General features: G+C 38.6%; 1 protein-coding gene across 3 annotated transcripts; it reads right to left on the bottom strand.

Moving 5' to 3' along the window:
* Positions 1-25,368: 25,368 nt before the first annotated feature.
* On the bottom strand, positions 25,369-137,253 carry KAT6A (lysine acetyltransferase 6A). Of its 3 annotated transcripts, XM_059156412.1 has the most exons (18): positions 137,132-137,253; positions 134,866-134,953; positions 133,654-134,570; positions 81,212-81,320; positions 77,172-77,287; positions 76,302-76,383; positions 73,679-73,814; positions 72,006-72,322; positions 66,308-66,426; positions 50,335-50,450; positions 44,171-44,312; positions 42,115-42,276; positions 40,952-41,045; positions 38,757-38,988; positions 37,831-38,038; positions 36,045-36,644; positions 33,134-33,452; positions 25,369-30,832 (listed from the first exon to the last, which is right to left on the bottom strand). In XM_059156412.1, exons 3-18 carry the CDS (start codon positions 134,251-134,253, stop codon positions 28,110-28,112), a joined length of 6,075 nt encoding a protein of 2,024 aa, XP_059012395.1. In that variant the 5' UTR covers positions 134,254-134,570; positions 134,866-134,953; positions 137,132-137,253; the 3' UTR covers positions 25,369-28,109. The 3 variants fall into 3 exon arrangements, with proteins under 3 accessions (XP_059012395.1, XP_059012394.1, XP_059012397.1); XM_059156411.1 differs by lacking the exon at positions 134,866-134,953 and having other exon boundaries at positions 137,132-137,243; XM_059156414.1 differs by lacking the exon at positions 134,866-134,953 and having other exon boundaries at positions 73,700-73,814; positions 137,132-137,243.
* Positions 137,254-144,179: the final 6,926 nt, after the last annotated feature.

The raw sequence follows: 144,179 nt of genomic DNA, 5'->3' as shown, positions 1-144,179 counted from the left end.
TGCTTTTCCAGAGTGGACACACTGATGTGCATTCCCACCCGAGACGTAGGAGAATCAAGCTTGTCCGGGATGGAGGTGCCACAGGGTGGGACCCTTCTGCTGGTCACGTAAGAGGACGTTCCAGGTGTCTCTCCTAGCTTCTTCTCTCTCTTTTTTTTATGATGTTTATTTCTTTGACAGAGAGAGACACCGTGAAAGAGGGGACATAAGCAGGGGGATTGGGAGAGGGAGAAGCAAGCTTTCCGCTGAGCAGGGAACCCGATGCAGGGCTCCATCCCAGGAGCCTGGGATCATGACCTGAGCCCAAGGCAGGCACTTAACGACTGAGCCACCCGGGCGCCCTTCTCCTGACTTCTTGCAGCTGGGGCACTCCTGGGCTTGGAGGCGGTGATCTCCCTGTGTCTTTGCCTTGTCTCCCCCCTGTGCTGTCTGTCCCTGTGCCCCAATTTCCCCTTTTTGTAAAGACACTAATCACATGCAACTAGGGCCCAACCTAATGACCGCAAATTTTTTTAAATGATAAATGTGCATTTTGTTTGAGGGCTTTCATGTGGAAGGGAGAACAAATTTATTTAGAACAGCTTAGAAGATAGAACAACAATCGCGCCCGCCTCTCTTCCCTTTAGCCATGTAACCCATGCTTATCCTTCAGATATTAGATCAAATGTCATTTCTTGCCAATAAGGCTTGTTTGCTTGTTTGCTTGCTTCTTTTTTAAAATTGAAAGAGCTTCTAAAGTGTATTAGTAGTTTCAGGTATACAACATACTGATTGACAATCTATACCTTGCACATGCTTACCATGATAAGAGTCGTCACCAGCTGTCACCATGCAATGCTATGACAATTTTATTGACTCTGTTTCCTGTGCTGTACTTCATAACTCGATCATTGGCAAAAACCCTTTTTCTAAATAATATAATGCCATATTATACACACAGATGAGTGACTAGTCCCAAGGTCACATTCATGGGTACTGAGGCTTAGGACTGCTACATGTTTTAGGGGACACAATTCACTCCATAATACTCACTTCCCTCCTTTATTAAAAGCCTTTCAGAACTTCCTTCCACTTACCGGCCAAATGAAGAAAAGGATCCCTAAGAGTGACTTTTAGGGCTCCCCTTGGCTTGGTCCCTTCTGGCAGTCAGTCCTCTCTCCCACATTCCTTCATTCCGTCCCCAGCAGAGCACAGTGTCTTGCACTCTCATAGCACTAACTGGGTTCTCTCTGCCTGGACGGTCCTGTCTTTCTCTTCCTTTCGGATGCCCCCTCCACCCACACAATTCCAACCATCCAACAAGGGGTAGGCACGGAAGAGCCTTCCCAGACATGCCAGTCACCAGAAGCCATTGGGTTCCATGCATACTGTTGTTAGGACCTATCACAAAGCTTAGTCACTCCCTATTCACGTCCCTCCATCCTACTGGTCACTCTCGGTTCAGCTCACTGTCACCGTCACTGCACCCTATTCACCCACAAGGCGATGACTAACCACCTGCTGGGCACCAGGCACCGTGCAGAGCTGTGTTCGCTGTCTCGTTGGAGCCTCATCACCAGCCTGGGTTACAGGACGTGCTGGTACAGTGCACAGGTAAGTGACCGGTCCCAGCATCACCCTGAGTGACGGACACCACTCAGGTGGTTTGTCTGTGTCACTACAAATCCTCTTGCATACAACTGCAGGGAGTTCAGAGAGACTGATGGGAGAGAAGGGGGCAGACCCTGGGGACACAGCGGTCCCTGGCGGGTTGAGGGCCATGAGTCAGCAAAAGAGTTGAGAAAGAATGGCCCCAAGAACCGGAGGAGACCCCATCACCAGAACCGGGGCCAGTGGCTGGATGGAAGGTGCCCAGCTTCGGGCTGGGAGATAGGAGGGGCCCATGGTGCGCTGGATTCGTGCCCCCGTCCCCAGCACCTTGTGCCATGTTAGGCCAGGAATGTGAGTCAGTTAAGTGTCTGCGAATGAAGACGGATAAGGAAGCAAGTGAAGGAGAGGAAGAAGCTGCAGGCCCTTCATGGCCAAACCTCCTGCTTCAAAATAGGGCCCCAGCCCTCTTTTAAAATCTTTGCCATTTTCTCGCATACCTTGCACCAATTTGCAGCCTTTGTCGTCTGCAGCACCTCTTCCCCTTTCTTCTCCAGACCATTGCCCCAGCCCACCCCCGACGCCCGTTCCAGAGCAGCTCTTGGCCTCCCACATGAGGTAGCCCAGCAGTGGGATTCCACACAGCGGATCACTCCTGCCTCCACAAGCACGGATGCCCTCAGCTCTCGGGGCACCTGCCGGCTCTCGGGGCACCTGCCGGCTCTCGGGGCACCTGCCGGCCGGCTTCCCCCTGACCTGTCTGGCTGCTCCCTCTCACCTCTCTGCTTTTCCTTATTGGCAGCCCAGGGCTCTCTCCACAGACCACCCTTTTCCTTCAGCCCATACTCTGGTGCTCAGCTGGTCTCATGGACTTGGCTTCATGCGTCTGTCGGTGGCTCCCACACACACTTCTTCAGGCTCCACTCTCTCCTGAATGTGGGTCCAGCATCCAGCCATGGAAGCATCGTCTCCTTTTGGATTTCTAACAGGTTGCCCTAAGCCCCGCAGCTCCCCACGTGCCCAGCGCAGAGTCCCTGCTGTCTCCCGACTCCCTGCGCCTCCCACAGGCCTGCCCATCCCACATAAAGGCCACTCTCTTCCTCCAGATGTTGAGAACAACAACACTGGAGAGCTCTTGACGCCTCTTTCTACACGATCCCAAGTGCAGTTCATCAGCCGTTCCCACCGGCTCTGCCCTAGAATACATCAGGAAAGGGGTCGCGCTTCACCAGCCCCCCGCCTCACCCTCGATCAAGTCGCTGTGGGTGCTCATCTGAGGCAGCCAGTGGTCTCTCCGCTGCTTTCCCTGCTTCCCCGTCTGACATCTCAAGTCAGGAGCCCAGGATGCTTCTGTCAAAATATAGGTCAGACCATGTCACACTTCTCTTTTCAAAACCTCCAACAGTTTCCCATCTCAGAGGAAAAGCCAACACTGCCTCACACCCTTCCCCACCCTGCCCTGTTTCCCCACATACCGGGACCCCTCCCTGACCTTCCACTACTCTGTTCCAGACACACAAGGCACACTACTGCCTCAGGGCTTCTGCATCTGCTGTCCATCTCATCCCCTAACACCCACCCCCTTGGCTCAGCCTCTCGCTCGCTCCCGATCTCTGCTCACAAGCTGCTCTCTCAGTGAGGTCTTTGTGTGAGTTAGCTTGCTCGAGCATCCAACGAAAGCACCAAGACTGAGGGTCTCCAACAACAGGAATTCATCTTCTCACAGTTCTGGAGGCTGGAAGCCCGAGAACAAGATGTCTGCAGGGCTGGCTTCTTCAGAGGCCTATCTCCTGGGCTCGTAGGTGGCCACCTTCTCCCCAGGTCCTTCTGTGGTTTTCCCTCTGCCTGTGCTCTAATTGCTTCTTCTTCAAGGTCACCAGTCCTAGGGGCTTGGTACCTACCCTCACTATCTCATTACCTCACTGTCCTCTGTAAAGACCCAATCCCCACATACAGTCACACTCTGAGGGGCTGAGGGTTCAAACCTCAACATGTGAATGCCCCCATTGCCCCAGGGTGCAATCCAGCCTCAAACAGTCTTCCCTCACCATTTTACCTAAAATCCCACCCCCTCCACCCCACGCCCTTCGTTTCTCCCTTCTCCTGTTTATATATTTCTTGCCAGCCCTTATCATGCTCTGTCACACGACGTGTGGTGGCGATGTCCTGTGGTCTCCTCTCTCGGCCCCACTGGAGTGGAGGCCCGCACGAGAGCAGGGGCTTCTGTCTGTTCTGTTCACTGAGTTATCCGCAGCGCCTCTTGCGGAGCCTGGTATACAGCAGGCCCTATGCCAATATAAATACAATGAACATAGATCATTCACATGCATTTAATTCATTAAAGCCACAACTGTGTTTGCAAGGCCTCCAGAGCATCCTGGTGCTCGTATTTCTTCCTTTGATTATGTTTATTAAAGGTTTTGAAATGAGCTTTGAAAATAGACTCATCATCGGGTGCCTGGGTGGCTCAGTGGGTTAAGCCGCTGCCTTCGGCTCAGGTCATGATCTCAGGGTCCTGGGATCGAGCCCCGCATCGGGCTCTCTGCTCAGCAGGGAGCCTGCTTCCCTCTCTCTCTCTGTCTACTTGTGATTTCTCTCTGTCAAATTAATAAATAAAATCTTAAAAAAAAAAAAAAAGAAAATAGACTCATCATCTAAAACATTTGCCATCGTCATTCATGACATGCATTTGCTCATTTATTAGCAGACTGTTTTCTCCCTGGTACCTTTTCCATCAATTCAACTGTAAGAAGCCTTTTCGTTTCTTAACCTCTTTTTGGAACCAGAAAGCATGTATTTTTTTTTTTTCCCTCTTGCCCTTCTGTTTGGTATTTTAAAACATACTCTGAGAGGCATAAATGAAGCTTTTTTTACCCCTTCAGTGAATTTTCATTAATTGTGGGCCCTGCTTTACGAAGACTCAAAGTACAAAAAGTGGAAGATGCCAAAAAACAGTGAGTTAAAGGAGGGAGCACAAGGTGAAAGATGATTGCTTTGCTCAAAGGTACTTTTTTTTTTTAAGATTTTATTTATTTGAGAGAGAAAGAGTGATGGGGAGGAGGAGAGAGAAAGAGAGAATGAGAAGCAGACTCCTCTCTGAGCAGGGAGCCTGATGTGGGGCTTGACCCCAGGACTCTGGGATCATGACCTGAGCTGAAGGCAGACGCTTAACCCACTGAGTCTCCCAGGTGTCCCTCACAGATCCTTTTTTTAAAAAATTATTTTCTTTTTAAAGATTCAGCATCTTTAATAATGGCTTTCCTCTGGAGCTTTCTACATGGGGCTAGACGTACGCTTTTTCATTCCTACAGTACTAGTCTGAGCGCTGGGTTCAAGAACTGAGTTGACTATAACTGTCCCAGTGTTCTTTGGGTAAAGGCCTTCTCGTAACCTTTTTATTTCTTCCCCTTAGAATCTCTAAATGGCTGCTCTGGGCTGCAGTGTTGGGATCAAGGGCTTGTGTCAGGACAGGATGGCAGGGCGGTGGTGCAGCGTCGTGGGGAGGAGTCCGGGGGGGAAACGAGCCCCACGCACCTCTGCCCCTAACTCGGTGTCAGTTACAGCTTCCTCTGATCTCCCCTGTGACCCAGGGGAAAGGTAATCACAGAACGGGATTCCAAGATTTCAGAGGGAGTCCCCCTCATCCATCGGGACTTCAGTGTCATGAAGGAGGGCGGCCCCCAGGACCCCTGACGGAACCATGGGATATCAGAGCCAAAAGGCACCTCTACGATCCTCCCTCCCTCATCCTACCGGGGAGGAAACAGCCACAGGGAGGGGGATGAGACTTGCTCAAGGCTGCCAAGACGGGCTGCAAAAGGAGGCCAGGTTTCCCTGAGACATCCTAGGACGGCAGCCCCAGAGACAGCGGTGCTCAAGGGAGGAGACAGACTTCTGGGTGCAGCTGAGGGGGTATCTCAGTGTGAGGGTTGCCTGAGGTGCCCCTTGCCAGGTGTCCCAGTGCAAGGTCCTGCCTAAAACAGAGAGCCACACAGGTAACAGGCGGGCCTGGACAAAGGTGCTGAAACGGTCAGGCACAGGGAAGGGACGAGAGGGCAGGACCTGCCAGGAGCCCTCTCCGGTGAGTGAGCGGAGAAGAGCATCCTGCCCCAGCCCTCGGCGTGGCATCCCAAGGGGGAGCCAGTGACCCCTCTGATGGGGGCCTAGAGTCAGTGCGTTAAGAACGTACTGACTGAGGGGGCATGAGCCACCCCCATGGTATCTGAGCTCCCACTCTAGGGAAGGGTGAACCCCCAGCTCATTTGGATTGAAGGCACGGTTTCAATTCCCTTACAAAGGAAGTCAAGTCACAGACTGGTGACCTACAGATCCCAGAAACTCGGTGGGGGGGCGAGGGCAACATGCCGTGGGGAAGCCAGTCCTCAGGTGCGGATCTGCCACCGCCAGGGGACCGACTGAGAGCAGGGAAGCAAACACCTACCATTTAAGGAGGTGACTGGGACGGAAGTCACTAACTGGCATGGACTCAACTCTCAATGCTGATTGTATAGGTGCCCCCAGAAAAACAAAGGGGGAACTTGGGGTGAGGATCCTAAGCCCAGGTTCCTACCTAAATGCCAAGACTCGGGCACCTACATGGCTCAGTTGGTTAAACAACAGCCTTCAGGTCAGGTCGCGATCCCGGAGTCTCAGGATCAAGTCCCTCATCGGGCTCCCAGCTCCATGGGGAGTCTGCTTCTCCCTCTGACCTTCTCCCCTCTCATGCTCTCTTACTCTCTCTCTTCCTCAAATAAATAAATAAAATATTTTAAGAAAATAAAATGAAATAACTTCCCAGACTCTCGGGGCACCTGGGTGGCTCAATCTTTAAGTATTGGACTCTTGGTTTTCGGCTCAGGTCCTGGTCTCCCGGGCGGAGGAGTTCCCTGCTTGGGATTTTTTCTCTCCCTCCCTCCCCCTTGCCCTCTGCTCCTACTCCTGCTCGTGCTCTCTTTGTCCCTCTCCAAAATAAATAAATAAAATCCTAAAAAAAAAGAAAAAGAAAAAGAAAAAAAGAAATGCCCAGACTCTGCATGTTAGCAAGGTTGTCATACTGTCAAACGCCAAGGCAGCAACTCAAAATAGCTCTTTTCTCATCACACTGCCCAGGGATCAGCTCTGTGAGTCACTGAGCCTCAGCAAGTCACTGAGCCTCAGCAAGTTCCCTCATTACTAGGCCTTCAGCCTCATCCAGTGTCTGGCGTAGAAATCAGTCCGTGTTTGTTGAGTGAATGAATGAGACATATTGCCATACACACAATCACACACAGCCTCAAAAACGACAATCAGGTTGTGTAACCACAAGAGAACCCCCTGCCCTCTCCAGGCTTGCAGAAGGAGCTCTGCATGCTCCTTCCATCTTGAATATTCTCCGATTCCATGAAGCCATGCAAATTTAAAATCCATTTCCCATCTCCCAAGACCAAACATGGACCTCCAGAGAGATACATAGATCAGCATGAAGAGTTTCAAATCTGTCTAAACATAAGGTGTGGAGTGTTCTGTTGAACCTTTCAAAAGAGGTTTGATTTAGGGTCACATCCACCAAAAAGTGAAAGCGTCCCCCACCCCCGGGTGCCGGGGCAGCCCAGAGCGAGGACAGAGGGCGTGGGAAGCCGGCCACTTCCTCAAAGGCATTTCAGAGGAAAGGGAGCAGAGCAGGGTGAAAAAAAGAGAAAAGGAACAAGAGGAAAAACACAAGAGAGAAGGAGCAGAAGGAAAGCAAACATAAGAGCAGGGCGGTTTTGGGGGCCGGAGAATTTGAGTAATGTCCCTGACGGAGGTCACTTCAGTCAGACTCAGGTACCTACCCAGCCTATCTCTGGCATGGCCCCGGGCCGAGGGCGTCGTGGTGGCACTGAGTGCCCGTGCTCCCGCTGGCCCACTGCTCAGCCAAACCTAGAGGCCGCAGGAAAAAGTGAAAAGCGGTATGAGTTAGCCCAGATGCGTGATGAAACATGGCCACACAGTGGAAAACTATGCCCAGGTCGTGCGGGATGTGTACAAGCTCTCCAAGATCCAGCAAATGAACTACAAGGGCGATGAGGAACAGCGCTCCTCCCAAGTGGGAGGCTCCACCCGGGTCAAAAAACAAGAGAACGGAGCTACTGCAGAGGGCCACACACTTATGTGCAGACCCATATTTCTATGCCTGGATACGCAGAGAAAATGTCTGGAAGGACACAAGGGAATTCTTAACTAGGCTGCCCTCAGGGAAGGGAACAAGAAATTCGGAAGTAGGGCTTTAACTTCGCATTGTGTGCATGACCTTTTATGCAGTTTTAGTTTTTTAACGAGGGGATGTCTTCGTTACTATTCATCACTAGCTAACTGCTACGAAGCCCAGCATTTTTAGGCTCTTCGTTGGTTGGTTGCTTTGCATTTCCCCTGCATCCGTCTCCCCGAGTCTCGGTCATCTCCTGGCAGGACCTTGATGAAGGACTCACGTGGGCGCCGGCGTCACGCTGGTTACGATGGCTCTATTTCTTTCTCGTGGTTCCATCTTTCTCCTTCCCACGAGCCTGTGGGCGGCTTCCCGGCTCTTCTCCCATCCATCACCCAGTGCTGCTCTGCTGGGTGGCAGTTCCCAACTTCCCACAGCCCAGACCTGCCGTCAGGGCAATCTCCCAGAAGACCTAGGAAGAAAACACTGGTCCCAAGTCTCCTTTTTCTCGCTCGCTCTCTCTCTCTCTCTTTAAATTGTCATAACATACAGACCATAATTTTACTATGTTAAGCATCATTAAGTGTTTGGTGGCACCAAATTCACTCACACTGTGGCGAGGCCATCCCCACGATCCATGTCCAGAACCTTTTCATCTTACCACACTGAAGTTCAGCGCGCACTAAACCCTAACTCCCCGTAGCGCTCCTCCCAGCGCCTCCCTGCTGGTCTCCGTCCTGCTCTGTCTCTATGAATCCGACTGTTCAGGGTTCCTCATAGGAGTGGAATCATACCATATTCGTCCTTTTGTGTCTGGCTGCTTTCTCCTTGCATAATGTCAAGTTTTATCCTCATTGTACCGTGTCAAAATGCTCTTCTTAAGGCTGGACAACACCACGTTGTACGTGTCTGTAACCTGCTTGTTTATCCATTCACCCATCCGTGGACACTAGGCACTTTCCACTTTTTGGCTATCGTGAATGATGCTGCTTTGAACAACTCTTGTTTTGTTTTTAAAATCAGATTTAATCAGGACGCCTGGGTGGCTCAGTCGGTTAAATCGCTGCCATCAGCTCAGGTCATAATCCCAGGGTCCTGGAATCGAGTCCCACATTGGGCTCCTTGCTCAGCAGGGAGCCTGCTTCTCTCTCTGCCTGTGCCTGCTTCTCTGCCCACGTGTACTCTCCTGCTCGCTCTCTCTCTGACAAATAAATAAATAAAATCTTCTTTAAAAATCAGATATAATCAGATAAAATCTATATATAGCAAAATGTACTCATCTTACATGTGCAGTCTGATCAGTATTGTCTAGATATGGAACATTTCCATCACCTGAAGAAGTCCCTTGTGACTCATAGTGGTCAATTCCTCCCCCACCCTGAGGCAACCACTAGTCCACTTTCTGTCACTAGAGGTTAGTTTTTTATTTGTATGTGTACACAGAATGATGCAAAAAGTACTCGTTTGACTCTGACTTCTTTCGCTCAGCATTATGGTCTTGAGATTCGTCTATGTTGTCAATACTATGTCAGAAGATTTCCTCCTTATTTCAGACCAAGTGTCCCGTTGTATGGTTACCCACGTTTGAACAAACTCCATAGTTGACAGACACTGCACTCGTTTGTGATTCAAGCTGCTATGAATAGTTGTGTGGACAGAGGCTTCCATTTTTCCTGGGTAAATACCTAGGAGTCGGCTCAAGGGGAAGTATGTGGTAAATTTGTGTTTAACTTGGTAAGAAACTGTCAAACTCTTTCTCAGTGTGGTTGTACCATTTTCCATTGCCACTAGCAGTGTCTGAGAAACTGCTCCAAGTCTTTCTCAACATGCAGTAAGGTTTTCTGCTCTAGGTGTGTAAAGTGGTATCTCAGTGTGGTTTCAGTTTACATTTCCTCAATGACTAGTAATTCACACGTTATTGGTCATTGGTATACCTTTTTTTTTTTTAAAGGATTTTATTTATTTATTTGACAGACAGAGATCACAAGTAGGCAGAGAGGCAGGCAGAGAGACAGGTGGGGAAGTAGACTCCCCGCTGAGCAGAGAGCCCAATGTAGGGCTCGATCCTAGGACCCCAAGATCAGGACCAGAGCCAAAGGCAGAGGCTTAACCCACTGAGCCACCCAGGCGCCCCTCTCTTGCCTAGTTTTTAAAATTAGATTGTCTGTCTTATTGTGTTATAAGCATTATTTATATATTCTGGGTACAAATCTTTTGTCAGATTATGTATTGCAAATATGTATATCTCATGGCCTGTGGCCAGACTTTTCATGTTTTAATGGTGAAAATTTGTATTTTGATAAAATCCAATTTATCAATTATTTTATGGTTCATGTCTTCAGTGTCCTACGTATATTTTGTTTGCCTTTTTTTGCTCATTGTTATTCCTAAAATTCATTCATTGCAGGCAACTGGAGTCCTTTGATTTGCACTAGCGTCTAGAATTCCTTTGTAGATACCTACTGCAAATTACTTGTCCATTTTATTGTTGAGGATATGTGGATTATTTTCGGCCCTTACAAATTTTATTGTTGTGAATACTCTTATACATGTGTCCCCGAGCACACGTGCATGTACTTCTCTAAGTTTACAACACAGTGGAATTGCTGGGTCATAAGATTATTTACATATATAGAGAGAGAGACAGAGACAGAGAGAAAGGGAGACTAGAGAATATATATATGTGTGTGTGTGCGCATATATATATATTCAACTGTACTAGAAAATACTAAGATGTTTCCAAAAGTAGTTGAACTAATTTACACTCCCATCAGTAGTTTATGAATTCCAGGTACTTCACATTCTCACCAATAGTTTATATATTTTTTTGTCTTCTTCATGTTTATTAATCTGGTGGGAGCATAATGGCTGTTTATTATTATTATTTTTTAAAGATTTATTTATTTGAGAGAGAGAGAAAGAGCACAAGAGGGGAGAGGGGAGCAGAGGGCGGGAGAGAGAGAGAGAGAGAATCTCAAGCGGACGCCCTGTCAAGCATGGAGCCCAGCGAGGTTTCAATCCCATTGCCCTGAGGTCATGACCTGAGCTGAAATCAAGAGTCTGACGTCCAAATGACTGAGCCACCCAAGTGCTCTAAAATATATGTATTTTAATTAAGGCTATACATCTTTTGCAAAGTACTTCTTTGCATGTAGTGATTTTTAAAAACACTTTAATCATGAAAAATTTTGAATGTATTCAAATATATAGAGAATAGTATCATGAACTCCTGTGTATTCATTAGCCAGTTTCAATGATTGTCAACTCTCTGCTAATATTATTTTATTTATATCAATACTGAATTATTTTGAAGCAAACCCCAGACTGCATACCCTTTCATCTGTACATATTTTAACATTTAACTTGAATAGAAAATAATCTTCTAGGGCGCCTGGGTGGCTCAGTGGGTTAAGCCGCTGCCTTCGGCTCAGGTCATGATCTCAGGGTCCTGGGATCGAGTCCCACATCGGGCTCTCTGCTCAGCAGGGAGCCTGCTTCCCTCTCTCTCTCTCTGCCTCTCTCTCCGTCTACTTATGATCGCTCTCTGCCAAATAAATAAATAAAATCTTAAAAAAAAAGATATCTATAAAAAAAGAAAATAATCTTCTAAAATATATTATATCATAAAGCATAATTTAACACACTTAAGTATATCAAATTCCTAGTATCAAATATGCAGTGTTTGAATTTCCAACTATGATGAGTAGATTACTAAATTAATTGCTTAGAATCAGGATTCAAACAAGGTCCAAACATTCCATTTCATTCACATCTCTCCTAAATCTCTTAATCTGTAAATTCCCGCCACATGGCTGTTCCCCTCACCTCCTATCTCTTATTATTCCTTGCAATTTATCTATCGAGAGAACTTGGAGAATTCATCTGGTAACATTTCTCATATTCCAGATTTTGTTGATTGCATCACTGTGGTGGTGTTTAACATGTTCTTCTATCTCTTGCATTTCCTGTAAACTGATAGATTGAGGTTTATTCAAAATCAGGTTGATTTTCTGGTCAGAATATTTTCATAGGTGACGTAAAAACATATTATATCCTGGATGTCTCTCTTTTTGTGATGCTAGCGACACTTGTTGATCTTTTTTTTTTCAAATTTGTTTACTTGAGAGAGAGCAGGGTAGGGGCAGGGGCAGAGGGAGAGGAAGAGGGAGAGAAGCCGACTCCCTGCTAAGCACAGAACCCAATACAGGGCTTGAACCCACAACCTTGAGATCATGAACTGGGTCCAAATCAAGAGTCAGATGCTTAACCCACTGAGCCACCCAGGTGCCCTGATTCACTATGGATTGCAAATAATTCAGTCAAAATACTTTCCAATTTTTATTTTTCCCTGGCCCATGAATTATATAAAAGCATATTTCTTAATTTATAAACATATGGGGGATTTTCTAGTTTGTTGCTGTTATTGTTGTTACAGATTTCTAGCATAATCATGTAATAGTCAGAAGACTTACTTGGTGTGATTTCAATCCTTTGGTATTTGTCGAATCGTGCTTTATTGCTTAGTATGTGCAATTTTTATTTTATTTATTTATTTTTAAAATATTTAATTTATTTATTCGACAGAGAGACACAGTGAGAGGGAACCCAAGCAGGTGGAGTGGGGGAGGGAGAAGCAGGCTTCCTGCCTAGCAGGGAGCCTGATGCAGGGTTTGATCCCAGGACCCTGGGATCATGACCTGAGCCAAAGGCTTAACAACTGAGTGACCCAGGTGCCCCACTATGTGCAATTTTTAAAGATAATGTATATTTTGCTATTTTTTGCATGCTGCATTTTGTATTTGTTTATTAGGACAATTTTGTTAATCTTGTTCAATTATTTTATATCATGACTGGTAGATCTGTCTTTATAGTATGACTGGTAAAACTGTTTGCTAGTTCTGTCATTTATTTTTTAAAAGTCTTTTAAAATCAGCCATCATCTGGATGGCTCAGTTGGCTAAGTGACTGCCTTTGGCTCAGGTCCTGATCCTGGTCTCCCATGATCAAGTCCTGAGCTGGGCTCCCTGCTTCTCCCTCTGACCCTCCCCTTTCTCATGCTCTCTCTCACTCCCTCTCCTTCTCTCTCTCTCAAATAAATAACAAATAAATAAATAAAATCTTTTTATTTTTAGTTTTTAAAAAGAAAAAAAGTCTTTTAGAATCTACCACTTTGAGCTTCTCTGTATACCAGCAATGAACAAGTGGAATTTAAAATTAAAAACACACTACCATTTACATTAGCAACTCCCAAAATTAAATACTTAGGTATAAATTCAACAAAACATGTAAAAGATCTATATGAGGGAAACTACAAAACTCTGAGGAAAGATATGAAAGACAACTAAATAAATGAAGAGATATCCCACATTCATGGATAGGAAGTCTCAATATAGTCAACATGTCCATTTTTCCCAACTTGATCTATAGAGTCAGTACAATAAAAATCAAAATCTCAGCCAGCTATTTTGCAAATATCAACAAAATGATTTGAAAGTTTATACTGAGAAGCAAAACTCAAAAACAAAACAACAAAATAAACTTAAGAAACCAACTTAATATCAAAGAACAAAGTCAGAGGACTGACACTGCCTAGCTTCAAGACCTAATATAAAACTACAAAGTAGTCAAGACAGTGTGCTACTGGCAAAAACAAAACCAAGCAAAAGAAATGGATTAGTGGGACAGAAATAATGCCACATAAATATAAACAACTAATCTTCGACAAAGAAGTAAAGGCAATATAATAAAGAAATGATCATATTTTCAACAAATGATACTGGAACAATTGGACATTCATATCCCAAAAAGATGCATCAGGATGCAAATCTTATACCTTTCACAAAAATTAACTCAAAATGGATCACAAACCTAAATGTAAGATGCAAAACTTTAAAACTCCCAGAAAATAAATAAAAGAAAACCAAGAAGACCTTTGGTATGGCTGTGACTTTTTATTTTATTTTATTTTTTTTTAAGATTTTATTTATTTATTTGACACTCAGAGATCACAAGTAGGCAGAGAGGCAGGCAGAGAGAGAGGAGGAAGCAGGCTCCCCACTGAGCAGAGAGCCTGATGCAGGGCTCGATCCCAGGATCCTGGATCATGACCTGAGCCGAAGGCAGAGGCTTTAACACACTGAGCCACTCAGGTGTTCCTGGCTATGACTTTTTAGATACAAAATGAAAGGCAAATCCATTAAAGAAATAATTGATAAGCTTGGTTTATTAAAAATTGAAAATTCTGCTCTGTGAAAGACAATGTTAAGAGAACAAGAAAACAAGCCAGACTGGGAGATAATATTTGCAAAAGATGTATCTGAGAAAGGACTATTATCCAAAATATATAAAGAAAATGAATAATAATTAGGAAATTGGTAAAAGAGTTGAACAGACATCTCAACAAAGAAAACATACAGATGGCAAATAACCATATGAAAAGATGTTTAACATGCCATTAGGGAATTGCAAATTATTACAAGATTCTATTGGAATATACAGAAATACAAAATAGAAATACTAAATGCTGGCGAGGATGTGGAGCAACAGGAATTTTCATTCTTTGTTGGTAGGAAGGCAAAATGGTACATTCACATTGGAAGATAGTTTGGCAGTTTCTTAGAAAACTAAACACTCTCTTAATGAAATCCTTCTTAAAATAACTCTAGCATTTTTCACAGAGATAGAACAAACAATCCTAAAATTTGCATGGAACCACAAAAGACTCTGAAGACCCAAAGCAATCCTGAAAAAGAAAAGAAAAGCTGGAGGCATCACGATACCGGATTTCAAGTTCTATTGCAAAGCTGTAGTCATCAAGACAGTATGGTACTGGCACAAAAACAAGCACAGATCAATGGAACAGAATAGAGACTCCAGAAATGGACCCACAATCATATAGTCAACTAATATTTGACAAAGCAGGAAAGAATATCCAATGGAATAAACAGTCTCTTTAACAAATGGTGTTGGAAAAACTGGACAGCCACATGTAGAAGAATGAAACTGGATCACTGTCTTATACCATACACCAAAATAAATTCAAAATGGATGAAAGACCTCAATGTGAGACAGGATCCATCAAAATCCTAGAGAAGAATAACCTCTGTGACCTCAGCCACAGGAACTTCTTGCTAGACACATCTCCCAAGGCAAGAGAAACAAAAGCAAAAATGAACTATTGGGACTTCATCAAAATAAAACATCTCTGCACAGTGAAGGAAACAGTCAACAAAACTAAAAGGCAGCCTACAGAATGGGACAAGAAATTTGCAAATGATATATCAGATAAAGAGTTAGTATCCAAATCTATAAAGTTATCAGACTCAACACCTAAAAAATAAATAATCCACTTAAGAAATGGGCAGAAGACATGAATAGATATTTTTCCAAAGAAGACATACAAATGCCTAAGAGACACATGAAAAGATGTTCATCATCACTCACTATCAGGGAAATACAAATCAAAACCACAGTGAGATACCACCTCACACCTGACAGGCCAAAATTAACACCACAGGAAGCAGATGTTGGTGAGGAGGCGGAGATAGGGGAACCCTCTGACGTGTCAGTGTATGTTCATCGGTTTTCAAAAATGAACCACAGTGGTGGAGAATGTCATAGCGGGAGAAGCTTGCGTGCATGGGACAGGGCTTGTATCGGAACTTTCTGTACCTGCTACTCAATTTTACTGTGAACCTAAAGCTGCTCTAATAAATAAAGTTGATTAATTTTTTAAAATCTGTCACTCTGACTATAGATTTTTAAAATTTATTATAATCCTGCCCTTTTTTTGCTTTATATATTTTGGAATTGTTAATAAGGGTATATGAATTTACAATTTTTATATCTTACTGGTCAATTAAACTTTACCATTAAGTAAACCTCTTTATCTTACTAATCCTTCTTCCTTAAAATCTATTTTGCCTCATATTAATATAGCTATAGTAGCTTGCTTTTGGTTAGTAATTTCCTGACATGTCTTTTTCTATTTTTTTATTTAAAAATTTTTGGTAGTCTTACCTTTTTTCTGTTTCTCTTATAGGCAGCATATTATGAAAATTTTAGGGTCTTTTAAGTCTATTTATTGTGGGTTTTCTACTTACTCTATTTTTTTTCTCTCCTTTGCTCCCTTCCTAGGGATTTATTATTATTTTTTATCATCTCATTTTCCCCACCTACTATTTTGGAAGTTATACACTCTGTTTCTATTCCTTTAGTGATTCCTCTGGAAATTAAAATATGCATCCTAAACTTACTGATAGCTAATATTAGGACAATGTAAGGACAGTAAAACACTCTAACTCAATTCATCCTCTTCTAACTCACAATAGAACAATATTGTGGGACACCTGGGTGGCTCAGTTGGTTAAGCGTCTGCCTTTGGCTCAGGTCTTGATCCCAGCATCCTGGGATCAAGTCCCACACTGGGCTCCCTGCTCAGTGTGGAGCCTGCTTTTCCCTCTGCCTCCTCTGCCTGCTGCTCCCCCTGCTTGTGCTCTCTCTCTCTCTCTGACAAATAAATTAATAAAACCTTTGAATTGTCATCCTGTATTCTAATTTTATGTGTGTGTGTGTGTGTGTGTGTGTATAATTGCTTAGATTTACCCATATATCTTCCCAAATGTTAGTTTAACATTAGAAAAGCAGTCAACATTTGGGCATATTGACAGATTATAGGAGAAAAAAAACTGTAAGAATTCTCAATAGATGTAGAAAAAGCATTTCACAAAGTTCAGCGTCCACTCATGATAAAACTATTTAAAAATTAGGAATTCAATGACTCTTCCTTCGTCTATTAAGAGTATGCCTGTTTTTACCACTTCTCTTCAACATTGTGCTGAAGATCTAACCCAGTGCTGAAAAAGGAAGAAAGATATAAAAATTGGAAAAGAAATAAAACTCACATTTTTCAAGATGATGTGACAGTATAGATAAATAAACCAAGAATCTGTAGGTGGGCTGCTTGAGTGACTCAGTCATTAAGCAGCTGCCTTCAGCTCAGGTCCTGATCACAGGGTCCTGGGATTGAGCCCTGCATCAGGCTCCCTGCTCAGTGGGATGTCTGCATCTTCCTCTCCCACTCCCCCTGCTTGTGTTCTCTCTCTAACTGTGTCTCTCTCTGTCAAATAAATAAATAAAATCTTAAAAGGAAAAAGAAAAAAAAAAAGAATCTGTCGGTAAATTATTAGAACTATTAAGTGAGTTAATAAGGTTATAGGATACATGGTCAAAATCACTGATATTTCTGTACACCAAAAATAAACAGAAAGTAAATTTTTAAAAGTTAACTTTTTAGGGGCTCCTGGATGACTCAGTTGGTTGACCATCCTGTCTTGGTTTTGGCTCGGGTCATGATCTCATGGGTTGTGGGATGGAGCCCGAGTGGGACTCCATGTTCAGCAGGGAATCTGCTTGAAGAGTCTCTCCCTCTGCCCCTCCCCTACTCTCTCTCTTTTTTCTTTCTCTCCAAAATGAATAAATCTTTTTAAAAAGTTAATATTTTTAATAGTTTCAAAAAATATTAAATACCCAAGAATAAAGTAACAAAGCGCAGAAGCTCTGTGTGGAAATCAGTACAAAAATTTTGATAGAAATTAAAGAACTCTTACATAAATATATCATGTTCAATGAATGGGACCACCAATACTGTTAAGATATCAATTTTTGCCGAATTGATTTTGAGGATCAATGCAATCACAATCAAATGTCAGTGGGATCGGGCACCTGGGTGGCTCATTTGGTTAAGCATTTGCCTTCGGCTCTGGGCAGGAATCTGGAGCCCTGGAATCGAGTCCCACATCAGACTCCCTGTCTGCTTCTCCCTCTCATCCTCCCCAGTCTGTGCTCCCTCACTCTCTCTCTTAAATAAATGAATAAAATCTTTTTAAAAAAATGTCAGTAGGATCTGTTTAGGAATCTGGTAAGCTGATTCTAACAATATATGGACATACAGAAGGCCTGCAAGGGTTAATCTCTGCTGAAGAAGAGCAACTTAGTAGGCCTTGCTTCACTTAATAGCAAGACTTCTCATAAAGCCACAGTAGTTAAGGCAGGATAGAGATACCGGCCAGTGCATAAATAGTCCAGCAGAGATATACAGACCAGAATAGTCCCAAGACAGATCTATGAATCTAGATGCATGATGTCAAGCAGGGACAGAGGGATTAATGGAGCTGGAATTGTGTATTTACTTGGGAAGAAAATGAAACTGTTCCCTGGACTCACGCTATAAATGAAAATCATTCCAGGTATAGTAAAGAATTAACTATGTAAGAAAAACAGTGAAGCTGTAAAAATTACAGAGAACAGGATGATAATCTCAGGGTAGGAAAAGATTTTTTTATTTAGGCAGAAAACTGCCTCCCTATAAAGGGAGATCATATTGAACTGGATCACATTAAGAACTCTGTTCACCAAAAGACACCATTAAGAAAATGAAAGGTCAAGTGACAGAATGGGAAAATATATGAGTATTACATGCAATTGACAGAAGATACATCCAAAATGCATAAAGTATTCCTACTAGTCAGTAAGAAAAAGACAACTCAGTAGTAATACAAGGGAAAGCTTGAACAGACACTTCGCAAAATTTCAGATAGCCAATAGACACATGAAAAGGTGCTCAACGTAATTAATAACTCAGTAAAATGCACAATATAACCACCAAGAGATTCCACTACACATGCCCTGGATTGACAAAAATTAAAACAATTGAAAATAACGAGTACTGAGATGCCTGGGTGGCTCAGTCTGTTAAGCTGATGCCTTCAGCTCCGGTCATGATCCCGGGGTCCTGGGATGGAGTCCCACGTTGGGCTCCTTGCTCAGTGGGGAGCCTGCTTCTCTCTCTGCTTCTGCCTGCCACTCTGCCTGCTTGAGCTTTCTCTCTCTCTCTGACAAACATAAATAAATAAATAAAATCTTAAAGAAAATACTGAATACTGAAGAGAATGTTTATAACAGGAGCTCCCATACACTGCTGGTGGGAGAGGAAAAAATAGTATGGTTATTTTTGAAAACTGTTTGGCAGTATCTAGTACAGTTAAAGTTTCATACTGTCATCTAGCAATTCCCTTTCTAGGAGTATACTAAAAGAAACATCTACAAAGGTGTGCAGGAAATCTACACAGGATTAAATATAGCCACTCTTTTTTTCGTTATTATGTTATGTTAGTCACCATACAGTACACCGTTAGTTTTTGATGTAGTGCTCCCATGATTCATTGTTTGTGCATAACACCCAGTGCTCCACGTAATACGTACCCTCCTCAACACCCATCACTGGGCTCACCCAACCCCCCACCCCATTCCCTTCTAAAACCCTGTTTGTATCTCTGAGTCCATAAACTCTCATGGTTCATCTCCCCCTCCAATTCCCCCCACTTCATTTTTACCTTCCTTCTCCTAATGTCCTCCATGCTATTCCTTATGTTCCACAAGTGAGTGAAACCATATGATAATTGACTCTCTCTGCTTGACTTATTTCACTCAGCGTAATCTACTCCAGTCCTGTCCATGTTGATACAAAAGTTGGGTACTCATCATTAATGATGGCTGAGTAATATTCCATTGTGTGTATGGACCACATCATCTTTATCCATTCATCTGTTGAAGGGCATCTCAGCTCTTTCCATAGTTTGGTGACTGTGGCCATTGCTGCTATGAACATTGGGGTACAGATGGCCCTTCTTCTTACTACATCTCTGTCTTCTGGGTAAACACCCAGTAGTGCAATTGCAGGGTCATAAGATAGTTCTATTTTTAATTTCTTAAGGAATCTCCACACTGTTCAAAGTGGCTGCACCAGCTTGCATTCCAACAGGATAAGAGGGTTGTCCTTTCTCCACAACTTCTCCAACATTTGTTTCTTGCCTTCTTAATTTTTTCCATTCTTACTGGTGTAAGATGGTATCTCAGTGTGATTTTGATTTGAATTTCCCTGATGGTTAATGATGATGAACATTTTTTCATGTGTCTGTTAGCCATTTGTATGTCTTCATTGGAGAAGTGTCTGTTCATGTCTTCTGCCCATTTTTTGACATGATTATCTGTTTTTTGGGTGTTCAGTTAAGAAGTTCTTTATAGATCTTGGATATCGGCCCTTTGACTGTAGTATCATTTGCAAATATCTTCTTCCATTCAGTAGGTTGCCTCTTTGTTTTGTTGACTGTTTCCTTTGCTGTGCAGAAGCTTTTTATCTTGATGAAATACCAGAGGTTCATTTTTACTTTTGTTTCCCCTGCCTTTGGAGATGTGTCTTGAAAGAAGTTGCTGTGGCCGATGTCAAGGAGGTTATAGGATTTTGATGGATTCCTGTCTCACATTGAGGTCTTTCATCCATGAAATAACCTAAATCTATGTCAACTTTAGAAGGTATAAATACACTCGGTACAGTCCCATGATAGAATATAACATAGCCATGAAAATAAATGAAATCATAGTGACATGCAACAACAAGAACAAGCCTCACAATCATGTTGAGGGAAACCAGATGCAAAGTGCAGAATTTTTTTTTTTTTAAGATTTAGTACATGTATTTTTAGGTTTGTAAAATTGTCAAATATTTTTAGACCATCTCAACTTCTAGAAAATTATTCCATTTGTGTTACAGGCTTTTTTAAAATTCATGATCTAATTTTAATCCTGAAATAGACTTTTAAACTCCAGGAGACAGCTATGAGGTCTTAATTAAAATTTTAGGTACTGTAAACTTAGTGAAAATGCATTTTTTTAAAAAAAATTTCATTATTGAAATACAGTTGACATACAGCGTTATTTTAGTTTCAGGAGCACGGCATAGTGACTGGATAATTCTATACATTCTACAGTGCTCACCATGGTGAGTGTGGTCACATCACATGGTGAGTGTAATATTATTACAATATTATTGACTATATTCCCTCTGCTGCACATGATTCCATTTCTATGAAGTTCAAAACCAGTCAAAATGAAACTGTGGTGTTTAAGAGTGCATATCCAAGTGGTAAAATATTTTTTTTTAATAAATTTTTTATTTTTTATAAAATATTTTTAAAAATTAAGGAAGTACCTATTGCTTAAGTCTGGTGATTATCTTTGGTCGGGAGAGAGGATTGCAATCAGAAAGGGGCCCTCAGATTCCTGGGCTGCTGTACTATTTTTGGAACTGATTTGGTTGTACCAACGTATTTACTTTAAATGGATGCATGAAGCTGTACGTGTTTTATGAATTCTGAATATACTCTATTTTCACATGAAGAACAGGAATAGAAAGACGTTGAGAACCAAGTTGCTCTTCTCCGGGCACATTCACATTTTCATGGGATGCCTGGACCGGCAGAGGCTGCCTGGGGAGGAGCCAGCTGAAGACTGAGCTGATGCACCAAGGAGGACCGAACGGACTGTGAAAGTCACCACATAGCCGGGAGCCCTAATGAAGTAACTCAACGAAGATAAGCTGTAATAGCTGGTTTGGGTCTCTTCTGCTTTCTTTTCCTTTGTAATTTTTTTAAATTAAATTTTATTTTTTCAGTGTTCCAAGATTCTTTGTTTATGCACCACACCCCGTGCTCCGTGCAATCCGCGCCCTCCTTAATACCCACCACCAGGCTCACCCAGCCCCCACCCTCTCCCTTCTAAAACCCTCAGTTTTTCTGAGTCCACAGACTCTCATGCTTCGTTTCCCCCTCTGATTTCCCCCAATTCACTTTTGCTTTCCTTCTTCTAATGTCCTCCGTGTTATTCTTTATGCTCCACAAGTAAGTGAAACCATATAATAATGGATGTTTTTCTGCTTGACTTATTTCACTCAGCATAATCTCCTCCTGTCCTGTCCATGTTGATACAAAAGTTGCGTATTCATCCTTTCTGATGGAGGTATCATACTCCATTGTATATATGGACCACATCCTCTTTATCCGCTGAAGGGCATCTCAGCTCTTTCCACAGTTTGGTGACTGTGGCCATTGCTGCTATGAACATTGGGGTATATATGGCCCTTCTTTTCACTACATCTCTATCTTTGGGGTAAATACCCAGTAGTGCAATTGTAGGGTCATAGGGTAGCTCTATTTTTAATTTCTTAAGGAATCCCCACACTGTTTTCCAAAGTGGCTGCACCAACTTGCATTCCCACCAACAGTGTAAGAGGGTTCCCCTTTCTCCACATTCTCTCCAACACTTGTCCTTTGTAATTTTTTTTAAAGATTTTATTTATTTATTTGTCAGAGAGAGAGAGAGGGAGAGAGAGCGAGCACAGGCAGACAGAATGGCAGGCCGAGGCAGAGGGAGAAGCAGGCTCCCTGCCGAGCAAAGAGCCCGATGTGGGACTCGATCCCAGGACACTGGGATCATGACCCGAGCTGAAGGCAGCCACTTAACCAACTGAGCCACCCAGGCGTCCCGTCCTTTGTAATTTTAATAGAATTACTTCCTTGGCCTTATCAAGTTGTTCTTGCAATATTCCACATTACTCAATTTTCAGATTTACAACTTTCAATAAAGAGTCCTTTGAGGCTGTCAATTTAGGAGTTCTAGTCAATTTTTTAGTTAATTTCCTTAAATAGGAGCTAGACAAAATTTTTCAAAAACGGTGTAATTATTCTATATTGCTAGAGGTCCTTGTGTTTAGTAAATCCTCTATCGCTGCCTCTTACTCAATATATAACTGTTCTCATTTTCCCTGGAAAACCATGACCAAATTCAATCATTTTGACATAACTTACTACAGCCGCTTTTCTAACTTTCTTTTAAAAACAAAATTACACCAATCAATTCTATGAAAAACAACACATCAATTAAACAATTAGAACTTGTACGTGGGGCAGAGCCTTAGTCCCAGCAAAGAGATTTTATGTATAAATGCTTTTCTTTACTTTGTTCATAAGAAACTTTAAACTTGGGCGCCTGGGTGGCTCAGTGGGTTAAGCCGCTGCCTTCGGCTCAGGTCATGATCTCAGAGTCCTGGGATCGAGTCTGCTCAGCGGAGAGCCTGCTTCCCTCTCTCTCTCTGCCTGCCTCTCCATCTACTTGTGATTTCTCTCTGTCAAATAAATAAATAAAATCTTAAAAAAAAAAAAAAAAGAAACTTTAAGCTTAGCATACCAATTTAAGGTTTTATATGAAGTTTCCAAAAATTCTGGGGCTCAAAAAGCTAAGGCCAACTTAAATAACTTAAGGAATGATCTGAATGGTGTGTGTCTCCCAACATCAACCAGATGTCAGTTTCTTGCTACGTGGTCACAGAAATGCCGCTGTCCCAGCCCTGCAGGGCCAGGCGTTAAAGTACCAGTGACTAGTCGATGTCAGTTCAGCCCCTTGTCTCTGTTTGCTCATCTTTGTACATGTATAAACTAAAAATGGTTGGTTACAAATAAACATGTCATCTCAGAGAATGTTTTTTTTTTTTTTTTGAATGTCGCTTAAATGTGGCTATCAGAGACGTCTGTGTAGTAAAGTTAAATGCAAGAACATTTTTTTTTGATGACAAGAATATAGTCTCACACTTGAAGTTTATTCACAGAAATCATCAGAAAACAATTCGCAGAGACTATCTCTGCCTAGTGTTTTGAAAGATCTCGAAAAATCAAAGCCCATCATACCCCAAGGGTTTTCCTTATTTCGGGTGGAAATTACACCTGCCACCTTTTTGAGGCCTTATGTAATTGGCACACCAATATTCAGGCTCCTCATTAATATAGCAAGGAATCTCATTAAGTCCAATTTGTAGCTGTCACTTTGGAAAGAAAATCCATGGGTCTGTGCTGCATTAGGTAACCACACCAACTTATATAACAAACCCATCTTGCTCTTTAGCAGAAATGTATTAACAAATGAGTTGAATTTTGTTGTGGGGATTGTCAGCTTTCAATAGGATGACCAGACATTTGCCAACATAAGAAATATTACTCTATGTGGTCTTCTGAGTTCATTGACAGAAACACGTCGCTTGAATTTTGTTTTCTTGAAAATCACATCAAGAACATGGAGTTTGCTTCCCCACCACCTGTCATAATAACCTTGCTTCCTCTGTTCTGCCCAAGCGGTTTGCCTTTCCATTTTCATCCTCGCTGACCTGTATATTGCACATTAAGACAAGAGGAAAGACAAAAACCACTGTCCCCTACCCCAGCTGTAACAGGGAGAACCCGGAAGAGCAATGATCATCTACCTGACAGACTATGGCGCTCAGGGAATACACATTGTCACCATGCTACAGAGGAAGCTGGGCACCACCTGCGATTCCCAGAGAGCCATAACAGGGATAGATGTCCTGGAACCCTGGTTGCTGAGTGTGGGACAAGATTCTAACACCAGGGCTGAGGCCAAGGCTCTCAGCAACATACATGAGTAAGTGTGTTATCATTTTCTTCCCACATCTACCTTCTGATATAGAGGGAAAAGGTCAGAAGGAAGACAATAAAGAAATGAGCCAGCTCCTCTACTGAGATCATTCATGAATTGCCTATAAACAGAATTTCATTATTCAAATTATATTTTAAGTGTAATTTAAATACAGTGGAGGTGTTAACACTTTAAAAAGTGTATCATACATTCTTTGGGTCACATGTCCTTCGTAGAAGAATCAGAATTGGGGGCGCCTGGCTGGCTCAGTTGGTTAAGTGTCTGCCTTCAGCTCAGGTCATGATCTTAGAGTCCTGAGATTGAGCCCCAGCTGAGCAGGGAGACTTCCCCTCTGCCTCTGCCTCTGCCTCTCCCCCTGCCTCTGCCTCTCCCCTGGCTTATGCCCTCTCTTTCTGATATAAATAAAATCTTAAAAAAAAAAAAAAAAAGAAAATCAGAATTGCTTTATGTTGAATTCACTTAAAGCACGTAGTGTGCAGTAGCCAAGACAAGAAGCTTGTTTTGGGGACAGTCCATTAATGACTGCAACAGTACAAGTGACAGCCGTTGGGTCCAAATCATGGCTACTTAAGTAAGCAGAGGACATCAAGGGAAACGAATCATTTTTTTTTCTGGAGACGACCTGACTACATGGCCTAAAACCTGAATGGCATGAGAAGGCGAACAAATGTCTGCTATCGGTACTATTCACAGACACTTGGTAAAATCCTAAATCAAGAAAGTGTGGCCGCTAAACCTTGTACCTGCCTTACCTCCCCACCCCCAGCTGTCAGTTCTAAATTAGATTAGAAGATTTAATTTTCTGGAGTCTACCTTGTATCCAAATTTCTAAATGAAGAGAGGCCAAGTGCCACAACTCAGAAAACATCGAAAAAGATCATTAACGTTCAGGACCTCGATTTCTGGCACAAACCTCCCTTGATGACATGATCAGGTAAGCTGAGAGGAGAAAACAGCTTTGTTCCAATCCTAGGAGCTGCTTTTTAGTGCAACTGCATTTCCGTTCTTTGGTTGAGTGAATTACAGTCCCTTTAGGCTTTCAAATGGATTTCCCTCAAAAATCCAAAGTGAGGTCATGATACCATTTGCACTGGAAGAGGAAAAACTAACTTCATTGTCAGCATTTAAACACACATATGAGTGAAAACTGGCATTTCAGAGTAAAGGCCATGAACTGACACTTGCTGTATAATGAGAAATGTGAAAACGGCTAATATTTATCCAGAACCGGCGAGCCCGAGCTATTTGGGAGAAGAATTCCACATGCAAGGCGGACATCCAAAATGGCTCAACATAATTTATTTTTTTTTTTATGTTAAAATGTACAGAGTTCTTTTGAAAGTACTTGCTAGAAAGGGGAAAAAAAAGTGATATTACATACAAGGAGAGGAAGGGAGACCAACTGGCCCAGGAGCGCATGACATGGAGAAATACAAAGGCATCTAGGCACCCCTTCCCCGTAGCTTACAAGTCACCATGAACAAAGTACAAAGAGGTTACAAAACAGGAAAAGCAAATATAAACAGACAGGAATAGACTTAGCTTCATTTGTACATGCGGCTTTTAGAGGCATCTGGAGCTCTATTCACACACTCTAGAGATCTCTTTAAAGAGAATTTTTATCTTTCTTAAAATAGTTTTTAATATTCTACAACAAAGATAAAAAATTTTAAAGATGGAATGAAATGAAAAAGCTCTTATTTTAAAAGGCATCAAAGTCACTAACAGTGAGTTTTTAAATTTCTTTTTTAGAAGATTACCCAAGTTATCTTGCTAAAAATACATTTTTTTTAAACAGAAGTGAAAAAATGACAGGTACCAATATTACTGTGTTGGATAATTTCTTTTATAATATAGAAAAGAACATTTTCTCTACAATAGTTCTACAGTCACAAAAAGGCTTGTGGAAAAGGGAGCTGCCCGATTGAATTTTTTTTTTTTTTTAAAGAAACAAATGAAACCAAACACAACCGCAAACCAACAGAAACTGAATTCACGGCCCTCATTTCAACAGCTTCTCCTGCTGCCTTGGCCCACCCTCCACCCAAGATACCTCCCTCCCGACCCACCCCATCCCCACCCCAACCAGGAAGCAATGACGTAGCTGAAGATGTAGGGAGAGGGCAGCACAGTGCACTTTCTACATAGATGATTGGGAACTGGAAGAGTATATACAGAGAAACTGGGTCCTACACAGCCTTGCACATGCTCAGAATTGATAGCGGTAAGATGTGGAATTCTGCCGTTTTCTACCTAACACATTTAATTGAGAAAGTCAATTAAAGTGTATTAAAAAAAAAACAACAAACCTGTGCATTTGAAAAAATTTAATGCCTAATTAGTACTTCAAAAATTTATCTATATAAAATGTACAAATAAAGGAGAGAATTTAATGCTTACAGGTATTTCTTTAAGCAGTACTTCCCCCTTTTGGATATTTGACTGCACATACCAAGTGGTATAATAGTTTCCATCTTCTAATGATGGAACATATATATAGATATATATATATTTTTTTACCTATCCCTGGAGCAAGTAACAGGAAGAGAATGGGCGAACTGGCTGCACGAGAGAAAAGATAATGGGAGTTGGGAGCAACATAGGAACCTGCTAAACCCTGCTGTCCAGATTTGCCCTAGTATGCTGGTGGTTGGTTTATCCCTCTTCTCTTTTAACCACTCACAGGAGAGGGGCTGGTGCACTCTGATTCACAGGGAATGAACTCAGGATCTCAAGACAAATGAAAACTGGAGGTATGTATCATTAAAGTAGCTATAAAACTCACACCATGATCTCCCTTACTCATCTCTTCCAACATAAAATAAACAGTGTCAAATGTTTGTCAGGTATTTTTCAAATCACTGAAATGTACAGTCATCCATCAACACTTTATGTAAGAATGTAAGAGGCTAATCACTGGGGACTGCTGTTTGAGTTTAGTCCGAGTCGAAGGCTCAAGAATCAAGACCCTTAGCATCTCAAAGTACATACTGAAAACAAGAGGCTGCGCGGAGTACGTGCATTATGGCTGATTCACCAGGTGGTAAAAAACAAGAGGCAAAATTCCTCTTTTTGATTGTTAATTGACCATCTCTATTCCTCCAAAGCTGGATTAGGATTGCAAACAGCTTTCCTCTGAGATTCTGCTGTTAATTGAGACTTACAGTATTTTTGTGTCTCTGAGTGCTGAGTGGGAATAGTAAACAAACAAACAAACAAAAAACCCAAACAAACAAAAACAACAGAAAAAAAGAAAAAATTATATTACACTTGATTTATGAAAAACAAACATTTCAATGAAGTCCATCTATAAAGAAACATTCTTGGGGAAAGGTTTTAAGAGGTGTGTGTGTGTGTGTGTGTGTGTGTGTGTGTGTAGGGAGTGGAGGGGATTTTAAAAGGAGAAGCACTTTCCTGCCTCGCTTTATTAATAATAATAATAATAATAATATTAACAATAATAATAAGTTTAAGGAGCTTGGGTTGTTCTCCATGTCCCCGTCCGAGTCTCCCATTAAGTGCCTCCTGCTGGAATGAAGTAGGAAATGAAAGGTTGGGTTAGGAGGAAAGGGTCTGGTTAACCCCCCGAGATGTATATATAACATTTGAAAGTGACAACATTGGGAGCTGCAAACAGTGAGGGGAAACATACATCTTAAAATAAAATAAAGATAATTCACTTTTACACAAATTCTGTCCATGTGGTGTGTAAAGAAAGTAAGGCTCTTTTTAATTATGAAAAGATTTTTGTGCATGTTTCCCCTATCCCCAAATCCATTTTTAGATGAGTTCTATTGTAAAATGTTCAAGATTGTGAAGAAAACCAAAACCCGGAACAAAATGAACCCAAAAAAAGAGAAGACCAGGTTTTCTAAAAAATAAAATAAACCAAAGAAAAATTCCTCTAAATCTACAGCAATATTTTAACTGGAAAAAGGTCCATTTTTCTCTGGTTTGTCAGTATAAAAGGTTCCTTTATTTATATATATTTAAGTTTTTAATTGCAAGTTCATCTTGCTCATCTTCTCATGTAAGGTCCATTGAGTGACTGCTTGGGCACACCAGCAGCATTCATGTAGCTGTGATGGGAGGGGCCAGTGTACATCATGTTTCCATGAGGGTTTGGCTGCATAGGCTGCTGGGTATAGGCCTGGCTCCCCATCATCCCCATCTGCATCTGCATAGGATACTGTGCTGTCTGGTTCATGTAGGCAGGGTTACTATGGTAACTGCTGTTCATCATGGGCTGTGTCATTCGATAGCTGTTCATGGCATTCAAGGTGTTCATATTCATGGAATTGACATTATAGGTGGGGGTCGGCATCAAATTAACCCCCATGTTCATGCCACGCTGAACAGCCAACGCACGCGGGCCGGCCTGCATGGCAACCGCAGGTGGGCTGCGGCCGTACAGCTGCTGCTGATGCGCAGCCGCAGAGGGCAGCGGCGCCGATTTGGAGCGGATGGAAATGTGCCCCTTGACCGGCATTTGCCCTTGCAACCTCTGTGTGTGAGGAATGCCAATGTTGGTGGCCGACATGTTGCACTGTAGCAGAGGTGATGTGAGGTTCATGGTGGTGGAGGCCAAGTTCGGGGGCGGCGTCATGGTGGCTTGTGCTTGAGGGGTCCCAGCTAATGGATGAGACGGAGCCAGCTGCGCCAGCCCTGTGTTAGACAAGGAAACACTGGTTGCATAGGAAGTCACAGCAGGAGAATGGCTATAAGGCATGGCATGAGGGTCCATAATGGTGTTAGTCAGCTGCTGCAACTTGGCTAAACTGAAGGTGGCTGACGGTTGAGAGTAGCTGCCAGCCCCGAAGTCCCCCGGAATCCGCTCATAAATGCTTATGTTCCCCGTGCTTCCCGATTCCGGAATCTCCATGATCATGGGCGCGGGAGTGAAGCTGTTGTTCATGCTGCACTGGGACAGGGGGGGCTGCTGCTGCGGCGGTGGCGGGGGCTGTGGCTGCGGGGGCTGCGGCGGCGGCGGGGCGGGCGGTGGGGGCTGCTGCGGTTGCTGGGGCGGCGGCGGCTGCGGGGCTGGCTGCGGCGGGGGTGCGGGCTGCGGCGGCTGCGGCGGCTGCTGCGGCGGCGGGGGCGGCGGCTGCTGCTGCTGCTGCTGCTGCTGGGGCGGCGGGGGCGGCGGCTGCTGCTGGTTGCTGGGAGGCCTCTCCACCACACAGCTCTGAGGTGACTTGATGTTGCAGTTGGCCGCGGCGGGCTGCACGCTGTTCTGCTGCATCATGCTGCAGCTGTTGCCCATGCTGGCCATTTGCTGAGTGACAACACAGCTGTTCTGGGTGAGGCTGCCGGAGGATGCCAAGCCGCCGTAGGAGCAGCTGCTCTGCGAAGAGTTATTCCCACAGATGCTGCCACCCATGGTGGAATCGTAACTGCTGGGGTTCTCATAGTTTTCCGTGGTGCTCTCGATGCTGCCCAGGTCACTGAAGCCACTGTCCACCACCTGCTGAGAGTGGTCTGATACGGAAGGCACATCCATCATGGGGCTGGTCTCCATGTTCTGCATAGAGGGTGCGGACAGGGATCCTTGTTCTGGGCTGATCTGGGTGTAACCACTTTCGAGCGCAGGCACGTTGGGACTACTGACCGAGCGGACTGACTGGCTGGGGTGGGACTGAACAGAAGAGATTGGACTATTGTGTTCCGAAGCATGGCAGTCTTCAACCATGGACATCTGAGGGTCTTCGTCAGCCTGAGTGTAACTCTGCAGGGTCTGACAGGCTGCCAGAGTTTCTTCACAGTCCTGGTAGGCTCCCTCGTGCTCGTTACTCTCCTCTTGAGTCAAAGACTGCACTGCTTGCACGGTTTCCAGGTCCAGTTCACTATGAGGAATCTCTTCTTCCTCTTTCAGCTCAATTAACTCTTCCTTAGAGTTTGAATCTTCTTCATGATCATCCTCAGACCCTGGCATATGCTCTGATACCATGGATGTTTCATGGGAAGTCTGTTCCTCTTCAGAATCTGGGTCTGTTTCATCTTTATCCTTTATAGTCTCCCTACTTCTCTGCATATTAGTATCTAAAAAAGACTCCTGACCACCAGGCTCCTCCTTGACATCTTCTCTAGCGGGCTGCTCCTCTAGCTCTTTTGTCTTGGTAGCTTCCAGATGGCCATCATCTTCATCGTCCGCATCACGGTCTTCATTCTGGTTTGTCGCCACAGCCACCTCGACCTCTTCCTCTCGCTCCTGTTCTTCCAGTTCCTGCGGCGCCTCCGCCGATTGCCTCTGCTCTTCTAAAACGCGGGGCTTCTCTTCCTCCTCTTCAATCTCGGGTTCTTTCGTTTCGGTCTCGGGACTGTTGCTATCCACTGGAGAAGCTGCTCTAACTTCGCTGCTCGTTGTATCTTCTTCTTCTCCCTCTTCAACCTCTTCTGCTTCCACGTGCATCTCCTCCTCTTCCTTCCTTTCTTCAGTTAAAGGCAAGTCTTCTTTTGGTTCGACAGTTTCTTCATTCTCTTGAAGTTTGGGTTTACGTCCCGGTTTAGGAATGGGAACAATGGGCTCAACAATGCATTCTTGAGTAGAAACGGGTATGATTTCCCGATTCAACTTAAATCCTGGTTTGCGACCAGGTCTCTTCTTCCAGTGGATTGGTTTGCGGCTTTTGCCTTTGGGCCATCCCTTTTTCTTTTTCATAGGTGTGGATGTATCTGGCTCAAGCTGAGAATCCTTCACATCACGTTTTCTCAAGAGTGATACTGGCTTTAGGATAGGCGTATCTATACAGGAGGGATTAAAAATAAAACAAAATGTCACATTAAAAAAAAGTTACAAGATTTTGTATTTGTACCAGTGCCTTTTTCTGAGACCACATGTGCAACAGAAACTGATTTATTAATCATCACAAACTTGATCACCTTCATTTTCAAGTTAAGAATCTAGAGGGGAAACCGAATAATGACCTCTACTGAAGTCAAGCAGTGAGCTGGCGGAACAAGGAAAGAACCCAGGTCAACACTCTCTGCCTCCCACTACTTAAAACCAGCTCAGGTTTATCATCCCCAACTGCACAGCGTTAGGGAGTTAGTCTACATGTCAGTGTTCTCCTCTAGAAAACGGAGACAAGCTGTGTAAAGAGGCAAATGTGTGGCAGTGATTACAACTACAGTGTAAGTCAAAAATCAGCTCCTTTCTTTTTTATTTTTTCCTGTTTGCAATTTATATTCTCTCTCTGGTTTCCTTATTACTTCAGGTAATATCATGAGTTAGTTAATTACCCCAGACCATGACTGAACAATTCTACATGAATAACTGCTCAGTCGATATTGTGTTGGTATGGGAACAGCCGCAAGGCATTTAGTACTAGACAAATACTGACCTGAAAAAAAAGTGAAAGCACCAATGACAATGATTTATTAGAAATAAATTTGACATTAGCATTATTTTCTCCCCATTACTTTTTTCTATTTCTAAAGATTGTAGTAAACTACGCATAGCAGAAAATGTACCACTTCAACCAAGTTTAGGTGTCCGGTGTGGTATGGCATTAAGTACATTCACATTTCCCATTAATTTTTAAAGGGAAGAATACCAAGGCAAGAAACAGGATTTCGAGGAGGAAGCTAAAAAGGCACGGTTGGCAATAATGTGGAAATAAAGAAAGGGAACGGCTCCATCAGCCTTTTGGTGGAAGGGTGTGTACCAAGTCAACAAGAATTTAAACAGGGGATATTATTTCAGTCTACAATGATCCAAGAGAGAATTTTACTGAAGGGCCAAATTTACACCATAAATCTTTGGTTTCCCATTATATACCTCAAGGTGTAACACAATAAAACTGCAGAAAATCACTCAGAGCAAAGCACTCAGTCATCTTATCACTATATTACAAGTATTTCTTAAATAAAAATATAAGAGTGGAGGAAATGCAATTTTCAACTGGATATGAAATTGAGCAAATTTAAAGAATAAAAAGCTCAATTACTTAACAAATAAACACTATAATTCCACCAAGAGTGGACGACCAGATTACTTAAAATTCACCCAGCAAAGTAAAAAAAAGCACTGTGTGACACCCCCCCACCCCAGTTAAGGCAAACACTGCAGATGCAGGCCGCATGAGGCACTGGCAGAAACTTTAGGGTAGGATCTAAATGACTAGTCTGTGACCCAGCACATATACTGGCCACCAGTTTATTTCTATATGACAAGGTTATTTAAAAGCACATCACCAGATTCTACACTATGCCATAAAATTTAACCTATGCTGAGGCACTGTTACCATTTTTATCAGAAATTTACTACTTGCAGAGAAAGGCACATTAGAGATATGATTCGGAAGGATTCCTGATCAGATGTGAATCAAGTCCAGTTTATACAAAACTGATCTTATTTAAGAACCATCTTCCTAGGGGCGCCTGGGTGGCTCACTGAGTTAAAGCCTCTGCCTTCGGCTCAGGTCATGATCCCAGGGTCCTGGGATGGAGCCCCGCATCGGGCCTCTCTGCTCAGCAGGGAGCCTGCTTCCCCCCTACCTCTGCCTGCCTCTCTGCCTATTTGTGATCTCTGTTTGTCAAATAAATAAATACAATCTTTAAAAAAAAAAAAATCTTCCTAGCATGTATCCACTTAGCAGTATTTATTAAATGCCTATTTTAAGCAGTCAGCATATAACAATTAGACAAACACCTAAGTACATGGAATATACTTTCTAGTAAAGGGTTATTATTTCAAGTCCAATACATCCATCTACTAAAGATTCAGATAATGGGTGAGAAAGGATTAGGCCAAAAAGAATAATTTCCTAAGAGCAAGATACTTTCTGCAGAGGCACAAATCGGTCCTATGTTGAAGGGGAAACTAGAAAAAAAACTTTAAAAGGACAGAGGGCTCAAAGAAAAAATGGGGATGAATATACTCGACACAAATTCTGAAAGGTTACCAAGTTGGCCATCCTTTACTTGCTTAGTGGGGAGCATCGTTTTTTCAGCCTTTTTGTGGAAGGGTGTGTAGCTGTCACTTACAGTCTGTTTCTTTACAAACAATAAAACTACCCTACGCAACAGTTCTGTAAAACATACCATCAGCATCTTCTGACTCTTCATCATCGTCTTCATCTTTAGATCTCCGTTTTGAAGAGGACCGGCGCCTGAGCACATCCTGTGAGGAGAGACGACGGAAGTACCCCCTGGAGAAGAGTCCGCTTTCGTCCTCTTCCTCTTCCTCTTCCTCTTCCTCAATCTCAAATGTAGGTTCTAATCTCGGCATTGGCCTCTCAGAGTCAGAGTCTTCAAAAGGTTCATCTAAAACCTCCGTGGTCTCAGAAATAGTTTCTGTGACCACACTGCTGTTGTGGTGTTTGCGCTTTCGGACTCTCCTCCTTCGGTGAAGGATTGGTTTCTATTTAAAAGAGGAAGAACATTATTTTATTTACAGTAAAGAATGCTATCATTTCTATTAACATATGAATAGTTTTTTAATCTGACAGAATAAGCATATATAAAATGGGTATACTGTTTGCAAGAGACATTTTGAGTATTATTTCAAAATGCTACAGTAAGATACGACACAGTTATCACAGAAGGATGTTGGATAATTGAATACAACTTTATTAAAGGCATGCCCAAAGAGCAGATATTATCATTCCCATATTAATAGTTCAGTTACATTTAAATGCCTATTTCAATACCGAAATAACACAGAAGCTAGTCCTTTAACATCTCTTTACCTCAAGACAAAAAACAAAACAAAAACAAAAACAAAACAAAAAAAAAAACACACTTTGTCTCATAGCTCATAATAGATACATTATATATAAAATATATATATATATATATAAAATGATATATATATATAAAATGATAAAGACGATGCACCAGAAATTATCTAATCCAATCCCTCATTCTATAGAGGTGAGAAAGGTTACAGGGCTTAAAGTCACATATCCAGTCAGTATAGAAATGGTTGTAAAATATAGTCTCTGACTCCCAGTCAAGAGAATCTTTTTAAGAACTTCAATTATTTTGTGCATGATCTCTCTGCCTGTTACAATATTCTCATGTTTACACAAGGAAATAGCATAACTTTTACCTTATAAATAGGCAATACAAGCCTGAAACGGCAAAGATATGTTCTTCCTGATCATGTAATGAATGCCAGAGTTAGCCTGTTTTGAGTTTTTCTCCAATTCAAATTCAAATTCACTAGTCCTTTTAGTTGAGAGTACAATTTTCAAACCAGGTTAAGCATGTCTGACTATGCTTTTTGGAAAAATGGCTGACTCTAGGACTGGGACGTGAAATATACAAGATGAACCAAGAATATCCTGCAGTACTAGAAAGTTAAGGAAGTGCTCAAAACAAAACAAAAGCCCTTAATAATGATGATAATACACGTTAAGCTAAAGGGACATGGGAGCAAAACTTAAAGACTCCTAATGGCCAATGCTGGAACAATCTGAGCAACAAATTAAATCAAGTGGTACTGCTGGGTATAACTCAAAGTATAAAGTAAATATCTGAGTTTATGCTGGTATAAATAAGTGCTTGAATAAGTAAAGAGATGGGTGGGAATGGCAATGACTAACTACCTTCCAAAGAGCACAATACAGGAAAGGGGACAAAAGGAGTGACTGATTTACAGTGGAGAAACCTGACAAACACAACTTCAAACCTGTTGATCAAGGCTGATATCAATAGTGAAAAGTCATACTGACAATAATACTATCATGTTTGGTGTATACACACATATATATATTCAGACATCCTTTATATGATGTGGTAAGAATGACACCATACCTCTGTGGTCTTCTTCCCAAAAACATATTACCCTATTCTAATATTATGAGGGACATTCTAAAATACCTAGCCAGTACTCATCAAACTGTAAAGGTCATCAAAAACAAGGAGTCTGAGAAACTTGGTCATGTGACCAAGAGGGGCCAGAGGCATGAATAGTATGTGTAATGTGTGTGCTAGATGAGGTCTTGAACAGAAGAAGGACATAGAGGAAAACTGAGGAGATCTAAATGAAGCATGGACTCAAGTTAAAAAAATACTAGTTCACTATTCGTGGCAAAATACTATACCAACATAAGAGGTTAACAACAGGGGAAACTGCCTGTAAGGAATACAGGAACTCTCTGTACTTTCTCTGCAATAACTGCATAAATCTAACTGTTCTAAAATTAAAAACTTATTTTTTTTATACATAGCCATGCTTTTTTTCCCCCCTCATAAGGTTCTGCTAAGGAAAGGAACAGTTTCACTGCTTTGGATGAAAGCTGTCACCCCGCTACTCTGAGGTGGCTCATCCCGGGGGCTGGGCTCTGGCTGGCTTGTGGCAAAGTTCACTCCACAGCCTGGGACAGTTCCGGCAGACAGCGTGCCAGAACTCATGATCACCACCACAACACATTTATAAACTGGCTATCATTCAAAGTCTACAAGATGACAAGATAAAGTTGAGAAAATATTTTTAAAACCAAGTTGAGCTGAACGACTGAAAGAAAAAATGGAGAGCTGGAGAGGGGACAAGAGAACACAGGGGAAAAGTCCCACCCCGCCTACGACGAACAGCCTCTCTGAGTGCCCTGACCTAGGGCACCGCTGTCCATCACGCTGTCAGATACTTTTCTCCTTTTCTAACATAGGCACTTCTAATTTATACGTACTTTTAAATAGTTGACAAATCCCTGAAAGTCATGATTACCACATCAAAACAGCAAGCTGAAAAACAGTTTGTCAGCCTTTAAGTAAGTTTATGACGTCTACATTCATTCCCATGAACCACAGGAGCCATATCCACGTTTCCAATGTTCACTGGGAAGATCATAAGCTACAATATACCGAGACATAAAGTCTAAAAAATTAACACACTAACAATTTCTATATTCACTTTTTCAGAACTCCATTATAGATAGATGTGCATAATAAGCTGCCACTGGGAAAGAACAGACGAGTCAAAAGAAACAAGTCCAAAGAAAAGCCTTACTTTTCTCTTCAATGTGGGCTTTGTAAGAATTGGTGGAGAGCTGGACCGAGGACTTTCTGGCTCTTCTTCCTCCTCACTACTTTCACTGAAGCCTCTGAGGAGAGCCCTGTCACCATCACTATAGCGACGGGGCAATCTATCATTGCCTTCTGGTAATCGACACTTCAGTGCCTCGGGGCTCTTCTTCAGCTGTCCTCGCCACAGCTCAACCCCCTCACTTAGTCTTCGTTTGGGAATGTCTGGCTTCCCATCCTGGCTTGGCTGCTCCTGAGAGGCTGCCAACTGCTCCTCACTTTCAGTATATTGTTCTTGGGAGGTTTCTGATTTTTCCTCACATTCTCCATATTGTTCCTGAGGAGTTGTCTCTTCCAAGAGCAGTTTAGAATCTTTATCACTAAAACGTTCCTGGGTTTTTCTGTTCTTCCTCCCCCAGCGGCCTCTCCGGGATGGCTGATTATTTGCAGGAAGACTATCACGGGGAAGGACTTGTTTGTTCAGACGTGCGGAACTGGCTGGTGCCGTGACTTCTGGTTTCTTTTCACTTTCTACTGAAGAATAAGAATCTTGTTCTTTGTTCTCCCGAGATGCAGACTTTCCCACCTGATTTCAGAAAATAAAACCATGCTGATTAATTTTGCAGTCTTATCTGATTATACCTCCTATCTGACCTCTTCAATACAGAGAAAGGAAACAGAACTTTAGAAAAGAAAGTATTATTTGATAGCTATCATGAATATTTCTCATGTGTTAGGCACTGTTTTAAATGCTTTATAAGATTCATTTAATCCTTACAACAATACAATGAAGTGTTATTATTATATCCTCATTTTATAAATAAGGTAAGTGAGGCACAAAAAATACAAGTAACTTGCCCTAGGACATGCAATGGCAAATGTGGAAGCTGGGATCTAAACCCAGGCAATCTGATCCAAGAGCTAGTGCTCTTAGCCACTATGCAACCCACCTTCAAAAGACAAAGTGAACAGCATTGTTCTTACAAAGGCTAAGTGATATAATTTACCAAATTTCTCAGCAATAAAATTTATAAACAGAGAGGAGATGGGTTCTGGAGCATGGGCAAGAGAAAGGGAGTGTTTGAAAAAAATGAAAGAAAATGTCTGTAATTATTATAAAGAATTATTTTTATTCTGAATATTTAATTTCATTTTTAAAATTAAATTACATTAAACGGGCATGAAACTGTGTTTATCAAAGGAGGACATAGATTTTTAAAGGATGAAAGCACAGCTTAAAAAAAGTACAGAGAAAGATATGCATCACATAAAGAAAAATACTGAACACTATACAATGTTTTACAGTCCCTCATTAACTCTTTAATGTTTGAAAGACATTTGTGTACCCACTGAATTATTTAGTGCTCTACTAGAAAACATACACGTTTACATTACTTCCTTAATGTTTTATTTTAAGGAAAAGGGATCTTCATTTTATTTTTAACAATGGTCAGAATTAAATTAGATCCAGATTCCTCAATTACTGCCACAAAGCAGTTTAGCCATTTATCAGCACTCTGGTATGGAATTCTTGGTTCTAAATAACACACTGTAACAAATTTGAAGGTCTCCAAATGATCCAAGACTTAAAAATATACAAATAAGTAAATAAAACCCGGTCTTCCTGAAATCTCTATCACTGAAATCAACTGAAATTCTAATGTGAATTGACTGTGTTGGTCTAAGTTATTATAACACATTATCACAAATACTCATGAAAGCCAAAAATAGAGCCTTCTGTCATCAAAAATAGAGACTACTCATGCCCTTACACTCATCTCTAATTCTCTTTCCTGGCACTGCGGCTCTTCGTTTTCTCCTTCCTCAGCTTCCTCTTCTTCCTCCTCAGAGACAACAGAATTGGACACAATGACAGGAGTCCAGCGCAAACATTCTGGATCTACATCTACAGGTCGCAAATTCAGCTGAAGCTTTGCCATGTGATCCTGGATAAGTTTTTCCCGGCGAATTATCACAAATCTGGAACCAGAGCAAAGTTTATAGCAATCAACGACATACAAGGAATATCTAACCATGAATATGGAGCTATAATCCCCAGAAAACCTTGGAGATGATGACAAATGCTTCAAAAACAACCCACCTGGGAGCATGAAATACAGAAATATGCCACCATATGAGATGGCTAGGAAATATGAAGTTGGCCAGCTACTTCATGCTCAATGAAAACAATGTACTAAGTGATGTTAACATTCACTGTCTCACACTTCCCACCTCTGCAATTGCTGCTACCCTCCTGTATCCTGTCTCCTAACCTCCATCTTTCCAGCCCAGTGCCTCCTTCCTTTCTCTGTGATCTTTTCCTGACCCCCTCTATATAAGGGTCAGCTGACATTCCTTTAACCTGTATTTTGTACCACTTTATATAGAAATCAATCATGGGTATATTTTACTAGACGTTATTTCTAAAGCCGTTATTTCTTATATTGTGAAGGAGCTCCCAGCATTAGAAAAGAAAAGCCTCTACAGCTTAGGTCTAAAAGTTAGAAGGAAGATGAGAAAAAAGTTTTTTTAAAAATGTGATCAATGGTATCAAATATAGAAACAAAAATGGTGTCTCGGGATCACCTAATGTACCACTCATATTTGTTTATGCCCTTTCACTGATAATCTGGCTGCCTAATCCAAACATCTCCACCTAATTATCTTTTGAAAGTATACGAAGGGATGTGATACTCACTGGTCACTACGGAAGTCCAGCATTCGTAGGTGGTGGAGTGTGGAAGTAATGTCTTGAGGGCAAATTCCAGTCAACTTGCTTAACTTCTTAATGCTGATTTGTTTGTCATTTTGGTGATAAAGGCACTCCAATATTACACTTTTCCAATAAGCCATGTAGGAAAGACGACCTAGATCGGATAATGGTTTCTCTGGAGACCCTGCTTGGCCTTCTCGCTTTGATAACAAATAACCTAAAGAAACCCCCGAATCACAAATATGTCAGAGAGCCTAAAATAGGCTAATTCACCAAAATAACAGTTCCCTCTTCTACAACCAATCTAAGTAGTATAGAACAAAACTGAAAAATCATTTCAATACACATTTGCACAAGATTATGTAATTTGTATGTACTGAACATTAGTTAAGTATTACTTTGTCCATATGCACTATAAATCACATTGTTAAAATATTCAAATCATTAAAAAATTAGAGAATTTCATATTAATATGATGCATTACGATTAAGGTAATAATGCTTTTTATTTTATGTGGGGAAAACCTCCCTTGCATGTTTTATTAGGACCACCAGATGGCAACAGCTATACCTGAATTGCTGAACAATACAAAAGAATGCCTTCGTTTTTTAGGTAATCCTATCTGTTAAGACTGTGGTTCTTCTGTGAGTGAATCAGATGGCAATTTCTCACTTCAGCCAAAGCACTCCTCACACTGACCTTTCACCCTAACTCTTAGTGAGCAAGGATGTCAGCGTGAGGGTGTCCCTGAGAGTGTATGGTGGTAGCTGTCCTCTTGTCTAGAGCAGGACTCTCAAGGACAGAAAAAGAAAGGTATAAATTCTAAGAGCAGCAACAATGGAGATGGCAGAAGAAATGCAGTTTTTTGTCATCAAAGAAAACTACTAAAAGCTACTAAATACTAATAGTTATGTGGGAAAATAAAGATTACATTAGGAAAAGCAAATAAAAACAAATACTGTAATTGTAGATTGCTGGTTGTGTATCACAAAAGTATAACTAATTAGCATAATAAAATATTTCCCCCTAACTTTGCTACTTAATGGCAAAAATGGCATAACACATCCAAACATGAGTCCTTTTTCAAAACAATATATTGATATTAAAGGAAAGAATCTGAGTTGCACTCTCTACTACTAATCTAAGAAGGTCAAGAAAACATACAAAATTAATCAATGGCACATATTTCCAATAAAATACGGTCAGGAGTATAAGTCTAAGGCCAACTAGAATAAGCTGAACTGGTCCATCTGAGAATTAACTTCTTAACACTAGTGATACAATCATCTAGTATTTAGAAGAACTGCCTGTATAAAAATATTCCCTCAAAAATCACTATGTTAGGGGCGCCTGGGTGGCTCAGTGGGTTAAGCCTCTGCCTTCGACTCAGGTCATGATCTCAGGATCCTGGGATCGAGCCCCGCATGGGGCTCTCTGCTCAGCAGGGAGCCTGCTTCCCCCTCTCTCTCTGCCTGCCTCTCTGCCTACATATGATGTCTCTCTCTGTATCAAATAAATAAATAAAATCTAAAAAAAAAAAAAAAAAAAAAAAAAAAAAAAAAAAAAAAAAATCACTATGTTATAATTAATATAAAATCTATTATAAACATATACTTACTTTCTAAGCAACAATATCAACACGTAAAACAAAATTCAAATTCTACAATGACTTTTTAGAGCTGTTTAGCTTTCACATCTGATTAAATTATTTCCTATGCCATGCCATTTATTTTTAAGATTTATTAAGGTGTACTGCGTGTTTCAACCACTAGGTAGAGCCCATAACTAAAAAGTTACTAAAAATTTTCTCAGATTATTAGGTAACAAAAATAAGGCAAGTGCTGTACTTCTTCACTGTACTAGCTTAAGTAGTTATACAATGTACTGAGTATTGCTGTGAGTTAGAATTCATAAAAGTAAGTTCCACCTGTAAATTAAGAGTTGAAAATTCAAAGTATTTGCATAGATCACACAAAGCCGGTATTTGATGTAAGCTATTTTAAAATACTTCATGTCCAATCAAAAGAAAAAAATTCATGACTTTAGGTTTCCAAATTCCCATACTGCAGTATGACGAAAGATACTAGGAACCAATAAATATCTACAAATCTCTAAAAATATATATATACAGAAGGTCCACAAGAAGAGATAATGAAAAATTATATTATTATAATCCTTACTGAAATCGATGAGAAACCTGCCATAGCCCTTACGCTGGTATTGGGGAAGAATCATTATACAGGAAACGTTGTACTTCTGTTGGCAGTGCTTTTCCTGGTAAAGAAGATTTTAGAACAACATGCGAGTAAGACTGAATAATAATGTTAATTATTAAGAAACAAAGACTAACAATCAAAACCAAAGCCCTGGTCCTTTGAGAATAGCATGCACATCAAGGAAAAAAAAAATACCCCACTGGGAGGAGACAGGACAATGTTAAGTCATTGCCATTACCCAGAAAGCAACCTTCCCAGGAGAGTAAGAATAAAATAAAATTATGCCAACTAACACCATCTGTAACTCAGAAACAGTATGCCATTGCCTAAAATGAGCAGAGGAATCTGAGTCCCAATCAATCTGCAAAGCTAAAATGATGAGTCAGTGTGGCACTCTAAAAATGGGAAAATTCATCTACCACTTCAAAGATTCTCTTATTTCCTGCTCTGGTGCTACATAGGGTAGTCCCATCTTCCCATCATTTGTACCTAACTTCACAAAAAACAATCTCAAAATGTCGGGTGCAGACACTTTTAAAACTCAGGTAATATATATAAAAGTATACTTAACTAGTATACTTAAAGGTGGTATTTCCACGTAACTATTTCATACACGTAAGTTTTTTTCATAGGCTAGCTTAAATAGATGTACATCTTTATGTTGTTTGACTACAAAAAAACACCTTTTGTTCTCCCCAAGAGAATGGAAGATTACAGGAAGGAGAGAAAATATTCTTGAATAAAAATGGCATCTTATTCTTATTTCTATTCTTCAAATTTAAACTAGGAAGAGAAGATTTAAACTGAGAAGGAGCTCACAGAGGTAATGACTGTGTTTATTTCACAAGTTCACTGTAAGTTATTACCATGGGAATAGAAGTCATTTAAAAACTTTTTCTCTTGAGTATAAATGGCAGCCCATGTTCCTAGGAGAGTACAGTATGTTGAATGTTACTAAGCACCTTCAAGCACTTGATAAGTTTCTGAATGTTCCTTCTATTTTCCTTTCCAAAAAGTTAGGTGGTACCTAGAAGGTGCTGCATTGTGTAGTGTCTCCAGTGAGAACCGACAAAGATTGTTTCAGATTTCCATGTGAATTCAAACAAATTTTAAGCTGATATACTTACTTTAGAAAAGTAGCCAACAAGGTGGCAGCCCTTGACATCATTCTGTGTTAGTACATAAAAAAGAAATGGCTCCACATCATAATAGAGTGTTTTGTGGTCAAGAAATAACTTTGCCAAGAGACACAGGTTCTGACAATAAATGGTACTCACATTCCCATCAACCTAGAGGAAAATAATAGAACAAAATCATCAGGAAAGTGGCTCTTTAGTTCTAGAATAATAATACACATCAATTGCAAATATCTGTGAGTATCCATAGTCCAGTCTAAGAGAATCGGTGCCCAGAACCTGGAAACTATCCTTTCAACAGCAGAATTAGGGTACCTGCTGTTTTAAGGCAACTAAACATATAAAAATACTATACTTGAACAAAGTATGATTAGCTAGATGGGGAAATGATGACCCTTTTAAAAAAAATAGCACTTTTGCGGGGCAGCTGGGTGGTTCAGTGGGTTGAGCCTCTGTCTTCGGTCATTATCAGGGTCCTGGGATTGAGCCCGGCCATCTGGCTCGCTGCTCAGTAGAGAGCCTGCTTCCCCACCCCCTCCGCCTGCCTCTCTGCCTACTTGTGATCTCTCTCTGTGTCAAATTAATAAATAAAATCTTTTAAAAAATAGCACTTTTTGCTTTTATAACAAGATTGGCTGCTGTAATCCCTCAGATGGCAAGCTGATCTGACTCATTTTTTAAAGTAATTCAACAAAAGATCTAAAAGCAACCTTTTCTAAAATACATTTGTTGGGGCACCTGGGTGGCTCACTGGGTTAAAGCCTCTGCCTTCGGCTCAGGTCATGATCCCGGGGCCTGGGGATCAAGCCCTGCTCAGCAGGGAGCCTGCTTCCCCCTCTTTCTCTGCCTCCCTCTCTGCCTACTTGTGATCTCTGTCAAATAAATAAATAAAATCTTTTAAAAAATAAAAAAATAAAATAAATTTGTTAAGTAAAACAAGGTTAACTATAGTCCTATCTATGCCAGCAGCCAGAAGCACTGCAGTCTGACCATCATGATCAGATTTTTACCCCCAAACAAAGCTGTTTTCAGGAATATTAACTATTGTCAGAAGCACCAAGCAGGTTCCCTAGGTAGGAACCTGGCAAATGAGGTATTTCTTGGAATTGGGTTGGCAAGATCAGGAGCACTACAGTGTATTTCTCCTGACACACACCTATGTTGCTGGGAATGGCCAGAGCTTGTTCTTTTATGCGAAGGCTAATGAATGCCCACATTAAACCCTAAGACACTGACATTTCAGGACAGAAACCTACTCAAGAATTTCAGTAACTTAGTATTACTTCTTTTAAAATACACACCAATATGTGCTTAAGGTAAGCAATTTGCTCTTGGGTATTCTGAAACAGTACTGTACACCACCCCCACCCTCCTCCCCGCAAGGTGAAGAGCTTCACTATTGCTCACCTAAAATGAAGGTGTAGAGAAAATCAAGAAAGTTAGAGACTGAGCAGATCCCAACAATCTGAAATCCTATCATCACAGTCATTAAGAGAACTGAATACATGGCAGGTACTGAATTAACACCTGGCAATGACACCACAGAACTGAGGATCAAGAAGCTAGAAACCCATGACTAACAACACAGAATCACAGACACAGCCCAAGTCATATCCTCATGATGAAGCGAAAAAAAAAAAAAAAATTTTTTTTTGGTCTCTTTACAAAATAAGGTTTACTATGGCTATTGAATATACCTCTACAAAATATTCCTTTAAGTAGAAGAGAAATTTTTTTCATTTAAATACTATTTCATAGATTCTAAGACACAATTTTATCACATCCAAACATAAATAATCAGTTGGCATTTTATACCAAATGGAATCCTGAAATACAGAATAATTTATTCTGAGATCAAGCTTGTATGACCTTGGTACCATCTGGATTGGCCCAATTCTGCTTCTCATCATAATAGCTGAATTACTGGACTCAATCATGAGTACAACAGTAAAATAACATTTCAATAAAACCCAAGTACAATTAGACACAGAATAGGTGGCACTATATTTGAAATGACAGGAAGACAACTATAAAACATCTACTTTACCTCAAAGACAGAAATATTATTTTTTCTGTAAATCTCATTGGCCGGAGGATGGAACCAACCACATTTCTTCATGTGCTGCTGGAGAATAGTTCTACTTTTCATATATTTTAGACAGAATTCACAAAGATACAATTTAGGCAGCCTGTAAATAATAATTAAACAAAAAAAAACAGGGCTTTTTATAAGTTTGTAAACTTTGACAACTATCCTTTTTGACTCTCATTACTACTCAAGTAAAAAGGTGGAGAATGTATTGTTATCCCCATTAATCAAATGAAAGAGAGAAAACAAACTATAAAAATAAAACTAATTTGGTTAATGGCACCCAACTAATTGTTAGGAAGGCAAGGGTGAGAAGTAAAGATACCCAATTCGGAGATCTTCCTATTAGACTAATACTTCCCTAATACTTTACCTAATACTTTACTTCCCTAATACTAATACTTTTTTAAGTTACCCCCTTGGCAGACAATAAAAATCTCTATTTCTCCCTCCCTGATAATCTCTACTAAGTAGAAAATAAAGCCTGCCTTCAGAACACCCCAATAAGTGAAGAAGATTTTGTCAAGGTATATATTCTGTCTTCCTTTATTTGATCATTCCTCCTTCTTTTTTTTTTTTTTGGAACAACATGGATCTGGACTGTGTGATCCACTCATACGTGGATTTTTCTTGGTAAATACAGTATAGAAGTATAATTGTATTTTTTCCTCTTTATGAGTTTCTTAACATTTTCTTCTCTCTAAGCTTACTTTATTGAAAGAATATAGTATAAGTACATGTAACACAAAATATGTGTCACTTGGCTGTTTATGCTATTGGTAAGGCTTCTGGTCAATAGCAGACTATTAAGTTTTGGGGGAGTCAGAAGCTATACGTGGATTTCTAACCGCATGGGGAGGAGATGCCCCTAACCACAGCATAGTTCAAGGGTCAACTATACTACTGTGTCAGACCTTGTGCTAGGTGCACTAGGTATATAGTGCTGAGTAAAATGGATATAAAGTGGATATTATGAAAGCAGACTTTATACATCTTTTTAAGTATAAAACTGTAATAATACATCTTTTCAAGTTAGGACATACTATACTACCTCCTTCCTTCTACCCCTGAAATTCTGGCTTTCCCTCTGGTTAAATACCCCCATTAAATCCTGCAACTTAAAAGTCTATCATTCAACAAATGAAATACAAGTTAAAATTGTTCTTTCAGATTTTTCGTTATGAATTTATATTATGCAATAGTCATGCTATTTTAGCAGTTATTTAACAGGACTTCTTTAGCTCCCTTTTATGAGGAGCTACGACAATAAAGTGATTGGATCAGTTCATAAAGTAATGGAAATAATATAACCTAAATTGAAGGCTAGTGGCTTTTTATAACTATTTTAGTCTAATCCAGAAGACCATGTGGCTCTTCTATTACAAACATACACCTCACTTATCCTCAGCACAGAGACTTCTCTACATCCGAACTGTGTCCAGAACTGGTCATGCCTTGATAATCCAAGATCTGATATTATCATTAAAAACTGCAGATACAAAAATACTAGATATGATGACAAAACCTATAACCCAAATACATTACTACATTTTCTCTCAAATAAGTTAATAAATCTCATTAATTTCGTTGCTATCAGTCTGGATAGTTAGGCTTTTAAAAGATCACACTAGAATTAAAGAAAAACACACAAAAAAACCCACAAAAACGTCTAACTGAAGTGTGAAGACCACACTATTTTTTCAAGTACTACTTTAGAAGCCACTTTTGAAACATAATTATATTTTATCTGAAAACATTCAACATTCAACTGAGGACTTTACCAAGGTGTACTCATGGAGCACTAGTCCTGTACATATTAAGTGTTTCACACTCAAATAAAGGTGGAAAAAGGCATTAATGTGACTTTTTTCCTTCTCCTCTGGAGATTTACACTGTGTATTCATTCTTCCTATACAACCTCATAGCTTACTTTTAAAGCTGTCCCTCAGAGCACACTAAGAGCTTCCAGGGAACTGCTGAGGTATAATATTTCTAAGCCTCTACAGTATCTAATACTGGTTTCCAAGATCTCTCATATTAGACAAACCAATACAACCTGAAGTTATGTCATTAGTACAAAAGTCATTCCAAAATAAAGTACTGAGTAAAACAATTAACAACTGACACTGCAAATTGAAGTCAAGAAATAGGAGCCAAGACCACTGAAGAGAAAGGTTTCCTAGGTGACTTTGCTTATTTCCTTTGCATGCTGCCTCAAATTCCACTGCACAGAGAACAGGAGTCTATCTATGGACTAGACAGCTTTTTGCTTCTTTACTACCAGAATTGAAAAATCTCAGAACGAAATGGCCCCAATTATAAACTTCATCATCTAACGTGGGCACTAGATAAACTAACCGAGTGTCAGAGCTGACCCACAACTGCCAGACTATTTTAGTGAATATGTGGATTTTGAGTAATTTCTTCTTCTGAAAAGGATAGGAGGAGGTTCTCCCTAGGTAATTAATGGTAGCCTCCTTCTTCTAATTACCTTATCTTTATTTACCTGTGCTATATTCTCAATGAGGAGTTTTAACTTGTTGCAACATAAAGATAAAAAAGAATCTGGGAATACAGTTTAGACTTGAGAGCTAAATATTACAACTCAAAATTTCCTACAATATGAATCTGAGAAACATAAACAAAATCCTGGGATAAAAGGAAGGGAGGGAGGAGTGACAGACACTAAACTTTCTGGATTGTGCTAAAGATAAATGCCAATGTTAAAAGCATCCAATTTAACTTTTAGGTCTTGGTACAAAGACATGAAAATAAAGTATGACTTATTTCATAAGGTCTATGAAAAAAGATCTAATTTATAAAGCTCTCACAGTAAGCAAGTTGTTCAAGAAAACATAAGAAGGAATGAAATCTATAAAAAAAATTACTGCCAAATCTTATCTGGTAAACTTTAAGTTCATGCTATTTCCTTGGAATAGCAAGGTATATGATATTTTCTTGACTAAAAAAAACTTCAGCAAATCGTAGTATCTCAAAAATAATAAAGTAAAAGCAAGCATCATACACTACTTGATTCCAATTCAGTTCTTGCTGAAAACATTTTAATATAAAGCCTCTTACTTTATTATAACCAAGCCCACTGGGATGACACTGTTAGTCTAAAGGGAATTATCTGATAAAGCTCCTAGAAAAACAAAATGTTTTAATAACAGTACTTATGGCCGAAGTTCTTTCATTGAAAAAATACATCATACAGAAAGAACATCAGATCACACGCAATGAAGTACAGTTATAAAGAGTATGAATATTCTTAGCCCTAAAGAATAGCTGGGTGCTGCTTTTTGTCATTGTCTTCCTGATAGAGCACACAAGCCTCACTGCATCATGGGGTGTCGCTTCCATAACCTGAAACTGATTCTAGAGTCAGCCACTCTGCTGATACCCTTACATGTGAAGTCAGGACTGGGCCACAACTATATGCACTTTAGAAGCACTGCCTCTCTTACTTCTGGGTTGATGCAAATATTCTTCCCAGGAACTCCCATGGTATGATCTTGGCTTCTGAACATTGCCCAAGACAGTAGCAATTTGTGTAGTCTTTATAATAGGTCTACTTGTAGTAAAATTTTAATACAACAACAAAATTCTATGAAGTTTTACTTAAATCAAAGATTATGGTAAAAGCCATGTGAAATCAATGTGGATACAGATGCCATATGGAGTAGTGCAAGCTTGGTGGTTAAAGGTTATGGCTATGTGGTAAGAGAAAAGTGAGATAAAATCCTGGTCCTGCCACTTATGAACTGTATGGTCTTGAATATGTTTGCTGAGTCCTGATCTGGAAAATGAAGGCTGTAATATCTACCTCTAACAGAATTATCCCAGAGATTTTTAGTCCAGTACCAAGCTCAATAACAGTAACTAAAGCTACTAATAATTTATGATTAATACTATGAATAGTTTATTCTCCTTTCATTCATTTTATTTCATCATTTAATGGTCACCCAAAGTCCTTAAGGATCCTGGTCTAAGTAACTGGGGCTGTACGTAATCTAGGCGTCAAGTCAGGAACAGGATCAAAAGGGAGAGGAAACTTCCCAAGCTCCTCAATTACACAGAACTCATCCTTTAGGATTTCAGTATGATCTCCTTGCAAAAAGGTTATTATAAAGTTCTAAACAGTTCAGAAGTAGGATATCCCATGATCAAGGTTACTCTTGCCTTCAGCCTATTTATGTCATGTTTTAGGTTCTCTATGAACCTGTCTGCCATATATGAGCATCACATGGCTCTGTTGGAGAAATTTAGGGTTAAAACTCTGGTTTATACTATTCCAAATCGTACTGTTCCAAATGAAGCAGAATTAATGGCTTCATTGTTGTTTCATTTTGTTTTGTTTTTTAAGTCAGAGATGCAAGATTAGTTAATATACGATGCACACACAAATATCTAGATATCATGGGAAATAATGCACAATCCCACTTCCCAAAAGATTTTCCTTTGGGGATCTTTTCTTTTTATTCGCTGCAATTGTTCTGTTCTTACATGATTATGTATTTTTCAAAAAGTGTTCAAAAATTTTAGTATTAAGAAAATAACTTAGAAGTCATTTAGTGCAGGATAATAAACAGTCATTAACAACATAAGGCCACAGGTTTTCTTGGTCCTATAATTCTCTGAATATCCAGAACTCTTGAGAAATTGCCTTAAGTACCTGAGTTCTGTTAAGTAGTAGAGGAATTTCCTGCCCTCTTTTAACATATATAAATATATAATCACCTATCATGTAATCTTCTTTTAACAAACTCATGTTAATTTTTGTTATTCCATGATGTAAACAGAGTGCTGCCTTACAGATCTAACACAGTGTTCAGGGCTAACTAACCCTACAATAATTGGCTCTCAATTGCTGTTTCATGAGCTTGTGTGTTAGCTTCCTGAAATTTGGCTTTCTCTTCTTTTTTTTGGTTGCTGAGGTCTGTGACCATAACAACATTCTCACTCCTTTTTTTTCTACTTCTGCTTACATTTGGAAACCAGTTATCAAAGTATGTGGAAAGAAAAAGTAACAATACTGAGTTTTTAGTTTAGTTTTTTTTTTTTTTAAACAAACATACTAGCTTATTCCCAGCTTCTGGAAATAAACCACGTTATAGCACTTTCTATACTGTAAAACACTAAATAAATCAATATTATAATTACCTGTGCTAACATTTTGGACTAGGAATATTACTAGATAGGTAAAAAGCCACATAATGAGAGTATTCTGAACATGAGTTTAACTCATGGAGCACTTATTATTCCTTACCATACTCTGCTAAATGGGAAACCTGAGGCATTAAGTAGTTTACAAGTTAAACAGAACATTAATGTGACTGCTATACTACAAAGTTTAATTTTTTTGACCAAAACTTATTTTTCAACTCTTTTAATTTCAATGCTAAAGGAAAAAAATATCTGACATTACTGAGCACTTATCCTCTTCTAAGTGATTTACATGTTTTAACTCATGTTTTAATGATCACAATGAAACCTCTGAGGTGAGTATTATTTTTACCCCCATTTTGCAGATGAGGGAACTGAGGTACAGGCTAGCTGGGTAACTTATTAAGGTTATACAGCTTATAAATGTCAGTACTGAGTCATGAAACCAATTTGGCTTTGTTAAAAATGCTGCCTCACCCCAAAAAGTTGGTGACTGATTACTTTTTATGTCTGGAAACCCAAGCTACTTACATGTAGTATTATCACATACCATTTGTCCAATTATTCCTGGGAAAACCAACCATTCACTAAGTTCATTAAATTATAAAAACTTAGATAAAAGGCTACTCATTGAAACTTTATTTACATGTAAGTAGTGTGAAGTATGAAGGCAATTTCTCTTGAAGAAAAAATGTTCCCCTTGTCGTTCTGACCATGTGTCAGGCCAATTTTAAATAACAGCTTTTGGACAGGTTACAGAAAAGAAAATTGAAAGCCCACTGGGATTGAGTGGTTGCCAAAATATGCTGTTACTATGGACATTTAAGAGTCATCAGTTTCCTCAAATGTATGAGATGAGCGGACTAAAATGTCCTCAAGATCTAGCTGTTGAGTTCTATGAATTGTTGAGTTCTGTGAATCTAGAAACAGAAGGTAAAGGGTCTCTGAAAACATACCTTGAGTATTCTTGAGGATATGGGGAGGAGTACCAGGTGTGAATCTCATACTTCCCAAACTCAATGACAGAGGGACAGCGGACTTGTGGATCAGGGGGACCAGTCACTCCAACTTTCTGTACAGTCGAAAAATACATCACAAAAGTCAGCTAAATGAAATCTACTAAGATATTTTAAAAAGCTGAAATTAAATGTTGTCTTCTCGGGATTCAGAACAACAACAACAACAAAAAAAAGCCAGGAATGAACTAACAAGTTTTGAAATAAGCTGTATTATTTTTTTGTAAATAGGGTATTCAAGCGGAGAACAAAAAATACTAATAAATCTTTTAGAACCAAATGCAACTGGTGTCACTGCATTTTCCATATTTAATAAGACTGCGAATATTTTCCACAATTAAACTCACTCCCTTAATGACTTAGTTGTTAAAAGAGAAGCTGCTGGCATTTGGGGATGTAAGACAAAGAGTAATTTTTAACAAGGAAGGAGAAGGAGCTCTGAACACTTGCCAAGGTCATACACACACTGCCTCACCAGACAACAGAAACAACCCACTGAACATGTGAGCACATTGAGAAAAGAGTGACTTTCTGGTTTGGGAAAGTATGTAATATTAAAAGAACATAACAAAACAAGTATCGAAAGAGTCTTCAATTCATTTTACACTGCCCCTAAAATTCCCTTCATTAGTAGCTCTTTATAGATTTAATCAACAACAAAATGCTGTTATACACATACTGTTACCCCTTTTATCTACCTTCTGTTTATAATGAAAACAATCTCTATGCCCCCATCTCTGCAATAACCTGAACTACATTATCTGAAAGAAGAATTTGTAAAGCCTTTATGACTTCCATGCCCGCATTTTAAATATAAGCCACTGCTGCTGACTACAAAGATCAGGTTTTAAAACCTTATATTCAAGAGCAATTTGATTTGCTCTATAACCAATAGAGGAAAATATTCATACACATATATATGTATATGGGTCAGTATATTATGCATATAACATACTGTATATTAATGGATATACTGTAATATATTGTAATATAATGGATATTCTATAAACATTAAGACTTAGCACTGGGGTGCCTGAATGGCTCAGCTGGTTAAGTATCCACTCTTGGTTTTGGCTCAGGTCATGATCTCAGATTGTGGGACTGAGCTCCACATAGGGCTCCATGTTCAGCTCAGAGTCTGCTTGTCCTACTCCCTTGCCCTCTGCCTCCTCCCCCACTCTCTCTTAAATAAATAAATAAAATCTTAAAAAAACAAAACAAAAACAAAAACCACTGACTTAAGAAAAAGAATTTAGTCTAATCAAATACAGTATTAATAACCTTTCATCAAAAGAATATCCAATATTATCCTTCAACTTTATGCTTTAAAAACTAGAGAAATTTATTTAAAGTCTCTTGTTGGAGCCCACAGATACACACAGCCCCAGACTCCCCTACACACTGACTTAACAGAAAAGATATTTTTATTCACTGTTTTATGTAAATTCATAGGAAGAAGCCTCTTCACTACAACTAACAGGAGAACTCTCCCCAGCCTTTCTAATCATTCTCTTTTATAAAAAGGCCAAGGGACTTATCTGAGGTTTCATACTGGAAGACAGCCAGGAAAAACCCCAACCTCTTCCTTAGCCATCTAGAAACAAAAGACGATCATTTTCAGTTGGATCAATTGTGTTATGACACCAAGGAGTACTGGGGCTCTTCCAAATGCAAAAATCATTAAAAACAAACACACACAAGACAAGGTTAAAATAAGATTTTTTCATTTCTCGAAACCAAATTAAAACTTCGCAAAAAGGCTATAAAAACAGGTTTTTTAAACTACATTCCAGAATCAAGTACTCTAGTTCATAAAGCAGCATCTTTTAACCTACCTTCAAAGCTCAAAATAACAAGATCAATAGTATAGAAAGTATCAGAATAACCAAGTAACAGAAAACAACTTCCTGAGCCAAGGATTAGATAAAAAGCACAGAGGCTGAAAAGATGCACCTGCTGAGGCACTGCCTGTTGTTTGAGAGCTTTCCCATCAGCTGCTCGTCGCTCTTCCAGGTGGATGCCTGATGTAAAAGTGGATATCCAATTCCAGTATAACTGTTTGCACATCACCGCAACTAAGACAGTCTGTAAAACTAGATTCACAGTAGGCTTCCCCACTGCGTTTACCTATCCTCACCTTTTTGCACTGTGAAATGGCTGGCACATGCGCGCATCCACCTCTGTCCTCCACCACCATCTCCAACTCCCTTATGAGAGCCTCAAGAGCCTGTGTATTTCCGTTTACTAAGGTTTACAAGTTAACAAGGCTCTCTGCAGTGAGGAAGCAACAGCTGCATCCAAACCACTCATTAACTCAGTCCTTGCCAGAATCAAACTGTAAAATCACAAGGACGGGGCAACAGGGTGGCTCAGTCAGTTAAGCATCTGCCTTCGGCTCAGATGGTGATCTCAAGGTCCTGGGATCAAGTCCCGTGGCAGGCTTCTTGCTTGGTGGGGAGTCTGCTTCTGCCTCTGCCACCCCGCTTACCCCCTCGCTTGTGCTCTCTCTCTCTCTCCGTCTGTCTCAAATAAATAAAATTAAAAAAAAAAATCTGAATGACAAGGTTAGCTTTGCTAGGTTTTATTTTTAAATTTTGCCAAAATACTCTCATTAAACATGCAGCTTTCGGGGTGCCTGGGTGGCTCAGTGGGTTATGGCCTCTGCCTTCAGCTCAGGTCATGATCCCAGAGTCCTGGTAGCGAGTCCTGCATCGGGCTCTCTGCTCAGTGGGGAGCCTGCTTCCTCCTCTCTCTGCCTCTCTCTCTGCTTACTTGTGATCTCTTGTCTGTCAACTAAATAAAATCTTTAAAAAACAACAACAACAACAACAAAACATGCAGCTTTCTAGAGGGTACCTGGGTGGCTTAAAGGGTTGAGCCTCTGCCTTCAGCTTGGTCATGGTCTCAGGGTCCGGGGATTGAGCCTCACACATCGGGCTCTCTGCTCAGCAGGAAGCCTGCTTCCCCCTCTCTGTCTACCTCTGCCTACTTGCGATCTCTCTCTTTGTGTCAAATAAATAAATAAAATCTTTAAAAAAATGCAGCTTTCTAAAGCAGCAGCTATCTAACATAATTAAGAACACAGGGGCACCTGGGTGGCTCAGTGGGTTAAGCATCTGCCTTCAGCTTAGGGCATGATCCTGGGATCAAGCCCCATAATGGGCTCCCTGCTCAGCAGGGAGTCTATTTCTCTCTCTCTCCCTCCCTCTGCCCCCTCCCCCCCCCCCCGTCTATTCTCTCTCAAATAAATAAAATCTTAAAACACACACACACAAATTCTTTTTAACTAGAATTCTGCCACCTTGTGCCTCCTTTTCATTTGAATATGCCAACATTTTTTTTTAAATATGACCATGTATGGATCCTTTTTTTTTTTTTAAGATTTTATTTATTTATTTGACAGACAGAGATCACAAGCAGGCAGAGAGGCAGGCAGAGAAGAGATGGGGAGGCAGGCTCCCTGCTGAGCAGAGAACCCGATGTGGTGCTCAATCCCAGGACCCTGGGATCATGACCTGAGCGGAAGGCAGAGGCTTAAGCCCACTGAGCCACCCAGGCGCCCCTGAATATGCCAACATTTTGAAAAGATGACATACATCCCGAGTCAGAACGGACCTTTCAATCTAAGAAAGTTAAGGGTGGGGGGCACTAAATGCCCTAGTAATTGGTATAAACCAAAAGGTAAGTTTAAATATGCCTATGCTAGATAATAAAACTTTAATTACTAGCATTTTATAAGAAAAGATTATTACTCTTCTGCAAAATCTCCACCTCCACCAAATGACTCTAATTCTAATTTCCAATATACAGAAGGAACTCTTGCAGTACCGTCCAAGTCCAGATCTGGTACAAACATGAAAATTACAACTGATCTACAACTGATATATAGTTCCTCTCTCTTTCTCTTGCCTTCCATCAGATAGCTCCCCCTCAACTTTCCCTTTCCATTCCCCATGGAGGAATGGCATTTTGAAGTGGGAGTAGAGGGGAGGAGTGTACCCTTATTATTAGTATGAGCATGTGAAGTGTACGGAAAAGAGAGGTCTTTCTGGTATTTGAACATTTTCCTATTAAAAAAAAAAAAAAAAGAAACACTGTAATAAAAAATAATTTCGTTCATTAGGGATTAGAAGCTGCATGATGAAAGAGAGATGTAAGAATGAGTTTCAAGTGCTCCAAAATGGAGGGAGCATGAACTTAGAAGAATAAAAACAATCAGCATTTGTGGTGCCAATACTGTCCCACACTCTACGCTTTATACGGTCAGTCCGTTCCTTAAAGTAGAAAACAATATGCCCACTTCACAGATGGGAAAAAAGGCTCAGAGAAATCAAGAGCCAAAAAATTTCAGGAAAGGGGGCGCCTGGGTGGCTCAGTGGGTTAGGTCTCTGCCTTTGGCTCAGGTCGTGGTCTCAGGGTCCTGGGATCGAGCCCCACATCAGGCTCTCTGCTCAGCAGGGAGCCTGCTTCCCCCCACCCCCCACCTGCCTCTCTGCCTACTTGTAATCTCTGTCAAATAAATACATAAAATCTTTTTTTAAAAAAATTTCAGGAAAGGGACATCAATAGTGAAGAATAAAGACAGAAAAGAACAAAATGGGAGTGGTCAAATACGAAGTACCTACTTCCCTCGATTAATGTTCTGAGTTTTAAGTTTTTTTGAATTGGAATTTAGTTTTCCTAAGAAGTGAAGCTACAAGTTCACAGGCTCTTATCCAAAACCCTTCAAAAAGAATGTGCTTTAGAAGCTTGATTTTTTTTTTTTTTTTTATGTTAGCGAAGTATTACATATGTATTTGAAATCAACAGCCCCAGTAGGATTTGGGGCAACACTCCATAATCAGATACACTAATATTTCTTTAGCAGAGCACATGAACATTCATATTAAATGGGATAAATAAAGAGTATGTATAGTTTCATGTCAGTTCATGCCATGGTTCGCCAAAAATTCTGTTTAGGTAAGTGAGATCTTACTGTAGAATGAGTTATATATACTTTTTTCATTCTCCAAAGAGGATATACAGATGGCCAATAAGCACATGAAAAGAAAATGACTAATCATTAGGGAAATGCAAATGCAAACCACAATGAAATATACCACACCACACCTAGTAGAATAGATACTATCAAAAAAACAGAGAATAACAAGCATCTGGAGAGGATGTGCAAAAATTGGAATCCTTGCACAGTCCTGGTGAAAATGTAAAATGCTGCAGGCTTGGTGGAAAACAGTTTGGCAGTTTCTCAAAAAATTAAACAGAACTTCCATATGAGCCAACAATATATAAAAGAATTGAAAGCAGGGACTCAAAACATCCATCTTCACAGCAGCATTATTCAAAATAGTCAAAACGTAAAAGCAACTTAGGTGTCCATCAGATGAATGGATAAACATCCATGGTATATATACCAAGTGATATACATATAAATTCTGGTAAGGGAATTCTGAATGAACCTGGAAGAACCTTAAAGAAATTCTGCTAATTAAAGTAAGCCACATACATAAGGGTAAGTATTTTATGATTCCACTGAGGCCTACCTATGGAGTTAAATTCAAAGACAAAAAGTAGAATAGTGATTGCCAGGGGCTAGAAGAAGGAGAAAAGGGAAATTATGGTGTAATGGGTACAGAGTTTCAGTATGGGAAGACAAAAAATTCTGGAGACGGATGGTGGTGATGGCTGCACAACAATGTGTACACGTACTTCATGTGATTGGACTGTATTCTTAAAACAGTTAAGATGGTAAATTTTATGTTATTTTTATTTTATCACGGTAATATTTCATTACATTTTTAGGAGTCTGGATCTCAGAATTGCAGATATGATTACAGACTAATTCCTGTCTCTTTCTTCCCCCATGCCTTTTTTGTTCATCTACACTCAGGTATCTCCCTTGCTTTACCATTACATACTGATAAAGTCCACAATTTTATCTTCAGCCTTATTACCCTTTCTCACCACAGGACCTCTAATCCAGTGACCCTACCAGTTTTTCTCTCTCTGTATGCCCTCTTTTCTCCTAAACCGTCTTAGATTCCAAGGTCTTTTACTGTACCTCATCTTTGCATGTATCTTTATCTTCCCTTCCTTTCCCCTGATGCAACAACAAAATCCCAACTCTGGTTAAATTCACTTCTCCACATAATCCAACATCTGAATACGGTTAGAGGAAAAACACAGAATCACACTGACTGTTCTCAATTTGTAATTCTTTATTACCAACCTCAAATGGGCCCTTTGATGCTTCTCTAACTCCATTCACTCTCCCATTTTCCTTAAAAATTACTTCATACTTTCTATCTCCTCAAGCCTCCAACACCTCTAAGCTTATCTTCACTTCCAATCAAGCTTTTGCTTTCTACTACACTAGAAAACTAAGAAGCAGTCAAAAGAGAACTTCCACAACTTTCCAAAGCCACATCTGCATGTCTACCCTCTGTGCCCACAGAGCCTGTCATTCCTTAATACTAGAACTCAACTGTCTGTGCTCCCATCTAAAGCCAGTGCTCTACCTGCATACTGGACAATTTCCCCTTCCCCCCTTTCATCAGCAGGTTTCTCTCCACTGATCATTGCTATCAGCATATAAACAACTGTTATTTATTTCTTCCGTATTTCAAAAAATGGGTACGTTCTTTTGCCCTCACATCTTCATCCAACTATTATTCTCTTTCTCTGTTCCCCTTCATTGCAAACTACCTCAAAAGAGTAGTCCCATATTACTCCTATAACCAATTTCTTTTCTTCCATTCCTCTTTGAATGAGCTCCAATTATATTTTCATCTTCCCCTTCCGTCATGGAAAATGCTTCTCAAGCTGACCTCCATGTTCCTAAATCTGATGGTCAATTTTCAGTCCTTAATTCACTTGACTTATTTGTTGATCTGATGGACCAAAACTCACGATGTCTCTCATATTTATAGTTGTCATTTATCCCTCAAGGCTCAATTTAATGTTATTTATTCTTCCCGGTAAGCCCTCATTCTCTCCATTTACCTAAATCTGAATCATCCCTTAAGCCAGTTTCTTCTGTAATGTGCAAAATTTTCAATTCCTTCCTTCTTGAAATTTTTTTTCCCACTTCATTTGTAAAGAACCAATATCTCCAAGATTTCCCTCTTCCACTGGCCATACCTTCTCCTTTCTCCAATCCCTAAAACCTGGAGTACCTCAGGAGTTCTCAGAGCTCTGCCCTTTCCTTTGATGATCTCATCTAGTCTCCTTCCCTTTAGTACCAGCAACTTACTAACAAGCTCTACATAAATTTTCAGCCCAGACTTATACTTCGAACTCCAGACACATCTACCCCACTGTCTACTCGACATCTCCTCTTCTGAATACCTTCTAATCTTAAATTTAACTTGTTCAAAATCAAACTTCTGATCTTTTTTTCCTGCCTACTGTATCTTCTCCACCTTCACTTGGGTCCTAGGCACTTTTCATTCTGATTACTGTGATCATTGGACTGGGAGATGTCCATGTTCAGGTCCTACTCAATTCACTGCTCACCGTATCACCAAAGCTGAGCTTCTAAGCACAAATACAATTACATCACTCTTTTTAAAGTCTTCAATAGCTCCTCAAGAGCTATTTAACTATTGGAAAGAACTCCTGTAACCAAAAAAATCAAGCACAAACTTCTTAATATCAACCATGGGACCTATGTGACCGGGTCCATACTTATAATTTCAATCTCATCTCTTACTTGAACTCCAGCCAAACTATTGCATGCAGCTCCAAGGGCTCAATAAGCTTTCTCAAACCCGAACTGTTCTTTTTGAAATGCCTTCCTCTTCTTGCCCAATCATAAGTTCTTACTCATTCCCTCAACAGCCTGTTCAAATATCACCTCTTCTATAAAGACTCCACTAACATCCCTGGACAGATGCCTTCCTGTTCATTCTCACTTCATCTCATGTATATTTCTATGGTAGCATGATAGCATGAACTAGAAATTAAGAGTTAAGGATCTGGAGTCAGACTGCATGGGGTTCAAATACTGATTCTGGTATTAACAACTATATGACTCTAGGTAAGACAATCTTTCTAAAGCTTCATTTCTTCATCTGTAAAACAGCAACAAGTAACAGGGTTGTACTAAAAACAAACAAACAAAACAAAACAAAACAAAAAAAACAACCCTGATATATAATGCTATATGTAGTACCTGACACACAGTAAAAGGGTATCTATTAGTAACCACATGGCTTTGTTTACCTATGTCTCTTCAACTGGAGAACAGGGACAGATTTTCTATTTACCTAAGTATTTCTAGCACCTGGCACCAAGATAGCCAGCAGAAACTCACATTTATCTAGTGCTCAGTCCCTTCAACGAATCTATGAAGTAAGATCACGCAGCAGAGGCTATTTCTAGTACCTAGGTTCTTAACCACAACCTTAATAAATACTCAGTAAAAATGTGCTAAACTGTCAAACCAATGAACTCAAAATACATGTAACTAGCCTTTAACATGTGACTTGTAATTAATGGGTAGATGCCCAAGACACTAAAACAATCTCCCACTCCCCATCTCTAATTTCACCAGTACCAAAGAGAAATCATCCCAACAACAAAAAAGCAGTCACAGGAATACCTTTAAATCCTGGAATGCCAAGACTAATGTCCCCTCTTGCTCCCCGCCCTTTTTTAAGGTGGGGGCGTGTTATGGATAGGGAGACAGCATCTTAAATAGTCTCCACACCCAGCTCAGAGCCTGACCTGGACTCAATCTCACAACCCTGATCAAGACCTGAGCTGCAATTAAGAAGCAGATGCTTAACCAACTGAGCCACCAAGGTGTCCCCCCTTCAACTACCAGCTTTTAAAGTCCTCCAAAATTCAGCCCTATACTAGTTATTCAATATATTTCTTACCATTGCCCAACAAAAATTCACTCTGTTTTATCTACCAAAACTAAACACAAACAGTTCTTGCTTTATATGGTGCCATTAACTCAAACTTGTGAATATCTAAACTGAGATCAAATCCCACTCACTAGAGAAATGTATAAAGAATGGACATGATTCTACTAGGCACATGTTTCCATTAACACAGTACTATGCAAAGCAAGGACTATCTGTACTATGACACCTTTATGGGCAACTACTGTGTTTTCTACATCATCTCCAAAATATGACTTGCATATATTAGGCCCTCAAGTATTTGTTGATCTGATGGACCAAAACTCATGATGTCTCTCATATTTATAGTTGTCATTTATCCCTCAAGGCTCAATTTAATGTTATTTATTCTTCCCGGTAAGCCCTCATTCTCTCCATTTACCTAAATCTGAATCATCCTTTAAGCCAGTTTCTTCTGTAATCATCTCATATCATACCAACTCTTACTAATCTTAGTATTCTCTGACCATATAGGAACAATCTGTATCATTTAATACATCAGTGACTTACATTAATTCGTATTCTTATGTCACTGTTTGTGGTTTATCTTCTATGTACTTTTCCCTACTTGGCTTTAGTACATGCCTTATGATTTTGATGCCTCTATAACTTTTTTTTTTTAACAGTGTAATGCAGGATGTTACTGTGATTAAAAGGGCATAAGATGTGAAGCTACACAGGCCTGAGTTCAAATCCCGCTTCTGCCATTACTAGTTATGTAACTTCAAGAAAGTCATGCAACTAAAAGTCTTGATTTCCTCATATAAAATGGCATTAACAATCCTTACCTCATAGGATTAGGGAAGTTACTGAATCTAGTTTATTCCATTTTAATAACTGTTCAATTCTTTATGTAAAGAAAAATTATTTTAACAGCCCACACAGATTTTAAAAATGCTGTTAATTTTCTACAACCATACCAAGAAAAAAAAAAAAAGCAATCAAATTCTTGAATTAAAAAGCATTAAAATTAGTATGGAAATACAACATGCTATTTGCTGATATTTTTGTAAAAATCATTGTATATATTTCAAAAAGGCTATTATGTTCCAATGGAATGAGCTGAATACAAATGCTTCTTTCTGGTGATGGAACTTTACTTACTGAACTTTACTTACTGAATTTCAGTATCCTTAAGGGTTTTGTGTTATGATCAAAACAAAAAGAAAATGCTGTATAAAAATACCAAACTTCAGCAACTATTAATACTCAGATCATATACCTCTTAACAAAAAGCATCTTGTGCTAATTAGCCCTGCTCAACTATGTACAGAGCAAATTGTTCAAGTATTGGATTTGAAAATAACTGCTTATGTTTAACAGAACTAATGATGTAAACAATGTATTATGAAAAGCTAAATTAAACATTATAACTATGTAGAAAATATAGACTTATGTATAATCAAAATGCTGAGAATTTTTATATGGCATTGTATGAAGGGAGTTTGAATGTTAATAAACATGTTTCCCACTTTAAAAAAAAAAAAAAAATGATGGTGATGGAACTTTTAAGAAAAACCATTTCCTCCAGGCCCGCAAGATTACTGCTGGAAAAAAACTCCAAAACAAAAGCCTATACTACTAATTTCTCATACTTCTATTTTTCTTTTCAGAGGTGGTGCTTTTAGTGAATGTATTCATTGTACAGCTAATAAAGAAATATAGTACCAGATAAATGATATTCTTACTCCTGAAATTTAAAAAAAAAATCAAAACCAATTAATAGATGTTCCTTAATAAACATTTCAATAATTCTTGACTCAGAGGTGCCTGGATGACTCAGCTGGTTAAAGCCTCTGCCTTTGGCTCAGATCCTGCATCGGGCTCTCCGCTAGGCGGGAAGCCTGCTTCCCCCTCTCTCTCTCTCTGCCTGCCTCTCTGCCTACTTGTGATCTCTGTCAAATAAATAAATAAAAATCTTAAAAGAAAAAAAAGAAAGAATATGAAAAAACAAAAGTTAAAAAAAATAATTCTTAACTCAATTAGATAACACACCATACAAAACTTAATTACTCAATAAAATCACTATAAGCAAACACTGATTTGCTTTTCTTGGCACATTTCTTACTAGACTGTAAACTCTATGAGAATAAAAACTGTATCTTACTCATAGCCTCTACACCTATCACAGTGCCTAGAACCAAAATGGCATGCAATAAATGATAGGTTGTTGGTTAGATGAATTCCAAACTTAATTCCTGTATCACTTATCTTTTACTAGTACAACTGTAAGATCACCTAAGACCCTGTAATCTCCCTGCAATATTTCTGAAACAAACTTTGAGCGAGCTTCTACTAAGCCATATCTAGTCTCTCAAAAGTTTCTTCATGCATTATCTTTAAAAATATTTTCAAAACATCATATAATCTAACCAATGGTAACTTTCCCAATCAGCCTCAACCGACTGAAGTCAGAGAACCTGGGAGTCAACCCTGGTGTCTCTTGCTCCTTCAAACATATCAAATCTAGGGGCGCCTGGGTGGCTCAGTGGGTTAAGCCTCTACCTTCGGCTCAGGTCATGATCCCAGGGGCCTGGGATCGAGTCCCGCATAGGGCTCTCTGCTCAGCAGGGAGCCTGCTTCTCCTCATCTCTCTCTCTGTCTGTCTCTCTGCCTATTTGTGAACTCTCTCTCTGTCAAATAAATAAATAAAATCTTAAAAAAATATATCAAATCTATCACCAAGTTCTGCTGATTCCATCTCTAGAATATATTCTGAATCTGTCCACTTCTCTCCCATTTCCACTGCCGCCTCTAGTCTAAGTGGCTTCTTTTATTTGAATCATTTAAAAAACCTCTAAGTAGGGTTTCTGTATTCCACTCTTGCCTAATTCTAATCCATTCTTCATATAGTGGCCAGGAAAAGAAAAATTTAATGCAAATCGGACTTTGCTATATTTCTTTGCTAAAAATCATTCATTGGTTTCCTACTACAATAAAAAGCCAAATCCTCATTTATGTCCTCAGCCTACCTCTCTAGCTTCATCCTGTGTGACTCTTTTATTCATTGTATTAAAGTTATACTCTAGCTTCATCCTGTGTGACTCTTTTATTCATTGTATTAAAGTTATACTGGTCTCCTTACAGTTCCTCAAATTTACCAAGTTCTTGTATGTCTCAAAACATTTACACAGGCAGTCCCCTTATGTCTGAAACATTCTTCTCTCTAGCACTTTGACCTGCTGAATTTCTACTCATCTTTTAGGTCTCTGTGTAAATTATTACTTCCTTAAGAGAGGAATCCCAACCTCCAGCAATCCAGATCAGGAAGCCCCTGTTATAATCTCTTGATGAATTCTTATTTTCTTCCTACTACCTATCAGTTTGTAATTGAAGATTTATTTATATGACTGTTTATTTATGACTGCTTATTGTTTTATTGTCTCGCTCATAAAACTGAAAGCATCATGAAAGTAAAGTCTATGTCTTTTTGTTCACCCTACAGCTCTCACACCATGCCAGGCACATGAATACTAATGAAAGAATCTCATGGAGAAATACCACCACCATAAGAATTTTAGTTCACTGCCAATGAAAATAAGCACAAGTTAGAATTCAAAAGTCTAGCTGTTTATATTCTCACTGCCAGATATACACAGGGACAACCACAAGTTTAATAAAATGCTGGAAAACACACAGTTAACTAGATTACTGTTGATACAAATTTATATCGTCTCCACTGGGCCTCAGCAAGGCTCAGCATCCCTTTTAACTCTTTGTAGTCAATCTTTCTCTTCACACGCTACCATTCTAACTCCTGCCAACCAGACATCTAGACTAAAGAAAGAGCAATCCAGACAGAGGGAGCAGTAAGTACAAAGCCTCCAAGACAGGAGGGTGCCCGGTGTGTCTGAGAAAGAGAAGTCCTGTGGCTGGAGACAAGTGAAAAAGGGCCAGAACAAGGGAAGTAGCCAAAGAAAAAGGCAGCCATGAAATGCTACAGTCTTAATAATAAGGATAAAGACTTTGGTTGTTAAGAATTCTAAGCAAGTGCTTGCTTCAGCAGTGCATGTACTAAAAATTCTAAACAAGACTGAAAGACATTAAAGGTTTTCTGTGCAGAGGAGTGATATGACCCAACTTAAGTTGGAAAATATTTACTCTGGCCCCTGTATAAAGAATACAGACTAAAGAATCGGGTGAGGGACAAAAGTACAAGCAGGGAGATTAGGGATATTACAACAGCCCAATCAAGAGATAATGGTGGCTTGGACTAAGATAGTAAAGGTAGAAATAATCAGTAGTAGTAGTCATATTCTGGATATATTTTGAAGGTGGAACTATTAGAAGTTGCTGATGGACTAAATACAGAGTATAAAATAGAAAGAGAGAGAGAAAATCAAGATATCTCCTTTGGACCTGAGCAAGTAAAAGGACAAAAATGCCATTTATTCCCACTCCCCATTAAAAGAAACCAAGATGCCTTAGAGAAATAGCTGTGTCTACAGCTAGAACAGTAAGAGCCAAGACACTATCACTGTGGTCAGAAGGAAGGATGATGATATACACAAATATTGAATCATTAGGTTGCATAGCTGAAACTAACAATGTTTTATGTCAATTACATCCAACTTTTAAAAAGAGTTGAATAAATTGGACATGTCAAAAGGACACAGCTGCTGGCCTGAAGAATCTCTCCTGCCCAAATCTGGAACAATGTCAGCATCAAAATAAATAACACCAACAAATCATAATTCATTAAATAAAAATCTTCAAATCTAAAGGGAATGAATAAAATAAATGGGAAGAAAAAAGGCTCTTCCTTACAGCAGACTACCAATTAGTAAACTTTATGAAAGAAATTATGGAATTAGAAAATCATCTGTTTAGCAACCAACAGAGTAATAGTTTCAGGCAAGAATCACCACTGGGTATTAAATCCAGCAGGTAGAAGTTTGATGAGAAACAGAGTATTACGTGGTTTCAAATGTATTGCCAGAAGATACTTACAAAAGGAAAATAATTTAACAGAGAAAAAATTCCAGCTTAACAAAGGGTTCAGAGTTAACATCACTGAGTAACAGGACACACAAATACTACATACCTCCCGACATCACGCACAGAGGACACATCACCTCTACAGTATTTCTGCCAGAAGTGGATCAACTGATTCTAATCATGGTGGAACAAAAAACAAGCTCAAAGTGATGGACAGTCTCTGAAATAAATGACCTGTGTACTTCAAAAATGTCAAAATCATGGAAGATAAAGACCAAAGAACTGTTCCAGACTATGACGGTTAAAACACATGATTCTAGACTGGAAAAAGAACATTCTAGACTGGATAAAAGAACACTGCCATAAAAGAATATTACTGGTACAACTGACAAAATTTGAATAAAATCTTCAGATTGGATAATACAATTTATCTGTGTTAATTCCCCATTTGACGATCATACTATGATCATGTGCAAGAACATCTTTATTTTTAGGAAATATGCACAAATGAGTAGGAGTAAAAGGGCATTAACATTATGTCGGCAACTTAGAAAAAAAAGTTCCTCAAAAAAGAACAACTACCTCCTCCTTTGAATTCCCACTGAGCTCCATGTAAATTTCTACTATAATATCTATAATACCATTTTTCTCATTGGTAAGAAAAGAAATGTACCTTCCAAGGTTAAACAACCTGCCCAAAGTACAAGTCAGTAAATGACAAACCACAAACTGAACCAAGATCTAGGTGACTCAAAGCCAATACTTTGTTAAATCATAAGATGGTAGAATGCTCAGCAAATGTTTGCTATTTATACTATTTTTATTTTTCAAAAATACTTGCATAGTGACCAACAAAGACAATCTGTTCACAAATGGGTTTCTTAATCCAAGGAGTGTCACCTATACAATAGGAATCCCCAGCATCAGCCTTATAAACTCTAACTTTCAAGACAAGATAGAACTCAACTTGGCTAACATAATGAGTTGGTGGCAAAGAAAAAAAAGATACAGGATAAACGAACATGATCTAGGAAGAGCCTTTACGATCTAGCCCTTGTGCTTTTCCAATCTCATCTCTTACTATTTCTACCTAATATTCTTTATCCTATGTGAAAATTTATTTATTCCCACAATTAAGCATGTTTTCCCCCATTTTCAAGTCTTCATGCTTCTTTTCCTTCTGATTATATGGGACCCCATTCCTTTTCATGTGATAAACTAGTACAAATTCTTTAAGACCAGCTCATATAGTATTTTCCCTCAATGCCCAGGCACAAGTAGATGCTTGTTCCTTATTCTCTCAAACACCATGTATCCTATACTTAAACCTTCCACATGAATGAAATTATTTACTTACAAGTCTCTCCTAGACTATGCTTGAGAAAAGGAATCCTATCATTCACTTTGGCATCTTCAGCATCTGAAGGTTCTCCGTCTATACATTCATATCTTGCTACATGTCCCAAAGGATTAAGGGAAAATCATTTAGTAAATATTTCTAGCAGTAATGAATATGGGTGTTTTATCACTTGAAAAAAGTGTGGTTTTACTTTTTGGTTGGTCAAATCCCAAACTCTTTTTCATACATAAGAGAGAAAATAAATAAACCAAACTCATTTCATACGGTAGTCAATGGGCACCTGGATGACTCAGTCGGTTAAGCATCTGCCCTCAGCTCAGTTCATGATCGTGGGGTCCTGGGAGCAAGCCCCACATTGTGCTCCCTGCTCAGGGGGTCTTCTGCTTCTCCATCTCCCTCTGCCCCTCCCCTGGCTTGTGTTCATGTGTGCGTGCTCTTTCTCTCTCTCTCAAATAAAGAAATAAAATCTTTATTTTTTTTAAAAAAATGCTGATAGCCAAAGGAAACCAGTTTATCTGCAAAACCAAAGCAGTCATAATGGGTTTAAAAGGAGTATGTTAACAAGCAGAACTATGTACACAGACAAACGACATCTATTTGCAGATCAGACAGATAAATGAATTGCTGTTACTGCTTTACCCCAGGATAAATTAATCCTGTTTCTTGTCCAGGACCATATTATTTGTCCAATCTGAATATCCAACTTTACCTGCAGTGCTTGTTCTTGGATATCACGAAATAATTCCATATCTTTCTCAGTCATGATTTCCTGGCTCCCAAAAAGCCGTTCCTCACTTTCTTGTTTGCCATCCCAGCCATCCTGATTGTCTGCACATAAAAAAAGAGCTCACATGTTATCAATATTACCCTTAGTTTAATAAATGGACTAGAAAAAATTTCAAAAGCCTTTCAGGTTGAAGACCTTGATATTATTTTTATAAGAAGATAGCAATAAACTGACAACTGGAAAGATTGTATTTTAGTATATAATACATACATTTCTATAACATATACATACATATAATATATACAAATATATAATATATACAATTATATAATATATGTAAAAGTTTGATGAGCATCAGGTGATGTGAAGTGCTGAAACACTATACCATACACCTGAAGCAAACACAATATTATACTGTGTATGTTAACTGTAATTTAAATAAAAACTTAAAAGAATAATTACACAAAAGCAGAACAGGAAAAAGGTCTAAGGAATATGAAACTATGAAGTAATATGAACATAAAAATTTTAGTATGAATTTAATATATCAATATTCAAATATTGCTTTTTCCTTCTTTGGTAGTATGGAAAAAGTGTATGTTACAGCAGGACATGATTTTCATCACATGGTACCAAAACATGGAATATTTGTCCCTTTTATAAATCTTAACGGTCTTATGATCTTCATAATGCCAGTCAGTACATTCTTAATCTCAGCAAAAAGATAACCTTCAAAACAGCTACCATACTCCCCTCATATTCTGGGTTCCCTTTTAAATAAACAAAACTCCACAATCTGAAGATCACAGATGATAATCCTCTGGGTAAGTATGAGAAATTATAATAATCATTCAGTAAATGATGTATCTTCCTCACATGGGGAAGGAAATTCATGAAAGGAGTATTAGGGGACTATGTAGATCATTATCTTCTGCACTTGAAGATGACACAGCTGATGGACTAATTTCCTATTTATATAAGCACGGCAGAAAAGATCAATTCATAACAGTTCCTTTGAAATTAAATAGACATATAGGCTGTCTGTTATTCACTTAGTATAAGAAGAATAAGGACAAGGACTCACTGCTGAAACCACTCCTAAATTGAAAAATATGGATCTGAAGATATTACGTCACTTTAATGCCCCCTAGTGCATGACACAGATGGATGCAGGCACAGATTTAGTAGAGCATTCAAGAGCATTCTGTCAGATGGTACAGACTATCCCTTAAACTCTACAATTCATAAAGAAATTTACAAAGCCAATTACAGCAAAAATTCACACAAATGCAAAAAGTCAATAATGATTCTCCATATACTTTACCAATATTCTCTAATAACTTCTAGTTCTAAAACTTTCCAGGATATTCTAGTAATAATCCATCTCCAATCCAGCTTTTGATTCTTTCCTCCTAAGTCCGACCTAAATGGCTTGCATATTTTCTTAGATAAATGTACTCAGACTGGAGCTACAGTGTACATGACTGACAAAGTCATGAAAAGTACTTAAGTGCTTACACAGTAATTAGTTGATTGCCACTCTGGTGAAAAGCCAATAAATACAGCATAAAAAGGGGGACCTGACAATGATGAGAATTTCTTCTCCTGTGCTGGACCAATCAATCTGCTTATTCCTATATAAGCAGGAATGAAGAAGCAGTGAATACAACCACTGATAAGAAAAGCAGAACTATGATTTCCTTCAGGGAAAGGAAATCAACATTAAGAAATTCTCTTGCAGTATATGAGATACTCTATCTTTGACCCTTGTGATCCAAAGGAGTCCATTCTCATTCTTCTACTTTCCTCAGACACTTTTCTACTTCCTTCACAGGGTTAAGTCTGTAAACTCAAGGCACTAAAGAGCAATGAGACTAGTTTAAATTTTAATGATCAAAACAGTTAATGAAAATTTCTCTCCTCTGACTTGAATTACCTGCTACACTATTAAGTCTTCTCTACAGATCTTTTCTACTTTGAAAACTAGGGAACTAGCCTGAAACGTAAGTATGAAATGAATAAAAAGAGGGTTGTTACACCTGGTAACACAGAAATACAAAAATCACAGAGGACTACTACTATGAATAATTATACCCCAAAAACCTGGACATCTAGAAGAAATGGATAAATTCCTACAAACATACAACTTACCAAGACTGAATCATGATGAAACAGAAAATATGAACAGACCAATTACTATTAAGGAGACTGAATCAATGATCAAAAACTTCCCAACAAACAAAAGCTTTGCTGGTGAATTCCACCAAATATTCAAAAAACACTTTAGTACCAATCCTTCTCAAACTCTTTAAGAAAAAAAAAAAAAAGGCGGAACTCTTTCAAGCTCATTTTATGAGGCCACCATTACCCAAGCCAGTCAAAGATAAAGAAAAGAAAATTACAGGTCGATATCCCCAACGAACACAGATACAAAAATCCTCAACAAAGTATTAGCAAACTGATTTCAGCAATACAGTAAAAGGGTCATATGCCATGATCAAACAGGATTTATTCCAGAGCTTCAAGGATGGTTCAATATCCACAAATCAGCTGATATACCATAATAACAAAAAGAAAGATAAAAGTCAGATATATGATCATTTCAAGATATGCAGAAAAGGCATTTGACAAAATTCAAATCCATTTATGATTAAAAACTCTCAACAAGCCAGGTATAGAGAGAACATACCACAACATAATAAAGGTCATATATGACAAGCCCACAGCTAACATCATACTCAATGGTAAAAAGCTGAGAGCTAGTTTCCTCTAAGATCAGGAATAAGACAAGGCTACCTATTCTCACTACTTTTATTCAACATAAGTCTGAAAGTTCTAGCTAGAGCAATTAGGCAAGGAAAAAATAAAAGATATCCAAGTTGGAAAAGAAGAAGTGAAACTCTCATCCCTATTTGCAGATGACATAATACATAGAGAAAACCCTAAATACTCCACCAAAAAACTTAGAATAAATGAATTCAGTAAGCTTGAAAGAACAAAATCAAAACACAAAAATCTGAATTGTTTCTATACACTAATAACGAACTACCAGATACCGAAAAAGAAATTACGAAAACAATCCCATTTATAATTGCATCAAAATGAGTAAAATACCTAGGAATAAATTTAACCAAGCAGGTGAAACACCTGTACACTGAAGACAAAACACTGTGTGTGTGTGTACACACACACATACATGACATTAATGAAAGAAATTAAAGACACAAATAAATGGAGAGATGTTGCATGCTCATGGGTTGGAAGAATACTGTTAAAATGTCCACAGTACCTAAAGCCATCTACAGATTCAATGCAATCCGCAACAAAATTCTAATGGCATTTTTCACAAAAATGGAAAGAAAAAAATCCTAAAAATGTGTATGCAACCAAAGAACCCAAATAGCCAAAGCAATCTTGAGAAAAAAAGGACAAAACACTAACGCTCCCTGATTTCAAACTATATTACAAATCTATAGTTATTAAAACAGTATGGTATTGGCATAAAAACAGACACAGAGGGGCATCTGGGTGGCTCAGTTGGTTAAGTAACTACCTTCCAGGTCATTATCCTGGAGTCCTGGGATCAAGCCCCACATCAGGCTGCTTCTCCCACTGACCTTTCTCCTCTCATGCTCTCTTTCTCTCTCAAATAAATAAATAAAATCTTAAAAAAAGAAAAAAAAAAAGACACAAAGATCAGTGCAATAGAACTGAATGCCTGTGAATAAACCCATGCATATATAGTCAATTAATTACAACAAAAGAGCCAAGAACATACAACAGGGGAAAAGACTGCCTTTTCGATAAACAGTATGGGAAAACTGGACAACCACATGTGAAAGAATGAAACTACACAACTCTCTTATACCAAGTTACTCAAAATAGATTAAAGACCTGAATTTAAAACCTGAAACTGTACAACTCCTAAAAGAAAACATAGGTGGTAATCTCCTTAACATAATTTTTGACAATCATTTTTAAAATCTGATACCAAAACCAAAAGCAACAAAAGCCAAACCAAACAAGGGGGACTATAACAAACTAAAAAGCTTCTGCAGAGCAAAGGAAACCAACAGCAAAATAAAAAGGCAACCTACTGAATGTAAGAAGATATTCACAAATCATATATCCAATAAGGGGTCAACATCCAAAATATACAAAGAACTCATTCCACTCAATAGCAAAAAAGCAAACAACCCAGGTAATGCCCAGGTGGCTCAGTTGGTTAAGTCTCTGACTCTTGATTTCAGCTCAGGTCAAGACCTCAGGGTTGTGAGATCCAGCCCTGTGATGGGCTCTGTGCTGGCCATGGAGCTTGCTTAAGAATCTCTCTCTCCGTCTGCTTCCCCACTCCCATGCACGTTCTCTCACTCTCTTCCCCAACCCCATTAAAAAAAAAAACCTACAGAAACAATCCACTTCAAAATGGGCAGAAGATATGAACAGAAATTTTCCCAACAAAGGCATAAAAATGGGCCACAGGTACGTGAAAGATGCTGTACATCATTAATCAACAGTGAAATCCAAATCAAAAACATAAGGAGGTATCACCTCACATCCATCAGGATGGCTATTATCAAAAAGACTAGAACTTAAAAATGTTGGTGAGAATGTGGAGAAAAGGGAACCTCTGTACATTGTTGGTGGGAATGTATATTGGTGCAGCCAGTATGGAAAACAGTACAGAGGTTCCTCAAAAAATTAAAAATAGAACTGCCATATAATCCAGCAAGTCCACTTCTGGGTATGTACCCAAAGAACACAAAAAATTCATTTGGAAAGATATATACACCCCATGTTCGCTGTAGCATTATCTACAATAGTCAAGATATGGAAATAACCTAATGCATCAAGGGATTAAAGAAACTGTGGTGTAGGTATATGATATTATTTAGCATAAATTACATACATACACACACACATACACACCAAACTCATAGATACAGAGAACAGATTGGTGGTTTGCCAGAAGAAAGCTGGGAGGTAGAGGGTAAGAGAAATGGGTGAATTATTTTTTTGTTTTTTAGTTTCAATAAACAGAATTTTAAATAAATAAATGAAAACTAGGAAGGTTAGCCTGATACATAAGTAAATGGTCTGAAGTTATAGTTCTCTTCCTCTCTTTTAATGTATAATTCATGAAATATTACAACTATATTTGCCATGATTTGAAGTAGAAAAATCAATGATCTTATCATACTCATATATATATTTGTCTATTCTTTATGCTTACTTAGGTCAATAGCATTTTATCTACCCACACACTTTCCAATTTCCTTCTGGAAATAAAGTAAGCATCATGATGCTCACCACATGATTTGTTTTGTAACTTGTGAAATGTAAAGATATCCTTGATTTAAGGTCAGACCTAAAACTTCCATAGGAAGATTCCTTGTGATTCTACCAAAACAAAAACCCAAAAAACAAACAAACAAACAAACAACCCACAGACGAAAAAACACCGTCTTCTGACTAGGAGCTCTTATTTGCCCATTCTTGCCATTTCATCTCCAGCCTCTCAATCCCTGCCATTGTCACCACCTTACTTTAATCTAAATAGTACCTTTATTTTTTAATCCATACCATAGATAATAATCAAATATAAATCTATTCTAGATAACTAGTGTTATTCCAAATAATACACTTTGGGAATACATTCTGCTTCTAAGTGAACTTTTACCTGTGGGCCAATCTGAAGTGCTCGATTTTCTGTTGCCCTTTTTCCTGATTCTATATTGCTCAGAGTAGTCTACCACTTCCCCTCGAGGTTTCCGCCCATCAGGAGAAGGGGTGAAGAATTTGGTAAGGCCATCGATGAGCCCTTTGGTTTTCTTGTTGAACTTCAAGGGAACACTGCTATCTCTGCAGAAGTCCAAGCCATCTATTCGCTCTAAATATCCTTCTTCTGATGACGATGCTGATTGGCCGGAAAGGGTGATTTTACGTTTCCGGCCCCTTCCTGGACCAGTCCGAACTTTGCTGAAAGGACCTTTTGATCTTTAAAAAAAAAAAAAAAGAAAGAAAGAAAGGAAAAAGAAATCAAACAGGGAAAAGGATAACTATTAAAAAGGAAAACTTTTTAAGTTTTCTATTTAATATAAACATGTAATTAGTAAATAAGCTACAGCTTTATTTTAAAAAACTATATTGTCAAGAATATTCTATAAACCATAAGTATTAGAGAAATGAGAAGTAATATTGTTATCAGAAATAGATTTCTGAAAAGTCTAGTATTTTATAGCAAAAAGAATCCTAAGGTTGGGAGTCAGAAGGCATGTTTAAGTCATAACTCTTGCCACTTTTTAGCTGTACACCTTAGAATAATCACACTGTCTAAACACCAGTGTCTTCATCTATAAAATGAGAGTTGGACCAGAAAACAATTAAGACCCTTCCAGATATAAAGTCCTATGATCTCTGTAACAACTCAGAGTTATACTTTTACCTCTAAACACAAGGATGGGTTACTCTCTGAAACTCAGTAATCAAAAGATCATCTTATAGAAAAATTAAAGCCTGATTTAAGATGTAAAATATGAACTACAATACTGGTACTGTATATTTCAAGCTGCTAGTGCCCATTCCTTTCAGTTATTATCTTCAAGACAGTCTAAAGTATAGAAAAGTTGGATTAAAAAAAAAAAAAAAAAAGAACACAGATTTACATTTTAAAGATATCTTACAAATCATCAAAAGGGAATTACCATAGACACTCCAAAAAATAAATAAATAAAAGAGTTAGCTACTGAATCTTGCCCCATATCCTCCAGACATAGCCCAGTTTCCTAGTTTTCCAGATGAAAAACACATTATTTTATTTTAGATCAAGACATAGTTAGGGGACTTGGCTATGACCGCAATAGCAAAAGTTATCCAGTGATTTGTACATACAATATAAACTACTGAGACCACATCAGGAGAGGAATCTATGAAATGCTATAATAATTTTTCTTTCTTGTTTACATAAGAGCAGCAGTATAAGGCAGTATTTAAGAGTTAGACATTGGTGCCAAACTACTTGTGGGTTTTAATCCCAGTGCAACACTTACTATAAACTGTGCAAGTTAATCTTTCTATGTAGTAATTGTTTCCTTCGAAAAGTAACAGTAACAGCAATACCACTTCATTTGGTTGTTGGGAACATTAAATGAGTAACACACTGTAAGGCACTTGGGACTTTATTCTAACTTGGCACTTTACTGCACAGTTCAGTTAAGTATAGCCATTATTATTACTTTATAAAGTGCCAGTTGTAACAACCAAGATTTTTTTCACAATGCAAACAAGTGACTCCTACACTAGAGAGAAGACCCTATCCTTTTCTCCCCTCACCTTGCCACAAGTACAACTTACACCGTGTTTTGTTTCTTTAACCTGTTTTTCGGACGTCCTATTGGGTTAGCATAGCGCCGCTTTATCTGTGCTGCCTTCTTCTGTAGAAGTTTCCGTCCTTTTTTCCTAGGTCGACATATCTGACATATCCACATGCCTATAAAAAAAATAATATTCCACATAAAGCACAACAGACACAGATACGCACAGAAAGAGCTGAGATACTTGAGGAGTTCTTAACTTCTCTTAGGTCAAGGACTCCTATTTAAAAATCTGATGGAAGCCCCTTAGAAAAATAAACACAGAAACATATATACACAAAATTCTACAAACAAATGGAAAAGACTCAGAAGTATCCTGAAGCCCACATATGGTTGAAGTTAAAAAGTTAAAAAGCCCTGCCTACCCCTGGCACTCTGATATTAGTTTCCAATTACTATTCTATAAGAAAAGAAGCCAGGCTTCCATGGAGTAATAACTGATCCCAGGACTGGACCAAGGAAAATACCTGATAACCTGGAGCATCTTACAGTCCCAGAAAATGGAGAAGTGCTCAAAAGATGAGGAAGGCATGTCATAAGGACCCAGAAGCCAACCTGAAAGAGCTCCCAATAGCCAAATCTGGGTCATTCTGAGCAAGAAAAGAAATAATCACATCAATGGATTATAACCCATTGAATAAAATAAAATTCCATGAGGCCATGAATAATACAATTGACAAATAAATAAATGGGAAAAGCGATCTCTTCCTTATAGCAGATTTCCAATTAATAAATGCAGAAGGGATGATGGAAGCAAAAAAACCATCATCATGTAAACACCAAAGTAAAATTAGTGCAACTGATGGATGCTAAAGTTAGTACAATGAGGGAAAAGAATAACTTAAAGGTTAGGTTTCTACAGTAATCAAACGATCACAGTTAACATTACCAGTAATAAGACATATTCATACTATACACCACACTACAACACACTAAGAAGCGTACAATATCACTTCTGTGATGTTCTTATCAAACTTCGGAATCTTAGTTTAATCATGATAAAGAAACAGACAAACCCAAATTTAAGGACTTTCTATAAAATAGCTGACCAGGGGCGCCTGGGTGGCTCAGTGGGTTAAAGCCTCTGCCTTCAGCTCAGGTCATGATCCCAGGGTCCTCAGATCGAGCCCCGCATGAGGCTCTCTCCTCAGCAGGGAGCCTGCTTCCTCCTCTCTCTCTGCCTGCCTCTCTGCCTACTTGTGATCTCTGTCAAATAAATAAATAAAATATTTAAAAATAAAATAAAATAGCTGACCAGCTGCTTCAAAAGTGTCAAGGTCAGGAAAGACAATTTACAGAAGTAATTCAGACTGGAAGAGACTAAGGAAATATGACAATTAAATGCAATGTGAAATCCAGGACTGGATTCTGGACCACAAATTCAAATAAAGTCTACAGATTAGTTAACTGTATCATATCAATATCAGTTTCCTGGTTTCAGTAATTGTACTATGGTTTTATAAGATGTTAACATTGGAAGAAGCTGGTGATGGCTGCAATATTTTTGCTACTTTTCGGTTAAGTCTGCAATTACTTCAAAATAAAATGATTCCTGTTTTAAGCTACAATGAAACTTTTTTGTAGGCACTATACACAGGAATGAAGTCCTAAGAAAATCTTTATCTTGAAGGATTCTCAGAAGGCCTTTTGACCAGGTAGGAAAGGGGGAATTTATTCTTCCAGTACATATAAATCTAAGACTTTTCAAAAGGTAACAACCAACAGAATGACATAATAGGGACTCAAGTAGGATCCTAAGTGAAATAACTTGACTATACCTAAGGTTCAATTCCTTTCCACCTGCGGGAAAATTTTTTTCAAGAAGAAAATTATCAAATATCCTATAAGCGGTTTACTTAAGAAACCTAGCAAGTCACAAAATCAGAGTTAAAAATGGAATTTGTGATAAGGCAAAAGCAGGAGAGTCCACCTGAACTTTTTTTTTTTTTTAGAGAAAATCTAAGCATATAGTAAGACGGAAGCTCAACCGACAGGCAGTTGTATTCCAACCAAATATAACTTTCAAGGAGCAGGAGTCAAAAAAACAGGATAACATTAAGCTCTACTTTTATGAGTTAGGTCACAAATATTATTTGTCTACAAATTATTTTATTAAAACATTTTTTTGAGTTTTGACTAAACCAGAGACTAACAACTCTAGGCCTTTCAAAGGTGATGAACAGTGTAATAATTGACACTGATATAATCAACACGATCTAGTACAACTTCATTTCTTCCTTTACAGAAAGAGGTATTTCAAAATATTACAAAAGGCAAGTACTTTGTCCTCTAGCTATAAGACTGGCAAATATTAATAAATGAACTACTTTGCTCTCCATGGGTACTTAAAAACTGAAAATAGAGAAATAGAGGAAAATAATAAATCCATACACATAAGTATGTTAGGATATCTCAACAGACTGTGCCACCTTTAGGATGTCTCAACAGACTATCCCACCTTTAAGGTGACAGCACTCTTCCTGCTTAAACAATCCCAAACAGAAAGATGAAAAATCATTCTTTCATCTATCAAAGTAGGTAAAAGGTGCTTTCACTAACATGCCCTTTATATTGCGAGTCTGATTTCAGAAAGTATTTCTCACCTTTTGGCATCCGGGTGAGTGGTGGATCACAACACTCCATGTGAAAACCCCGGTCACAGGAATCACAAAAGAGCATGTTATCCTAAAAAATTGATAGGACAGTTTTGCTTAAACTTATGAAACAAAAGCATGTGAGGATCATAACTTCATAAAACCTAGAAAGCTTCAATGATCTCATAAAGGAGATGAACTACTGTAATAGTAAAAGTTTCCTTAATTTGTATCAACTGAGTAAATGGACAAGTCTGAGTTACCACAAGTTTTGCTTCAACCAACCTTTAATAAAGAACTACAGTTTCATAACTTTCAAGTTTATCCAGTAACCAGATATAAGCTAACTTTAGTTTTCTAATGGAAAAGAGAAAAGGATGATTTGTAGTTAATATACTAACTGACCACTGCTAAGTGAGTGACTCCACACTACTCAAACAAATCGCAGGAGTATTTCTTTAGGGACGCCTGGGTGGCTTAGTCACTAAGAGTTTGGCTTCCACTCAGGTCATAATCCCAGGGTCCTGGGATTGAGTCTGGCATGGAATCAGGCTCCCTGCTCAGAAGCCTGCTTCTCCCTCTCCCACTCCCCCTGCTTGTGTTCCTCTCTCACTGTCTCTCTGTCAAATAAAATTTTTTTTTTTAAAAAGGAGTATTTCTGCAAACATACAATTAAGGTGCTTTAGAAATCACCTAGAAAGATTCCAAGTCTCAAAGAGTACGTATTCTAAACTAATGATGTGTAAGTTAATGAGACTCCTGTTTCAAATTCTGCGGGACCAGGTGACCGAAAAATGGCCAACAATACCTAGAGGAAAACACCAGTTGTACATTCGACTTCTAAGTGAAATATTCACGTTGTAAGGCAAAGATACTCACTGCATTTTTGCCTTGATCTCGACAGGAGCTGCACGTTTTACACTCAATGCACTGCCACCGTAAGGCCTTCACTCTAACCGTTAGTTCAGGGGAAAACTTTAAACAGGATGGATGACCTAGTAAGAGGGGAAAATTCTCAAATGAAATAATCAATGACCATTCTGTATTAAAGAAATGATGTACAGAAAGGCAATTACCTTAAATCAAAATATGTATCAAAAAAAAGATGCTCTTGGAAGCTTGTCAGACATGTCTCATCAAGACCTGGCACTCCTATTCAGTTTTACTGATGCTAAACAGTACTCAGTAAACCACCGCCACCCCAATGTGATTATAGAAAACCTGACAAACTCCTAGCATTCATTAAGCCTGCATTAAAGCATTATTTGAGTACACATGCTTATATGTATACCAATACGTAACATAGTATGCCTAGGCCATTTCTGAAAGGAAACACAAAACCTGTTTGCAACTGTAATATCCTAGGATATGAAGTTATAAACGTTTTGAAGGAGATTTTGCCTTTCACTTCAATCCTTTCTGTACTCTCAATTTTTAAAATAACATTATATTTATAATCAAAATATATTTTTGCTAAATCTGATCATTAAAAGTGAGTTTACTTTGGCTAAAAACTAAAACCTAAGCAATATTTCTATTGTGATCAGAATTAACAGTAACAGGAAAAAAAAGTTTCCTCTTCTAAAAGTTAGTATCCATTTAATTATCAGAATTTTAAGAAGGAAAATCTGCCCTCACTCTGAAAAGATTTGTCCCTTTCCTCTAAAAGTTGGTTACGTTTATTTTTCTTTGGTGAGAGAAAGGGCTAGTTAAATTATTTTCTCTTCCTTCTTTTCTATTCCTAAGTAAGCTTCTCTTCTATGAGATGCTATGAAGTTTATTATCAAAACATCACTGACATTAAAGGAAAATGAGAAAGCGTAAAAATCTCATTCATAATCTCTTCTTCCTAGATTAGCCATTTCCTGTTCTACTTTTCCTTTATGGACTTGCTAAAATCCCTTGCGCAGCTTTAATTATAAGGTATGCACAGTTTTGTTTTGCTTTTCTTCATCCGTTTAGTCAAGTAAACATTGTATATATATTCCTTAAACTGAGTAATTCCATTGAGTTGATACCCTGTAACCTACATGGCCATTTCCCTATTGTTAACTATTTAAACTATTACTCGTAATAGAACACTACAGTGAATTTCTTTCTTTTAGATTAATTCCTTAAAATAAATTCCTGAAAGTGGGGTTGGTAAGATGAAAAAAACATTTCTGTGGCTTGAGAAGCAGATATGTACTGCCAAACACGTTTCCAAATCCTCTGATAAAATATCTAGTGCTACCAGCAAAGTACAAATGTTTTATCACAATTTCATCAGCTCTAGATCTGGGTTCTCTTACTGTTCAAATTTTATTATTATCAAAGCTATAAAATGATACTCCAATGCTGCACTGGTATGCATGCTTATTATTACTTGGGTAAAATGTTTTCTTAGTATGTTCAACAATTATCTCTCTCATATAAACTACTTGTTCGTAGGCTCTGCCCTTTGGACTTTGTGCTGGAAATGTAAACATGCTCTTCACACTTTATATCATTTGCCCCTTTACCATAGTTAATGCAATTATTTTCCCCAATTTTTAAATTTTTTTTAAAATTTGGGGTATTTTAGGGACGCCTGGGTGGCTCAGTTGGTTAAGCAGCTGCCTTCGGCTCAGGTCATGATCCCAGCGTCCTGGGATCGAGTCCCATATCGGGCTCCTTGCTCCGCAGGGAGCCTGCTTCTCCGTCTAACTCTGCCTTCCACTCTGTCTGCCTGTGCTCGCTCTCGCTCGCTCTCTCTGACAAATAAATAAAAAAATCTTTAAAAAAAAAAAAAAAAAAAAAAAAAAAATTTGGGGTATTTTAGTTCTCAGTCTGGGAAGTTACCAACTGTCATATATTTGACTCTATCCATAGTCTTCTTCCGTGGCTACTGTAATAGCCAGGTCCCGCTGCCCTCCAAACATTCTTGCCTCCTGAAAGAATACCAATTGACACCTTGTACAGTTCCCTCCCACACTAAATAGGGCCGATCTGTGTGCTGTAATGACAGTCTAAGGCTAGGTAATAAAAGATATTATAGGTACCACCTTGCTCTCTCTCTCTCTCAGATTCCTGCTTAGGGGAATCCAGCTGTCATGCCGTGGGTACACATGCAGCCCTATGAAGAAGTCCGCCTGGCAAAGAACTAAGGCTCCCTGTCAACAGGCAGCATGAAGTTGCCAGCCAGGTAAGTCAATCATCATGGAATGGAAACCTTCAGATAACTGAGGGCCAGTTAAAATCTTGACTGCAACCTCACTAAGGATCACTAAGTCAAAACCACTCAGGTAAGCCACTCCCAAATTCATGATCAACAGGAACATGAATTTTAAAATGTTGCTTTTTTAGCTGCTACATTTTGGAGTTGTTTATTTCTAAAGCAACAGATAACCAATGGTTATTCATTCTACAGTTCTTCAAAAGTTTCCTCTATTGTTTTCAAATTGCAAAGAACTCAGAGACCACCTCAAATATAACATGATTTACAAGGCAGGGCTATCACCCAACTCTCTCGCCCCCTCACCCCATTTTATTCCCACCTCACCAGGAGCAGACCTATTTTTATCTGTTTCATATACTTGGGGTTCCACATCATTTTTTAAGGGTTCTTCTACGAAAATAGTTCGGAAATCACTGCAATGTAGGATATGTCACTATATTTTTGTCCAATATTTTATGATTTTATGGTTTATATTTAACTGTAAAATCCACCCAGGAGTTCATTTTGGTTTGTGATATTATGCTGGATATGGTCACCTACCACTCAAGATATCTTGCTGCTGCCTTCAAAAACCTTCTGTAAATAAAAACCAAAAACCTGAAAGCTGTATACTTCCTAGATTCCTTTGCAGCTAGGCTCTAGATATGAATTAAATTCTACCAGCTATATGTACTGAGTGATTTTTTGAAAAGGAGAAGTGAAATAAAGACCACTTTTCTCTTGGTACTGTTTTCTAACGATAAAGTCATGAAAATGCCAATACCCATCCACTCTTCACCTTTATGGCTATCCAGAGGTAATTGTGATGTTGGCCAAATTCAGCCTTTCAATATCCAAATTCAGCTAAAGTCCTCCAGCAGCCTCCTGCTTCCACCTCTTCCAAATGGAGGCAGATTAAGTGACTCTCCTGGTGGATCAGTTCTGTGATACTCCAGAATCAGTCCTTAAATCCCAGCTTAGAGCTTTCCTCTTCAACCCTTCTAATAATTTCACAAACATCTGGTCCTGGTATTAAATTTCCTTCCTCTTGAATTATCTAGAGTGGTTTCTGGTTTCTCAACTAAATCATGACTGTTACAGTATAAAACACTGAAAATTAAGCCAATGATCAAAGATAATGTATAATGTTGGTTTACTAATATGGCCTTCCTAAAAAAACTTGTAAGTTCTGAAATTGCAGACCAAGAATATCTCTGGAATTAACAAACCAGGAGAGTCTTTGCAAAACTGTTTTTAGAGCCCAGGATTTCACAGAGCTCACTAAATTGCAGTGTCAACATTCCATTTCCCAGTGTGAATATGTAAGTTTCTATCAAGAAAAACAAATCCTTATCATCCTGGCTCTATTCATAAAGCCTGATGCATAAATCAAGAAAAATAAGTAGTGATTATTAAAGAAACCGGCAATAATTTCAAACTGATTGCTGTGATTTGAACAGATGTTTGACAGTCAAATATAAAGATCAACAGGAAAAAATAATCTATGGAAAGAGTTTTATAAAAAACAAACAAAAAGACTAAGCCCTGATTTAAATTAACTGAATAAAACATTTCAACTATTACATTTAAATCCCTCCCTTGTCTAGAAGCTCATCTCAGTTACCTTAAACCAGAATCAAATTAAAGTATTAGTTTTATAAGGCTCAAGGATACCATCTCAGTTAAATACACCTCCCTCTTGACCGACCATACATGTTCAGAAGGAATCCAGGGGATTACATACCACTGTTGCCACAGTCAGCACAGGAGATGAGTTCCTCCGGCTTCTTTTCTCGGTTTTGTTCTTTTGTACCAAGACAGAAACTACAGATGGGGATTGGTTCAGCAACAGGCTATAAAGATAAAAACAGTTCACTCAGGTACGAGTACTTTCTTTTAGTATTAATACAAAGACATTAAAATTACAGTTTTAAATTCCTATGAGAGTTTATACATAACCTTAAGACAACTGTTACCATGCTCCTAAATCTCCAACTAAGTAAGGGAGTTTTTTGATTTGTTTTTTGTTTTTCTTTAGTAAGCGAGTTTCTACAGAGCCTGCTTTGGCTGGACCTTTACAACCAGTCCTTGTAGTGACAACTTTGGTCCAAAAAAATCATTATCTCAACTATATTGGTCACTTAGAAACTAAATGACACAGTATGTATTAAACAAAGCAAATCCTTCATCTAGGGTTAAAAATTTCAACTGAATTAAGCATAAGAAATCACAGTCTCAGTCCTTAAAACGTGATGTCACAAAGGAGAAGTGACGAATGTGCATAAATAAGCACCACATAAAGTGATGGACGTTAGGTGCTAAAGAGGCAAACAGGAAATGCTCTGTACAAAAATGAGAAAGAAATGTCAGTTGTGGTTTGGAGAAGGGTTGAAAGAAGAAGATAACACGTATTAAGTACTAGTACTATGCTATGGGATCTTAAGAGGTTTGTCCACGCACAACTGATAATAACTGTTAAAACTGGGTTGAAACCTAGGTTTCTATGTTCCTCTACAGCACACAGGATGAAGAGAAAGGCAGTATATGTAGAATAAACAAGACGAACTTAGGTGTGCAGTCTGCTAAAGCCAGTGCTTAAAGGATCTGGTTTCTGTGATAACTATGGGGGCGCAGATACATCAGATTGTGAAGATTGCCTCTGAATGTCTTACAAAGAAGCTGGACTTTATCCCACAGGAAGAGAACAATAGAAGGCTATTGAATCAAAAGATGATCACCTGTATTTGAAAAAAAAAAATTCAGTAGCAATATCAAAGAAAAATGGGGGGAAACCTAAAGACACGTAGAACATTTAAACAATGACTACAATAGTCTGGTGAAGACACGATATTAACCTGAACCAAAGATTATGAAAGAAAAAACAAACCAGGAACAGAAAAAAATAGCTATGGACTTAGAGACCAACTGCCTATGGAGGATGACAGAGAAGAAAATGAGTTAACTATATATGACTGACTTAATGAAAAGATGGTGTGAACCGTTAAGTTATCTGCAAGAAGAAAAGCAGGAGAAAAACAAAGAAATATGAAGTTTGATGTTAGGTGTGTTTAGTTGGAGGCACTCTCAGTCAAATCTCAACCATTTATGTGGGACAGAGATATAAAGTCCTCAAGATTTTTTTACTCCACTGGAGAACACAGATAAAATGTCCATCACTACCATGATGGAAGGGTTACAACAAGAAACAAGAGAGGGAGGGAATCGAGCAGGAGAAAAGTGTGTCAGGAGAAGGTTTCCCAGACTTAAGTTCTTCTGGAGGTATTTAAACAGGGAGACCCACTGATGGGGTGTTCAAACAAAATACAGAATTCCAGCTTGGGAGGAATGGAATGAGCTCAGTTTGGGACTTAGTGAGCTTAAAATACCTATGGAGCATCCGTGTAGCAATGTCCATCAACTTTACAATACAGGGATCTGAAGTTCAAGAGAAAGGTTAGTCTGGAAATGAAAATCTAGAAATCATATACCTACAAAATGGCTAAGACCTTCAAAGTTGATGAGTTCTCCCATGGAGAACAGGTAGAAAGAAGAGACCTAAGGTCAGAATACAAATATTGAAGTGGCTGTTAGAGGAAACTGCCTAGGAAGGAAAATGGATTACTGAGAGAGTTGGATGGTATATCAATAATGTCCAACACAAGCAAATCAACAGTATTCCTCAGCCAAGAGATTAAATGAGAGATGAACCGCTGGAAGTTGACTTAATAATTGTGATTCTGGTAAAGACTGCCACATCATTTCCCAACTAGAATTTAAATAAAATTGGGGGGGGGATATGAAAAAGAACAGGGGAGTAAAGTCAGGAAAGACTTCATTGAGAAGTAGAAACTGCAAATAAGCAAGCTCTCTCGGTGAACAGGCAAGCCACTAAATGGAAGCTATTAACAGCATATTTAACTAACAAATGGCTTATATCCAGAATATACACTGAACTCTTACATATCAGTATGGAGAAGACAGACAATTCAATAAAAAGGTAGGCAAAAAAACTTCAAAAGGCACTTCAAAACAGCAAATACGTGAATAATATATAAATGGCCAATGAACATAAGAAACGATGCTCAACCTCATTAACCATCAAGGAAGCAGATCTCCAAGAACGGCTAGAATTCTATAAAGCCTGGCAATAGTAATGCTGTTAAGAAAGTAGAACAACAGAACTCTTACACTGCTGACAAGAATATAAATTGACAAAACTAATCTGAAAACTACTAAAATTAAACACAGGCATATCATATGACCCAGCACTTCCACTCCTTGCTATATATCCATCAAATGAAGTACACACACATATATACAATAAAACATACACAAACATGATCAGAACAGCATTATTCATAAAATTTACTCAAACAAAAATTACCCAAATAACCAGCGATGGGTGCACAGATAAATTGTGTTATATCCATACAGTAGAATATTGAACTGTAATGAATATAAACAAATTACAGTCAACAACTTGTATTACTATCACAAAAATACTGAATGAGAGAACAGATATGGAAGAATACATAGTATATCATCTTACTTATGTAAAGTTCAAAAACAGTTCTACATTACCGCAAGTTGAGACAGCAGTTATCTTTAGAGAGAAAGGAAGAGGTAGTGAATTGGAAAGGGACTTCTGAGGTGCTGGTAATGTTCTTTTTATTGACCTGCATGGTGTTTTCAAGGAAGTTAATAATATTTAAGGTACATACTTATAATCTGTGCACTTTTCTGTATGCTTGTTTTAATTAGAGTTGTCAAACATAAACTAATGAACATCTATAGAGGAGGACAATGTTACCTCTGGAATATTCTGAAAGAAATACCAACAGTGACTTGGACATTGCAGTTTGGAACTTAGAAGAAAGAACAGGCTGGAGAGATTTAAAAGACAGCAACATGCTGACAGCACCCAGTGAGAAGCAGGAGTGAAGCTGTAGTAACGGACAGAGAACAAGGGGAGGAGAGTGAAGAAGTGAGATAAAATCTAAGATAGAAGAATATCAACATTTAGAAGCATCGGGGGTGAAGGGGAAGGGACAAGAAACAACTAGTGAAGACAAGATATTAACCTGAACCAAAGGTTCTGAGGGAAAACAGAACCAAGAGGAAGTGATGACACAAAAATTACGAGACACAGAGAGCAACCAACAATCAATGTTGGGAAAATAAAATATCTACTGGATTGTACAACTAAGCAACAACTGGAAATGTCACTAACAGTGCGCCTTTTTCAATGACAGGGTAAGAACTAAACTCACAGGAACCAACAAACTGCCATGAAAGGAAAGAGAGCAGACAGAAGATAGCTTTAAAAAATGGCAATGGGTTTTGATGTGTTCTAGGTATTTAAGATGAGAAAGACTAAACCTATTTAAATGTGGAAGAGAAGACAGACATGGTCAAAGAGATTCAAGAAAAAAGAAATAACAGGAACATATTATATAATAAGGTTTAAAGCTGCACTGCTCAATATGGTGACCACTAAAACACATGGCTATTTAAACTTGGAAAAAAAAAAACAAAACAGATGTAATTCCTCCGTCGCACTAGCTACCTTTCAAGTACTCAACATTCACATGTGGCTAGTGATTATGGTACTGGACAACACAAATATAGAACAATACCATCATTATAGGAAGTTCTACTGGGTAACACTGGTTTTAGAAAAAAGGATGCATTTTAAAGCAAAGATAAAGGGACTTTATAGTATAGGATGATGTAGATGCCTTTTTTTTTTTGTAGGAGAGAAAAGGGAAAGGGAAAGGGAAATGTTGAGGGTGCTTATTTCTGACAGCCTTATTATTTCTGGAAAATAGGAAATAAAAATCACCTGCCAAAAGGGGGGCAGGAATTGGATATATACAGCACAAAAAAGTGCTGACTGAGAAAACTGACAGGTGAGATAGACTGGGTCCAAGAACAAAGATAACAAAAAACACCCCCTATCATAATGGAAGGTGGATACGCATTTTTCAGGTAAGAAACAATCAGAAAAAATGTGTATTAACAGAGAATAAATTCAAAACAGAAGAGAGAAAAGTCAATGCACTTGTCAAGGCCTCCATCTCTTCACTAAAACAGAAGACAGTATTACTTGCTTAAACTGGGTTTGGGTATTTACAGAGAGCAAAAAAAATCTGGACGTCTCTGTGTGGAAGTGAAAGAGAATCAATTAGTGATGGAAAATAAAACTGTCAATCAGCCTTAACCATATGGCTAATATTGGAGAGTTCTATTTGTAGTTTTTCCAACCAAAATGGTTATACAACTTTCCTTAGCATCTCTGAAGCCTTGGACTGACAAAATCAGAGAGCTGTACATTGAGGAGACAAACCCAAGAGTGAAGTCCACTAGAATGCAAATGCAAACAGTCAACCTTTGAACATCAGTTTAAACTACCCAGGTCCACTTATAGATTTTTTACAGTATACTACTGCAAGTGTATTTTATCTTCTCTATGATTTTCTTAGTAAGATTTCTGTTTCTCTAGCATACTTAATTATAAGAATAAAGTATATTAATACTATAACATACAAAATATGTATTAATTATGCTTATGTTATGGGTAAGGCTTCAGATGAACAGTAGGCTGTTTAGTTAAGTTTTGGGGAGCCTACTACAGAGGTCAGAGTGCTGCACTGTTCCAGAAAGATCAACTAAAATGGTGGGCCACAAAGTTGAGACTGGACATCATAAGTAGAAGGGGTCTTACAAAAAGTATCTGAAGTTAAGGTACCAAGGGAATCCTGATAAACTGAAAATAAAGGTCCAGTAGGAAGTAAAAGGACTGAAGACTGGAGTCCACAGTGAAACTTTAGAATTTGTGATTTCCAAAGTATAAAGTCTTAGCTAACAAAGGAAACTTCAAATCGTAAATGTGCATGAATTCTTTAATATTTAGTTAGCACTACTATAGAAGTTTGAGGGAAGAGTCGTGAAAAAGGCAGCTAAAGCCCCAACTTTCATAGACTTTACACTCTGACTACAGAGAAAAGTAAAATTAAAGATAATAAATTAAGCAGCCAAGAACTTGGGAGAGCATGATTTTAGAAAAATCATATAAAATGTGTTCAAGTCAGTAAAAATGATGACTGTGCCCCAAAATAGGAAAGCTTAACAAAAACTTTTCTGAAGTTTTAGAGAAAACACTGGTAAATGACAGAAACCCAGCACATACTTTAAAAAAAGCAGAGATCATGGTATTAGTAGATGGGAAGAACTTCAAATCTGAAGAATTTGTTCAGTAAAGGAAGAAAAATCATCTTAGAGGCAGTGAAGACCAAGGAATGTTTTCACTCTTCTTTGGTCTCTCCCCACCTCACCCTCTTTTTAAAATAGGTATGAAAATGGAAAAGCAGCTCTACTAGTAGGATACGGATATAATTCCACATAATGATGTACTAGTGCTAAACTAGCGGTACCACTTTCACACACATTTAGTACATTATATTACTTTAGCAGTCTGGCTAAAAAGGAACAAGTTGGGGTGGTGCCTTGATGGCTCAGTCAGTTAAGTGTCTGGTCATGATCTCAGACTCATGCGACAGAGCCTGATACTGGGCTCCAAACTCAGTGGGGAGTCTGCTTAAGATTCTCTCTCCTAATCTCTAAAAAAGGGGGCAGTGGGCGCGCACCTGGGTGGCTCAGCAGGTTAAAGCCTCTGTCTTCAGCTCAGGTCATGATCTCAGGGTCCTGGGATTGAGCCCCGGGCTCTCTGCTCAGAGGGGAGCCTGCTCTCTCCACTACCCCACTGCCAGCCTCTCTGTCTACTTGTGATCTCTGTCAAATGAATAAATAAAAATCTTTAAAAAAAAATTCTCTCTCCCTCTGCCCCTCAAATAAATAAATCAATCTTAAAAAAAAAAAAAAAAGGAATAAGTTATGTTCAGATAAAGAATCCTATGTAACCTGCAGTTGTGGTGGAGATGGAGAAGCCTACATTATAGTAAGAAACTAAAAGGCAGGGCCTCAGTGGTGGCTCAGTCAATTAAGCATCTGCCTTCAGCTCAAGTCATGACCTTGGGGTTCTGGGATGAGCCCTCTTGCTGGGTGGGAGCTAGCTTCTCCCTCTCCCTGACATTCCCTTTGCTTTGCTCTGTCAAGTAAATAAAATCTTAAAAAACAAAAAAACAAAACCTAGTATCTAGCAGCTGCTGCTGCTGCTGCTACAAAAGGGCAGAACAGGACTGTATTACAATTCAAACTCAGTTACCATAAATAACATACATTAGTAACAGCAAGTGCTTGCTTAATCTACTGCTACTTTCAGGGATAGATCAGATCACACTTAAGGAAGCCAACATACAAAATGAAGAAAAGAGAAAGTCTGAAAAACAAATTATTGTTATTCTCCAGCATAGGAAATGCAGTCTTCAAAAATTAAAACTATGTAGTAATCGGTTTTCAAATACGCATCCTTATCACCTGGAACTAAAATAAAGTTCCCAATGGCAGAAAATGTTATTTAAAATCGTACTTAAGAAATCCTTAGCAAAACTGTCCCTATATATTCCCATATATTCTCTGTAACATTACTGCTGTTAATATTTCTACATACAATCAATGCTTCATATTGCCAGATTTTTTTCTATTCCAAAACAAAACAACTAAGGTCATTTAAATCTGTTCATTGAAGCTGCTGAGGGGAGAAGGGCAGCAATTTACACAAACTGGCTGCCTCGTCACTTAGACCTGTGTAGACAGTCTAACTCAATTATTATGATACTTATCAAATGACCACAGTCCTATTAAACCTTGCCTACCCACTATATAAAACAACATGCTAATGACAACCTTACCTAAGTTGTTTTTTTTTAACCTTACCTAAGTTTTAATAGTATTGATTTTTTTTTACGTTTTTATTTAAATTTCAGACAGTTAACATACAATGTGTAATACTAGTTTCAGGTATCATTTAGTGATTCAGTATTGATAGTTCCAGAGTGAAAATCAGGCTGAAAAAATATATGTTAAGTCAAATATAGACTTTAATTCAAACAGACGCAAATTACATAGGATGTTTTCAGTAACATAGGGCACCACAACTATAACATCGTTAACCTAAACATTTCACACTGAAGATGTTTACTCTTTGGCATCAAAGAACCAAGCACAAAAATGATAAATTTTTCAGCTACCAAAACAAAAATGAATCCACAGAAAAATACTACTACTAGCAATAATTATATATTGATAATTTCAGGGTATTTTTTAAAGTGCAATTTGGGAAAGAATAATAATACTCCGAGGATTAGTCATTTTAGCTGTTAAGATTACAAACCAAAAAAAAGTGACTTAAATAAATCATCTAGCTTACAATACAAACCTATGAGTTTTTCTCTGATCAAACAGCACACCTAATCAGTAATTGTGTGATTTGTTTTAGAATGTGCCTAAATTCTGTTAGGTGCATAAAAAATTCCAACTCCAGATCATTTTTATTCCCAAAATATTAATGAGCAGGACAGTAAGTCAGAAAGGGCTAAAACTACATTGGGTTCACTGTAAGATTTGAACCTGAAATGTACTAGGGTGATTCTTAGGGCAGTGAAGAGACTTTCGTTAACATTTTCCAAGTGAAACTCTACAAGCTGATTTCAATTTTTCCTCTATCACAGAGATATAATAACAACTGGTAACTTATGAATACAGTTTTTAAAAACCTGTGTAGAGATATACAACATGCCATATAACCACTGTTCCAGTCCTGTCCAAGCATAGTCTTATAGCTTACTGTTTTCCTATCTATATAAAGTGAACCTGTTCCTACAGCTAATAAAACAAGAAAAAAAGTTTGTAGCAAACGACTTTACACAACATTAAACACAGGAGCAAGAGTAAACCTGTTAAAAGGTAAATCAGAGCACGTCACTGGGCTGCCCCAAATCCTCCATGCAGTCCAGTGGTTTTCACCCTACATTCAACGCCAAATGAACTACAAGGCCCCATGTGATCTGCACCCCCACATATAAATACCCAATTACCTCTCTGACCCATCTTCTACAGCTCTCTCCCTCTTACATTCTACACTGGCTTCCTTGCTAGGTAGAGCAAGTCACACGTTCCAATCACAGGGCCTTTGCATTTGCTTACCATCTCTCAGCAATGCTCTTCCCTAGATCTTTCCAATCTTTAATCAAAAGTCCCTTTCTCAGCATTAGCAAGGCTTTCCTTGACCACTGCATCGAACATTTCAAAACAACTTGCCAACAACAAGAATTTATATCCCCCTTCTTTGCTTTATTTCTTCCCCTGAACTCTTTTCACTAATTAACATATTGTGTGCTCTGTCTCCCACTAAATATAAACTCTATAAGGTTCATTTCCATCTGTTTGTTGAGGACTGTATTCCCAGTACCGTGAATAGTACTAACCTAACTAGTTAGTTATAATTATTATTAGTATTATTATTAGTTAGTTATTCTAGCTAGTGTAGAATGTAAGAGGGAGAGAGCAACAGAAGATGGGTCAGAGAGGTAATTGTGTATTTATATGGTCCTAACCCAGTAAGAATAGTGCCTAACATACAGTATGCATCCAATAAGTGCTCAATACCTTAATTAAACTACCCTGTAGAACCAGAAATAATAATAAAAATACTATCTTAGAGCAATGAGTTTGCAGGAGCCTGATAAAGATGTGTGCATCTTAATAATATATAAATGCTCTGTTTACAAAGCAATCTCACAAAGTAATTTCATGGACTCAATAACTAAATTTAAAATTTCTGCCACAGGAACCCACTTCCATTCAATTTCTCCAAAGTAGGGGGTGAGACTTGTGGTAGCAGGCACTTAGACTGCACCTTTTGTCATCTGTTGCCTGAGGGTGCCTTAAGCACCATGCTGAGATCTTCATAATAATCACCAGATGGCAGCATTGAGGCAAATGCATAGTAGATACTCTTCTATGTAAACAGCAGTGGAGTAGCATTTGACTTGAGCTTTTGGAAATAGCTTTTAAAACCAAAAACAGCAAAAATTTTGCCCAATGATCTCTCCTATGAGATTTATACTATGAAAAAAATAATTTTTAGACACAATCATTTAGACTATCTTAAAAATTTCTGTATCATCTAAGGCATTCCAATCTGAAAGTCCAATTTCATTTTCCACAAAGACTTGTCTTTAATTTTTTTTGAAACCATTATCCACTTGTTACTGTCTTCACTTTCTAATATCTTCTGAGGAACTCAAATCTATCTTCTTGTCTCTGTTCTTAAACACTGACATAAAGAATAGGCAAGAATCTGTTTAAAAAAAAAAAAAAAAAGAATCTGTATTGTTCTATGTAATTATTTCTAGTTTTCTCCAGACTGAACTGAGTAGTTCTAGAATTTATGACCACCAGAATTTTCAAGGGAAAAAAACTGCACATGTAAACTTAGATTTACGACTTCAGGAACCTCTAAGAAATCATTTCATAAGCTATCAGCCAATAAAGATGTGTGATTTCTTAAAAGCTACAAATTTTCTCAAGTTTTATGGCCACTGGAAATTACTAAGACAAATTAACATAGCTAATATTAAGAATATGAAAGTATATAACTCACATAAGACTCCCTATAACATCCAAAGATGCACTAAGCAATAACGGTCACATCATTCTTCCTTAGACTTAATACATATGCATATATACATATAAAATTCTATAAAGAATTATAAAAACAGGGGTGCCTGGGTGGCTCAGTGGGTTAAAGCCTCTGCCTTTGGCTCAGGTCAGATTCCAGGGTTCTGGGATCAAGCCTCATGTCCCTCTGCTCTGCAGGGAGCCTGCTTCCTCCCAACCCCTCTCTCTCTCTCTGCCTGCCTCTCTGCCGACCTGTGATCTCTGTCTGTCAAATAGATGAATAAAGCCTTTAAAAAAATTATTTAAAGAATTATAAAAACATTATTAAAAACATATTCATCTATAATTACTGCAATTCATTTTTTTAAAAAAATCAAAATCTTGATTCTGATTTTTTACAAGTAGTTAAATGCATACAGGCTGAATGCAGAACAGAGGTTACCAGAAGCTGGAAGAAAGGAAGAATGGGTAAGTTATTGCTTAATGAGTACAAACTCTGAGAAGATGATAAAATTCTGGAAATGGAGAGTGGTAATGGATTTGAAGCACTGTGATATATATAATGCCACTGAATTATACACTGAAAAGTGTTTAGCATGGTAAATTCTGTTATTTTTACAATTTTTAAAAACTGAACTAAAAAATTAAGTGATATGTTTCAGTCTCACAGATCACATGATTTAAGTAACAGGTCAAAACTCACACAGTGAGAAGCAACTAACTTCTAATCTGTCTTCATCTTAAAAACCTCTATCTTTTAACTGTTCCTGTGGAACCCTTTATTATGTTAACCCTGACTATAGTAATTAATCAGACTTAGCAATACAGCTTCAATCCCCCTCAAATGAAAAAAGTTTTAATTACTAATCACAAATTCTGGCTACTGAATTTAAATGTTAGCCATTTTATTCTCACTGCTCCCACACTGAAGTTGGTTTCATCTTTTAATCTCATTATATAAAAACAGCTCACCCTTATACCTTAATATTTTTCTTGTAAGATAAGTCTAACAATTAAAATCTATATCTATCAAGCACTGCTTAGTCATAAACTAAAACCTCTTTCTGACTGCTATGTATTTGATCCAGCCATGTTACCCTGCATGAAACAACAAAAGCTCCTCTCAAATCTACCCACCTAACTCACTTCCTTACTATTTTTCAATCTACCACCTCGCCTACCTTTGAATTCTTCTAGTGGTTCCAAGGTATTTGTTTATCCTCCCCCTTAATTCTCCCACATTACAATCAAGTAAAGTAAATTTAACTGCCAAGTTAATTTTTTTCAATGGATATTTATTTCACAGAACTTGCAACATTAATAATTCTCAGCTGAGATATCATTTACTAGTTGATAATATCTACTGCCGAAATACTCTATTATGTATAATAAAGCTACAGTAATGGCTCTATTGTACATAATAAATACCCAAAGGATAAAGAGGAGGTTAGAAAGGAGAAAATTATTCTTAGGCATGATATAGTGGAAGAAATCAAAATGATGTTCAATGGCTGAGCACAAGGAAAACAAATTATTAGGAGGTTATCAAAATACCATCCAAAGCATAAGAAATCTGGTAGATATTTGTTACGCATTGTAACAGAACATAAAAATGTGATTAAGATAAAAAAGCAGCAGTACTAATATTTTCAAAGCACTTACAAATGTCAGTAAATACAAAATAAAATCCACGCAAAATTATTAGAAAACAATTGAATACTATTCACATTACCCCCTTACACACCAAAAAATTTAAAAGTCTTTTGAGAAGGTAACTGCACAAGTACTTTTTTCCGACATAAGAAGGCAAACAAACAGGCGCATTAAACTAACTCACTTTAGGAAGCGAATGGTTTGTGAGAAGGTACTTGTACTATGTTGAGAAGGCTGAATATCCTAATACAGTGTTCTCTTCCAGCAAGACCTCCTCTCGGTTTTATCTAGTTCATGCTTTCACTAATAATGGCCTTGCATGAACTCTTCCTGCTCCTCCCAAATCCTTTCTGACAGTTTAGAATTTAGTTTTTCTTGATCTTTTCCAAAAGACAGTACTAAGAAAGCAGAAATCACCCTAGACCTCTTAAGTACACCTTGTACACTGTATATACTAAATAAGCATTTACTGAACTTGAAATACAACAAAATCATGCTTAGCTCTAAAAAGGTTTATCAATTCTTACTCAAAGCTTCTCCTCCAAGATGCAATAATCTTCACAGGATCTGTCCTTGGGTAGGATTTAATCTCTCCAAATTTGTCAGCATTCCATACACGATCAAACACTCCATGGTTGCTTATTAAACATTTTTTAGATCATCTTTTCCTCAAAAGTATATAGTTGCAAAATACATATAATATTAAAACAATATGAGTGGCCTGGAAAAGAGTCTATTTTTTATTATTAATAGTCTATAATAAGGTAACCCTGTATAATTCTAATCAGTTCCAACATAACCATTAGCCATTACAAAGTGTTAGTAGAGGTACTAAATTGAATTTTTATTTTGATGAGTTCATTCAATGACTTGTACAATTAGACACAATGAGATTATTAGTGATATAATTAGATCAGTAATGATCAATTTCAGCTTATACTTTTACCATGTATACAGTCCACTGTAAATTTAAATGAGAAAGCAGTCATCTATCAAGATACTATAACAATTTTCTTTTTCTTAATCAGGGGTGACATAAAAAATAACAATGTGCATATCTGCTGAGTTTAAGTTCTATGCTAAGAAACTGCAGAGTTCTTTCTTTCACATATTCATCAGTTCTTTGAAAGCTCCACTTCGTTTGTCAGTGATGTATCATTGTCTTTATTCATCCAAATAACATACTGCCAAGTTATTACTGCTTCTCCTTTCCTTTGTGGTCCTTTACTTTCTATTTTAGTTTGTTTTATATCCCCTATGGCTCTTTCCTAATTCAGAGTCACATCACCATATGCAATCTTCTACAAGGACTGACTCACTGTAGTCTTTGATTTTTTTTTTCCTTGCACATTGCTTTCAGATTAATCACCATAAAATACTGTTTTTAAAATCTAGCTACCATCCTGGCTCAAAACTTACACAGCATATATCCTAAATGCCAACTCCTATAGCTTGGTGTTCAATTACTTCCATCATGTATATCAAACTACTTTTCTCACACTATCTTTCTCTACTCCCAATCTATTCACTTGTCTTGAGAGATCACATTTTACGCTTTTTCTCCAGGTTTTACCCTATGCCTCAAAGTACTTTGTATCCCTGCCACTAGGAATCAACTCTGCAGAGCTCAGAGACAGAATAAGTTCTGCCACTTATGGCTTCACTTTGCCCAAGTTAGTTAGCCTCTTTGGTGCAGAATGGTACAACATACCTACCTTTCTTTTTAACTTACTATAAAGATTAAATAGGATAAAGTTATGGGAGTGTGATTCAAGTGTAAAAAGCATCTAATAAATGCTGATTTCTTATATCCCCTTTCAAAATTGTATCTCTCCTTTAAAGCTTATCTTTGTTAAGGAACCACTGCAACATTTTAATTACTTTTATTAATATATAATGTATTATTTGCTCCAGGGGTACAGGTATGTGAATCATCAGGCTTACATATTTCACAGCACTCACCATAGCCCACACCCTCCCAGCTATCCATAACCTAGCCACCCTATCTATATATGCTTAAAATACATAAAATATAAATATATATAAGATATATAAAAGTGATGGTTTAGAAGCAGCAAAATGTTCAACAAGACTTTCCCATTCACTGCATTTTTAAGAAACTACAACCATAGGCATTTATTCTGGCCAAACTTTGGTCTAAAATAAGTAACCAAATTGGCATACAGCATTATTTTCTTTAAGACCTATCAAAAATAGTAACTTATACATATCTGATAGTATATGCAGTGTTCTGCTACTATCAGAATCATGGTGTTTGGAACTAGAAGGGATCTTCAAAAAACATTAGACTTTTGACACTTGAATACGGGAGTTAGGGGCACTGACCACCCCCTTCCCAAGTCAAAAATCTGTGTATAACTTTTGATTCCCCAAAACCTTAATTACTAATAGCCCAGTATTGACTGGAAGTCTCTCCAATAACAGGAACAGTCAATTAACATGTATTTTGTGTATCTATATTATATACTGTATTCTTACAATAAAATAAGCTAAAGAAAAGAAAATCTTATTAAGAAAACCACAAGCAGAGATGTCTGGCTGCTCAGTCAGTGGAGCAGGTAACTCCTGATCTCAGGGTTGGGAGTTTGAGCCCCATGCTACATGTAGAGATTACTTAAAAATAAAATCTTTTAAGAAAAAAAACAAAAAGGAAAATCATAAGGAAAAGAAAATGTTTATACAACCATACTATATTTGTCAAAAAATCACATATAAGTGGATCTGCAAAGCTGAAACCTGTGTTCAATGGTCAACTGTACACTAATTTTACCAAAGATAAAAATCATTTCAAAAGCCATAATGAGGTGCCTGGGTGGCTAAGTCAGTTAAGCGTCTACCTTCAGCTCAGATCACAATCCCAGGGTCCTGGGATTGAGCCCCACATTGGGGCTCCCTGTTCAGCAGGGAGCCTTCTTCTCCCTCTCCCTCTGCCTGCTACTCCCTCTGCCTGAGCTCCCTCTTTAAATTAATAAAGAAAAATCTTTAAAAAAAAAAAAAAAAGCTATAATGGCCAGTAAAAGTGACTGAAGTTACTCAAAGTCAGGTACCCTAAGTCCAATACACTAAACAGTTTCGACTCGGTTACTCAATTTCGGTATATGTGATGCCGAAGTAAACAACCTACAGATAAATTCATTTTAAAAAAGAAAGACAGACAGACTATAGATGGAAAGTGTTGAATTTACATTACTGGTAAGCAGTGATTACTATTTACTAACAATATGGGGCAGCAGAATTTAAACTTATGTATACAAAACTGACCAGATTCTCCTACCTTCTTCAAAGAACAGCATTACTCATAGCAGTAGTTTGGTTCTAAGCAGAGCAGAAGGAACCTACCCAAGGAACCAAGGCAAAAGTAAGATGGAGGCCTCAGGAACCTAGTCAGAAGCACTATAATAATTCAAGTCCCTGAGCATTTGTAGGGACCTGAGAAAAAAATAATGTTTCCCCACAAGAATAGAGGAGCTTGTCAAAAGACAAGCCTCAGCTGTCAGCTGCATCGAGGCTGCAGTGGAAAGTGTTATCCTACCTATAAAGCATCCTGAAGTTAGTTCTAGGACTTCAAGAAGTAAGCCAAGAATACTCAATGCATCTTTGCCAGCTTCATCGTTTTCAGTTATAAGAGAAAAGCTTTACTAGTTATCCTAATTATAAAATCATGATATTCTCTCCTTAAAAATTAGATAATTAGGGATGCCTGGATGGTTCAGTCGGTTGAGTTCCAACTCTTGATCTCAGCTTAGGTCTCAATCTCAGGATCATGAGTTCCAGCCCCACATTGGGCTCCATGCTGGGTGTGGACCCCAATTAAAAAAAAAAAGAAAAGAAAAGAAAGGGAAAAAAGACAGTAAACTCCTCTCCTAAGCTTTCTCTTCCTCCCCTGTAACAAAACTAACATTAAGAAGCAGTTGAAGCAGTTATACATGCTTTACAAATATTAACACTTTTAGACCTAACAACTGCCCTATGGGTTATGTACTATTACCACCAGATGAGAAAACAGATGCCCAGAAAGACTAATTTACCCAAGATCATAAAAAGTAGTGGAACCTACTTACTAACCCTATGCTGTCTGACTCCAAAGCCTGTACTCTTCCACCTAGGACTGTGCTCTCTTCTTATGTATACTGTTCTCAGCTTTTCTTTCTTTCTTTTTTTAAGATATTTATTTATTTATTTGAGAGAGACAAGAGAGAGGAAACATAAGCAGGGGGAGTGGAAGAGGGAGAAGCTGGCTTCCCATCAAGGAGGGAGCCCAAAGCAGGACTCCATCCAAGGACCCTGTGATCGTGACCTAATCTGAAGGCAGATGCTTAGTGACCGAGCCTCCCAGGTGCCCCAGTTCTCAGCTTTTCCTACATACAGTTTAAAATCAAAACAAAACACAAAGTAGGTCCAAACTACATTTGTTAAATTTATTTCCACATCAACAAATCCAAGTCAGCATCATCTTTCTAATGGCCATATAACATTTCACTACCTGTTGTAAGATATTTAGCCAATCCCATATTGATAAATATTCAATACTTCTAATTTTTTATCACACTGAATACTATAATCAAACACCCCTGTACATACATCTTTGTTCACTTTTTGGATTATTTCCTTAGGATGTATTTCTTGAACTGGAATTGCTGGATCAAAAGATTTACACATTTCTAAGACTTTTGACACATATTGCCTCTCTGAGGCTGTACTCCCACCAATAATATCTGTGCCAGCTATGAAGCTGTTGTTTCAATTCCAAGCTTGCCCTTACTCTGCTTTGTGGTGCTAGGCTCAGAATGCATATGTCATTTCTTCTCTGTCAGCCACCTTTCCATTAGGCTCCACCGACAGGGAACACTAGAAGGATACAAGAAAGTAAATATGAAAAAAAAAAAGAAAAAGAAAGTGAAGTGACAAAAAAATGGACCCTTCTACTCTTCCTGCCAGTGCCACCCTAGCATGGGTCCTTTTTCCCAGCAACAGCAGTTGCTCACAGACTTCGGCTTCCTACAGAAGATGGATTTCTCCCAGAAGCAGCCTCATCATGCTCCCTCAGAAGTACCAGGAGTAGCAGAGCAACAAATCCTTTTGGAGGACTGCATCTCAACCTTTGGGACCCCTCTGTAAGGTTTTAATAGCAATCAAGCAGGGAGACCTCCTCAAAAATGTGAATCCAAACTCCATGGGACCCCTCCTCTAAGCCTCTAGGTTCTAATAACCCCAGTCTCCTTCTTTTTTCCCTCCAGCTCTAGAGGTGGTAGCTGCTTAAGGAAGTTACTACCTGTGTCACTTCAGTGTTCCCATTTGTTTGTCACTTCTCTCAACCTCTGCTTTATCAATTCCCTGGACTACACTCTCTCATACTTTCTGTTCTCCTTACCAATAACATGACTGATATGTTATCTGATAGTTCAATTATTTGGCATCTCTATATTCAGGGCAGTGTTATGGACTGAACTCTATCCCCCCCCCTCCGCCTACCCCAGAATTCTTGGGCTGAAGCCCTAACCCTTAATGTGACTGTATCTGGAGACAGGTCTTTTAAGGAATAATTAAGTTAAGTGAGGTCCCAAGGGTGGGGGCCCTAATCTTAAGAGTTCTGGTATAATACAAGAGAAGGAAAGGGGGGACAGCGGCATGCATTTATGTGCCCAGAGAAAAGGTCATATGAAACACAGCAAAAAGGTAGCCAGCTGCAAAACAAGGAAAGATGGCTCAGGAGAAATCAATCATGCTAGCACCCTGATCTTGGACTTCCAGCCTCCAGAACTATGAGAAGAAAAAAAATCCTTATTTTTTTAAGCCACCCAGTCTATGGTATTCTGTTTTTAAGCCCTAGATGACTAAGTCAGCTAATGAAATCACCTCACCCTACTCTCATCCTCAATATTATCTCCACATATAATTATCCATACTATCTCTTATACATAAGGACACTGAGTCAGATGCCAGAGAACAAGATGCAACAAAAACTGGTTCCCTGCTGCTGGGTCTTACAACCTAATTGTAAAAATAAAACATATGCATTATGTTTTATTATCATTACTCTGCAATACAGAGTAGCACACGATAAGGAACAAATGCAATGAGAATACTGTAGTGAAAGGCAACCAAATGAGCTTATTCAAATTTATGTTCTGCTAAACTATAAGTCTAAAAGACTCAGAAAAAAGGAAGTAGGATGCCATCTTGTTTTTTTAAGAGCTATATAAAGCTTTAATTAATAGCCAACACCTTTTCTTTAGACCTGGATTTAAGCAGTCTCACCAAATCAAAGAATAGAAAGTAATTTTTTTCTCTGAAATCAGACATTGTCTAGATACTCAACATTATCAGCAGTCTTGAAAATAAGAACTCCAAATTTAAAGATCTCATATTATCTTCTTTAATTCAACATACATTAAATAAATGAAATCACTTTTGTTCTAGAAATGTCTATTTGCAATGCTGATTAACAATTAAAAATCAATACCTCTCTATCTTCAAAGTCCTTTGAGAAAATGTCTCTTCCTGAAGAACAGAAAGATTTTTTAAAAGCAATGTAATAATTTCAGGTAGTTACCAGTATCTTATCTTCTCCACACTATCCTAATACTGCCCAGAAACACATACGTGCACATGTATACACATACACCCTAAGTCGATATTACATCAAATTAAAATTTCTCTTTGAGACTTAAATATATTTCATCTTCAGTACTACCACCGTAACAGTATAAATAAAGCCTTAAGTGTTTAACAAGTTTGAAGCCTGAGGACAGTAGCTTTTCAAAAGAAAAGACAGTATAATGAGGGTGGAGAACATAGTGACGTAACGCTCAACAAGGAAAGCCCTGACAAGTGTAGCCTGCGCACACACAATAAGAGATCAGGAAAGCGAGGCTGGTTTGGTTTCATGCTGCAAATTTTTGGCAGACATTCAATTCCTTCTGCTGTTTTCCTAGCCAGCACATTTATCTATGTAATGTCACCAGATCTAGGGAGGGAGTGAGGTTGAGAGGAGGGGAAAGAGGAGAAAAAACTGTTTTACGGGCTGCCAGCCCCTCCGCACATGCTGTTACTATACAAAGGATGTCTAGAAAGCCAACATGCTGCACAGATCCAAATGCTACAAGCAGACACACGCACGCACATGCACGCGTGCACACACACACACACACACACACACGTGCGCATGCGCACATGCACTCCACCCAAAGAAAAACTGCAGAAAAAGGAAACTGCCTTTCGAAACAAGAAAGCCTATAATTAAAGTCTTGATTCACAAGCAGAGACTCTCTTCTGAAATTGATTTCAGTTCTTGGGGGAAGGACAGAGGCAGGAAGGTATTCTAACCCCGTGGGGAAACAACCAGTATTCTTCAAAAAAGACTGAGTTGGTCTGGTCCATCCCAACTACAAGCATATGCTACCACAGAAACAAACCAATAATACTCCTGAGAAGCAGAAGTATCCTGTCGATTAACAATTACCTTATGAATACCTGATGACACTTTGCCAATGAGTATATGGAACGAAAATGAATTTTAAGAAACAGTTTAGGTACCTAAGAAACGTAAATCTTGTCTGTAGTAGGACAGTTTGCTATTCTTAGCACTCCTGTGTGTACATACACAATAGTAATACTGAAACCGAAACTGTAAATGGAATATAAAAATAGAGATTAAAATTCATAGCTCATAGAAATAGTCAAGACTAGCAGTTTCTATAAATGGACATTCCAATCCCATGACATATTATATAAGTTACCATTACCAAATGCAATACATGAAAATACAGACCCTGAGCATTTATTTAACCTGAGAAACCACTCAATCTATTCCTCAATCTTCTCTAGTCTAAAAACCAAAATGCTTTTTCAAGATCAAAATGCTGCATCTCCAAAAATAGCATACAATCTGCCCCCTAAGAATGTGTCATAAGAAACAAACAGGAAATATCGTGTGTTGAAATCAGGAGAGTTTCTTTTTTTAAGATCTTATTTATTCATTTGACAGAGAAACAAGGAGAGAAGAAACACAAACAGGGGGAGTGGGAGAGGAAGAAGCAGGCTTCCCGCAGAACAGGGAGCCCAATGCGGGGCTTGACCCTGGGATCATGACCTGAGCCAAAGGTAGACACTTAATGGCTGAGCCACCCAGGTGCCCCGAAATCAGAAGTTACAAACAACCTTGTTCTACACTGATGTAGTTTACACACACAAAATATAGTCTTCAGGCAACAGTAGTGCTTAGCACTTCCTTAAAATTAAAATTTAACAATGAACTCATTAAGGAGGTGGCTTGATAGAAGGCTATCCAGATTCTCTAGTCCTAGTTCCCCAACGATGGGCAAGTAACTTAACCTGTCATGGTTCTTCATTGGTAAAATGAAAATATCTGACATGATTATCTCTAAAGTATCTTTTTTCTTAATTTCTACAACTACAGGTATTTATTTATTTTTTTTAAAAAGTGAGGTTTCCTACTTTTAAGGAGCTTATAATCTATTTAAGGGTAGTCAAAAATGAATTAGCAAACAATGGTAACACAGTGACTGGCCCAGAGAAGCTACTTAATAAGTGTGTAAACTGCTCTGTGAGTCCTGACTTTAAGGGCTTAGAGTCTAAAGGAGGACAGGCGAAGCTGAGATAACTTCAAAGAGAGCAGAGTTCTGCTGGGGCTAGAAGGTTCATTAGAATTCAACATAAACCCCAATCAATTAATCCAAATTCCATGTAGTTATTATCTCATTATCCTCATTCTATTGATAAGGAAAATGATATTAAGCATTAAGGCTTAAAAGATACTAAGCACTAACAACCTAAAACACATTATTTGCAAATTTTATATTATTTAGTCCAAATTACTGCTCAGCCCAGTATGACTGATTTATGCAGAGCCAGAAGACTAATAAAAGATTGGGCTAAGTTTGAACACGACAAGCTTGATCCACAGAGAGTAAATCACAAAGCTCCTCTCATTAGGGTACGTAATCTAAAGCTAACATTTTTAACTACAAAAATCCTAAAGCCTAATAAATAAAAATAAAACCTATCATCAAGCAGTACTTTCTTTAATACGGTCCTTAAGAACAGTGCTATTTTAAGAGAACTTTCTGTAGGGATAAAAATGTTATCTGTGCTGTCCAATATGGTAACCACTAGCCACATGTGAGCTACCACATACTTGAAATGTGACTATCATTAATTTTTCTTAAATTGTAATTTATATAAATAGCTACATGTGGCTAATGGCAACTGTATCGACACAATTCTAGAAAATCTATATAGAGGGAAGACATTTTAAAACTGAGTAATAAAGTTTTAAAGTTGATGAATAAAGCAAAATGAAAAGTGACTACAGCAATACTTACACAGCAACTTTTTACCTTGAAAAACAACTTTTAACATAAACTCTATAGTGTATGACTTTATATGCATACTACCCTGTGCATGACTGACTGCTTTATATATCAAGTGCCTCAAATCATGTATCACCCCTCACCATTAATACAATGCTCTCAGGGTTTACCCTAACTGGTTGTTGAACATATACCAGGTACCTATACTGGCTCTTTCTTCCTCCATGAAACAGAGATAACAGTAACTAGATCTGTTTGACTTGATTAAATGAAATAAAATGGAAACCATAATTAAAACATAAAAAAGCAGTTATTACTTTACACAGGAATAAAATTTTAAAATATATTTACTGCTAATATCTCAGCAAACGTCACAGTAACTGTGATTCTTACTGAACAACCATATACAGCACTACTCTAGTGTATATAACCTAGCAAGGAAGATTAAAAAAAAAAAATACAGAAAAGGCAACAAAACAAAAGAGTGTGCACAGAAAAGGTAACATGAGGTGTCCCTAAGATGACTGACATGTTCGTATGCATTTTACATTCTTTGTAAACCTTTAAAGTTTTTTCTGTTTTTTCTCAAAACATCTGAAATTAGCATCCTTGCCAAAAGCACAGAAAGAAGTCTCATTTTAAAAAAAAGAACACATCTGCCTAAGAAAAAAAATAATAAACCCAATTCTGCAGTGATAAATTTATCTTTATGGAATTAGTCTTGCTATATACTGTCACAGATCTTAATCTCAATCACAATGTGCCTACTAACAATCCCAGACTGGAATTTAAAAGAACAAAACTCTGTGCTGTGTACAAATTCTGTAATCTCCCTAATGTAAGAATTCAAGTGGGCTTTATTCAAGATTGAAAAAGTAATCTTAAAGTGCATCCTTCCAACCTATTCTCAAATGTGTACTATAACTATCTATGGGGCAAAAATGGCAAGAAAGTATTAATTTATCTGGGAAAATTTTTCAACATTAGCCAAAAATCACTCAAACAACCTTCCACTGACAGTATGCCAGATGCTTGCAGATCAGAAAACCCGAATACTCTTTGAGTGAACATGACAGCTAAATAATATCAGTTTCCTATGGGAAAGTAAAAGAGAATTAGGTTCTGATTCTAGGATTTTAATCTTATCCATAAGGCAATTACATTTACTAATTAGGACTGATCTACAGAACCCTTGGCTCTGTTTACATCAGTTCCCAAAAGGATTTATGAAAGCACAAAGCTGTACCTAGCTTTCTCCTACACACTTTTAGGCAAGTCTCTTCCCAATTTAAAAGCCCTCAGTCTCAGAGCACGCTATCCTGCAACAACTGATCATCGCCTCCCCCTCAAAGGGATTTGTGGGGGCAGTCCAGGTTTACACCTGTCCCTGGCACACCCTTTCAAAAATAACCTGGTTTGGATGACAAATTATATAATCACCCTAACCTTCACTAATTCAGCAATCATTCCCACCCTCGTCCATAAGCTTTTCGTACTCTACTATGTATTCAAACATTCTTAAGTCCAGACCCTTCTGTCTTGAATTTTGCACAACTGATTAAGAAAATAACATAAAAACAGACAATCAATAGGAAAGTGTTAGAAAGGGACAATACAAGAAGCTGAACAGAAGCCCCTGAAAGGTAAGCACAATAGAGCAATGTGAAAATTGCTTTAAAACATCTGGTTGGCCAGTCCACTGCATTAAGTAGCTAGAGAAAAGAGCACTGATCAGACTCTACTGACTATTGTTTTCAGTAAAATTCTTAAACTAGGTTTAGACCTATACCTACTTATAACTCTTGGAAATTATTTCTATTCAAATAAAAATAATAACAAGCATAAATAATTAATACCAGAATTAATCATTATTATATTCAAGGAGTAAAAAAAAAAGCATCAGGTGTGGCAATTTAACGTAGGTTCATTTGGAGCCCTTAACAGTGGCTACTGTGTTTCTGTCTATCCACTAACCCCCACCCCACAAGGCCACTAAATCGGGCCAACTGTAGAAATGCATTTTGAGTCATTCATTCAAAAACCTTTATAGGCCTACCATTGCCCCATACTGTACTAGACTGTCGATACAAAGGTAAACAAGATAATGTCCCTACATTAAAGCAATTTATATAGTCTAGTAGTAAAAAGACAAAATTCAAGTAAGGAGATGGATAAAATGACTCTCAACTGTTTTAAGCAGTACTGCGAAGCGAGTAAGAAGCTTTTTTTTTTTTTTTTTAACACATTGAGTCATTTCAAAGCCCTTTATTTTAAGATTTTATTTATTTGAGAGAATGAGAGAGAGAGAGAGAGAGCTTGAGAAGGGGGAGGATCAGAGGGAGAAGCAGACTCCCTGCTGAGCAGGGAGCCTGATGCAGGCAGGACTCCATCCTGGGACTCCAGGATCATGACCTGAGCTGAAGGCAGTCGCTTAACCAACTGAGCCACCTAGGCATCCCACGAGTAAGAAGCTTGTAAAGAGATGGAAATGGAGCTATCTGTTTTAGAAAAAGAACCTCTGTGACACTGAAGTAGAGACCTAATACAAGGAGAGCTTTTGCCTCTAGCTGGGGAAATCACTGCATGCAGAAGGAACAGCATGTGCGAAGGTCTCAAGAAGAGAAAGAGCATGGTATATAAAGAAATTAAGAAAAGAGCAGTAAGCAGAAGTGATGGTCTAGATATGGAAAAGGGCTAGTTATTCCTTTAAGGATATCAAAGAAGAATCAAAAAGGACTCCTTGTTTTCTGGCTTTGATAAAGAGTGGATTTACTGGTATGGGGGAAAAAAGTAAAGAGGAATCAAAAGTTTGTTTTGTCCACACTGAATCTGAGGTAAGATGTTCAACTAAGAGTGACTGCTTAGTGATATGCATGTGACTTCAACTGAAAACCCCAGGGATTTTCTGAACAAAATCTGAAAAGATCCCTTTTGGGGCTCCTGGATGGCTCAGTTAGTTGGGCATCTGACTTCGGCTTGGGTTGTGGTTTCAGGGTCCTGGGATTGAGCCCCTTGTCTGGCTCCCTGCTCAGCGGAGTCTACTTCTCCCTCACCCTCTGCCTGTCCCCCCACTCATGCTTGTTCTCAAGTGCTCTCTCTCTCCCCCCCAAATAAATAAATATTTTTTTAAAAAAGAAAAGAACTATAAAGAACAAACTGATGGTTACCAGAGGGCAGGTGGGTAGGGGGATGGGTTAAATAAGTGATGGGGATTAAGGAAGGCACTTGTGATGAGCACCAGGTGTTGTAAGTGATAATCACTAAATTCTACAACACCTGAAACTAATGTTATCCTGTATGTTAACTAACTGAAATTTAAATAAAAATTTGAAAGATAGGAAAGAAAAGAAAAAAGAGAAAAGAAAAAGAAAAAGATCCCTTTTTTCCTCTAGGGTCAGGAAGTTGGAAGGATCTGAGTCCTAAGAAACCTGCAACCATGATCCCAACCATTTGGAGAAAATCTATCTGAAATAAGACACACTGTAACCAATTCAAAGAGAGAAGCAGAAATGAGAAGAGAGAAACCAAGCAATAATCTAACCCTTCGTCCAGCTGTCCCTAAAGCCAATTCAATCCCTGTCCTTCTTGTAGTTTGGTAACATACACGATTAATAAATCATTTTTTACTCAAGGGTTTCAGTTGCTTGCAACCCCAGACCTGACTAACACACCCACTACATGCTGATTTAAATTCTATTTCCTTTATTGAGTAAATCTATTAGGAACCAAAAAGGATTTCAAATCTAATTTATTCAGTTTTAGAGATTCAAAAAGGAAACCAGTTTGCAGCAAGAAAATATAAGCAGCAAGAAGATTACAAAAGAACCAATATCTTCCTAATTCCCTAAGGCCCTGGACTAACTTGGGAAGAACAGAGGTGTTTAAAAATAAGCAAACTCAACAGAGAAAAAAACCCAATTTTAAAAATGAAAAATAGGGGTGCCTGGGTGGCTCAGTGGGTTAAAGTCTCTGCCTTCAGCTCAGGTCATGATATCAGGGTCCTGGGATCGAGCCCCACATTGGGCTCTCTGCTCAGCGGGGAGCCTGCTTCCCCACCCCTCTCTGCCTGCCTCTCTGCCTACTTGTGATCCTGTCAAATAAATAAATAAAAATCTTTAAAAACAAAATGAAAAACATACGGACAGACAACTCACCAAAGAAAATACAAATAAGCACATTTGAAAAGGTGCTCAACAGGACTAATCATTAGAGAAATGCAAATTAAATCATAATTAAATACCACTATATACCTGTTAAAATAACTTCTAAAAACGACAATGCCAAGCACTAGTAAGGATGCAGCACAAGTGAAACTCTCACATGTTGCTGGTCAGAACGCAAAACAGTATAGCCACTATGGAAACAGTCTTGCACTTTCTTGTAAAATTAAATATACCCTTACCACATACAACACAGCAATCCCCTTCCTGGGTTTTTACCCAAGTGAAATGAAGACCTACTGTAGTAGGCTGAATAATGGCCCTCAAAGATATCAGTTCCTAATCCTTAGAACATGTAAATGTTAATTTATTTGGACAAGGGCCTTTGCAGATGTGATTAAATTAAGGATCTTGAGATTAGAGTTTAGCCTATAATATCAGGTAGGCCCTAAATGCCATCATAGTACCCTTATGAGAAAGAAACAAAGGGAGGTTTGACACACAGACACCGGGGAAAAAGCAGAAGGGAAGATGGAGGCAGAGACTGAAGTGATAAGCAGCAATAAGTCAAGGGATGTCAGGGGCCACCAGGAGCTGGAAGAGCCTCCGAGGGAGCATGTCGCTGCCAACACCTTGACTCCAGCCCAGGAAAACTGATTTCGGACTTCTGGCCTCCAGCGGCATGATGGGATAAATGTCTGTTATTTTAAGGCATCTAGGTTGACAATTTATTACAGCAGTCACAAAAACTAACACATTATATCCACACAAAAACCTGTATATATGAATGTTTATGGCAGCCCAAAACTGAATCAACCCAAATATCCCTCAACAGAGGAACAGATAAACTCTGTTCATACAGTAGAATAGTACTCAGCCACAAAAAGGAACAAAATATTAATACACATGACAAGGATGGATCTCAAATGCATTATGCTAAATGAAACAGACCAGACTCCATAGGTTATATATATGATTTCATTTATATGATAGCCTGGAAAATGCAAAACTATAGGAACAACACTGGCTCAACAGTTTGCCAACGGGAGGTGGGGAGGGGAGGGTGTTGGATATGACCACAAAAGGTTTGCATGAAGGAAGGTTTTGAGAAGAGATAACAGAATTTTTCTGTATCTTAACTGTGGTGGTTACATAACCCTATGCACTTGTCAAAACTCATTATACTGTGCATCAGAAAGAACACATCATGGGGCGCCTGGCTGTTTTCAGTCAGTAAAGAATGCAGCTCTCAATTTTGGGCTTGAGATTTGAGCCCCACGTTGGGTGAGATTACTTAAATAAACTTAAAAAAAAAAAAGGAAGAATGTGTCACTGTGTGTAAACTTATAATTAAATGTAGCATTATAAAGGAAAGTAAATTGCCATTAACTGGTTTTGTTTTTTTTTTAAATTTTTTTTTACAGACTTTATACATTAGAGAGAGAGTGAAAGGGAGAAGCCGACTCCTCACATAGCAGAAAGCCAGACACAGGGCTCCAACCCAGTATCCTGAGATCATGAACTGAGCCAAAGGCAGACGCTTGAGTGAGCTACCCAGGTACCCCATTTACTGTTTTTTTAAATGATCACAAACACATGTATAATCATTCTTTTATTCAATAAACATTTAAACAACAGTATGTGATCCTCTGTTCCTATTTTAACCAAGGGTACTAGTCCTTTTGTAACAAATTGTCCTTGATATTAATTCATGAACCCTATTTCATCTAGACAGGCAGGAAGGGAGATAGCTGGACATGATGACGGCATTCCCAATCTCCTAACACACTTACCCCTCACAGACCAGGTAAACTATGAAACACTAATCCACGCATAAGTGACATTCTGACCAACTTAATAACCACCCAGCATTTTTGTCAACATGCCCATTTTTGTCAACAAGACTGCCCTGGAACACCAGACTGAATTCCCAGAGGGGCTCCATTTTCTTCCCTTTGTCTTTCCCTTTCCACTTCCCCACAATTTCAGTCACTAAAAATGCACAGAACAAAATGACCAAAAATCTCTTCTGCCTAACCTCTTTAGGAAAGTAATCTTCAATCTGCGATTCAATTTTGTTGAAAAGTCTGTTTGTAAATCGGTTGTTTACAACTTGGAACAAAGTGTCCCATTTTAATAATGTTCTAGTTCTAAAAACTGGTTAAACCCCCCCCAAAAATCAATGAAGTACAATGTTACTGAAACATCTCTAACTACTTTTCAAGACACAGAAGACATCTGAATGAAAATTTTAGATGACAAAACACTCTCCTTCTCTGACCCTACCCCCTAAAAAATGTGCGGGGGGGGGGGGGCGGCAGTGATTCCCAGGTAGCAGAAATCTGTTCACTACAGCATGACAAAAAAGAACTATGATCTGTGAAGCATTTTTAACTATACACTAGTACCTTATATGCATTAGTTCATTTAATCATTACAGAAACCCTATACTATCAATTTCTGTTTTACAGATAAAAAAATTAAGGCTTAGAGAAGACAGTCTGTCTACTAAGATATTACAGAAGAGGGAGTATCACTCATCACTGATGTGGAAAAAAAAGTAAATAAAGAATAATGGGCTAGAGATTCAGGATCCATACCTGGAAAGCTGTATGACCCCCAAAAGTTGATGTAGTTTTCTAGTCTCAATAAAAACTATAAAATAAGCGAGATGGATTACATGTTCCAATTGCAGTTATATTATTTATGAAGACCACCACAGAGAAGTTATCATTTTCACCTAGAAACAGCCAAGATGGTACCTATAAGTGAAAGACTGGCAAACTCTCTCTGTAGAAGGTCAAAAGGAAATGTTTTAGGTTTTGCAGACCACATCAGGTCCATATAAGTTAGCGCATATTACCTATTTGGGTTTTGTTTTTTTTTTAAATAATCCTTTAAAAATATAAAACTGACTGAAGGTCCATATAAAAATAGGTCTCAGGCAGATCTGGCCCACAGGCTGGATCAAGTTTGCTGACCCCTGTCCTAAATCAATTGTTTTGAGATATTTTTAACTAAGAAACAGAGAGGAGTGACGGATGAGGGGAGGAACATGTGGGTAGACTCCATTTTGGGTAACAGAAGTTGGGCATCCATGTCATTGACCAGATGTATATTTGAGTACAGCCTATGTTTTTCTTCTCTCCCACTGAATCACTTCCCAACATTACTTTTCTTCCTATCTTCTTAAATATAGGTTAAGTATCCACTCTGAGTAGAAACAAAAACATCTTGAAGAGTACTTAGTGATGCTAAACTTCCTCCTTTGCTTCCAAATTTATTGCCCAATAACCTATTTCTTGTTAAAAACAATAAACAGAAGTGGTGATAAGCATGCTATAAATACACTAGTAAAGAGTAAGTCTAGGGATTATCAGTTCTAGGTTGATTCATTTCATAAATACTTACTGCATACTCACTATGTGCCAGTCAGTAAGGTAACAAGCCATGCAAATATTTACTTTAGAGACACCCATCCCTCCCCAGCTCTTTGCATACGTATCATTTTATCAAAGAGATAGACCTCTCTCAGCACACACTATTTCTTCCACTGCACAAATCTCATAAAATACTGTATCTTTTATTTATGTTTGCTTTTTTCTTTTTTACTGTCTATATATACACACACACACACAAATGTAAACTACATATAATGTGGGATTTTAGGTTTTGTCCACAGAGCACCTGCCACATAAGAGGTACTCAATAGGCAACGACTATCTGGGGGAAAAGTGTTCCAAGTAGAAGGAGCAGCAAATGCAAAAGGCCCTGAGGGAGGGATGTTCCTACAAATTAATCTAGCTGATAGACAGTAGAAGACAGAATAGCAGGAAGTAAAATCACAAAGTACATATACATGGGAAGGAAAGGGTTTGAGGAGGATCTGGTCCTATCTAGAGTGGAAGTCGGAAAACCATAATCTATAGGACAAGTCTAACCTACCCACCTGTCTCTTTTTTGTTTATTTGTTTGTTTGTCTTAAAGGTGTTATTTATTTGGGGATGCATGTGTGGCTCAGTTGGTTAAGCAACTGCCTTCAGCCCAGGTCAAGATCCTGGGAGTACCAGGATTGAGTCCCTGCTCAGCAGGGTGTCTGCTTCTCCCTCTGACCCTGCCCCATCTTGTGCTCTCTCTTTCTCTCTCAAATAAATAACATCTTTAACAACAACAACAACAAAAAAAGAGATGTAAAAGATGTTATTTATTTGAGTGGACAAAATGTGAGAGAGAGAGAGAGAGATCACAAGCAGGGGAGAGATAGAGGGAGAAGCAGACTCCCCACTGAGAAGGGAGTCCGATTCGGGACTTGATCCCAGGACCCTGAGACCATGACCTGAGCCGAAGGCGATGCTTAACTGACTGAGCCACCCAGGCACCCTACCACCTGTTTTTGTAAATAAAGTTCTACTGGAATACGGCCATGTCAATTTGTTTTCATACTGCTTATCTGCTTTCACACAACAGCAGAGTTGCATTGTTGTGACAGAGCAACTGTACAGAAAACATTTTCCAATCCCTGATTTAGAGCTTTGTAGGCCATTATAAACAGTCTTTTATTTTTCACACTTACTCTGAACAAGACAGCAAACTGCTAAATGGTTTTGAGCAAAGCAGTGACGAAATTTGGCTTACCTGTTATAAACACCATTCCTCTGCTGTATAGATGTAAGGAAACATAGACAAAAGCAAGGAGATAATTAGAAGACAAGAGCAAGAGTTTAGTCAAGAAGTTTAAACCAGATAGTAGCAATAGAGGAAATGAGAAGGAGATGGATTCTGCATTTCCTCTACAGGAGGGTTTGGCCAACTTTTTCTGCAAAGGGTCAGGCAGTCAGTATTTTAGGCTTTACAGGCCATAAAGCCTCTGTTGCAACTAGTCAACTTTGCTGTAAAGAGTGAAAGAAGCCATGAGCAAGTGTGGCCATGCTCCAATATAAAACTTTACGTGGATATTGAAATTTGAATTACACATTATTTTCACATATATGAAATACTCTTCTTTTGATTTTTTCAATCATTTAAAAAATGTAAAAAAACATACTTAGCTCACAGGCAGTACCAAAAAAGGTGGAGACCAGATTTGGCTGGGGGCCATAAATTACCAAGGGAAGAGCAAAAAGAATTTGCTACTGGACTGCATGTAACATGAAAAAAAGAGAGACCGACAGAGAGAGAGAGATGTCAGATATGCTAATACAGTCTCTTTGCTAGAGTTGATTTTCCTTACCAAACTGTTCCATATATAATATTGGACCATTATTGGGTAATCAGCTAATATAGACTATTCACAATCGCCTATACCCAGGCTATAGTATCCAGGGCAAAACCCCATAGAAAAATCAACTTTCTTTCATTAAAAAGAAACACATTTTTGGCTTGAGATTTAGGGGCTATGTTCTTTCTTAAATTACAAACAGAAAAAGTCTCAAGCTACTAGTTTTCTAAGAAACATAAAGTTAAATCAACAAATACACCTCAAATCCATAGCATAAAGTTTTTGTTTGGGACAGAAACCAAAGCAGTAAGACAAGGACAGATGGGAGAACAAGCGAAGCAAAGAAAGAAAGAAGAAAAGATAAAGTGGGACAGGGAGGATAAAAGATTAGCAAGTCAATCTATCAATCTATCTATATACATTTAAAAGAAGACAAATCTACAGATGTTATTCAGTTAGGATAAGCAACTTCAAACACAAGGAGATGGTAACAGAAGCAGAAGCTTGAACAGTGTGGGATCCAATAACACATTTTGGTAAATGCAGTGATTCACTTTTAGTCAGGATTCGCTTTTAGTTCAGGATTAGATTAGGCTATGGGTTTAGGTCTCTTTAATTAGCTGAGGAATCACTGTTCATAATTCTTCCACTACTCCTTGTCCTTAAGCCTCAAGATTCTATTTCAAATGGTTTACCACATGAGGGAACACATTAATACATATACATAACAGAATAGGCTAGAAAGTGTAAAGTTGAAGTTAGAGATGCTCCACCAATGTCACCCAGAAAGATATACCAAAAATTTTGAGGTATCACATATGAAAACCTACAAATATTCTGTCCAATGAGGTCAGGGCCATGTCCTTGTGGCTCTGCTGTATTTATGAGAATCCTGACTCTCAAGGTGGCAGCCTCTATACTTCCAAGCAGGACTGTAATCCACAGCCCCTGTGTGCTGGGGGAAAGCAGAGCTAGGAAGCAAGGAGGACAGATTAATCAGGAGGCAACTACACAAACAACTTTCCAAAATCACAATAGCATTTAATGGCCAATCACAGATGACTAACAATGTCAGATACATAGGAGGCACTCTGTAAGTGAACACAAAACATAAACCACTCCTTGCCTTAAACTGAAACACAGATTACTGTCACTCATAAACCAATATTTGCCTGTGAGCAATATAATGAAAAAGCTTTATCTTCAAGGTGCTTATAAATTAGTAGATCTAGAAAACTTTCAATGCCAATTCACAAGTGAAGTATCTGTTCCTACTCCAATAATCCGGATAGTCAACAAGTCTGATGTTCAAACAGGAATTAAAAAATAGCAAAGGGGTGCCTCGGTGGCTCAGTCAGTTGAGCATCTGACTCGATTTCAGCTTAGGTCATGATCTCAGAGTCATGAGATCAAGCCCTGCATCAGGCTCCAAGCTCGGTCTGCTTGCCCCTCTTCCTCTGCTCCTTCCCCCACTTGCTCACTCTCTTTCTCTCTCTAAAATAAATAAATAAAATCTTTAATTTTAAAAAAATAGCAAAGAAGTTTGCTCATGGATATACATAAACCCAAGGACAGGCTTTTCCAGTTGAAATAGACTGGATCTTTTTCCTCTTGAAGTTAATTCCCACAGATATTTTACTGCAAATGCTGAAAAGCACAGACTCTAACTGCACTGACAACCAAAAGGCTAAGTTGTGAAAGAATATTAGAGCCCCAGAAAAAGCATAATACCAGTGCTTCTGAAACAGCTCTTAAGATGTGAGAGGTGGAAGAAGGGAGTGAGGGTCTTCCTTTATACAAATTAAGTTAGCAAAATTAAAAAGGTACAGAGCTGGGGATTCCACAGGTCTTCTATGAATACACACTGTATCCTTAATTTACTGTGCCAGGGATTCCTCTAGTCTTTGAATGCATATTCAAGAACTGGTGTACCAAGGAAGCAATTTAGGAAACAACTCTCTCCAACCTACTGTTTTAAAATTAGTATTAAAAGTGAGCAATAGGGGCACCTGGGTGGCTCAGTGGGTTAAAGCCTCCCCCTTTGGCTCAGGTCATGATCCCAGGGTCCTGGGATTAAGCCCGACGTCCGGCTCTCTGCTCCACGGAGAGCCTGGTTCCTCCTTTCTCTCTGCGTGCCTCTCTGCCTATTTGTGATCTGTTTGTCAAATAAATAAATAAAATCTTTGAAAAAAAATGTTTAAAAGTGAGCAATAAAAATATCAAGGATCATTAGTTAAAGATTAAATCTTTTCCTTTTAACAAACATACATATATGGTATATTTTAACAATCTTTTTTACATATGCATACCCTTGAATTGAAAACACCAGAAACATAACACAACAGATTAAGAGTAACAGTTACAAATACAATTTTAAAGTATAACATCCATAAAATAAGAGTCAAAGAGAACTGCAATATGATAATGTACTATTTTAAAAAAGAGGTGTTGGTGAAATAAGGAGATACACAAGTAGATAGCTCTACTAAAAAGGTGGGGGTAGGGAGACAAAAAATTTTTCTCTAAGACTATCATTGAAAGGACAAAACTTTACTCTTAAGGGGAAAAGAAAACATTTATAAGCCTTCAAAAATTTTTTCTGCTAGTGTGAACATTTTTAAGTTTTTACTTAAATTCCAGTTAGTTAATATAAATATACAGTATAGTATTAGTTTCAGGTGTACGATACAGTGATTTAATACCTCCATACACAAGCCTTCACATTTTTAAAGACAGTAAATACAATGATTTAATGAGCAAACACAGTTGTTTAAAATGTATTTTGTATGTAACTAAACCATCCAAATGACTTTGGATCTTGGATGCGCAAAAAAATATTAGCACTGCTTATATTTTTTCTTTTTTTCTTTTTAAGATTTTATTTATTTATTAGAGAGAGACCACGTGAGCAGGAGGAAGGAGCAGAGGGAGAGGGAGAAGCAGGCTCCCACTAAAAGCAAGGAGCCCAACGTGGGGATCCATCCGAGAACCCTAGGATCACGACCCGAGTCAAAGGCAGACAGATACTTAACCTAACTGAGTCACCCAGGCACTCCTATACATTCATTTTCCCCCCGTTTTTTCCCCCAAATGCTTTTACTACTTAAATTTTTTAGGTAAACTTATTGAAAGTGCTCTTAGACATTTTTACCATATATCAATCTTGTGCATACAAAGAATAAAAATGTAAGCAAAATTAATTAATTATCCTCATACCTTCTCTTAATTCAGAGTTCATCTTTTCTGAGTCACTTTTTTTTTTTTAGATTTTATTTATTTATTTGACAGAGATCACAAGTAGGCAGAGAGGCAGGCAGAGATAAAGGAGGAAACAGGTTCCCTGCTAACCAGAGAGCCTGATGAGGGGCTCGATCCCAGGACCCTTGGGATCATGACCTGAGCCGAGTTGAAGGCAGAGGCTTTAACCCACTGAGCCATCCAGGTGCCCCTGAACCACTTTCTATTCAAAGTTGTCACTGCTCATTTTTTGTTGTTTTTTTACATGTTTACATGTTTTTACAGTGTCATTCTTTGAACCGCCTAGGGTACCAGTGATACAGTAATTCTTTTTTTTTTTTTTTAAGTTTTTATTTATTTGACAGAGAGAGATCACAAGTAGAGAGCGAGAGAGAGAGGAGGAGGAAGCAGGCTCCCTGCCCAGCAGAGAGCCCGATTCAGGATTCGATCCCAGGACCCTGAGATAATGACCTGAGCTGAAGGCAGAGGCTTAACCCACTGAGCCACCCAGGCAGCCCTGATACTTAATTCTTAAAGACTATTTGCCTCTGGTCTCCAGACTTTTCTTCTAAGTTACTGCCCCTATTCTGCAAGTCTGGATGTTAACAACTTCTGATATACCAGAAGGTGACCACAGAAGGTTTTCTGACAAACCAGGGCTCTCATTCCTTGCTCTTACGATTGTAAAATGGTTTGCAGATCCCCACATTTTTACGTCTGTCTTCAACAGTTTAGAACACTGCTTCATTAAAAACATAACAACAGGGCACCTGGGTGACTCAGTTGATTAAGCAACTATCTCCCGCTGAGGTCGTGATCCTGGAGGTCCGGGATCGAGTCCTACATTGGGCTCAACACTCAGCGGGGAGTCTGCTTCTCCCTCTGACCCTCTCCCCTCTCATGCTCTCTCTCTCTCTCACTCTCTTTCAAGTAAATAAATTTTAAAAAATAAAAAATAAAAAGATAACAACAGCACTGTTTGGATACTTGATAGAGACTACTTATTAGCAATATGTGTGCACACACTCGTGTATATGCATGTGTAATAAAAAGGAGGGTCTGTCGTGAAAGTAAGTTGTCAGCCTTACTGTTAACTCATCTGAGAAGAGTTTATCTACTTATCTCCATTATCTGGCACAGAGTAAACACTCCACAAATTCAAAGGTTTACTGAATGAACCCCCAACATTCTTCAGTCAGCTTGACAGTGCTGAGACAGTAGAAGTTCAGGCATTTCATTCATTTGTTCAATGAATATTTCAAACTAAGAGCCAGGCCCCTTGACAGACACTGAGAAAGAAATAAAAAGCAGCCCTTGCCTTTAATGTCAGTAGGAGAGGCAGATAAATAGACTATCATTGTACAGAAGAAAAAATGTCATAGCATCAGCATGCCATGAGAATATGTTTGTTACATTCATAAAGAAAGTCATCTCACCAAGCCAGTGCTGGTAGTGGAGGCTTAAAGGATGAGCACCAGCTATTTTTTTGTTTGGAGGACCATCTAAAAGAATGACATTCCAAGCAGAAATACATACATATAAAAACGTAAAGGCAAGAGTGTGGTGCCTATAAGGAACTGCAATATGTTGGAAGGCAGAGAGTTAAGAAGTGTGGCAACAGATGACAATGCATTACAGCACGGAGCCTGAACTTTATCCAGAAGGCAACAGAAATCCATGAGACCTGAGCATTCTAAACAAAGGGAGGACATGATATTTCAGAGAAAGTAATCAGATAAAAGTATAGACTCCAGATAAAAGACTGGAGTCTGCTAGATAATCTAAGCTCCATAAGAAGAGACATTTTTATCCATTTGGTTCACTGCTAAATCCCCACACTAAATCCCCATAATAGTACCTATACCACATGTCAGGTATCAATAAATATTTACTGGATGAATGAAGGGAAACCAGTCTAAAGACAACTGCAGTAGCCAAAAAAAGAAGTGAACTAAGTAAGGCAATGGGAGACAGACATAGGCGGCATGAATAAAGCTGCTAAACAGCAATTATCTTTTATATATATATATATATATATATATGTGTATATATATATGTATATGTATATATATAAATTTTATTTTCTAAGTAATCTCTACACCCAAGGTGGTGTTCAAACCCACAAGCCTGACATCAAGAGCTGCATGCTCTACCAACTGAGCCAGCCAGGTGCCCCTATTTTTTATATATAAATATATATATCGCTTGTCAGTAATGAATGTCACCTTTTCCTTCTACTAATGCAGCTCAAAGAGACTAACAATTTTTTTAAATTCTAAGCACTGTAAAAAAATCCAAGTTAGTCTACTAAAGAGCAATAATAATGTTAGAGAAAACTGCTCCTGGTAGCAATCCTAAAGAAATCAAAATTATTTAATTTACAGTCAGGACTATAGTTACTCTCCATCTCTGCTGAGGTCAGAAAATTACTTCAGTCTACATTTACCAATAGCTTACTATGTACCGGTGCTGTATGTACTAGGGGCTAGTACTTACTATGTACCAGATGCTATCAGATACAGGATTTCTTACCACATCCTAAAGTGTGAGCAGTATGATGATCCCATGAAGAAATGGAAGGGCAAAGAAATTAAATACGTTGCCTAGGACCACACAACTAATTGCGTAGTGAAACCAGAAAGAGAAAGCAAACTCCAGATCCCAAATTCTGTTCACTACCCTAAATGATGATAACTGATTTGAGTGTCCAAGGATGTCTTCTTCTATATTATGCATTTTTCAATACTGACCAGAAAAAGCAATTTACAGAAATGCTTCACTGCACTGTTATGTTGAGATCCCCTAATCCCCTCTACCTGTCACGGCTCCTTTTCCCATACAGTAAAAAGAGAAAATAGGCATTTGTGCTGCTCTTTAGGAATACGAACTAAAATTGTCAAGCAAGGGGACTCCTGGGTGGCTCAATCAGTTAAGCGTCTGCCTTCAGCTCAGGTCATGATCCCAGGGTCCGGGGACAGAGTCCCACATCAGGCTCCTTGCTCAGCGGGGAACCTGCTACTCCCTCTGCCTGCTGTTCCCCCTGCTTGTGCTCTCTCTCTCCAACAAATAAATAAAGTCCTTAAAAATAAATAAATAAAATTCTCAAGCAAAAGCTCTACCTTTTTTCTCAGTGACACACATGACAAATGACAACCACATGTACAATATGGTACCCCTGTATACAGGCATACCTTCTTTTATTGGGCTTTTGCTTTGTGTGCTTTGCAGATAATGTGCTTTTTACAAATTGAAAATCTGTGGCCACTCTGCATTAAGCAATTCTGTTAGTGCCATTTTTCCAACAGTATCTGCTCACTTCATTTGTGTGTGTCACATTTTGGTAAATCGCACAATATTTCAATTTTTTTCATTATTACTTTTTTTATTATAATGATCTGCGATCAGTGATCATGACTCAAGCTCAGATGACAGACTTTTTACCAATAAACCATTTTTTAATTAAAATAAGTCCTTTTTTTTAAGAATACAATCGCATACTTAACAGACAATATAGTGTAAACATAGCTTTTTTTTTTTAAGATTTTTATTTATTTGTTAGAGAGAGAGATTGAGAGATACAGAGCGCAAGCACAGGCAGAGTGGCAGGCTAGAGGCAGAGGGAGAAGCAGGGTCCCTGCCAAGCAAGGAGTCCGATGTGGGACTCGATCCCAGGACGCTGGGATCAGGACCCGAGCCAAAGGCAGCCACTTAACCAACTGAGCCACCCAGGCGTCCCTAAACATAGCTTTTATATGCACTGGGAAACCAAAAAATTCATCTGACCCATTTTATTGTAATATTTGCTAATTGTAATGGTCTGCAATTGAACCCTCGATATCTCCAAGATATGCCTGTGTAAACAACTCATGTTCCCAGATAGCATATATGAATGCAAATAAAGCACTTAAGTTATTTTAGAGGTAAGCACCTTAATTTTTCAATTAAGTCATTTCCTACTTTAAATCATTTTCAACATGTCTCACAATTGAATATAAAAACACTGCTATTCTAGAGGAGGGGTGGGCAAACCATGGCCTACAGACCAAATCCAGCTCACCACCTGTTAGGTAAGTAAAGTCTACTGGAACACACACTTGTTTGTTTACATATTGCCTATAGTTGATCCTCACAGAGTTGAGAAGCGAAATCAGAGACTATATGGCCCATAGAACCTTAAATATTTACCCTCTGACACTTTACAGTAAATGTTTGCCAACATCTATTTTAGACTGACAATCAATTCAATCAAAGCTCCACTACACTGGGAATTTACATGTCAATACATTAGACAAATCAGTTTCTTTATCTTAAAAAACAAAAACAAAAACAAAAACAGTTTTTATACTTAGATGTTCAGAGCTCCCTGGACTTACGCATCACCACTTCATATAATTTATTGCTATCTCTTTGGCTCCCTTACTTAACTTAAAGCAGAGTATGTATCCAGCATCCCTCTTATATATAATCTCAGTACCTAGCATAGCACCTGGGAAACAGATATTCTGTGGAAATCTGCTGAGTGCATGTCTGAAAATAAGCATATGATTTAAGACAGTCAAGAGTGAAAGAGATGCAATCCTACACAAACTTGTTACTCAAAGTGTATTCTGTTCAGCAGTGGAATATTCAGGAGCTTGTGAGAAATGCAAAATCTCAGGCCTCACCAAAGACCTAAAACTTTATTTTAACAAGATTCCCTGATGACAATTTGAGGAACAGTACTATACAAGAGGGTACTTAATTATATTAAAGTTGTTAGTCTGATTCCCAACATGAACTAGGGCACTTTGCATGGGTTAAAACAACAGTTCAAGGCTTCATCCTTACCTTAATTCTGAGCTTCAAGATACAAAATAAAGACCTATTTGACAACTTTATCAAAGGGGGTACTTTCTTTTTTTGTTTTCTTTTTGGGTGGGGGGAGGAACACTTACTAAAAAATAGGACCAAATGCAGAGACTACTCAAGTATTTTGCCTATTCCAAAGGAATATGACCAGAGAATGCCCATCCTAATTTAAATGGATTATAAAGCATATGAAAAACACTTTTTAAATATCTAGGTATCTGTTTTTATGTCCCATTAAAATTGATACATGTTCATGAAAACTTCAAATAATTTGCAAATTACGATGGCAATATTTTGTGGGTTAGTAAATTGATTTGTTTTATTGTTTCACTGGAGAAAAGAGGGGGAAGTCAGCACTACTTCCTGCTGTTTATTTTTGAAAGCAAAGGCTAAAAAAACCATTTTAGCTATGACCTGCTTGGCCTAAAAATAATCTTCAAAAAGGTTGAGGCTTGATGAATTTGGTAATTTTGGTACTATTACTATCCCTCTTACAGAAAAGGAAACTGACACTCATGGAAGATAAAGTAACTTAAAGATCAAACAATAAGCAATGAGGCTGAGATCTGTAACTATTCTTATATAAGCCCCGAACTAATCAGAATTAGTTTTGTAATAATTCACAAAGAACTTTAAACTAATGCACCAAGTTACCAGAATTTATTTTTCTCAATTCTGAATTCATAGTGTTTTTTTTTCTTATGACTACCACTAGCCTCTACATTCCAGCACATATATTTTAGCTCCAATACCTTTTAGCTCCAATACTTGACCTCCATGAGCTGTTAGTTCATCTGTAAAACAGACAACTTTCCTTAAAGGTAATTGTGACCTAAATACCTACATAGTATTTATTCAAAATTATGTAAGTTTTCAAATACAAGTAATACATGCACTTAAAAAGACTGACAAGCAAGAACATACTAAATCATCTAATGAATAGGTTTTCCCCGCCATCAGTACAAAAGCAACAAACTTAAGATTTGGGGGTGTGGGTGAAGGGTCATTCTATATAGGTCAGAAATCTAACAGTATAGGCCACTGGAAGAGAGAGGTCATTACAGGCTTACAAGGGAGACCTAGCAAAAAAGACCTAGATATTTCTCAAGCCACATGTAACAGTTAAAAAGAAACTCAACATATTTCTGATTACCTCTAAGAATTGTATGCTTTTAGGTAATCAGGCTTAAGAGAAACTAGTAGTAGAATACAGATCGGAGGTTGTCTCTGGGCACTAGGTAAGACAGAACAACAAACTCCGATGAGAAGCAAAAAAGTCGAAAATGGATAATGATTTTTCATTTATCAGACTGCCAAAGATCAAAAAGTTTGGTAACACTGTTGCAAAGGGCATGGGCAAAAAATGCACTGCTGGTAAATCTCTATGGAGAGAAATTTAGAAATACCAAAATTACAAAGGCATACACATTCTTTGACCCAATTATGCCACTTTTAGGAACTTACAAATCTAAAATAATGCACAAAGGAGGTTACTGAGGTGGAGAAAAACAGTCGGGAGAAAAACAAGGCAAGGTGCAGAAGAGTATATGAAGGTATGTTATTAACTGTAGGAAAAAATGCATATATAAAAGTGATTACTTATATATACAGAGAATCTCTCTGGAAGGTAGAAACCAAACACACTGGCTGCCATCTAGGAGGAGAACTACTTAGCTGGGGAAGAGGAGTTAGAAGAACTCTTTTGCACCTTTTGAATAGTACATACTAATGAATATATTATCTACTGGGCAAACACAATTTCTTCAAGTTTTAAAAATATTTTATAGGTAACAAAGAACAAATATTACCTTGAAGGAAGTAACAAATGGTACTTTTTAGCTAAGGTATCAAACATTTACTGAAAACATCTGAACCACTGTCTCTCTTTTTAATCTACAGAGGCTATAAATTTTGAGAGAATAAATGGGTTAGCCACAAAGTTTAAAGAGAGTTAACAGTTAAAAAAACAAACAAACAAACAAACAAACCACTTCATTTCTATCATTTTCCCTTCAGTTTAAACCTGACAGTTTCAATTCAACAAACATTTTCTGAGCATCTTACAGAGGGTTACGATGTGGATACAAAGATTAGTAACATGCATGACCTGATAAATGGTTGAACAGATGTACCTAATAAATGGTAAAGGACAGCACTTTTTTAATGCCTGTCATTTTCATGAACAAGGGGCAGCCTGATGTACCAAAAGGAGTACTGGGCTTGAAAGAAACCAGGACTGTAATTCCATTTATTCCCATAACCAATCATATACTTCCATATACATAAAATCTGGCAATCATAACACCTGGACTGCCTACTTTACTACAAAAGTATTACAGCAAAAGAAGATATATGTGAAAGCAAAATTCTTTATAATCTGTGAAACACTTTGGAAACACAATTATACGACCCAAATGAAGTTTGAGAAAAATATTTTATTTCCCTTTTTCTTTCTCTAGTTTTCTTTGCTGACGTTACGGGTTCTCTGTTTAACTGAAGTTAGCAGAAACAAAATTGTGTTATTTTTATTATTATTTTCAAAGTTAATAGATAACAAAGCCAACCCACTTGTAAAGCATTCAAAGAAAGGTAAGTTTTTATTGAAAGTTACATATATAGGGATGCCAAGGTGGCTCAGTTGGTTAAGCGTCTACCTTCTGCTCAAGTCAAGATCCCAGAGTCCTGGGATGGACACCCAGGTCATGGAGCCCCAGCCGGGCTCCTTGCTCAGTGAGGAGTCTACTTCTCCCTCTCCCTCTGCCCCTCCGCTTGCTTGGGTACTCTCTCTCCCAAGTAAATAAAATCTTAATTTAAAAAAAAAAAAAAAAGCTGCTAGCAAAATGCAGAAACATATAAAATGCTAACTAATGTTTGCTGTGGAGGGTAGTGACTCCAAATCCAAGATCTAAAAGTTAGACATGTGATTTGGCTTTTTATTCACACCCCATCAAACACTTATTATGGGCCTACAATGTTTTGCTTCTAGGCCCCTGTACGCGCTGTTCCCTCCGCAGGAACCACTCTCTTTCCCACCCCACCCATTTGCTTCCCCACCTCACAAACCTCTCACATGTGACTTCCTCTGAGAAGACTTCCCTAACTTTCCCCACCCCCTCCTCTGCATTTAGACAAAACTAGGTTTTACCCCAACAGAGCACTTACCACTGTGTATGTTAATTAGAGATTGTAGCTCCTTTACTCAGAACTTAATCACTGTGCTGGCACCTGAATATGTTGCATAAATACTTGCGAAGCATACCAAACATTGTGCCAGACAGACAGGGATACAAAGATGAAAAACAAGATCCTAAATTCACTAGTAGGAGACAGGCTAAAGCAACAATACAATGTAAAATGGACTATGAAGGAGGCATGTATGGGATATCAAGGGCATGAAGAGAGCGAAGTCAACCTGGAAGCAGGATGAGTGATAATGAAGAAAGAAACAGAAAGAGGATATGCCTAAACTAAGCCTGCAAGGTTAAATAAGAGCTAACTGGTGAAGAAAAGATAAAGGATAATCATTCCAGATATGAGAAAAACAGGAGCAAGAGAAACAAGGTGGTTCTGAGGAAATACAAGTAGTTTGGAATGTGCAGTGGGTCTCAAACCTCAGCATGCATCAGAATCAGCTGGGGCTTACTAACATACAAGTTGCTGGACCCCACCCCCAGTTTGTGATTCAGTAGGCCTGGAATATGGCCCAAGAATTTGCATTTCAAACATTTTCAGGTGACATTACTGCTATCTCTAGTCCCTAGGGCAACACTTTGAAAACCACTAGCACAGCAGAAAACAGCGGGCATATAAAGAAGTAGCAGTAGACAAGTTTGGAGCAACACGACAGTGCAAATGGAGTTAAAGTTACATACATTATGCCAAAGAATTTGGTACTGAAGGATTTTAAGCAGAGGAGTAGGTTGAACTTTAGAAAGACAATAATAGCTAATATTTATAGAGCACTGGGTTTTATGTATTCTGTATCGTCCAGTAATTATTAGCCACATATGACTACTTCAATTAAATTACAATTAAATTCAGTTCTTCATCAACCAGCCACATTTCAAGAGCTCAACAGCCACAAATGGCCACTGACTAGGGTACTGAGCAAAGATACAGAACATTCATTCCATCATCACACAAAGCACTATTAGACAACACTGATGTACATTAACTCACTAAAACTTTGGAACTTCGTTATGAGATACACACCATATCATCTCCATTTTATAGAAAGAAATGTGGCTAAGAAAGATTAAGCAAATTACCCAAGGTCATAAAGCAAGTGGTGCCTACATGGGATGTAAACCCAGATGGTCTGGTTCTTGAGCCTATGTTCTTAATCACTTCTTAACAGGATCATTATTGGCAAAAATATGAACTGGAGGGAGATGACACCGGAGGAAGGAACACCAGTGAGTAAACTACTAAGGTAAAACAGGATAGAAATGTCAAGGACCTGTACTAAGAGTAGCAGCTGGAACGGAGAAGTTAATTAAAAGAGATGTTAAGAAGTAGAAAAGATTGGGAATGGACCAGAACTGAATCCAAAAGAAGTACAAGTGAAGTGTAGAAGATGACACCAAAGTTTCTTATAGGAATCTGAGTCCATGGCAATGTCCCATACCATAGTAAGAAATCAAAAGAGCAAGTTAGGAGGTGATAAAGTCTGTCTGCATCATTATGAATTTGAAGTGACTAAAAAAAAAGCCACTACACTGTGGGTTATACAAGCCCAGAACTCAAAAGAGAAATCTGGATTATGAATTTAGTCATTAGTACAGTTGAAACAAAAAGCAGCAAGCAAAGAAAGGATCTTAGGGGGGCACCTGGATGGCTCAGTCCGTTGAGCATCCAACTCTCAGTTTCAGCTCAGTTTATGAACTGGCTGATGGTGGGATCAAGCCCCACAAGGGGGTCCACACTCAGCTCCTAGTCCACTTGAGAGATTCTCCCTCTCCCTCCCCCTCTGCCCCTCCCCCTGCAAGTCCCCATGCTCTCACCTTCAAATAATTTTTTAAGAGTCTCCCTTTGCCCCTCCCTCAACCCTCCCTCTCAAAACAAACAAACAAAACAAAAATGCAGAACCCTAGGGAATCCAACATATAAAATTCAGGCAAAAGATTTAAAAAAAAAGCCAGTAAACTGAAAATGAATTACCAGAAAGAGAACAGGAAGGACACCTAGCAAAGAATTATCCCAAAGGTCAGAAGAGGAGAGAATGGTCAACAAGCATAAATGCTGCTGAAAAGTCAAGTAACAAAGACTGAAAACTGTACACAGGAACTGTTTCAAACGGTGCTCTAGGAGCAAAAGGCAGGTTTCAACAGATATGGAATGAATACAGACTTTTTTTTTTTCCCAAGAAGTTTCAAAATGAAGGAAAGGAGATAGGGTGTATGTACACATCTCCAGCAGTGTTTCTGTTTGTTTTTATTCTAACCTGATGGGAGAGACTTCCCCATGTCAAGGAGCAAAGAATGGAAAGACTGGGAACATTACTGATGGGCCAAGGCTCCTGAGACAGGAGAAAACACTGAGAGATGAAATCTAGACAAGACACTTTCTTTTATATCCTCTGAAAAGGTAGCAAAGGGGGGCAAAAGTCAGTACAGACATATGTAGGTTAGTGTAGGGCGGTATAAGCTGAATGAGCTCATATGGCCAGAGAGATTCTATGCTGTGAAGTAGAATAGGGGAGTGTCTGCTGACAACGTGAACTGAACTGCTGCAGGGAGAACAGATGAAAGACACAGACATACATCCCAAAGCAGAACTGATTAAAAGCCACAAATTCATAAGTGGCATCCCACCACATGGTTGTGCAATCTTCTTCAAAATGATCAACAGTCCCATTTAGGAGTAGGGAGAGAAAAATTGTTGCCTTCATGTCAAGGCTGGGATTTGCCAATTAGGAGTAAAGCATGAATGAGGTGATAAACCGTAAGGCCAAGCAATTAGAAGAAAACCATTAGAGTGGTGGGAGAGGGGCACCTATCAAACTCACACATGGAATCTTCTCCAAAATAATGCCATATGAGATGCTGGTGAGATAAAAGGGCAAGGGAGAAAGGTGGAAGATTAGGACAGTTATGCTCAGGAAGTATGATAAAACAAAATGTAGGGGGGGCACCTGGGTGGCTCAATCATTAAGCTTCTGCCTTCACCTCAGGGCAAGATGCCAGGGTCCTGGGATGGAGCCTTACAGCGGGCTCCCTGCTCAGCGGGAAGCCTGATTCTCCCTTGCCCACTCCCCCCCGATCATGTTCCCTCTCTGCTTCTCTCTGTCAAAAACATAAATAATTAAAACAAACAAACAAACAAACTTAGAGGTTTCCATGAGTACACTGTCCTGGTTTCAGTCAAAGTATGTTCAAGGGAGTGGATGTGAAGTATGTAGTTTCATTCATTTGTCTGAATTGCAATAATTAGATAAAAGTAGCTGCTTCTGTCCCCTGAGTCCCTCAGCCAGTTCTGTTAGAGCCTAGTTCTCAACCTTGGCTATACATTCCATGCACATGGAGACTTCAAATCAAACAAAACAAAAACAAAATAACTTGAAATCTGGGCCCCCTAAATCTGCCAGATTCTAATTTAAGTGGTTGGTGTTTATTTTTTGAGGCTCCTTGGGTTGTTCGAAAGTGGATATAGTGTCAATAACTACTGCTTAGAAAGAACAGGACTTTAGATTTATGTTATGAATTTAAAGAAAAATTGACTGGCATGAGAAGAAATGAAATAACTAAAGCAAGAGAAAGATAAAAAGAGGCTCTAAATCCTAAATCAGGTATCTGAAGATGCCCTCAATAGAAAAGTTGAAAAACCATCTTAAAGCACAGCACCACACTTAACGCACACACAAAAATGTAATAATGTTTCTAAGGGTTCTGTTACACGTTCTAGAAAACTTGGGAGTTAAATGCTTCACTATGGCCAATGAAGAAGAAAGAAAAACCTGTACTCTACTAAGCAGAAAGAACTGAAAACTAACACTTAACAGCAGCTTTCCAGGTCAACTACAGTTCACCACTCCCTGGAGGAAAAAGCGGCCTATAATATAAGCATGATAACACCTCCCACCCCCAGAATCTACCTCTTCTGCACAAAAGGTAAATGGCAAAGAATCAGCTGTCTTCTTTCACACAAAGATTTTAAGCTTTTTAGCTTCCAGATTTTCTTTCTACATCATTTACCAATAATCTTAAAACACCCAATCATTTTATAAATAACTGTTCCCAATCTTAACCTTTTTTTTTGCCATTATTCTAATGTAGTTGCTAAATTTTACCACAAAGTAAAAGTAATGCAGAGATGAATTGTCACAATGACCAAAAAAAGACAAATATAATCTATTATCTGCTACCTTTTCTTAAGGTTTACTATTATAAATCACCCAGAAACAGGACTCTGTATATAAATAACAATGAATCATAGACCCTACATTTTTATCTCCCCATACCTGATGTCTTTGATAAGAATTAGTTCATTACTTAATAGAAAGGCTGGTACCTTTCTCTCTCAGTCCTAATTTTTTTTTTTTAAGATTTTGTTTATTATTTGAGAGAGTCAGTGAGAGAGAAAGAGCACAGGAGCAGGGGCAGGAGAGACTCAGGCTCCCGCTGAGTAGGGAGCCCATCACAGGGCTCCATCCCAGATGGGATCATGACCTGAGCTGAAAGCAGACACTTAACCGACTGAGCCACCCAGTGCCCCTCATTCCTAAATTTTTTAAGTTCTAAGCAATTATCCAAGTCCTTCAGAGGTCTATGTTATATAGACTTTCTGAAAATCAGACTTAATTATAAGCAGACCTTTTTTTCCCCCCCCAAATTCAAGGAGTATTAACTTTCCCTTCCAGCACTAAGGTATCAACATGTTCTAATATTTAGCTAAAAAAAAATACAACTTTCTAACTCTTCTAATTACAGCCATAAGAAAGCAATCTTTTCCAAAAAAAATTTAAAAAACTGTTTCTACTTTCAAGAACGTTGCAACACTGAAACAAGCTGATTTACATATTCTCTAGACCAGGGTTTATTCTATGGTTCCCATTAAGCAATACATTATTTTATATTCATTGCTCTCTAATACTTTTAAGCAGTACTACACTTAATGATGAAAAGCAAAGAACTGAGAAGGGTCTGACCACTTTCTCCCAGATTAGCTTACTATGTGATACTCAAGTCTCTTGGGACCTCAATTTCTCTATTTGTGAAATATGATTAGAAACACTGTTACCAAGACTGCTACTTATTCAAAATTCTATAAAATGTGTAAGATTCAAATCTTTTTTCAAAGAATTTATCTATACTTTGTAAACATAATATAATCCAATTATAAAATATACCTTACTCAACACCACAGCCAAATTTACTTTTCCTTAGCAGGTCTTTTTCTTTTTTTAATTGCTGGCCTTAAAAACTATTTTGACCTACAATAGCATTCTGCAAATCTAAATGCTACACTACTATAATCTCCATGCTTAATTTCAACCCTTAACCAAATAGTGCCATTCTACAAACTGTTTCTTCACCTGTTCCCTAATGAAGTTGAAAGTAATTCTTTGGACTTGAATTTACAGAGTTATGTACAGTGCTGATGAAAGCCATCTGTTGGGAACTATGACTTTCCTGTCAAAGGAAAACACCAGAAAAAACAGCCTAGATTTTCCTGGGAACCAGCTGCAGCTCAATGAGTCCTAATCCTGCTCCAGCTGGGAAAAGCAGAAGGGTGAACTCACTACAGGTCTAATTCATCTGCAGCAGATCCTTTGTGAACGGACTCCACCCATGAGTAGCCAACTGGTAAACAACTTTACCAAAGGAGGCTCTTAATCACTACACGAAAAAATTCATTTGTTTCTTTGAAAATGTTTAAATCAGAACACCAAAAATATTTGCTATTATAATTTTAACACTTGCCAGTTCACGAAAAATTAAAAAAAAAAAAAAAAAAATTCTATTTTAACCAACCTGGCAACCAGATTCAGTTCTCTTATATAGCTAAAATCCAAGTCAGTGTAGAAAATATACTTTCTCCAATATTCCACATAGGAAGAGAAAAAGTCCTATTATCTATGCTTTCACAGTATTAAAGATAAGTGTAATGTAAAAAAGTACTGGCCTGTGTGTCAGGATGAACTAAATAAAAGCATGGATAAGATAATACATTTTGCATACATTCATTTTCTATTTGGTGTTTTATGAGAAACCATAATGAAAACCTGTATTATTAAATGTTATTAAATAGCTATTACATAAATATACTACACCTATAAAATTTAACCATGTAAAATTCTCTGAGACTTCAATAAGAAAACATGTTAAAGCACTCTGAACAGTACTCCACAAATTGTTAGCCCTTAACAAATGTTAGCTATTAATAGGTTTCTATAAGCAACTGCTTAAGTTCCCTTGGCCTACTGATAAAGGGCAAAGAAAGGTCAAGATGGTTACATCCTCTAGATCCCTATTCCCAAAGCAATTTATAGTATCTGGCATCTTAATTAATTTCTTCCCTTTATTTCATCAATTTATTAGTAGTCAGTCCAAGTAAGTGCTACTGTCAAAAGTACAAGAAAAGTGTCTAGGTTGCGTGCATTGGCTGGGTATAGAAGCTTTGATTAGCAATGACAAACCAAAGGTTTGCTTCAGTAGCTCAAATTTTCTTTCAGCGTGTGTCATGGGCTGAAAATGAACCAAAACACACACAGTTCATAAGCTAAACAGAAAACCAAAAATTGCCTGCATAGTTGACTGTATTGCATTACAAATATATCTCTGCCTGAGTTATTTTTAAAATTCTGGAGTTTTTAAATAAGAATAAGTCTACTGAGACAAAGTCAATTCCTAATTATATTTAATCCACCTCAATAACTTGTTAGTAACAAATTTTTATCTCTAGCCAGCTTCTCCTCCAGGCCCACAACATTTAGAGTCACCAAAAAAAATGATGTAGCATCAATTTTACTACAAAGGCTATTTCCAAATAGCAAAATCAAAACTTTATTATTCTTAACTCAGTAACCTGAAAACATATTTCCATTCAAATTCTCATCTCTACATCAAAGCTCCACTTATTCTGTGAATTTAAAATGTCAAATTCCAGTAACAAAATAATTTGGACTTTACTAAAAGTTTACTGTATTGAGATAGAACTTATTTTAAAAGGCTATAAATTTATCACTTGATCTTTCTCCTCCAGGGTACCTAGGTGGGTAATAAACTAAACAATAACATTAGTTGACAATACTTTCTCTACCCTTTCCAACTGTAATGCTTTGACAAATTATAATTCTGTTCCACAACACTACTCAACAGAGTAACACTTTAATGATGTGGCTGATTATCACAAGAGTATAGGTTTCTGGATTAGTAATATGGAACATAAGCTATATATATTCAAGAACATTTTTCTGTGTTAAAATGAACCCAGAGAAGTTTGAAATCAAGGTGAAAATTATTCCTGAAAAGGTTCCTTCCAAGACACCGTGTCGAAAGATACAGATCATCACAATCTCAAATAATACAGCCTCAAACAAGAAACAGCTCATTATTTCTCTGGGATTGACAACACTTAATTGTTCTGAACAACAATGAATGTGAAAAACTAAAAGTTACAGTTTATAAACTAAAAAAGAATCCCAAAAAAATTTCACCTCTCTCGGCTTTAATCCTCAACAAGACCTAAATCTTAAATTCATTGTTATGGTAGGCATCTTAAATGTTTCCCAAATGAGTATGAATAAATCAAACAAATGAACAAATTATCCTAGAGTAAAATCTGTATTTCAAAAGGGAAGAAATTTGCAAGGGGCCAAATGTTATTTAAGCCAGTTTCACACTATCACCCTCACCTATATGCCATAATTCAAGGGAAAGCAACACTCTGAACCCCCAAATGAAAAGCACTCTAATACAGCCATGCAACAAACCCCAGGCTGAAAATCAAGAAACTTTAGTAACAGATAAAATGAAAATAAGCACAGACATTATCCTCAAGAAAAAAAAAATAAAACAAAGTACCATGGAGACAAAACAATTTTTTTATGGACTTCAGGTATACAAAACTAGGTTTTTTATAATCTCTGGTTTCTGATACATTCTTTTCACTGGTTCAAAGCCAGTTTTAAAATCCAGTCTATGATAGAGAAAAAGAGACACAAACCATGAAGGGGTGGAGGTAAGGGGAAATAAGGATAGATAATATAATTAGAGAATGTAATATAGCTATAATATAACAATAATAATATAAAATAAAAATATTAAAAATATAAAATTGCATAAAACATAATAATGTAATTAAAGAATGTGCTATGAAGTTAACAACAAGAACATTCACAATTGTGTACTTAACGGCAGTGACAGGAATTATATGTAACAACTCCCAAGAGGCAGCAGGTATAGCTGTTATAAAGACTGGAGCCAGACTACCCAAGTTCAAATCCTAGCTTTGCCACTAATATCCCTGTGACCTGGAGAAATTACTAAACCTCTTTTATGCCTCAGTTTCTTCACCTGTTCAGATAACGGTACCTACTTCATTGAGTTGTATGCGAATTTAAAAAGTTAATATATGTACAGCTTTAAAGTAATGCCAGGCACATAGTAAACACATCAAGTTATCCAAATTCATCATAAAGTACCACAACACTAAAGCTAGCTCAGAAATTTCCCTTACAACATGGATAAAACATTTACATCACAGTATCCCATGTAACTTTAAGTGTGTTCACAAACTCTTAAAAATACAGTTGTTTCTACATAGCTGATCCCAACAGAAGTAGCAAAACCACTCAGTTGTTGATAATCTAACATACAGTTCTACAGTTCCTTCCAAAGTTTGCTATCCCAAAGAAATAAAAGTTAAAATTGATATAGATGAAAATAAAGAGGAACTTGAAATAATGCCATGTGGGTTCTAAGGAGAGTGTCTGGCCCCCAGTAGGTGCTCAATACCTATTTGCTAAATTAATTAAGGCCTAAAAGTTAAACTACTCCCCGCCTACACTCTTCTTTCTCCATCACTGTCGAACACACTCTATTTTTTTTTTTTTTCAGAATACCTAGGTTCACAATAGCAAACCAATCGATTTTAAAAAGAGGAAAGAAAGTAGATTAAAAAAACAATGTAAAGAGTAAATATATAATCTGTTCAGAGAAGGAATAATTCCTCACTGTATTATCATTTGGAATGTGAGTTTTTCCTATCCTTGGGGGAAGCACTGAGGAAAATCACTACTGAAAATAAGACTATTTAAAAAACATATAGGCGATCTCACCAACTCTAATTTCACAGAAATTATAAAATTAGTTTTCAATTCAAACCAGCACACATATGTAGAAGTCTCCATTCAATGAAACTCAATTTTCCTAAATGTATACTCACATTTAGATACTTTGGTTAATAACACTATATATTACAGTTATGTAACCAAAAAGATATTTCTAACCAAAGTAAACCAGCAAATCTCTACTGGATTAAACTTTTTTTAAATGTAGGTCTCATATCAGCTGCCAAGAATTGTTGGTTAGATGGCTCTCAAGGTCCCTTTCAAAAGTAAAATCCTAGGGTGATAGGACTCAGATCCATTCTATAGTGTACTGTATTAGCTACTTTTTAAAAATAGGCAAAACTGTCATTTTATGTAGGACTAATATTCTTATAAATTGAAATATCTAATTCAAGCAAGGGAAACTATAATAAAAGCAAGCACCCAGGTGTTCTAACAAGAATTTATAATATATATAATACTCACAGATAGAACACTAAATTCATTATAAACTATAAATTATTTCCTGTTTCCATGTAGTTTAACCTATAGATCATTTGGTAACAATTTCAGGAATCAATCATTGTACTTCTTTTAACTTTAGCCACATGGGATCAAGAAACAGTTCTTACAGTAGGAGTTCTATAGGACTGAACTACAGAATAAAGCATTTTGGTTACTTGGCCAGCTTGAATTTTTAATACCACACTTTTAATAAATGCTCAAATGAAAAGAACCATTCTATCAGAATCATTTCAAGGGTAATAACAGTAAGATAATATTTCTATTTCAAAGTTCACAGGGAAAACCACCCTAAAATAGATCTCTAAAAACTCCATCAAAGAAAAATACTGTTTATTTTCAATAGCTATTTAAACAAAAATCTATAGGTGGGCTATTAACTGCAATAAATTTAGATTGAATCTCAAATATTTTTAAATACATTCAATGTTAACTTCACAATCTCCTCATCCTACAAGTAGCTTCCCTGGTCTTAGGCAAGACACAGATTATTTGACTATACTGAGTACTAGTGTGCATCAGTACTACCACTCTCCCCAGAACTACATTCAGAACACCTGAAATAAATTTACAGCTAAGACACTACGTCAATGTAAAAAAAAACCACTAACAAAATTCTCATTCCCCAATATCTATTTAAGGGCCAAATTTTGCTGTTTCTTAGTGTACTTTCAACTGCACAAAACAACAGCATGACATACAGAACACAGTAAGGTATGTCACTGTGTATCAAAACTCACAACTCCACAGAACTCTGGGAATAAAGGATACTTTATTCCTGACCCATGCAGTTACACCTACCATAAACAATAACACTTAAGACTTCATCCTATACAAAGATTACATGACAGAAAGTTAGAATACAACAGAAATAACGAACTGAGGAAAATCCTTAGCTACTACTATGGGTCAGGAGAATCAGTCTCACTCCTGCCTAATGATAATGTGCAACAAAAAGAAAAAAAGGAAAAGAGTTTCTTAGAGTCACCTGCTTATTTCAACCAAGCCTCCAACATTCAGAATTGCTCAACTTCCAGGTATAAGATATTATAAGAACTTACAACAGCCTCAAAGTTGCATGCTTATCTAAATATGTTCTAACTGTTAAATTCTTATCTAAATTTGTTCTTTTAGGTACACTCAGGTGTCAAATATTTCTAAATATAAGGACAACTGGTAGCTATGAATTCTAACAACTCACCAATAAAAAATCAGAAGTGATCATTCCATGAGTCCCCAAACCCAAAACCTGAAGGTAACTCCTATATAACTTCTTAGAAATGTAAGTTTGTAGCATGCTATTATCATCAGCTCTATGAGCACTGATACATATGCCACCCTTACCTTATCCTTTTCATGTGGAAGAAGTGACACTGGAGGTAAAGAGGAAAGAGACTCACAACTCTCTTTCCCATCCACACTGGTTGCTTTAGTGTTGAGCCGATAAAGAGGTCCATCTTTAAGGAGTCTGCCGTGGCCAACGGCGCGTTTAATAGCCAATCGTAACTGCTGGTGAAAGCCAGAGGCAGCACTGCCTCCGAATAATGCAGACACATCCTTCTGACCTTTCAAAAAACGTTCAATGCTTTTCAAAGTTGAGCCACTGGACTCTGCCAAGCCCTCAACTGCCCGCTTGATCAGTTTATTCCAATCTACATTTTGTTTATTATCCAATTTTCCATGGTTTCGGGGTTTAGGAAGTGCTATTCGCCCAGGATTATCAGGATCTTTATAGGAATTGAGTCCTTTATTGGAGACTTTTAAAATTGTTCCATCTTTAACACTCAACTCCAATTGTTCTAAAACAGTTTTACGATCCAAGCCATGGGATGAAGACACTGCATTGCATATCCTTTCTTCTGAAGGACGCTGTTTTTGCTTCTTCACTTTTTTGATGGCCTCCAAAATCCACTCCGTATACAGCGGGTTAGCGAGTTTTACCATGGTGAAGGATTCTGTATATCCATAGAGTCGTTATCCCTTATCCTGATGCTGAGTAAGTTTTACACCATGGAAAACAACATTCTCGGAGGCTGGGAACCAGTTAACCATAGCATACAAGTTTTCTGGCCTGAGTCCTTTCTCCTTTCACAAAACAGAGAGCCTCCCCACTTTCACTTTAGAAACCAAAACAACCTGTTCTTTGAAATGTCTTTAAATTTCCCAATAAACTTCTCAATAGCACCACACATGGGTCTCTTCATAAAGTTGTTAGAACTCAAGAACATCTCCTTCCCAGCAGAAAAACGTGCATCTTATGCCTGAAAAACAAACAAGGTCAGTTTTCTATCAAGTCCCATTTCATAAATAAGCTGTAACTGAGACATCCTAGTCTTTAAAAATAATCAAATACCAAGTGTTTACTTGTTTTAACAAGTTTCTATCAACATTCCAAAAACAATTATGTATGTGAACCATTGGGGCAAAAAAGGAAAAAAAAAAAGATGAATAATTAGGATACAAAGAGGAAACAAGATGAGATACATGATGAATGACCTTAGGCTACAACTTAGCAGGAGGGTGCTCACTATACTGTACTCCACAATCTCTGCTCACCAGTCTATGAACTGAAACTCTTCCTTGACATCTTTCCCCAAGAACCTATTCAGCACTTCAACAAGTATCTGGATTAGTAGAAAGAATCCTGCAATGAAAGTAAGAGTGAATCTTTCATCTTTCAAAATTCCAGACATTCAAACTGCATAAAAACAGTCAATTAGGCAAAAAAACCATTGAGAAAATTTTAACTAGTTTATATAAGAAACAAAATATGCAATTTACACAGATCAAGTTCATACTGTATGTACAATATTACTGTAAACATTCCAAATGGAAACAAAAATAATATTGAAAGTCAAGTAAGAAAAGTCCTTCAGAATTTTAAAATCCAAATTCATTCAAATTTTAAGAATTACATGCTGACAGCTTGTCCTAAACTGAACTAAAATACTAATATTCAATAAACTGAAGGGAGAAACTGCCAAAACGTTCATAACCAAGCTACAGAGAGAGAAACTAGAAGTGAGAAATGCCCAGAATCACTGGGTTCAAAAATGCACACACTACATATCAAATGTACTATATTGCCTGTTGGCAGGTTTAAAGAGAGTTCACAGATTCAAGATTGCTGACCTGAAATGTACATTAATGAGTGAAACACAAGCACATAAATACATTTCCTCTCCAGGATCAAAGTCAATATTCTTTCAAACAAAAGAATTTGGCAGAAACAGGTCTTTTTGAAAATCACCAAAATAATGAATTCTGAATCAAATTAACTTCTTTGCTTCCAAAAAATAAATATAATGTATGTTTTTTTTAGAACGTCTGCTCTTATTCTGAAGGGCATTTACATTACAACATAAACAATGACAGAAAAATGGCTCCCGCAGCAATTATTAAGACTGACATTAAGATCAAAAGGAAAACTAAGAGATATCAGGAAAGCTACAATCCTATTAACTCTAATAGGGAAAAAAAAGACTGAAGTAAACACTCAAACCTGAGCCAAGATTTATTTTTAAATTAGCTGACTAAAAAGAAGCCCCCCTGAGAGAGCTATGCTTCATTTTGGTGAGAGTCTCGAGAGGACAGAAATCATAGTATTATTACTCCAAGAACGTTCATTATGCAGACATCAAGGCTAAACTAAACGAGAGGCTCCAATCTGAGTTTAAGAGGCTGCGAACGTCCTGATTCTGCTCGCAGGTAAACGAATGACAGCTACTCCTTGTCTCTCCGGCCAGGGTCTTCACGCGTCTCCAGGTCTCCCGAAAGTAAAGCGCCTGCAGACGTGAGCTGTAACTCTCTGAAAGTACACCAGCGGCTGGAGAGAAAGTGCAACTTGCTTCCGACAGTCCTTCCCGGGCTCCATTCCCCACCCCCAAACACATCTTCGCGCTCTCTTTTTAAAGAGCGAGAAACTTTAAAAACTTGAAACCGCACAGCCCCGCAGCTTGCCAGCGGGGAGCTCCGCCGTTCCCATTAGATGGAAACAGAACCCGAGGAGTAAGTTAACAATGAAATCACGTGAAAGAGTTAAGAGCAATGGATCTCCCCTTCCCAGCTCCTCCAAATCCTAAGCTCCACAGAGGCCGGTTCAAAGGAGGCGTCTGTGGCACGCAGGCTGCCCCAGGAGCCTGACAGGTCCCCCAGCTCCCGGCCAAACCGGCCGAAGGTTGACAGGCAGCCCGCCGCCTCCCCTCCCAGCACAGGGGCTGACAGCCCGACAGACACAACACCACACGTGCTGCCTCCTCCGCACCACAACACCCGCCAGCCTGTCACCCCCACTTGCCGCCTCGGCCCCGCTCGGATCTCCGCGAACCCGGCCGGAGCCGGAGAGCGAGCGCCCGGGAGCGCGGGCAGAGGGAGCCGCGGCCGGCTTGGGGCGGCGAGCAGCCGGGCGCAGGTGGGGCCGGGGCGGTGGGCGCGCCCCCGAGGGAGAGCGGGCTCGCCGGCACAGCCCAGCCCGAGGCTCCGCGGCCTGGGCCGCTCGCCGCCCGCCCACCCGCCGGCTCCCCGGGGCTGGGCCCGGCGAGCGGGAGGGCGGACGGGCGGCGGGGGCGTAGGGCCCGCGAGAGCCGGGCCGGCGGGCGGCGCGCTGGCGCGGGGTGGGGGGAGCCGGGCGCCGGCCGGGCGCGAGGGGGCGGCCTCGGCGCCCCAGCCCGAGGCCTGGCGCAGAGCAGCGGGAGGCGGCGCAGGCCGCGACGGGGCCTGCAGCGGCCCGCCGACCCCGCGAAGCGGCGAAGCGGGCCCCGGAGCGGCTCAGCCTCGGGCTCGACGGCCAGGGACGCTCGCCGGTGGCTCCTCGGCTACTTACCGGGGGGGAAGAGAACCGGGATCCCGGGGCCCCGGGCCGGACCGCGGAGATGCCCCAAACTGACACGGCCGCCATCTTGGAGACAGTGAGCTCCGGCCGGGGGGAGGGGAGGCGAGGCGGCGGAACAGCCGCGGGGGGAGGGGAAGCGTCGCGAGGGAACGGCTGCCTGGGGAGGGAGCGGGAACAGCCTGGGAGGGAGGCGAGGGGGAGGGAGAAGGGGAAGCGCGAAGGGTGGCGGGCGAGGAGCGGGAAGAGCTGCGCCGAGAGCCGGGAAAGGCCGGAGGGCGGGGCGGGACAGGAGGGAAGAGCCGGCCGGGCAGGTCACGTGGGGCCGGTACAAAAGGCCAAAGCCAAAGTGGGAGGAGGACCTGATGGGTCTGGAGGCCAGCAACTGGGGGTTCCTTCTCGTCTTTCTCACGCTGTTAGGTCAGGCAGATAGCGGGAAGGGGAGAGAGTGTATCCCCATTACACAGCTAGGGAAACTGAGGACAGGGTGTGGGTGGGGTGGCTTCCGTATGGCAAGGAAATCCGGTGGCCAGACGATCTGAACGATCTGAACTCCTGATGATGTCTGTTTACAGTTAGTAGATCCTCCCTCCCCACTTCTGTGCCCTCACCCCACTTCCACAGTGACTCGCCCAGAACCGAAGTCGAGAGCTGGGGGAGTGAGGAGCGGACAAAGGGCGGGAGGAAGTTGCCTTCCTTTAGGATTCCCTTGTTGCTCTCACTAGCATCCCCCACATCTTACCCTACTGTAGGAAAAAGAGGAGGGCAGAAAGGGTGGAAATTCAGACACCCATATCAAGCCCTTTCACCGCAATGACTTCATCCTCCCCACAACAGAGAGTCTTGTTGGACCTTAGCAAGCCATTTTTATAGAAAGACCCAAGTCACTTGTGTCCTGTGACTTGCACAAGGTCACAGTGCTCTTTTGTGGCACACATCTGAGTTTGAAACCTTAGTCTCATTTGTTCCGCCGCCTGTTTTTTACCCAAGCCCTGTGCAGAATTGTTTTTTTTCCGAATTGATAGCTGAACCACGAACTGTCCCTTCTTGTGGCCTGTCTTGTCTCTCATCTAGTTTAAACTCCTCGAGGCAGAGATTGAGTCATACTTCATATTTTTTTCCCTGTAATAAGTGACAAATGAAAAGACATATTAAATGCTTAGTAATTTTCAGTGGAAGTGTTTTCCTGCTACTGGACCTTTAACTGTTTTGTGTCCTGCCCCTATGTAGACAGTTCTCCCCAACACCACCTCATTTTATCTCAGCTTTACCTTTTTAAAGACCACCCCTTCACTCACTGCCTTAACTTTGATTTGTATTTTCTTTCTGAATTTTTGTAGTATTGACCACTTGCCCTGTTCCTTTGGCACTTGATATGTTGCTCTTCTATACATTTTTTAATATATTACCAGACATATGCTCTTTGGGAATGCCTCTGCATCTCTAATGATCTAGTCTTGTACAAGCAGCACAGACTCAAAAAAAAAAAAAAAAAAAAAAAAAAAAGTTCCTAGTGAGTGAACATTTCTTCAGCCACTAAGAAAAAGACAGAATTTTTACCCCCAACACCAGCCCTATCTTGTTTATCTCTTTAGCTTTTCTCCATTCTAATCCTTAGCCTTATTGTTCTACACCACAGACCATCTAGATCATTCAGTAATAACATAGGAATTTGTATCTTCAGATGGTGGTCCAGCCAACTCTATTCTAGTTTTAACACTGATGACAGAAGTGTGGTGTGGTGAGATTTACTGCATCACTCTTCATCACTTACTTCCAAGACACATCCCTAGATGAGAGAAATTTGGGAATATAAAATAATCTGTTAGAAAGGATATTTTCCAAACTAGATGAATCAGACAGATGCAGTCTTAGGTAAAATGGGAGCTACTTGTAATGGAAATATATTCAGAAGAAAAAAAAAAAAAAAAACGCAGTGGGAGAGTGGGGATTCTCATAGAGAAATAAAATAAGGTTTTTATTTCCCGGAGAGGACAGATGAAGTTGTATTAATAGTAAATGAGTTCTTCGTGTGAGACTAGTATGTAGTCTTCACAAGAAAAATAATACAGAGATGTGTTGTGTTTGCTTTTTGATAGTTTGGAAGAAAACTAACCATAGGCATTCCTGTGAAAAAACAAGCTGGAGTTTAAGCTCCTAGTAGCACGAATATAAAACAATTTGCAACAACAAAGGAGTTTAGCTTTTCAAACAACTTCCATAGAGAGTCTTTGCTTTACATTTGCATAATTTAATGGCACATTCAAGAGGTCTTCTCAGAATAAATGGTTTGCAACAAAGATCAAAGCCCTCATATCTTGCATGTTAAAAAAAAAGAAAAAGAAAAAGAAACAATCCCTAGCACTGAAAGGACAGCTTTTCTTCCTTCAAATTTTAGTCAGAATTCAGCTCTGGAGGGTTGGCAGCTGAAAGCTACTTACCCCTTCCACATTTTGCTCTAAGAAATCCTGCCTTTTCAGTTATATTTGTTAATTACATTTTACACAGAGTTCAGCTAACCCGAAAATAAGAAGTCTCTTTCATCCTTGTTTCAACAGGAAAAGTTTTATTCCATTTATATTTAGTATAATTACTGCTGTATTTGGATATATACATGCCATCTTACTATTTATTTCTTTTTGCCCACTTATTCATATTCCTTATTCTGTTCTTTGTTGCCTTTTTTGAATTAAAAATTTTCATTATGCCATTAACTTCCTCTATTAGCTTATTAATTATACATTTATTTAGAAGTCAAAGATTACAACATGACTGTTTGACTTATTACACTCTAAAATAAATGATTACTTTTACCACTTCCCCAAGAATACCAAAACCTTAAAACGCTATGCTTCCACTTACCCCTTCCTCTTTTTTGTGTGTTTATTTTTGTCATGGATTTTAATTGTGCATATATTTTGAGCCACACAAGTTTTTATAATTATTTTTCTGTACAATCAATACCCATTATATTTACCTACATCTTTACCCTTTAAGGTACACCTTGTTCCAATATGGATTTATGTACTCCTGCCTGGAATTTTTTCCTTCTGTTTGAATAATTCCTCTATTAAGAGCGGGTCAAGTAGTGACATGTTCTCTCCATTTCTGTTTGCCTAAAAACATCCTTCTATCCTTAATATTTTTGCTGGGTATAGCAGTTCAATTTAGTAACTTCTTTTCCCCTCAGCATTTTAAAAATGTCCCCTGAGGATGCTTGGGTGGCTCAGTTGGTTAAGTATCTGCCTTGGGCTCAGGTCATGATCTCAGGGTCCTCAGATCAAATCCTGCATGGGGCTCCCTGCTCAGCAGAGAGTCTGCTTCTCCCTCTCCCTTTGTCCCTCTCCCTGCTCTTGCTTGCTCTCTATCTCTCAAATAAATAAATAAAATCTTTTTTTTTTAAATGAAGTTGCCCCCCCAGTTTCGATCACTGCTTTGTCACTCTTGAAAAGTGATGTTTTTTCCCCTAGCTCCTCTTAGCATTTTTCTTTAGTTCTCAACAGTTTTCCTGTGGTATGTCTAGATGTGGTTTTTTTGTACTTATCCCACTTGGTTTCTGGGGTGGGATGAATGCCTCTCAAGGAGTTCTTTGAATCTGTAGCTTGATATCTTTTATCTGTTTTAGAAAATTCTTTGTCACTGTCACTCCTTATCTCTCTTTTCCTTTTAGGACTTCAGTTATATATATGTCAGAATTTTTCACTCTTTACCATCTGTATTTCCTTTCATCTTTTTTGCCTGTTTGTGCATGAGTATGTATATTTTGTACTTACCTATCTAAATCTTCTCTTTGGTCTGTTTGTTGAGCTCTTAATATTGGTCATTCTGTTTTTTAAGTTCTAGAATTTTCATATGGGGTTTTTAAAAATTATTTATTTATTTATTTGACAGACAGAAATCACAAGTAGGCAGAGAGGCAGGCAGAGAGAGAGGAAGGGAAGCAGGCTCCCTGCTAAGCAGAGAGCCCGACGTGGGGCTCGATCCCAGGACCCTGGGATCATGACCTGAGCTGAAGGCAGAGGTTTTAACCCACTGAGTCACCCAGGTGCCCCGAATTTTCATATGGTTTTTAAAGAAAATAAAATCCAATGCATTTGGAGAAATTCTCTTTTTATTTATTTTCTCCACCTTTGCCTATACTTTCTTGATACATTAATCCTAGCAATTTTTTTTTAAAGATTTTATTTATCCATTCGACAGAGAGAAATCACAAGTAGATGGAGAGGCAGGCAGAGAGAGAGAGGGAAGCAGGCTCCCTGCTGAGCAGAGAGCCCGATGCGGGACTCGATCCCAGGACCGTGAGATCATGACCTGAGCCGAAGGCAGTGGCTTAACCCACTGAGCCACCCAGGTGCCCCTCAATCCTAGCAATTTTAAATCTCTTTCAGATCATTATAATAGCTACATCTTCTGTGGGTCTATTTCTATTGTATATTCTTTCCATTCGTTTTTGGTCCTTTTGTTTTTACTGCCTCTCGGCCTGCCTAGTAATTTTTAATAGAATGCCACACATCAAGTGTGGAAAGTTACAGTGGCTCTGGATAAGATTATTTTCATTAAGAGAGGTTTTACTCTGGGGCGCCTGGGTGGCTCAGTGGGTTAAGCCGCTGCCTTCGGCTCAGGTCATGATCCCAGGGTCCTGGGATCGAGTCCCGCATCGGGCTCTCTGCTCGGCAGGGAGCCTGCTTCCCTCTCTTTCTCTCTGCCTGCCTCTCTGCCTACTTGTGATCTCCCTCTGTCAAATAAATAAATAAAATCTTTAAAAAAAAAAAAAAAAAAAAAAAAAGAGAGGTTTTACTCTGTCCTCTACAAAGTAGTCAGGATGAGAGCTAACACAGAAACTGAACTAACTTGATGATGGGTTTTGCCAAGGCTTAATCTACATTTTTTTCTACTGTTCCTATAGCACAGCCCTCCATGGGTTCCAACTGAGAATCTTGTGTGTACCAGGGCGCCCTTGATCCCCATGTATACTGAAGTCTAATCTTCATTTCATCAGAACTGTGAGACTACAAAAAATAAAACAAAACAAAACAACAACAACAACAAAGAAAAACACCTCCACTCTGCTTTTCAGAGGTTTTCTGCTTGGTAGTTTAGCTTTCTTTCCCATTCATCTTCAGAATTTGGCAAGTGACCTGTGGGAAACTATCAGTGTATTGGGGTCATTCACTTCTTCTCACTGAGAATATGTCCCCTCTGGTCTTTATGTTTTGTCTCTCCAGCCTTGGTTAGCTGCCAAAATCCCTGCTGGTATCTTTGCCTCTTAGGGCCACTTTCTTGGTTCTGTTCCAAAACTCAGACTGGTCTTATGCTCAGAGTTTTCCTGAGGGACAAAGGAGCTGGAGAGGGCGCCTGGGTGGCTCAGTGGGTTAAGCCGCTGCCTTCGGCTCAGGTCATGATCTCAGGGTCCTGGGATCGAGTCCCACATCGGGCTCCCTGCTCGGCAGGGGGGCCTGCTTCCCTTCCTCTCTCTCTGCCTGCCTCTCTGCCTACTTGTGATCTCTCTCTGTCAAATAAATAAATAAAATCTTAAAAAAAAAAAAAAAAAAAAAAGGAGCTGGAGAATATCATGTCACCTCCAGGGCTAGTTTCCTATTCTTTAATATTGTGTCATCTTAAGTCCTGGTTGCCTCAGCTGTTTGCTGATGTCTCCATATGGATGTCTAATATTGTATCTGCTCACTTAATTGTTTTAAATTAGATCATTGGTTGGCTGTAACTACCCCATCATACTCAGAACCAGGAAAAGTTTTAAAAATGAAAAGGTCTGGCCTTCCTTCTAATTAGAAGAATGTCTGAACAAGCCTTTGCCTAAGGTATCAAGATATAATTTCCAACACTGTGTGTATATCAAAATCTTTTTAATAAGCAAAGATTCCAAGATTCCACACCAAACCTACTAAATCTGAGTTTCTGAGAGAGAGATAAATTTGGCTTTCTATTTTTAAAAACTCTCCAGGTAAAATTTCTGTTCTAACTATGACTAAGTAATGGAGACTGACTGCATTTGTCCTCCCTCATAAATTAGAAAACCTGGCAAAATGTATGAAACAATGGTTTTCAGACATTGGGCAATAGATAGTATAAGATAGTAATCACTGGAGTTCCTGGGTGGCTTAGTCGGTTAAGCATCCAGCTCTCAATTTTGGCTCAGGTCATGATTTCAGGGTTGTGGGTTCCATGTTCAGCATGAGTCTGCTTGAGATTCTCTCTCTCCCTCTCCCTCTGCCCCTCTCCCCACTTGTTTATGCATGTGCATGTTCTCTCTCTCAAATAAGTAAATAAAATCTTGGGGAGAGAAAAAAGACGGGTGCCTGGGTGGCTTAGTCAGTTTAGTGTCTGACTTTGGCTTAGGTATGATCTCAGGGTCCTGAGATGGAGCCCTGCTTCTGGCTCTGCACTCAGCAGGGAGTCTGCTTCTCCTTCTACCTCTCCCCACCCCCTTTGCTAATGCTCTCTCTCTCTCTCTCTCAAATGAATAAAAATCTTAAAATAAGAAAAAAAGACAGTGATCACTAAAACAACAGAAGTGAGTAAGTTGAGCCATATAATTGCTCCAGCCTACTGCTTTGAGACAGTTTCTCGACCATAGGACAGGGAGTGGGGACCCCAGAGATCAGCAATATTCCTGAGTTGAGGAGTTAATGTCAGAACTAAGGAAAACCAAGACAGCTATTATTAGCAAGACAGAGAACCAGAAAGGAAGAAGATCCATATATACAGAGCTCAATATCTACAGAGGGGAAAGAGTCAGGATATCCCACAATATTCCATATGGATGGAAATAGTGCCTTTTCCAGAAGCCAGGATAGAAAAACTTTTTTTTTTTTTTAAGATTTTATTTATTCTATTTGAGAGAGAGAGAGAAACATCCTTAGGATGAATCCTATATTAGGGATCAGGGGAGAGATTTAGAAATAATATTTAGAAGGAAATAATGGCTACCATATTACCAAATTAAATAAAAACTATAAACTCACAAGTTCAAGGAGTTCAATGAACACCAAGCAGAATAGACAAAGTCATAGCAACACCAAGG

The sequence above is a fragment of the Mustela lutreola genome, chromosome 18 (genome assembly GCF_030435805.1).
Source record: "Mustela lutreola isolate mMusLut2 chromosome 18, mMusLut2.pri, whole genome shotgun sequence".
NCBI classification, from domain to species: domain Eukaryota; kingdom Metazoa; phylum Chordata; class Mammalia; order Carnivora; family Mustelidae; genus Mustela; species Mustela lutreola.
Note: the sequence above shows the minus strand (reverse complement) of the source record. Positions and strands in the feature narration are given on the sequence as shown.

Excerpts from the sequence above, each read along its gene's own strand:
- KAT6A (XM_059156412.1), bottom strand. The coding sequence starts at position 134,253 with ATGGTAAAACTCGCTAACCCGCTGTATACGGAGTGGATTTTGGAGGCC. Across the intron at positions 76,384-77,171 it reads GAGATCAAGGCAAAAATGCA|GATAACATGCTCTTTTGTGA; the intron begins GTGAGTATCTTT and ends TCAATTTTTTAG. Across the intron at positions 38,039-38,756 it reads CTGGACTTCCGTAGTGACCA|ATTTGTGATAATTCGCCGGG; the intron begins GTGAGTATCACA and ends CTCTGGTTCCAG.